A 144179-nucleotide genomic window follows, 5' to 3' on the forward strand; every position below is an offset into this window, starting at 1 on the left:
GAATTAATGCCTATTTTTAATGAAAGCATGTTCCCTGCTTGGAAGCATTACAGTGTTCAGGTCAAGAACAAACATGTCCTGCTAATACTCTTGTTTGTGTCAAGGATTTTTCCAACTGCACTACAGTATTTTTCCCTCTCTTCCACGTAGTCTCACACACTTACACTTGTTTTACATAGATAAGCTCCTTATTCTCTGCTCTATTTCCCTCTATTTGATTTTGTTTAGAAAGCCAACTGCTTCTACATGACAAAATGCTCAGACAAGCTGGAATATCTGACTTTGACCATAAAAACCTGTAAGCTTCTTCTGTGATGCTGGAGTGAAAGGGGCTGATAGATGAGTAAACTGTTCAGTAATCTGAATAGATTTCCCTAGTACTTTCCAAAGAATTAATGAATTCCTGAGCTCTGAAAAAAATCCTTTCTGTAGTACAGAGACCTGAATGTGACACCCTCTCTCACTTTTCTGGAGTAACATTCCATAGGGATTTACAGAAAAAGACCTGAGATTTACCTCTTGAAGAAGTTTGCTTGAATTTTCTGAACTGGAGTCAAGAACTCTCTGAGTTTTACTCCCGGTGCCTGCCAGCTGAGTTGCTGTGGCAGAGCTCTGGCACATCAACGAGTGCTCAGGGAAGTACTGCTGAAGCCAGGGAGAGATTTTCTGTTGATTTCACTATTTGCTAATTATGTAACATTTTCCCTCTCTGCAGAACCAGGGATAATACTTTTCTAATTAAAAAATGTGCTCAGCGAGGTTCATGTTTGAGCTTGAATTTCAATTTGTAAAGAATTGCATTTAGGAATAGCGTCATTTCAGGTGTGCGGTATGCATGTGTTTGTCAGCCTGCTGCCCCTTTTGATTTTCAATGACGAGTATGTCTGTGTTTAGTTTTAATAGTCATTCTCAAATTTCTTTGTTCATAGGACTAACACTGGCTATTTTAATGGGCAGTAACACCACTGATATTAAACAGAAAAATAAGAAAATCATCCTTATCTTGTAATCTGTATCAAATCCTGTTAATCTGAAAATTAGGAAGTGTGCACTGTTAACAAAAAATTTAGAAGACAGATGGAATGGGTTGGCCTTCAGGTGTAAAATCTCAGAGTTTGGTCATTTCAAGGTTATGTCCAGAAGCATTCTGGGACATAGCCCAAAAAGAAGAAACATCTAAATAGGTGATTGTTGCTTTGGGGCATTTGTAATGTATGAATTCAGCTGGCACCTGCTCATCGCAGCAGGCTTTTGGTCTGAAGTGCTTAAACTCCAAGGTCACTGGGCACTGATCACTACAAGGTACTACTTAAGTAGCTGCCCCCATAGTCCCTGTAATCCCTGTAAAACAAAATTCTGTTCTTCATCTTTAATACATATTCATGCCTACATACTAATCCATCAGTCTAGACAAGTGACCCCAAATCAATCTATACACAAAGCTAACTGAATAACCTTGTGCCAGCCCTGATGTCTTAACCTTTCCTATTGCTGAAAGATGCTTGGAACTTGCCATAAGATCAATGTCTTTAAAGGTCAATTTCTTTGTTAACAAAACAATTAGATAGTTTGGGTTTTAAATTTATTTCTCATCCCCTTCTTACAGTAAAAGGTACACAGTAAATCTACATGATGCAAATGTTTCTGATAGCAAAAAGCATTTAACAGAGGCTGCGATTTTCTTAGGGTCTTGACTCGGGTCTTTTGGCAGTGTATGATGTTTTATAAGGGAATATCCATAAATTCTCAGTTTATTCTCAGTGGACTGCAGATGTCAAATGAATAATTATAGTAGACATGACAATGAAAATCTTCCCCTAGCTTTTGTGACCATTAAAAAGATTCTGTAGGGTTAAATTATAATCTTGTCTTAGGTTATATATGTATTTGCTAAAGTTATTGCAGCTGTGTACTTTGCTCAGCATCTTGCTGTTCAAGATTGTAAAATGCTGAGTGTAAGGCACTTCATTCTGGTACCTGAATGCAAATAGGTGTGTGGAAATGCCTGTTTTTCCATCATGCAGGGCCAGCTGAGTAGTCTCTTCAAAAGCTTCTTCAAATTTGCACAAGGCCAAATTAGCCATTGGTTAATGGCTAACTACCTTATAATGTCATTTAAATTACTCAATTCTTTCTTGAGTGGAGATCAGTATATGTAGATCACCATATGGACTCATCTGGATGCAGCCTGTATGTGAACTGTCATTAGAGTGCCCGTGTGTGAGTGCCTTTACACGCTGTCATGTTCCCTGGGCTGCCCAGTCCCTCTGTCCCTCCTGCCCGTCTGCCCCACCTCGGGATGAGAGCCCCATCTGCCCTGGAATAAAATCCACAGGGCACGCTGTTGAGCGGGAGGTTCGCCAGCTGCAGTGACAGTCACACATCTATGCCTTTCTTTTTATGAACTGAACCGGCGCCTGCTTCCTGCCAAAAGCTCTGAGGAAATGCTGCACTAATCATTTTATCTCATAAACAGCGTTCCTGTATCTACCGAGGGCTTCACCGAACTTTTGCATCAGCTTCCAAGCACATTTACCAGTGTCACTGGTCTGGCAAAAACAAACGTGTAAGGCATGAAAATGGATCTGGAAGGAAACAGCCTTGTATCTTTTGAGGGATAGAAAGAAAAAGGTGTCTGGAAAGGGCAGGGTCAGGGCAGATTATGATTTTTATGTACAGTAACATCCAGATTTCCTTTTTTTTTAGTCTTTTTGCTCTTCCTCAACTTTTAAGAACACGAATGAAGCCCACTACAACATTTCAAGGACAAAAACTGATGAAGAAGGGCTGGACACTTCTATGTTGCGGAAGCAGCAGCGTGATGCATAAGCAGAAGAAAAGAGATAACAGCTATTGTAGACCAGCCATTGCTCTTAGACTGGTGTAGCTGAGCCAAAAGCTGCTGCTGATTATACCCGTAGTAGATGTGAAGCTAACTCCATGGGCAAGGTGGGAAATAGATGGTGGAGACATGCTATATAACGTATGAGTAGTTCTGAGATTCCTAGTGCTTCTCACCAGATTGCCAGTAAATTGAGCTAGTTTTCTACTTCATGGGATGAAAATAACTTGTACACTTTGAAATGCTGTGGGCTACATGAGTCAACAGGGGATTAACTAGCAGTCATGTCCTGATATATTGTAAGGGAAAATCTAGCTTGTGTATGTTTTCACATATGTAAATACACAAACTCTCCAGTATGCATTCTGTATGAAGTGCTGTCTGCCTTACATTAATTGCAAACGCAAATTGCTGCTTTAGATGGATGAACAAAGGCAACATGTATACTTTTCCCTGATTAAGCCTTTGTGGTTATAACCCCCTTTACCTACTGCTAGCCAAGCTGAGAGACTAAATTCTGATCATTTCACAGGAACATGCTCAGGTTTATAGAGTGCAGGCTTGTGAATATTTAGTGCAACATTTGCTGTGGATAAAAATAGCAGTTTCTTTGCTCACTGTCTCTGAACATAGGATCAGAGCAACTCTTGTAGCACAAAAATAGAATATATATCAGCTGAGACTTCAACTTAACCGTATGTATGGCCGTTGTGCCGCTGCTCTGTATCTACAGTCACAGCTATTATGAAATCTGCTTTTTGCAGTTGGGGTGTGTGTTCTATTCCTGCCCTGTGTCTGTGTATGTTCTTCCTGGGGAACATACAGTTTCTCTTTTTTGGTCTGCATAGTATACAGACCCAACATACCATTGCTGAGAAACTGTTCAGTCATAGGACTGTTCAGGACTTGCTCTGCATTCAAGGATGCTTTTTTAATAATAATAACAAAGCAGAGGCCTGCTGTGTGTTTAGGATGAGATCAAGCAGAAAAACAGCCACCCTATCCAGCAGATCCTCTATGTGTTCATGCAGTATGTAGTGTCCAGGGGGTGAAACAGTAGCTGGCTTACAGCAGCCAGTCAGATCTCTGCTATAGATAGGAGAAAAGATGTATACCTGTATGCATGTCAGAGAGGTAGGAAGTTTTGAGTTCCTCAGTCCAACAGCTTGTTTATAAACCTAGAGTCCACACAGTGATTTTAAATATTGTGCAAAAAAACAGTGTGCAAAGTGGAGTGATCCACAGTGCTGGATGAGCATGGAGGTCTTGCGGGATTATTCCCACTGCCCGCTGTCATGGGCTATGGAGGTCTCAAGCAACTTTCTATGATGGCTCATTTTCCTTGCTCGCAGCAATTCAAGCTAATAGCAGAACTGTCCAAAGGATCCCTTGATGCTGGATGTTTGTCCACTGAATGCTATACACCAATGACCTAACTTCAGTATAAGCCCACAGGTCCTTCATATTCAGGCAATTAATCTAAACTCTTCTCCTTGCTTGGCTCTAAAATCTATAAATTCTATAATGCAGGTTATGCTGTAGAATGTAGCAGTAAAACATGTCTAGGTTGTGTTTTAATTTTTGGGACATTTTTTTTCCTCCTGAGGCTGTTCGGGTTTTTCAAATCTCTGAGGAATTCAGTGTTACTTGACTAAAGTAATCCAAGAAAATCTGGAATCCTTATGGTATGAACTGTGATTGTTGCACCGACCCTTCTAACAGCAGTTCTCAGACCAGAGCTCATGGACCGCTCCTGCTCCTCATCACCCCAGCATTCATGCAGAGCTAATCTGGGTGGCTGCATGAGGTCTCCTGCCCAAAGGCATCTGCCTGGTAGTGCCTTCCCTGTTTATAGGGCAGCACTACAGTCCCTTCAGTACTACATGATGCAACGCACAGCATCCCACATCCTCCTGAAACTGCACCACAGCCCATAATACTGGAGCCACTGGAAACCAGCTTAGGGAAATATGTACTGGTAGACTAAATTAATTTAATCCTCTTCAACTTTGTGATTTTCCCATCAAAGCATGTTTCAAAGGAATTTTAATCCCCTTTCATATAGGTTAGAGAAGGCGTTGAGGGTAGCAGCTTGTCCCATACCTAGCAGAATAGTTACCACTCTGTATGTTCACATACTACCGCTAACTCTCAAGTGTGGCCAAATAAAGAAGTCCTTAGGATCAGTTGGATACCTCAAATTGCTTTGGAATGTCAGATCAAAATCCTTATCCACTCTTGCTAATTAGCATTCTCCCCCAGCAGAGCACAAAAGGCTTGTGTGCTCTGGATGATTTTCTTTGTTCTGCTCTCCTTCATGCAATTTAGAAGGTTTCCTCTGTCCTCAGTATTAGACTTCTCTACACTATTGGGTTCTACTTTGTACTGATGATTTCCCACAAGCTTGACATCGTTTGCTGTTGAGCTCCTGGTGACAGGGAAAATGTAAATTTTAGCTTTTCCTTTAAAGATGTTACTCAGCAAGTAGGAGCTTTAGTCTTTGAGAAATGATGAAAGAAGCATAGCCTGAGATGGGCAAAACCAGCAAATAACTTCAGCCCATGACTGTTATCTGGGGAATATTTGACTATAGACAAGATTGTAGCTGTGTTATTAGTATCAGCTTGATGAGTCTATTGAAGTTCCTCTGCAAATATGAAAAGTCACATAAAAAGAGGGACACATACTAATTTTGGTCCTTCTTTGTACTGTTACGTGAAGAGGGCTGTAACTAGCAGGCAAAGTGTGTACTTGCTAGTCACACTCCGTCAGGCAGTTTTGGTTTTTTTTAAATACAGGGCTGGCATGCAGGAGAAACTCAGTGCATGAAAACACTGAGCTATACGTGACTTATGAGACTTTCCCCCCCAGCTTTGCCTGAAGTGGGATGCACAACTGCATGCTGCATACACACACCTGGCTTGTGGATGGTGGGTTTACCTCCCACAGAGGTCCATAAGTACTCTAGTAGCATCTACCAACACAGGTGTAATTGCTTTGAGAAACCACCCCCTGGACTCTTTTGAAAGCCAGAACTCCTCTGGCTGTTCCTTTCACTCAACCACCCAAAAAAGTACAGGAGAGGTAGCAGAATGCCCTGTTCTGTATTTCCCCTTCGCCTGCCTATCAGCTCCTTCCCGAGGGGACCTTGTCCTGTGGCCCATGGCAGGGCACCCAGTGGTGGTGGAGCTCTGCAGCCCCCTTGGCCAGAGCCATGCCACCACAGTTGGTTTGGCCTAGGAATGAATGGCTCCAGCAACTTGGAGCAGAGTCATGTCGTGGTACAAAGTGACTCTGTTAAACGGGGTTCATGGGTCTGGCATAGACAGGTCTTAACTGCTCAGTGTCAGAGCAAAACCTTACTGTAAAAATCAGAAACCCCCGTGTCCTTGGCTGAAGATAACCAAACACAGCAAAGCAAGGTTAATCCTTTTAAAATGTAAATATTAAATTAAACACTGGTTTTAACAGCACCCTTGGGTCTGTTGCCCTTTGGCTGGAATTCCTCCCCTCTCTCCCCTGCAGCTGGGCAGCACTGCTGGGATGGGAGTCCATTCCTTCCACAGCCTAGGGAACAAATTGCTTAAGGTGGGAGGAAGCTGTTGCTGCTGGAGTCTTGTCTCTGAAGATCGTGACACCTGCAAATAAAAAGGCATCCAAGCTGGACTGTGGGGGAGAATCTGCTGCATGGCAAGAAGGGTGTGCAGTCCTACCACCGAGATGTGGCTGAGCCTAGCTGTCAAGCAACATATAGCATGTCTTTTAACTGCCTCTCTGCCCCCAGATTCATAGCAACATTACAAAAGATGATGGTTTGGCTGCTCCAGACGCTTTAGTTAAAAAGCACAGGAAAAGGAAAAAAGGGAAGAAGAAGAAGAAGAAAGAAAAAAAGGTAAGAAGGAGATGGAAAAAAGAGGCTGAGATGTAAAGAGCATGGTGGTAGGCATCTAAATCTGACACTTTCTGTGATCATGAAAATAGCTGAACCTAGGACAGGGCTGAGGTAGGCTGGCACTCTGTCAGGTGCAGTGTCCCTCAGAGACAGGATGGTGAAGGCCAGTGGCTCTGGGCTGGGATCATTGCAGTAGGGTAACACCCTCCTGCACTATTCTCTGAGCATCTCTGTGGCACTATGGATGCCCAAAATGGTGTAATGACTGTTGTTCTTACCCACCAGTTAAGAGTAATTTCCAGTGCAGCAGTTTTGGCCCACTGGTCCCTTCTTCCACATTCCTCCTGCTTATGGCATATGATCTTAATGCAGTTCGTGGACCTATTTGTTTGGATTAATCCTGTGTTTCTGTGAGTAAAGTTTGCTAATGCTTCTAAACAATTTTATTTGCCCAGCTGAGCTGGACTTTGGGCCATTCACTTGAAATTCAGACTTCTGCATAATAGTGCTGAACGACACAATCGAGCCAGTACCTGGAAAAACTGTTGTGCCTGCCCAGAGAGGGACCTTTTCTTCTCTCTGCTTAGCAAAGAGAGGAATTTTAAGTCACCCTGGCTTCCCATCCTGGGTTTGTAATTCTGTTGCTAAGTGGCAACAAAAGAAGATTATCGGATCACAGATTAACAGAAACCTCTATTCAGTGTGCTTGTGTAATTACACATTTCAGTTACTTATTTAAGAGCTGATTTTTAGCTGCTGTGCTCCTACCCCACCCTCACCCCTCCACAGATCTGTTGCCCTCAGGGTCCTGAAGAACTAGCCTTTCCTTTCCATGCTCAGCCTCTGCACCCGGGGTGGCTCTGCCAACTAGGGTACCCCGGGGGTCTCCGCTCTTAGGGGGATCTCAGAAATTCAAGTCCCTACCCTAGTCCTTCTGAATGGTTTACTTTGGGACAAAGCAGGAAAGAGTGTATAAAGCGGTTTAGATAGTTCAGATGTTTCAGAGGTCACCCATTTGCCTCCTTCATTGAGAAATTCCCTGTTGCTTTTTCACTTTTCCCAGCCAGCACAGTTCCAGTCTCTCAAGCAAAAGTAGTCAAGCAGCTTTAGAAAGTAGAAGAAGAAAAAAATGTGAGTGTTCAAGATAATTACTAAATGATAAGGGTGAACCTCTGGCAGAAATTGCTTAGAGTGAGGTTTGAGAGGGAACCAGTGAAAAAGGCAAGGAAAAATCAGGAAACATCCTAGCTGGCCAGTGTCAGGGATGCAGACAGAAAGGGAGTCTGGGAAGGAGATGTAGTCTGTCAGCTGGGAGGAGGGGATGTGCAGCATGTGCATTCACAGAAGCACGAGGAGCAAAGACCTCTTCATGTGGGAAACCAGTTCACATTATTTTAAGCAGAAAAGCTGCACCGAGTTGAACCATGCAAGGAAGAGGAGGCAGAAAGAAGGGCAGAGCTGTGCCAGGACACATCCCTGGGGCCAAGGGGGAGGAAGGAATGTGAGCTGAGAATTTAATAAGGGTAGGGAAGGGGAGGAGAAGAATTCCCTGGCTAAAAAGGAAGTAAAAGTTAGGATTGGCATGGAGGGATGGTAAGAAACTGGAGCTGCAAAAAGAACAGAAGGGAAGAATGTGTGGAGAGAGGTAAACAAAAGGATACACTTTCAGGAGGTGACAGACACAGACTGTCATGCAAATACAATACAGAAACAGAAAGCAGTAATATATAGAGAAGCAATTCTGTGGGCAGTTCAATATACCTGCTTTTTCAGGGGACTGGTATTTTCTATGTCTTTTATGCTTGAGTCTCCCAGGGAAGCAGTAACTCAAGAAAAAACAGGGCTGAAATAATATTTTCTGGGGCAGTCTCTGTGTTTTAAACTGTAGCTGACACTAAACGTGCTGCCCATGTGCTTGCTCAAGGCCCTGTGTTTGATGAACATCGTGCTTTACAGAGCCCCTTGAGAAGAAGACACTGGGTTTGGGGGTTTTTTTGTTTCAAATTTTAGAAGGAATTAGAATACTCATTGTCCTTTTTTCTGAAGAGCTTGTGTTATTCCCCTGTCACCCCACTCTGCCTTAGCCTTGCATGTAAGTTCTCTTTGGAGGTAATGGTGCAATTTTCAGATGGAACACTGTTTGCTAAGATCGGTTTTAGTTCAGTGGCCACAGCAGTGTAGCCGGTGCCTAGAGCAGTGAGTCCAAAAATGGAACTCCTCTTGCTGGGATGTGTTAATTCAGCTGATCAAACACAAGGCAAACATTCACTTTGCAATTCCTACCCCAGAAGAGATTTTTGCCTTGTATGTTATGGGTCTCTTTCAGACTCAAACAATCAGTTTTGATTTCTCTTCATCCTTAGCAGCAAGCTGCTGGAGGTGTTTTCTGCTCTTGTGGCTCTTGTGTTTTGGCACAGCAACCTGGATGACGACAGGAGGTCACTCCCTTTCTTTCCTTCCCATCTGAGTCCATTTGGATCTTCAGCTCGGAGACACAGGTTTTTTGGATTTCAATCTGAACAGGTGGCACTGACTTCATGACGGCAGTGCCCAGGGACTCCTCCAGAAGTAAGGGCCTGGGAGAGCTCACCATGTGGAGATGGTGGAAAGCAGGGGACCGGCATGTACTTCTGAGTGGTGATACGCCCAGCCTCTGCTTTTGAATGTTGCCCCCATGAGCAGTCTGCTTTTTTGGGGAAAAAAAGGTTTTGCCTAAGATCAGGTAGGACACTTTACCTGAAATCATTTTGTAAGGAAGAAAAATACCCTTCAAAAATAGAGAGCATTCTCTTTTCACTCTTACAGACATCCTACTGTTTTTGTGACTAGTCATCTGTGATCTAAACTCCATCTTTGACCAGAGTTACCAAACCTGAATTCTTTGCACCCATGAAAACTAAACTGCTAGGACTATGGCAGCCTTGCTATTTGTCAGAATATCCAGTTATGACACAGTGACTAATTTGTCTCTGACCTCGTAATTACATACATTTCCCTATATGACTGCTGTGATTAACATAGCAATTCCCATTAGAATTACACTTGCCTCTCATCCCAGGCTGAGCTCTGCTCAGAAGAAAAAGGAATTCCTGGACCCTCTGGTGGTGCCTTTGCCTAGATGCTGAGGAAACTACCAAGTGGAACCTGATGAAGCAAACATAATAGCGCCTTCATGGCAAATAGGCTCTAGTCTTGACCCTAGGTCGTCTAGTCTCCTCTTATGACTCTTCCAGCATAGTGGGATGGAAAGGGTGGACCACAAAAGAAAGAAGCACTGATAGAAGAAAAACAGCTTTCTGCAGAAAACCTACAAAGCAAGGAGAGAGAAAAGGGGTGGAAAATATACTGTGTTGCATAGCACATAACAAGACCGTTAGCTTTCTGAGGGAGGGGACATCTTCTGCTGTTCTGTGTAATTTTTTTTTTTTCTGGATCCCTTCTTAATTTTTGCTGTTAAAACTGTTATATCCATACCGGGTCTCTTTTCTAAAGGTGTCACTGCTCAGTTGTTCCTTTTGACTTAGGGTGACCATCATACAGAAACCACCGCACAGTGAACTGGGATGCTGGGACATCTTTTCCTCTCTGCCCCTGTAGCTTGAGTCACCGCCTGTAGAAGCCCAGCACGCCGGCGGAGTTCCCTGAGGTTAAACTCCTGCCAAGTTGAGAGGAGGAAGAGTGAAGGCAAGGGGGGCGGGGGGGGTCGCTCCCTGCTGGAGGCTCTGCTCTGGCATTACTGGGTGATAAGACCAGTAAGGGAAGGCAGTGCTCCCCCGGGATGACTCTCGGTGGCTGCAGAGCTGTAACCAGGCTGAGCAGCGTATTCCTTTTCATTGCAAAGTGTGTCAAAGCTTCTGACAGAAAAATGCCGTCAAGTGTTGGCATGTTGCCAGAGAGCATCTTCTTTAAGAGATCGGTGACAAAGCTAGAAAAATCATTATTCCTTGGATTTGTTACCTACACGAAAGGAAACATAAGAGAGAGGCTGTTTTGCAGCCCAGGATCTGGCTCGTTCTTCCCACGGGCCTCATGGAGCACAGCCGCTGACACTAACGCCCGAGAGGGCGCCTCGCTAACCGGACCGAAAACCTGACAGATGCAACGGCGCCGGGGCGGCCTGCCGGCGGCGCGGCACTGCGGGGGTGCGTGCGGCCGCCTGCTGCCTGCCCGCTGCCCGCTGCCCGCTGCCCGCTGCCCGCTGCCCGCCCATTGCCCACTGCCCGCTGCCCGCTGCCCGCTGCCCGCTGCCCGCCCATTGCCCGCTGCCCGCTGCCCGCCCATTGCCCACTGCCCACTGCCCGCTGCCCGCTGCCCGCTGCCCGCCCATTGCCCGCTGCCCGCTGCCCACTGCCCGCTGCCCGCCCATTGCCCGCTGCCCGCTGCCCGCCCATTGCCCACTGCCCGCTGCCCGCTGCCCGCCCATTGCCCGCTGCCCGCTGCCCGCTGCCCGCTGCCCGCGCCGTTGGGGTGCGGCGGCACCGCCCCAGCCCGCAGCCCCGGCCCGGCCGAGCCTCTCGCGGCGCCCCCGGTGTCCCCGGGCGGGAGGGCGCGGCGCGATCGCGGGCTGCCACCTGGCGGCCTCCGCTACCCGCCGCGGGGCCGGCCACCGGCGCCGGGAAAATCCCTCTTTTCCCAGGGAGGGGCGGGCGGGGGAGCGGCCGCCCCGCTTTGCTCTGCGGAGGGGAAGGTTTAGTTTGGTGGTTCGGCGTCCAGAGAGGTGCCACCGCCCTGGTGCCCCCGGGGAGGCGGCTGGGCAGCGGCCGGCGATGGAGGTGATAAACCAGTTCCCAGTGGCACCAGGGCAAACGCCTGTCCATTCCCCGGCGCTGTGGTTCAGAGCCTTATCTGTTCTGGCAGGCGGAGCCAGCCGTAAAGAACTAAAAGTAATTCTGTCACTAAAACAAACGAATTAAAAAAAAAAAAAAAAGCAAAAAAAAAAAAAAGCAAAAAAAAAAAGCTTAAGGCAAATTTCCCTTCCCTTTGGAAGCCTGGATTTCTTTCCTAATGCTCCACAAACGCAATGCACCCGGATGGGTCAGATCCTGTCAGACTCCAGCTCCCCTAAACAAAAAAAGCGCCAGGTCTGCCGGATGAGTAGGCGGCACAGGGGAGTATTTCGATCCCTGTTGATCCTTTAATCTGGCTACAGAGCGCAGCAGGAAAAGGTGGATGTGGGAGAGAAACAAAGCGGGGTTATCTGAGGGGCAGGGCTTTTCAAAGGAGGCTCTCCCTGAAAAGAATCCTGGGGGTACTAACTGCTAATTTATTTGTGGTACAAATTCCATCCATTGCAGCAAACACTCCTCACAGATTATTTCTCTCTAACACACAGCAGATAACTTGGTAAGCTCGGGCAGAGAGGTATGTTCAGCACATTCTCTTCCAGAAGCAGTTTTTAAAATAACAGCTTCTTTCCTTCTTCCATGCCATCACGTATTGTGTCACACTGTCCTTTTCTGCTAATCCCAAACTTCAGTTGATCCAATATATCAGCTTTCAGGAGCCTGAGATCGTTTCTGCAGCAGAACTTCAGTGCTCTGGAGCTTTCTACCTCAAATTATTTTCTTGCTCCTCACACCAAATCACATCAGGAATGTTCCTGTTCCATCCATCTGTGGCAAAAGCAGTATTCTTTTTGTTTTGTCATAGGACAGAATACTATACTCATCAGTGAAAAACCTGAATAGTATATCTGAAAAGTAAATACAGACACTTTGGGACAGCACCGCGTTCTGCCCTTCCTCTTGGATTTCCCACCGTGGCTGTAGAATTCCAGCTGTCCCCCCTCCCAGCGCCTTGCCTAGCCCCAGCCTGCTCGCTGGCAGGGCAACGTGCGAAGCAGACAAGGCCTTAATGCTTGTGCAAGCACTGTTCAGCAATAACTGACACGTCCCTGTGTTATCAACACTGGTTTGGTCACAAAGCCAAAATGGAGCACCTTAGGAGCTACTATGAAGAAAATTAACTCTATCCCAGCCAAAACCACTAGTGGGATGCCAGACTGCACTACAGGTTACCAGTGGGATTTGTAGGGAGGGGAACACAATAAAATGGCGAGATCTTTCGTAAATAATACACTGAAATCTCTCTTATAAGTGGGTTAATGGGGGCCTTGAACATTCAGGATTTTTTAGCAGAAAGCTTCATTAAATATCTCCTTTAACAGACTCCCTTAATCCTTGAATAGCTAACTATACTTCTCTACTGAACTGGATTAATTTAGGAGTCCAATTTTACTGTGGGTGTTTTCCTAGATCCTAATATTGTGTTATGCTCAGCAGGTGCAAAGTGTTTATGTCTTCTTTTAATTTTAAACCAGTTTGCAGGAGTTTTCTTGGATATGAAAGGAGGAGAACAACAACAGGAAGGGGTGAGGATTTAAAGGTAGCTGAGATTATTTTTTTTCTAGCTGTATGTTTCAAAAAAATGTGATTCAGAATGTCTCACAAGTATTTTGAGCTAATCTTATGAAGTAACATCAGCAGAATGAGGCACAGTTTGTAATGGTGGTTGCCTCTTTTCAAGTTGTAAGGGAAATTTTCATTAAGACCTGCATTCAGCTCTATCTCATCTTCCCGTTCTTTGAGAAGAGCATCCAAACTAGCAGCTTCAAGGGTGCTGTAAGGTCACTCTGCTTGGACTTGTTTCACATGGTATTAAATATTTAAATACTCATCAATTTGAAGAATAGGGATGTGAGAATGATCCTCCACCCCTTCTTCAGGACACATCCTTGAGATCCGCTCCAGCTGTTTACCTGCTGTTGTCTTCTGGGCTGCAGCTGCCCCAGTTGACAGCCATTTGTCCAAAGTGCAGTAAGATCAGCTACTAACTAATTCCACTAGCACCACCCATTAGGGTGGTATTTAACCTGGAAAAGGGTGTTTGGGGCATTTAGGGAGCCAGCAGACTTTTCGTCATTTTATACTAAGTCTAATTTGCTTGTTTGCTTTAAGAGATGCCTGAAAATCCTCCCACAGAACTCTGGATACGGTTTGGTTTGCTTGTGTTAGGGAAAAATACTTTATTCTAGTGAGGCAGAGTGTAGGGAGGAAGAATAGCCCATCTACAAGTTACCAGGACTGTGGAAATTTTTATGGATCTGTATTTCAGTTCTCCCAGATCTTGCTTGCAGGAACAAAACAAAGGTAGGATGGATGATAAGGAAGCTTTTCTTAAACAGGCTTATTATTTTGACAGTACCTCGCTGGGTTCCCAATTCAAAAGGAGTGTGAGAGGCTTTCCTTCTTCCCTGCTGTTGCAGAAGTCAGGCTTGCTGGCTACAGGACAAAAGTGTTAAGTCTACCACAGGATGATAAATCGCAAAACACGAGGGCCCTTGCACACAGAGCACATCTCCCGCTGCCAGCACTAGCTGTGTTCTCAGATGGGAGTTACAGCAGGTGTAATGCATCAGCCAGGAGACGTGATTTGGCTCCATCTAAGAGCTGATGCATAAATACATAATTCCTTCTACTTGGAAGCTCTGCTTTTAGTTTTCTTTTCTAGAAAGGATGAAAGGAGTAACTGGTAATGCTTGCAGACTAAAAATAAAAGAGAAAAAATATCTGCCTTACATCAGAGAGGCGATGCTGGGAGTTTTTCACAAGAGGAAGAAATCAAAGGAAGAAAGGAGGCCACCAGCTTGACCAGCGTGGGCGGCAAGAGGTGAGGAAGGCAACCAGCCAGGCTGGAGGTCACCCAGGGAGGCTATCACAGCCCAGCCCAGGGCCCTGCTGAAGCCCGTGCCCTCCTTCTGCCGAGTGCCATGTCACTACCACCAAGCTGCTCCCAGCAGCTCAGTGTCTATCACCATCCTGTGTCCCATACCTGCTCCCAGATACCCCATCCCCAGCAGGAGAAGGGTAGTTGGCTGCTTTGGGAGGCTGGTTTCAAGGCCTGAGGGAGACCTGTCAGTTGGTACCAGCCCTGTCCTCTCAAATCCTGCACTCCCCCAGGGTTTAAACTTTAGCCACGCTGCAAAGATCTTGGATAATCATTAGCCAGTGAATCAATGCAGTTTGTTGCTTAATCATTGGGAGGTAATACATCATCTCTGAGTTTTATTTGCTAGAGATAACAGATCTAAGAGAAATATTATGATGAAACATTTGAATCTTAGGTCAGAAACCAGCTTGAGGCTGAGGCGGGAGGGCTATAAACCCTCCCACCCCCAGCGCCCCGCAGAACAAACTGTTTGCCGTGAGGTTTTCCCCCCAGTGCATCCACAGCACCTTCTGGAGGCATTCTCACCATCCAACTGAAGACACTTTCTGTTCTATATTTCAAAGAAATGAGTTTCAGGGCAATTTTAAAACCAGTGCTAACACTTTGTACACGTATCTCAGTAACTGTAAGAAAATAATGAAGTAACTAGAAAGAACATCTGCACAGTGTGAATCTTCCTCTCTCCGGACTTCCCCAGCTAATACAGGGTAATGACAGAAGTTTCCCTCAACATATGACACATAAAAAAAATTACTTAGTATTAAATAAAAATGCAATTTTTAGCTGTGGCCCCCTACCCTTGTGCCCTTTTCATTACAGCCTCAGTGGCTCCATGAATGGGGAGCTGTAAAAATGAGGATAACCTCCCCATATACCACCCCCATGCAACAGGGGAACAGGTACCCGGTCCTGCTCTGCCTCAAAATTACGTCTGCAACTTTGTCTACTTTGGTGTTTTTTTCCAGCTGTTGAAATAAAGACGTGGTGCAGTGAGAGAATGACATAGCCACTGGTGCCAGTTCTTGGTACACCTTATTTTGTCCGTATCCTCTGGGACTGCAAAACCCAAGATGCTCCAGCAGTTGGTACTGCCCAGAGTTAGCTGTCTTTGTGGCAGGCAGGCTGCCGAGAGCTGCGGACATGGTGATGCTCTGTGCGGCAGCCCCTGAAGTTAGATAAAAAAGCCCATTTTGGGAGCAGCTTTCAGGATCTATTCTGCATAACTTGCATTGCCCTCTATCCCCCTCTTGGGGTGGTGGTCCTGAGTTTGATTTTCAGCTGCCAGGGTGCTGAGCAATAGGATGTGCTGGGGAGACCTGATCACCTGCAATGCTGTATCCTGAGGCGAGGCCACCCAGAGAAACTGGGAGCTGGTGACTGCAAAGGGCTTTGTGTGGTTCAAGGGTCACAACGGCTACGTTTGTGCAGTTGTTTCTTGGCAGAGACTCTCACTAGAGGGTTGGGGCACTGGACATGGCTTATCTGGCAGTCAGGGCCCTATCCTGCATCCGTTTTTTATTCAGGGATTGCTCTCTCTGCAAAGAAAGCAAAACACCCTGTCTCTCCTCCTCCAGTTATCTCCCTAATCTACTGTCCCTTTGCCTCAGGTGACTGCTGTGCTGCTCTCTCTTGACATCGAGCCTCTCCTGGATCATGCCAAGAGTTCTTCTTGTTCTGTATCCCGCCATCATCATAAGGGGATGCCTATGGAAGAAGGCCTTCACACCAGGAGTCTCAGCTATCAGCTTTTCCCAGAGTGGGGACCCCCCCGATGGCTTGCTTTTCTGTGCACTTGTGCCCTGAATCCATGCGAACTCTTTTTGTCATTTGCAGCAGCTTTTGTAACGGAGCGTGTGCTTCAGCTACAGGTGTGCACAGCAGGGCAGCAGACGTTGCCTGTTCTCACATGGAGCATCCCAGTCTGGGAGAGCAGTGGGTTCAAATCCCTCAAGGAAAGGCCAAAAACTCCTGGGCCCTCGGCCACGCTCTGCCCACACCCTCCCCAGCTACGACAGGGCAGAGTGCCGCCCCCACCAGTGGGCTGCAGCCCAGGCTGGCATCCGCAGGGCTGGGCTGTGTGCCAGCTGCGGTCCCTCAGCTCCCTCCATGCACAGCCCCTGGGCCAAAGCCTACATAGGCTCCGGTGGGCAGGGGCCACTTTGCCCGTCCCACCAAGAACAGGTCCCACAGGGGCCCTGCCCTGCAGCTTGGACTTTGCCAGCAAATTTTGCATGATGCGCTGAGCCCCTGCAGGACCTCAGGCACATAGGGGCTGGGCTTCCTAGCTTGTGTCCTACAAGACAGGCTCAAAAACTACTCCCAGCTGGCACTCTGACCCCTCGGGGATCCTGTTCAGCCCAGCCTTGTGTCCTCAGATGCAAAAGCCGTTTGATACCCCCAGCTCACCTCCTGATTTTCACCCAAGTTGGTTCAGCTGGAGGAATGCGTTTGAAAGCCTCCACTGGTACCAGGCAGAGGCCAACTTTCCTGCCCACGAGGTGGGAAGGGCAGATGGTTGTCACTGTTTCGACCTCATGGGGAGCTCAAAGGCCACCAGGGGAGAAGGGGCCAGTAAGGGAGACAGCCAGAGCCACTTGCTCTGCTACTGCAGCTCAAGAGGGAGTGATGCATTTTTGGAACACCTCAAGGCCATAAACGCTTATCATCGTTCTCCTGGGGAGAGCAGCTGATTTATTTAACTATTACAACCCTGATTTACAGCTGATAACCCTGACAAGCTTTAAGCCTTTGATGGTGGTTGATGGTCACATTCCCAGGAAAGAACAGAGCTTGGAAAAGACTGTCCTGTCTTGCAAAGCCTAACTTGGCTCCAAGCACACACCGAGGTCTGACAAAGGAAATCCTTTCTCGTGGGTGCTTGGGACAGGGACTCCCCTCACCCTCCTACTGGGGATGACTGCGCTGTCTTGCAGCAGCCTGGCTCATACTCGTGGAGTCTGCTGTACCTGGTGAGGATTCAGAGGAAACATAAATCATGGAAAAGCAGCATGGATACAGTCCCTGTCATGCTGGTATTTCAGCATAACTGCACTCTGTTATTTTTAGATAAGAAAATTACAGACTTCATTTTTACTTCTGAAAAGTCAGAATGAGGCATCTCTTGAAAAGATAAGTTTCTAGGGCTAGTCCTGGTCTCAGGGTTATCTGGTGGTCAGATGCTAACCAGGCATTTCCATTAGTTTGGGTTTGTACATTCCTTCCACCAGCCACCATCATTTACAAAACACAGTTCCATTAGAAGTGACTTTGTTAATCTGATTGATGTTCTGCCAGCATTAGCACATGCTGATAGCATCTGAAGTCTTGGTATAAGACCAAGCCAAATAATGGGGATTCACTCTTAATGGATCTATTCAAATAGACTCTTTACAGCACTAGCCAATCTGTGATAAAAGTTTTTATATAAACAATACGCAGGGAAGTCAGGATTTCTGTGACACGGTCCTGACTCTTACATAATCTTCTGGATGTTTTAACAACTATAAAACTGAGACAGTATTTTAAGCCATGTTGTTTTGATGTATAAACTCATTAGAAGACTGGACTCAAAGCCCAGTAAATCTGTGGACGGGATGCTGTTTTGCATCCATTCTTACAGAATTTAGTGTGCTACACCAGCAGGCAGAATTTACATTTTTTTCGGAATCTGTAAGTTAGCAGGACACTAACTTTTATTACATCTGCATCTTTCAGGTATTCCTTCAGGCTCTTTGGGAAATCCCAATCCTCATTCTATGTTTAAATTTATTTGCAGTAGGAAAGTTGGTGTTTTCACCGGGGTGGCCATGTTAAAACCGAATGAAGTACATATTAAAAAAAAAAAATACAGTAAGAGTTCTTTATTTCAAGATTGCATAAAACCACAGAAATACTCCATTAAAAAGTTAGAAATAAGTTCACTCCCTCTAAACTGCACGAAAAAGTGGTAACCACTTAAAACTGTGTGCTTGCTTAAAAGTAAATACATGTACTTAAATAACCAACAGGTCCAAGCAAGGGGGTAATTTGATTTGCTTGGAAGTACTCCACTTAATGTAACAGCCTGTCTGTCAAGTTGCCTCCTGTTAAGCATAGCCACGGTTCCTACTTTTTATATTTATATTTTTGAATCAACTTTTACATCCTTATCAGTAAAATCAAATACACTGAAAGCATTTCTAGCCAAAGGCAAAACATACTACTGGAAAACATAACTGCAGCTGCATGCAGGAAAACTCCAGGAGAGATGGAGACAACCAGAAAGTTCCACGGGTACACTGGTTTTGCAGCACCGTATGACCAGCTTGCTGATTTTACTGGTATGAGAGAAACGTGGCACCAATACCTAATCTAAAATACTGCTTCCTACTCTGAGAAAACATGAGGAGTGTATGACAGTTTTTCCTTTATAAAATTAACTTTAAAGTGTTTCAAACTGCATACAAATATTTACATATGCATATGTACATAGTGCCAAACAGTGCAGTACTGGCTTCTGCTTTTACCACATAAAAATGGTCTTATTTGTTGGAGAATTAAAGGCAGCTTTCTCTTGTCTTGTCAGAGCCAAGAGACATTGCTGTTATACGGCACTACACAGGCCTACACAGCTCTGGTACTGGAGCCAGCAGAACCTCACACACAAGCACACGTATCAGGCTGCATTTCTGTGCTTGTACCTGTGACAATTCATAGACAAAATTAAAATCACTTAGTTAACTGCACTTGTAAATCATATCCTACAGATGTCTAAGGGCCATAAACTTTGCTAGCAAAGTTACTGATTGAATCTCTAGCTTTAAAGCTAAGGTTAAGTCCTGGCTGTTTCTCATATATTATTAAAGGACCAGTTAGGAGCCAATGAAAAAATCTATACGATGCAAATGCTTACTTGTCCATGTCAGCCTAGACCCATGGCAAGTAATGGAATTTTTACACTGAAGTACCAAAAAAATTGCAGTTCTCAGCTTTTTTGCTACTTACTCTCTTTAACCCCTGTGCTAATGCTAATATGCAAGTATTGATTGCTTAAGGTACAAATGCTGATAACCCGAAGTTGTGACATCCCTCCAGAAGATCAACACACCACTGCCCTGAGGATGTACTGGCTTTGGTGGCCTTGGCTTCTCAGGAAGGGGAGATTTCTCAGACATCCACCAAGGTGCAGAGATCTGCAGCTGCAGTTTAGGAGGAGCTACCCTGGCCCACAAGGTAATAGATGGCAAACAGGCAATGAGAAACTGATGCCCCTGAAGGGGGACGTCAGCAGACACACTAAACAGCAGTTCAGAAACCTAACCAGCTTTGCACACCACTATCCATCACTAGATTTTAGACTTCTTTTTTCTGCTTTCCCATAATTATGCAGCTGTGGTTATGTGGTATTATTACACTAACTGAATAATAACAGAAATTACAAAAACAGTAAAGAAGAAATTACGTTTTTCCCACACACTTCCACTTCAAAAGGATCGCTGCCAATGTTATGTAAGAGCAGATTTCTTTGCTAGCTTCCTGGTCGTAATCCTTATTTATACAAACTACTGCAAGCAAGTCCATGTCATTCTGAGAGCTCCAGCAAATTCAGGTCTTAAGAAAAAGCCCAAGGCAAGACACACGTGGACACCAGAGTGCTGGACACCACCACCCCTGCAAGGGGCCAGGCTACGAGCGAGTGTACTGCACTGTGCTGTATTTGGTGACCCTGGAAGACTTGCTCAGCGTGGCACTAGCAGGAGGTGGCCCTTCTAAGTTGGAGCCCGCCTGGTTAAGCAGAGAGTCTGTGATCAACACATGCCCTTGCCTTCCCAGGCTGGCACCTGCTGCCTGTTCGGCTCTGCTTTGCATCCCCGAGGCTGTTGCCACCCTTTCATTTACCACCACACTGCACCCCTCTGCCAAAGTGGGGAAGCTGAGTGAGCCCTGCTCTGCAGTGGGCACAAGCACCCTCTCCCGCTCCCTCACCACGACGTACTGGGAGTCAGGGAGATCCTGAACCGTCAGGGCTCCCGGTCCGGCACTCTCCGACTTCACCATCCTCTCTGTAACCACCATGTTATTTCCGTGTGGCAAACTGGGGATTTCCACCAGACCCTGCAAGCTTGATGCAGGTGCCAGCACTCTCTCTGTCACCACTATGTTCTCCTTAAACTGGGGGTCTAGACAGACACTGGCAGAGTAGGCAGGAGCCCCCGCAGAATAGCATGTTTCCACCGTGGTGAAATTGGTCTCCGTGTGGGCTGTGGGAAGGGGCCGGGTATTATGCTGCCCAGAGCAGGATGCAAAGGTTGTTTCCGTGACCACCTTCTTGGACATGGTGTCTTGTCCTGCACCACTGCCCACGTGCACTGGTGGGGTGGGCTGGAAGCAGCTGCCTGGGGCAAAGGCTTGTTTGGAGCTGGAAGCATTCTGTGGATCTAAGAACTGCGACTTTGCATCATTAAGACCAAAACCCGATTCATTCCTGGAGCTACCATCTTTCATGTTGATGTGTCTGCCTATGCATATTTCTGCTAGAGTCTTAAATTTGTCTCCTAAATCATCAAGGAAATGGTCATCAAGATCACCATCAATAAAGCTGCAGCAGCCGATGGAACCGTGGGGGGAGCCTGACTCTCCCTGGGAATAAACCAGGAGACAGTCATTTGCAGCTTGGGCTTCATCTTCATCCGCAAAAGAGACAGCTTTCTACAGACAAAAAACAAAAGCAAGCAAAAATTCATTGATGTCAGCTCTAGACATAATCAATCTGAAAATAAGGAATGCTTGGTCAGAAAGGTTGAAGTAAGAAAATTTAACTGAACCCACAGAAATCATCAACCAAAAAAGGGTAGTACATAAAAGTGTTTTGGTTTTTTGAAGTTAGTCTGAACTTGACAGTACACTTGATGAGAAGAAAAATCTGAGGTTAAACTGAAAATCTTGGGTACTATAACCACCTGCTGCTACTCCTACCAGGAACTGTACCACTTGTGATAACGCTCCATCTTCACAAAACGCTTGCTTTTATTTTGGTTCACTGAATGAACTTCACCTCCAACTAGGTGTTTGTGGGACAGTGCCAACACCATGCCTGAGAGTACCCTAATATTTAAACACACATTTAATGAGTACATGCTGACATGTTATCACCTGCCATGGCTCTTTTCACTACCACAAGCCTGCTGTATCACACCCAAGGAGCCCAACAGCAAACAAATCATGAAGTTAAATGGCTTGATGAGTATGGGAACACAGTCCAGCACATAAAGTTTTAGGCTCTATGCAGGCTGCTTTGCAACAAGGCATGCTCACGGGTTCTCATTATAGTGCTTCCAGGGCCAGCTCTGTCTGAAAACAGCATCTGCAATGGAGCTGCTGCCAGTGCTAGCACGAATATCTGTGTACGTGCTTGCACCAGCTCCAGTTCCAGGAGTGAAGATAGCCAAATCCTCTGGGCCTGCTGAACCAGCTTTACTTAATATGGTTGCTGGCCTGTGCTCAGAACCACTTTTCTGCCACATTTGACGTTCCAGGGCGTATATTAGGCTTAGGCATCTGTATAATGTGGTATATATCCAGACCCAAATTGAGTGGATGATTATTTGTGTTTGATCCTGGAAGTAGGCACACTACCCGAGATGCTTTGACAAAAATCAGCACACATCTGAAACTATTCAATGTAGTCATTTGTGTGGTTTGGTGTTTTTTCCCCCCTATAATCCAAGAAATTTTAGCCTCCCAGAAGCTGTAGAGTACTGTAGCGTGACCTTTACTAAGCCCTCCTGCAGGACTTCAGCAAGCAGCTGTGTTTAAACTATGTCTTAATATTAGGAAGCGTAAAAAGCGGAAGGAAAGTAGAGGTGCTACTGTTGCATCTGTTCACCCAGAAGATCAATAGCTACAGCACTCAGGAGACATGCAAGTATCTTAACCTCAAATCCTTCCCTAGCCTGGGGTGTTGATTCAAATCCGCGCTGCTGCTCCCCTGCAAAACCCCATCATCAGCCAGCTGCAGGGTCTGAAGATGTTTTGTTCGTATAGGTGATGAACAATCCACACACTCCCTGGCATATGGAAGTGAAACTTTCAGCGTAAGGAGCTCAGCAGCCTAAGAACTAATGATGTGCAAAGAGGAATAGCCACAGTGAGTATGAACAGCTTATTGGTCCATGGTTAGGTCACCAATAAAATAGTCAGAAAGGGGATTGCAACATGTGCCTCATATGCTTCTGAAGAATGGCCCTTTCAGGCTGCTGGGCAAAGAGACAAGTCCAGCACCACCTACTTCATCAGCTACTTTGAAAATGCAGACCCACCCTCTACCGTATGACATCTATTGCTTATCTTTCAAAAACCTGCTCCACAGTAAAGTTTGTAGCAGTGACTCACAATGAGTCATAGGTGCCTCCCTACAGGCCAGTTTAATGTGCCTAAGTCCCTGAGATTTAGATCGCAGTCTTTCTCACGGCTTCTTCCTGGGCAAGGGGCTCCTTGGTCACTGCTGAATATTCTGGATCCCATTCCCAAGTACCTCCCTCAGAAGAAGGGTCTCATCATGGGAGACTTTGTAAGCACCCAGTGCTACAAGACTGAGCATTGCCATGCTCTAAGTCCCACATGTGAGTCTAACCCAAAAATCCTTAATGCCCCCAACTCCACAGGCACACAACATTGACCACTGTATCAGGACCATTTGTATATACACTCAACACTAAGTGTAAATATCAAACTACTGTTATTTTCAGGTCATATGCTTACGTCATTGAAGTAGTCTCTTAAAAATTCTTCATTCATGGCTCCTGCTGCTCCCACTGCGACTCCTCCTCCAGCCACCACTGTCTTGCCTTCTAGACCTGCCATGCCTTCAGCCCTTCCAGCTGCCATGGCTCCATACTCCCCACCAGAAAGGAGATGTCTTTGCTCTTCCCATCTGTCCTTAGTAATAGTGGTGTGATGCTCTCTTATGTGAGAGGCAGAGCTGCTTCCTCCTGCTGCAGTTTCCTCTCCACTCATTCCTGCTGCTGCTGTCACTTCACTGGTTGCTCCTTTCGAGTTCCCTGATGCAGTGGGTGGGATGAAGCTTTGCACTGGCTACATAAACAACACAAATTAGGATGTGACATGAAAGCTGTGCTGTCTAGCACACGGAACTCACCAAACCAGCAGTGGGGCTGGGTGGGACCTGGGAGGGTGCTGTCTTACAACTTGCTTGAATTCGCACCTATACATGTTGCTGCAAAAAGGCCTCCTGAAAGAGGGTGCAGCTTCCACAACTGCATTCCCAAGAAGGATCATGGAAATGTTTCCATAGATCACTGCTTTCTTTAAACTCAAAGGCTTGGGAGCGAAAGCTGGGAAAAAAAAAACAAACCAAAAACCCACACCAAAAAAGGGCTTGCAAAACTCCAGGGAGCTCAGCTGTTCCAAGAAAGACTCTGCCCAGCTTTTCTCAGACACAAAGCAAGGGAGTGTGCACTGCCTCTATGGTGCTGCCTGGCTCTTTCTTCTTTTCTAGAAGTTTGGCTTCCCTGTTAATTGTCTTTTAACAAGAATTTGGTGTGATCATTAGCCCTAAATCAGTCTTTTACCTTACTTCTGTTTCTTTGTTATTGTGCAGAAGCATGTCAGTGTCATGCCCTTATTTTTCAAAAATGGGTTTTTCTGCAGTTTTGCACTTTCTGCCCCTTTTTTTTTTTTCTTTTCAATTAACAATTTCCTCTGTTTAAGAAGGCAAATACACAGGGAAGTAATATAAAATGCAGCCTGAAACTCTGAACTAATGAAGAGAAGCTAAGCTGTATAACCCATGCCTTCCCTGCTTCACCATACTCCCAAAGGGGTGCAGAACATTCCAGGCTTGCAAATGCAAATGCTTCAGTCTTTACAGTAAGGATGCTTTCCCCACATTCCTATCTTCTGCTCAGATACCATCAATATTTGCTTGATTGCCTTCCCTTTACTTTGGGATTTAAACATTATGGTTGTTTTTTCTAGAGCTGCTGATGGAATTCATCGTCCATGCATCCTTCGCTGAGCCTCACAGGGTTAATTTTAATTAATATTCATGTGCGGTTAAAATCTGCTGTACAAGTTTGAAACATCAGCCTGTAATGTGGAAGAGGTGCCAAGTGCCAAACCGAACACTTGGATAGAAATCAAAGCGAAATGCTCTTAGGGATACATGCCTTCTCCTCGGGAGCTGCTCCTTCACTGTTCCACTGATGCAATGTTGCTTCACTGTAGTCCGGTATTGCAGCAAATCCCTTTGCTCCTGATCCGCAGGGACACAGCAGCAGTAACAGTGGGACAACTACGAGGAAACAGAAGTTTACTATTAACTATGTGATTATTAGGGTCAAAGCACGCTAATAGCCAATACCAAAGTTTGGCCAGTGCCCACACCAAAATTTATCTTTAATGAGCTAATGATCAGTATGAGAGCTAATAAAGACTGAAGACAGGCTCCCAAATATTCAAGGTATTTCTTAAAAACATATGCCAGGTTGGTTTCCTAGAGAGTAAACTGACAATTAACCCATCAGAGCCTCAGCCCTGCAGATGATCATGCATGTAATGTAGCTATACTTCTACCGAAGATCTCATATACCAAACCCAAGCCCTAAATTTCACTGTACAACCTCAGCATTTCTAACTCCTCCTGCTAATGACATGGTGTCATGTAAATTTCACCTCACTACTCCTATGACATGCCTAGGGCACTGCCTGGGGAACTTAAAAACATCCAGTTTCAGGAGCACAGCATATTTATGGGGCATGAACTTTGTTTTGCCACAACTAGATTGCTACCAGTACAAGCAATAAACTACTGCAGTTCTAAATGCGCTGCTGGTGCATGACTGTACCCTAACTCCAAGCATTCTTCTCTTCTTTTCGAACTTCTGTTCTGTCTCACTAAAGAGCAATGTCATACATTGCTCAGAGCAAGGCACCAGACCTGGGTCTGCAGTGAGGGAGAAAGAAGTGGAGAAAATGCCGTGGTTTGAGTGGGAAGAGTTAGGTTCACATGACAAGATGTGAGAACACAGAAAGGGTTCCTCACTGCTTCCCCACATGTTATTTAGAGCACCATAAACAAATATTAAAGTTGTACATATTGACTTTAAAATGCACTGCTTGAAATCCTTTGAGGGTGAAGCGCTGATGTGACTAAAATTAGTTGGGGATTTGCTGTGACTTCACACAGACTAGGAGTTTACACAGAATATATCAAGATGATAAAACCTGAAAGCCAGACTGTTTCATTCCTGATGCCTTACAGATCATATTTACAGTGCTTCCAAGATAATATGAAACAATTACTTACGCAGTAGAAGTAAAAAAGCCAAGATGATTAGTGCAACTGCTCCTGGTCCCAGACCCACCGACTTATTGCCAATATATTTCTCTTTGCATACACCATCATCTGCACACTTGCAAACTGTCAGTTGCAGAGACTGTGCCTGAGCACAGCTGAACCCTTGGAAATCCTTTATTAAGATGCGAACTTCAGTTCTTCCCAGCTTCAGGTTTTGTGGTACCAACTGTATGCTGGTGCCTGAGGCAGAGGAGGCGGTTAAAGAAAAACAAAAGACAAGAAATGAGTGGAGAGAAAGTTGACTCCTGTAAACTAAGGGAAATAAAACCACAGCCTCCCAAGACCCCTCCAGTTAAATGCAGCCAGTGCAACGGAGTGAAGTTTAATCAGCTGCTGCTACAGTGTACGTGCTCTTATTTTTATCATGTAATTCATGCTGGTAACAAAGCAGCTGTGCTCACTTGCGGTCTCAGATAATTGTGAAGAGTTTCACATCACCAGAGACATCATGGAAGACAGCCCAACCGCCTATGTAGTGTTAACCTACACATCATCCAGGTAGGTAAAGGCTGAATCCACAATAAAACAGCTTCAGTCCTTAGGAGATTAATCTGTCGTAGGCCACAGGCAGAGACTGGGGAGCCAGCGTATCACCTGCTCCTGTGGCCGTGTCACATCAAGGACACAACTAGGCAAGAGATGCCCAGATGATGTTCCCAGCTGGGGAACACCACCCTGTTTGGAAGAGTTGTGACTTCTACAATTGCTACTAGTCCAGCTGCAAATGGGGTGAGGAAAGCTAAGAAGATTCCTTCTTGGTCCTAAACCTGGCCATTATGATGACTGCCGATCGCTTTGCAGTGTTTGCTGTAGTATTACGGAGGACAGAATAATGAGTCTGAAGTGCTTTCTGGTACCTTCGGTCTACCTGAAGCATTTCCTTCAAGCATTTCCCAGGCTTACAGGAACAGAAATGTAAGAAGAAAATGCTGATCTCATTTTGAAATACTCATTAAAATTATTTATGATTTCTGAATTATTTCTGTTCCTACTGTGCTGGACAGTCTTGGAAAGTTTACACTGTTTCCCCTTTTCAAGGCCCACTGTGCAGACAGATTTATTTATTTATAAGTTGGTTATGTTACTGGCTACAGTTACTCTAAATCTGCAAGCTCAGTTTTAACAAAAACATCCTCCATCACTGCATTCTTTTTCTGGAAAGATGGGAATGGCTTGATCACAGCATTACCCATGAAATCATCATCACCACATACGCATCATCAAACTGCACAAATATGGTCCAACTGAGCGAAGGCAACAAGGCCCAGAAGACATGACTGTGCTTTTATAGCATTAGAGAGAAGAGAGCAGAACACAAGTGATGTGTCTTCATGCCTAACTCCATATATACAGGTTGTTTTGGTCTGGATCAGCCAAACGGTCAGTTTGACTGGAATTAACAAATCACAACACTAGGACTCCGAAGAACTGAAAGTAATTAAAAATACATTTTCTTACCATTTCTGGATGCAATAACCCAATTTTTTGCCGTCCCTTCTGGCTCATCAATGACAGCAAAGCTGAAGGGATCACTGTTTGGGTAACTGTCCAAATCATTAGCTGTAACATCAACTAATTTTGCATCTGAACACACAGTCTGCACAGGGTTCACAAGAACTGGGCAGTTATCATTCTCATCTTTAACTTGAATAATGACTGTGCCGGTGACCGTTTTCTTCGGAACATCTAAGATTTTAAATATGAAAAGTTAAATTTATTTGTGCAAAACAATCATCTTAAAATAAAGAATTGAATATTTTCCAATCCACAAACATTGCTGAAATAAGTTGAAAGAGCTCTCTCTGGAGCTTGTGGGAGCACTATTTAATTCCTAATGTTGATAAACATATTGAAAAAGTTCTTCTGAAGGTAAGCTGTTTTACTATTTTACTTTTTTTTTTCTTTAAAAAAAAAAGTATTTCCTATGTGTGGTTACACAGTAACGTGCAGATTATAAAAGAAGAATTCTAATTAGTTACACAAAAAGTTCAGGGAGTCTTTCTGGGTTATCATTCAAGAAAACTCAGTACTCTGAAGGCTGCCAATTAGCATGCTGAGATACTGGCAATTTCTATCTTGACAAGGGATGTTCTTATCAGACTTGGTCTTCGCAAAACTTTTATAGAAGTTCACTTCCATCTAGTCAAAGAAACGAAACAGGCACCTTGGGAACTCTTTCCAAGGTTCATCCTATTTCAGTGTAAGCCTGGGTCTCTCCTCTAAATACAGAGCCTATGGGAAACTGCACTAGGTAACTAACTTTTAGGCAGTTAAAGATAGGGAGGTTAAACCTAGAAAGGCAGTGTAAACCCTACATAAACCAATTAGCGTGAAAACAAAACCCTTGCAACTTACCAGTAGTTATACCCAACATGGTGATAGTGTAGGTACCATTTACTACATAAGACGATTCATAATCAAGTTTATTGGCAAGTTGGATTTCCCCCGTGACTGAGTTGATTGTGATCCAGTTTGCTGTATCTCTTCCTTTCATGTATCTGATTAAAATCACATACAAAGATGTACACATTTATAATGAAGAAAGCAATCATCAGCGGAAAAAGCAGCTTCACAGTTTACTCTTCGTTTAATAGAACAGACAAAATCCCTAGATCTGAGGTCTGACACTCCTGCCACTGGAATTGGTTTCAGCTATAAACCTAAGATTATAAACCTACCCTGAACGCTGAAACCTGACTTTCCCTCTAGAGCCAGGATTTATGTGCGGAGGCATTATAAAAAGTCGACTCGGAGTGAGACTGGAGCAGGAAAGGGAGCTGTGCTCTTGGTCATCGTCCTCTTCCTCTCCATCCCTGTTCACCGCAAAAGCTCAGCAGCAGCCACCCAGGAGAGACTGTATTACAGGTGTGGGGGAGAGGGGTCCACCAGTGGGTACACACCTCAGCTGGTCTGCACCATTTGCAAAAGCTACAGTGGTGGTTCGACGCCATTTTATCTGAAGAGCTACGATTTGAAAGCTAAACACACACACACAGATTTATGTGCTTCACAACCTTTCTGTCCGATCACTACATGTTTCTGAATATTTCTTCCTAAAGTTTCTGCAGATGATGAAATCGGATGAGTAAATTACTGTCAAAATTAAACATGCATGACACAAGCATGGACAACTTCAGCCCAAACACTCATGTCTCACCACATACAACAAAACAAGTAGGATTTTCACCTCAGCTATTTTCTGCATAATAGAATATTGAAGATGATGATCATTATGTTGTTTTAGGTGTAAAATATGCACAGTAGAAAATTACTGCCTTTGAAATTATTTCAGTTCAATATACACACTTTTACAATAAGATGTGATTTCTGACATACTCAGTTATGATGGTTATAATAAGATTCTTACGTAATGTTCTGTGCTATTTTTCCAGTGTCTTCATCATAGGCTTGGTACTGTCCAATAACCTGGTTTATCTGCAGTTTCTCACTTGCTTCAATAATTTTTGTGCCACCAGGGAACACAGGGCCTTCCCGCACATTAACCACATTAACTCTGACTGGAATTGTTTGTACTTTGTAACTGTGTTTAATTGACTTGTGGAACTCTGCTTTGTTTGTAACAACAATGCCCAAGTCCAGGCTTTGCATTTTTTCATAATCCAGCTCCTGCAGCAATAAAAAAACCCAACAAAAACACTCAGAATTTGACAGAATCTGATATCTACACAACATTCATGCATTTAATATTTAAATAATCCTATTTAAATAATACTGTAGCATCCCTATTTAAATATTTAGGATGCCACAGTGCAAAGAACTGTCAGTTAACATGTTACCAGAGTATATAATACTTGAAACTCTTTAGAAGTACATAAGGAAGACTTCTCATTTTTAATGGATGGCACCATAGGGATGTCTTTATAATACTGAATTTAAACTAATTTAAGGTAGGTACAATGAGTCCTACCCATCTATTCTGTCCCTACCTTCAGTGAACTGGTGCTCAATATTACTTGCCTCTTCCATTTGTATGGTTTTTTTAAAACCAATTAATTTACTTAATAACGCTTATCAATCTTTTACAGTTATCAGTTTTCTGATACCAAAACCAGAGGGGAAAAAAAAGAAAAAAAATACTCAGGACACTCTGCATTTTCAGTTCTTGTGGACCGAAGGGGAGTGAAATTCATAAAATAAAGAATTCCATTTATGGAAAATATTTTCATAATTTCAATTTATGGAAATTAATAAAAGTCTGTTGCCCATGGCTCACGGAGTAGGTGTTGTCTGCAATGTTATCTGTGGCCATGGCAAATAAATTTAAACTGAGATCAGTAAGGAGAGCAAAAATATGGGAAACTTTACAGCATTTTTATTAGCACTGTTGCTCAAACAACAGGGAAACTCGGGGCTTCTGCCCCACTAGATATATTTGAGATCACACAGAAAGTAAATGGTAAAGCTGGAAAAAAATAATGATTTTGCACAGAATTACTGAATACACCAACAAAGAGTATGCCAAAGGAGGAGCGTCCACCATGTAAATTTATAGTTTACATACTGACTGAATATAAATAGCTTGTATGGCAGCTTAAAGGGAATAAATTACTCTAATATTTAAAGATGAGTCTCTAAAGGATATACTAACCTTCACAAGAGTCAAAATTCCTTCATTTGTTTGGGTATCCGTTACTATACGAAAAAAGCCACCTTCATTGCCAGAAACAAATGAAAAGTTTGCCAGCCAGTTATCAGAAAACTCTTCATCTTTGTCAAATACTTTTATTCGCAGAATTTCCACGTTTGCTCTGTTTTCTTCAATGCTTCCTTCAAACTGCAATCAAAAAACATTCTTCTTCATAAAGATGTAATGATTTACTTCATTCCACCCGTGCAAGAAAGTTTGCAGAACCTCATTATTAAGCAATGGGATACCAACAGGTGTAATAACATGCCAAATACTGTGATAAATGTACTTACTGCACGATTTTCAACAACAGGCAGATTGTCATTGACATCCAAAATCTTGATTTCTAAAGAACATGTTGCAGCATTCCCACCTAATCCACCACCACGGTCTTTTGCTTCCACCACCAAAGAATAGCTACTTTGTGTCTGCCATGATAAGAAAACAAACGTGTTTAAACCAGCCTAGTTTTTCTTCACTGTGTTATCTTTACTACATTTCGCTGATCCCTCTCATGGTCAATTTTAACTCCTCTCTGGCTAGAAGCAGATCTCACACACAACTACCTTGACAGGCTCTGCTGGAGTAGAGCCAAGGCTTTGAAAAGGATTTGGGACTTTCACAAAGAAGTTAACCTGTACTTACATGGCAAATGAAAAAATTTCAGTGTCCATAAACGGGGACAGGACCAGTGCTACCTGCGTGTCAGGACAGGGCTAAAGGCAGAAGACGTTCCCCACAGCTAACATCCAGATCACCATCTGCTGGCCAGTGAAAATTCAAAGCAAGCACAGGCAAAGCTGCTGGCAATATGTGGCTTTCAACGCTGTTTCACAGTGGCACCCATCCTAACTCTTTGCACCTCGATTTGCATAGCAGGCCACAGAAATCTAGATGCATCAGCAGCTTTGCAGAGGGTGATCTGCGTTGTCTTTGCCATATGCTCTCCAGCAAAAAGAAATAACCCCTCGCTTCACGCAACTGCTGCCCTGGCTGCATGGAAGGGACTGAAAGCAACGACATCAGGCTGGCGCTGTGCTAGGGGCTGGCTGGTGCTGTACTAGGCTGCTGTTGTGACAGGGGGAATACAACCCTGATCCCATCACATTCTCCCTCCTCGGCCCTCCCCTCCAACTCCTGAAAAACATGCATCAGCCAGACAAGGTTTTAATCCCAAGGGAGGCGAAGGAAACAGAGGGCCAGCTCTTCACTCTGGCAGGTAAGGCTGAAGGTGACACAACAGGCATCAGAAGACCACTGTTAACAGATTAGAAGTGGCAGGGTGTTTTTACCTCTCTGTCAAGGTTTATTTTTGCTACTTGAACCTCGCCAGTATCCTTATTCACACTGAATGCAGCGCTAGGGCTTTGGGAAATGATCTTGAAAGCAATTTTGGAATTTAGGTTATTTGGTTCATCTGCATCTGTTGCATTTATCCTCATTACAATTGTACCTGCAAAAAGCAAAAAAAACCACCAGTATTTGTTTACACTGCCATCCTCTGGTAAGTGTTTTTACTGTAACGTCAAAGGTAAGGGCATGTTGTCAGATGCACTGCACAGTTTTCTGACGCTCTTGCCTTTATTTATTTAATTAATAAACTTGAAGAAGCATTCCTGGAATCCAAACAGTACGTGTAAAAACCAATTGTATCCACATATCTGTAACTCAGAATTCAATGCACCAGAATTAAAAAACAGGTTGAATTCTTTCAAAAATTCTGACAGAAAACTGTAGACATCATTCAGAGAAGAAAGAAAAAGTTTTTGAACAAGCTGCATTTCCCTCACACATTATTATTCTAAAGAGAGCACTACTAACTCTTCCACCTGAACAGTATTAAAACAACTGCTTTGTATTGATGCCCTCTAACAGCTTCACTCAAAATACACAGCGGACTCCAATGTGCAATCCTGTCATAATTCATGGCACAGGTTTTGTTCTTTGGGAAATGGTCTAGCTCAGTGCCCAGTGCTAGAGTTAGAATATTAGGTGGAATTCAGGCAAAGCGCAATGACCATATGGTGGCCACTGACCTGAAAGAGAGCTGAGGGAACTCAATACCTCACCCAAGTGCACGGTCAAGAATTTGTTTCCTCGGTTTATCGTGATATGGAAACGGACACAATGTCAGGTATTTATAAGATTGTTTTATTACAGCTTTTACCTTCTGGAAAACAATCTGTTGCTCTTTTGTCTATTGACATCAATAGGAAAACGGCCACTAACTTGTCGAGGGTTAGGTCATGGCCATATGTGCTTGACAGTGAAGTACCTCTCCGGCCCATACATAAAGCAGGGCTTTTCATGAGCATGGCAGAGTGGAGTCCCTCCCAGACAGCTGGGATTGCTAGCCCAGAAGGTAGACTGCATTTCCCATGCAATTCCTGCTGAAGGGCTCTGGTTCCTGGATTTGTGGTCGCTTTGACAGCAAACCAAAGGTGCCGTAAGAGGAAGTGTTGTCCCCTGCTGCATTTATGTAGATGCTTTCCCTTAATGACACCACACGGCTTAAGCCTGAATAAGAACATACATTCACATGTGGATAACCTGACCTATGCAAACAAGAGATCACATCCTTGTTAATGCAGATATGCTGCTGGAAAGATTATATTCACTTGTGCCCTTGCATGTGTGGGAAAAACTAAATAAAAAAACCAATTTAAAAGCAGCATTACCTGTTTCACTTAATTCTTCAACTGAACCAACAAAAACTTCCTGTGCAAACACCGGAGCATTGTCATTTATATCCACAATTTTAATTGGGAGGTCTATTGGCTCTTCCAGTTTTGCTCCAGTCTTATCTAGTGCATGACCTCTGAGCTGAAATAATACAGACAGAAACAATAAGCAAATCCAATGAGTGACTGTAATATATATAAATACATATGCAAAATAGAAATATATAGAAACATGTATGTAACAAACACTAAGCATATATAATATGCTTACAAATACAAGCATGCATACACACACAAATATCCAGAAGCATTATTTGAACAAAATAAATAAAAAATGGATAGAAGATCACCTATAAGGAAAAAAGTTACTATTCAACTCACAAACAGCATTGGAGTCTTTTCTCTGTCAACCCTTCCCGTGATGTTCAAGTCTCCAGTCTTTCCATTGATAACAAATAATCCGTAAGGGGGTTCTGTTACTCCTTGACCAGATATAGTATAAGTTACCACTATCCCTTTATCTTCAAGATCAGAATGTATCTAGCAGAAATATAACAGATAAAATAGCATTTGGTAAATAAAACCACATTTTAAAATGCAACACAAATATTTTTGCAATTTTTGTAATAAACAAAGAAAAAATAAATAGTAAGCACATTTCCCTGCACTCTTTTGAGTGTGGTGATGTTGAGATGAATGCGGAATGAGCTGCATGTTCTGTTTGAGGATCTATTGCAGGGAGACAAGGAACATGATGGACAGCACAACAGTTGGGAACCATGGAGTGGAGAGATCTGTGGCAGAAGAAAATTGGGACTCCTTGGACAAAGAGAGTGGGATAGGGCACAAGTATGAGGAAAGGTTGGACGACCACTGTGATAAGGTGAAAAGCTCGAGTGAGGGAAGCAGGAGGAAAATGATGGGGGCAAACAAAATGTGGAGAAAGATCAAGAGAGAAAAATAATCTGAAACAATAAATTGAGCAGGGGAGACTGAAGTTACTTGAGCAAAGCCTAGAAATAAAGTATGACAAATTTTTAAGGGAGATTAGCCCTAAGCTAGCGAACGTGACCAGGACTGAGGAAGTGATAGGGTGGAGGAAAAAAGGTCAGACCTGGAGAGGAACAGATAGAAGAGGCTACATAGACTACAGACTATACTCTTCCTCTGCTGTCAGCAAATACCTGAAGCATCTGGAAAAGCACATGTGCGTTGTGCCAGTATCACCACCAAGGGCCAGCCCAGGCAGAGGGTAACAGCCTGCTCCATCTGCAGTTACTTTATATGCTGACGTGACAGGTGTGGTGAATTCTGGTTTCAGCACTGGTTCTGAACTAAATGAGTATTGTTCTTGCACAAAGGGTGATACCTTGGTTATTTTTAGCTCTGTTTCCTAAGAAGTGAGGCCTATGTAAATGTGCTCCATGTACACCGTTCTGCCCAGTCACCACCAGCAGTTCTGGTACCCACTTCCTAAGTTCAACCACAGCCAAGTAGGGGTGGTGGAGTGAGAAAAGTATCTTTGTATTGCATTTCCAAAAGTTTTATGAAAACTGGTGGCTGGGAAAAGATGAGACACTGAGCCAAATCAGGCTGCAGGAGTAACCCATCTGCTGAAGGAAGGAAACAGAAGGAAATGTGTCAATCTTCAACTGACATTCAATAGTCCTTTAAAATTAAAGAAATATCTGTGCGTGTGTTTAGGGCAGCCATAACCTCATTCTACATTTTCATCTTTATTTTTATCTCTTTTCTGGGCTTACTCTAGCGATTGGATTCATATAGGAATTGTCCTCCTCTTCCCGTATGAAAGCTGGAGGGACTGTCCATTCTCGCTTCTGTCTGATTAGGCTGTTGGGATGAGACAATATGCCACTCATGCCATTTTGATTATAAACCTGTGAAAAAACAAAGTTGCATGTCAGCATTACATTTAGCCATTTCAGATGAATGCTTTAGTGCTGCTGTAGCCCAGATGTCTGAATAGCTTTTGCTCTTTCAATAGCCAGTAGCTTCAAAATCATGGAGCAGCATTAGCCTTCCGAGCCACAATCTAAGAACTATATGCTCCTCAAGCTGATTGAGGAGGAAAACTACACTAGTCTTTTCATTGAGACAGAATTAGGTAAGACAGGCTTCAAATACCTGAGCAAGTTCCCATGACCGGGGTGGGTGAAATTACACCTGTTCTGGAAGATTTGAGTGCTTGTCATCAGATGTGGGAAGAAGTTTTGCACTAAGGCTGTTTTGAACCACCATCACTGCCTGTTTACCAACCCACCAATACTGCCTTGTACTCAATCTTCTCTCTCAAACACAATACATGAAACAGCCGGCCTCCATTCAACACATCCACTGCCTCTGCTACCCTTGCTCAATTAGCTCTCATTATCACTGGGCGTGACAGCCTTCACTTTTCTGTCCAGCTTCGTCCCTAATGTGTCTGTTGATTTCCAGATTCACATTTGGAAATGTTTTCGATTAACATATTCCATAAAACAGTAGTCGATTTCATTTATAGAGTTAAAAAACAGATATCTGCAAACTTAATATTTTAGAGGAAGTTTCTCAAGTTGAATGCCACTCAGTTTGATGGATGTAAGAATCTATTCACTTACATTTCAGCTTTTAGTTCATTATTCATTACACATCTTCAATGCTTCAGAAAATGGTAAAACTCAAGATATTTATCAACTGAAGTATGCCATGCCTTTGACACTTTGCTCAGAGAACCCTTCTTCAGGCACTGATAAAGACAAGCAGTTTTTCATTATTTCCTACCTTCACATAGAATCCATTTCCATAATTCAAACAGATCTGCAATGGAAGTTATGATAAACATTATTAATTCTATGCCACTTCAGCAGTACTAAAACTTAACTGACATGACCTCCCTCATAAAAACAGCAAACCCATCAGGAAGAGGGCATCCGAACATCTATCATTTAATATTTACTATTTACCCGTAATAACTTCTGAAAAATTCATCCATAGCCATCCACATTAAAAACATACACTACAATTATAAAATTACTAAGTTTTGCACTCTCCTGGCAGGAAAAGGATAATAAGCAATTGACACCTCCCTCCCCCAATAATTGCAGGCTTTATAGTAATTTTTAATCAACCATTTTTCAGTGCTGAATAATGCTTCACTATTCCAAAACAATGGGAATTTGCCATCAATTGAAGTAAGTGCTGGTTGCCAGCAGCGCTCTGAAGAATCCCCTTCTTCTGGGCAAATCACAGATTATACAGGCTGTGGTGGGTTACCGACCGCATCAGCAAACAAAACAAGTTAAATAACGTTTAAAAGCAAGAACTAATCAAAACATCTGCTGAAGTCTACATGACAGAAGCAGCGTTCTACTTGGCACCTTGCTGGGAGGACAAATGGCACACATACATCCCTTACTTAAGGCAGAGGCCCATGCATGCTAGCAGGCAGCTCATGCTTGCTCTGACAAAACCTTACACGCCAGCATTCAGTATTGGGACTGCGCATCTCTCCATGCACCAGGACAGCCCAGGACAGCTCTGCATGCCTTTAGACACCTCAGTTAGGTGCCTCATCCTAGCTGGAAGGAACTGGAACCTCTGCCAAACCACCAGAGACCCTGTGTTTACACCCACTCTTCAGGCACCACAGACTCTGCAAGCGACACACCCCCCCCCCCCCAACAATGCAAAAATGTAGGCACTGGGATGCAACAACAACATGTAGGTTATTACATATGAAACCAACAAATAGAGCTTTTGAGCTTTGTATAGGTAGAGAATACTGTTATGTTCTCGAAACTATTACATCTACCTACATTTCGCAACTTAGGGAATTCTAATTTTTTTTTAATACTAACGCCTAAGGCAAAGCAGGCTCATAAAAGGTAATTTCCTACTGAATTACATCAGGGAGTATTTCTTTATATTCTCTCTGACTGATTTCTAGACTATTGACTGGCCTCTCCCTAATTCATCCCTCTGACTCAGCCTTGATTGCTGCATTGATGACAGCTTTTTTTTTTTTTTAAAAAAAAGATGTTTATCTTTTCCCCATACAATGCAGTGGAAGGTGTTGGAAGAATGTAGCAGAAATTGAGCAATGTAGCAGACGGCTGCTGAAACTTGCCCAACAAAACTGTTCTTCAAATGGGAATTTTCCCCATGTAAATATTCTGAAGGCAAAAATCAGCAAGCACTGAGTTCCCTAATGGTTATGTGCTGTGAGGGATACAATCTTATTACTTGTACGGATTTTTAAAATTTATTTTTATGATTAATGACATTGTACCAGCAAGAGTGACAGGAAAATTTTGGTTTACAGTCAAGGTTTTACAACAGAACCTGCAACTCTTGCAAGGTGAATAGTTGTCCTGATGTCTTCATGAACATCCTTATTTGTTCTTACTGGTAAACTGAAGGGAAAAGTGTTTCTGTCTCAATACTGAACAAGGACAAGAGGCACAAGGTGAGAAGTTTCTTTGTATTGGAAATAGGAGAACCACAGTATAAACAGAAGTGCCTAAAATTCAAGAATAAGGAGGTCTTCCACTGAGTGAAAGTGGAGAAAATCCTATTAGTCATTGTAAACAGAAAGTCTTTCATTAAGACAGTTAAAAGTAAGTATTGCTTTGTTTGCTTAGCAGCAAAGCAGCCTTAAAACTCTTACTGCTAAAACAGTAAAAATACTTTTGCTCTTATACTTTTTAATCTATAGTCCACAGGTAATCTCATAAGGGATTTCTAAGACATCTACAAACAGCGCCTAAAAATGGTGAGTTTATTTACAAGGTGCATACATGTGTAACAAATACATAAAAGGATCCTGCATTTTTACAGACAATTTGTAAAGGTTCCAAAAATGTGGAAAAGCACTTTTCAATGACATTTTCTTCAAGGAAAAGTCACATATCCAACAGCTGTTGCATTCTGAATCCACCTCCTCCCCCTCCCCCCCCCCCCCCTTTTTTTTAATTTCCTAGAGCTGCCTTCTGTTAAATGGCTTGGTAAGAGTAGGAAAGCCCTGTTCATCATTTCATGTGGATCATAGCCTTGGCACAAAAAATACATCTGTTGATAACACAGAGCTGAGAAAGCATTGTCAGAAGAAAACTGGATGGTTACAGAAAATGAGGTAGAAAACCTGAGGCCTGAAGTAATAAAAATGGAATGAAATACTACAGGAAAGCAGCAGGAATAGGCAAGAGGGCAAGGGAAAGCAAGGAGTGACTACAAGGCTGCTCTTGCCCAAATCCATGTTCATGTGTAGTCAGGAAGTGACTAAGGAAGAGATTTTGAACACCCATCTTAGCTTTGTACTGTGAAGATGAAGACTGAGTAAGCAAGAAGGTATGTGTCTGTATTTGCTACACAACAAAACAGTAAGTCCTAGAAACCTTGTCTTTCACATATGCTGTGTGTCAGGAGATTTGGATCCTGCACCTCATGTGAGTCAGTTTGGCGTTGACGACAGTGGGCAAGCGAAGATCTTCCACACTTAAGAGAAGCAGGCTGAAGGGACCATCCAAGATCATCTACTAGTCCATCTCCCCAGGGCCAGGACAAACTACATCTTCCTGACGACCTGTTCTTAAAAACAAGGGATGGAAGTTCCACAGCCTCACTAGCTAACTTGAGGCAGTGCCTAGACAGTGTTACAGATGGGAAGTCTTTGTTAATTTTTATCCTAATTTTATTATGCTAATTTTTAGCTCTTTGCAAGTTGATCATATTGCTGTTTGGATGAGATTCAGTTTCAGATGAAGGCACACAAAATCACTTATCTAAATGAACGCTAAAAGCTTAAACTTCCATGATAATCAACAGAAATACAGACAATACCAACAAAGAAATCGTAGAGCAGTTCAACTTGCCCCAGAGCCAGCCCACATCTATTTCTCTCTGAGCCCCTGACTGTAGCCATGTCTAGTTTGTAAGCCCAACATGAGAGGATTTGTAGAGCAAAGCAGTTGCTGCTGAGAGCCCAACACTACACAACCTGTGTTTTGTGGCTTTTGCTTCAGACTAGAATTAGCCTGGTCCCACAGACCAAATACCCACGAGCAGATGGATGCATCTCCCAGGGCAGTTTCACCCAGGAGGGATCAGATCCAGACACTGCAGATTTGCTTCGAAAGCACAATGTGATCCAACCAGACAGGTGCACTCTGCATCCACTGCATCCCCACTTACCAAAACAGAAACTCAAACACCTTTATTGAGATGTCTTAACCTTTCCCTCTTTGCCATATTGATAATGGTCTTACTGAACAGTGTTAATTCAGGTTTTGTCACAATTAACCCTTTATGTATCTGAAAACTCATCATGGGTCTTTCTCACTCGCGCCCCCGCCCTGTTTCTCAGTTCTTTAATCTCACTTCAAGAATCAGAAAACAGGATTTCCTGAATTTAGACTGTATTTTTGGCTTTCCTCTAGACTCTCCTGGGCAGAATAACTTTTTCTAAAGTCCAGTGTCCAAACTAATACAACACTTTAGTTCAATAGGATGGATAAAATACTAGATCTCACGTATCTCCCACCATATCTCACTGTAGCACAGTTCCTGTCCTGTCATCCCCCACTCCCCCACCCCCCTTTTTTTGGAACAATATTAATTTGTTGAATCAATGTACAGATACTTGTAAATATTTTTACCATGTTTCAACATGTTACTGGTGATAGAAGCTAGGCTGCTTTGAATTATCTCACCTTTGCTCTTTATAAAATTAAACATGGTTTTGTGGTTTGTTTTTTTTTTTTTTAATTTAGCATGTTTCTGTTAATTTTGAAAAGTAATTGCTACTGCCTCTGACATTACAATAGTGATCCAATGTATTGTGGACTGAATTTCATCATACCTAGCCAAAGTCTAACATCCCAAACATCAAGGAAATACAATCTGAGAATATGTTCAGAGAATAAAATCAGTTTTGCTACTTGGGTAGTAAGATTCATACATCTCTGTCAACTCCTCTTTCACTCAAATGTAAGAAGCATTCTAGGATTTCACCTCTTGAAGACGTGATGTCCACCCCCTTCAGAAATGACGGAGAAACCTCCCAGTCTAATAATCCTCGATAGCTGTGCCTGCCCGGCAGGCCCATGGCTCTGGGTGTGTGCCCTGAACACATGCCAAGTCAAGCCCGAGCCCAGCCCTGCAGGAGCACTGCCATCCGGCACACCCGGACATCCCTGGAAAAGGGTCAGAGGCAGGGACCTGGGGAAAGCTGCCACAACCTCTGCGAGGTACCTGGGGACAACAATACAGGGATGCAGGCTGAAGGCAGGGAGGGAGCACAGATGATGAAGACACACTTCCAGGAAAAACAAGGAAAGGAAGAAAAAGTTCTCGATGCTTCTAAGGTAGAAGATGTTTGGGAAGACACTACTTCTAGACTGATTTTGTTTTTCAAGAGTTTCTTAAGGTTTTGACTTTATCAGTACCATCCTTGCATGTCATAAAATAGAAATGACCCCAATCTGATGCTCTCAAACAAGCAACTAGATTTTCTGTCACATGAATGGCTTTGTCCAGATCAGGGAGATGAAAAACCAAACCAACCAAACAAAAAAGGCAAAACCCAGCACTGCCTCTCCTGACATCACTCAGCTAATATTCTGTGTGACAATGAGGCATTCAGGCACCAAACTGAGCTCACTCTTAGTATACTGTACCCTGCCACAGCTTTAGCTGAGACTGAGGATGATCAGGTTTGAGAAAAATAATTTTCCTCTTTTCTTCAGGCAAAACCAACAGCACCCTGTGCCCGTGCAAGCCCACCAAAATGGATGATGTTGTGGCTTCAGGTATTACTGAAAAAATCAGTGAAAACTTTTGTACAAGTAGCATTCCGCATGTTCCCCATGGCTCTTTTGGGCAAAACCTTTCCAACCAAACTCTAACGCCCAGCTTGCTGCAAAGAAGCGGGTGGCCTGTCGCTGGCCGACCCGCGGCCAACCAGAAGTCTACATCAAAGTTATCAGGCAACAGGTCTCCAGCTGACAAATCTGATGTAGCTGGATTCCGAGCCCAGGGAGCAAGTTTCCAACCTACAGCACCCGGCCGCTTGACCACGCAAGCGAGCCGCAGGCCGCCCGGCTCCCCGGCGGCTCCCCGGCGGCTCCCCGGCGGCTCCCCGGCGGCTCCCCGGCGGCTCCCCGGCGGCTCCCCGGCGGCCTGGCCTCCAGCCCTGCCTTTGGCTGCGCCGCAGCCGCCCGGCTCCTGCAGGCGTTCCGCCAGCGTGGAACGGGGAAGGGCTAACGAACAGTGCGGCGGGTATGAAGGTAAAACGCCTAGAAACAGCCTGGAAACATCCTCCCGGATCAAATAAACCGGGCGCTGCGGTTGTGAAACTCTCCTTGCTTTTAGCCTGAGAAGGCGTTTCAGAGGATGGAAGGTCTAAAGGCTGTGGGCTAAAAAACGAGTGAGGGCAGGGAAGGAGAAAGCCTGAAGCGTCTTGGATTGTTAAGAATTTGGTATCATTTCTCTAAGGCGATAAAAACTTCCATTAAATCATACTTCATGATCCATTCTCCCTCCTGGCACTACTCCTTCAAAAAGGCAACGCGATTTCTTAACACAGATAACACGCTGAACACGAAGACGGCAGCAGCCCGAACGCTTCACCGCGTTCCTGTTCCCCCTGGCGTCTCCCGAAGCCCCACCCATCCCGGGTACCGCTCCAGCCGCCTCTTCCTCCCTTCACCCGCCCTCGGACAGCGAGCGGCGATGGCTTCGATGGCTTTCGCCCGCTCGCAAAGCGAGGGAGAAACCCCGTCCCCAGCACCGGCGGCGGAGGGCAGCCAAGGCCCGACGGGACGGGCCCCCCCGCGCTCGCACTCCAGCCCCCCGCGGCGCCGGGGCCGGGCGGTGCCGCCGCTCCCTCCCGCACCGTTCGCGCCGCACGGCGGCGCTTCCCCCCGCCCGCTCGGGGGGACCCCCGCGGCCAGGCGCGCCCCGTCCGGGCCCCGACTCACCAGCAGCACCAGCAGCCGCCCCGCCGCGGCGGCGCCCCGCGACATGGCCACCGCCTTCTCCGCGCCTTGCCCGGCACGGGGTCCCCTGCTCGGGCCGCCCACGAGGGGAAATGGCGGCGGCACGTCGAGGGGCGCACAAGTAGCCGCGGGTGGGTGGAGTGTGCCGGGCGGAGGCAGGTGGCGCTCGGCCCGCCCCTGGCCCCGGCCCTGGCCCCGGCCCCGGCCCCGGCCCCGGCCCCGCCCGGCCCGGCCCGGCCCGCCGCCCTGCGCCTGGGAGCCCGCAGAGGCAGCCCGGGGCCGCCGGTCGCAGTTTCCCCGGGGGTGGCAAGGTTCGATCTCCCCCTCGCCAGGAACAGCGAGCTGGAGCTGCAGGAGGCATGCAAAGCGGCTGCGACAACAAAGTAATCAATTAAGGAGGAATTGGGGGGCGGGGGGGAGGGAATGGAGTCTCGTGGGAAAATAAAACCGTGAGTTTTTTTATCATAACCTTCCCCGTAATCTTCTTTTTAACACTCCCTGGGCCATGTTCTTCCTGCCTTTATCTGGCAGAGATCTTTCCTGGATACACCTAATTAATTGATGCTTAGGAAGGCTTACCTGATTCTTTGTGATGGCGAAACAATTAAATACACTTCCCGTACATCCTATCTTCTTTGGGGCAGGCACGTAATTAATCTTTCTAAGGTTACGCTCAATTGTAAGTAATTCCTGAGGTGGCTGGTTATGATACTACATGTCATACTGTTAGGACTTGGCGAACCAGCCTTATGGGGGGGGTCTTTTCAAATACATTATGTCCCCTTACTACATGTTGTAACAGTGTACGATAAATAATTTCACATTGCATGTGATAGCAGTTGCAACGGTTATAGTTTACATGGGGATTACAAGGGAAACAGCTTTACCTCACAATTTATTCTGAAGTTATGTACGTCTATTTGTATTTTTGATTAGAATATCACAGTTTACGGAGTATGCTGATACCCCTGCATAAATATCATTTCCTTAGTTTAAAGACAACAAAGGGCAGAATCAAAGAAACCAATATATACAAAATGCACAGTGTTAAAGGTTTCCATGTTCTTTCTTGGTTCCGTCACTGAGTTGCTGCGTTGGACTGATCACTTTGGAACCCAACAGAAATGTATACGTTTGTGCAAGAATACACCCTGAGATCCTCTGAGGATCTTCTTCAGGGCAGAGGTGTAGTTTGGTACAGGTTTAAGAGCCAGTGTAGCTAGTGCAACTAATGTTAGTAGAAGTACTGTGTAATTCTCTTTTAGAAATTCCTGTTTGAGGCAAATGGGGCAAAGCACGTCTCAGAGAGTCCTCATATTACACTGCTTTTAATTCAGTGATTTAGAAGTAGATTTTCGTTCTAGCTGTGTATTACATTTTCTAGCCCGATGGTTAAGTGTAACTTGAAAGTATTTCTTTGCATGAAAATGCTGTAACAGAAGATCCTTGATTTGTGACTTTCATCTTAATCTGTGAGTTGCTCTGAGTTCTGAAACAGTTTTTGTTTGCCTGTCCAACACACAATGAGGTGTTAGTAAATACGTATATTTACAGCTTTTGCCAATTTTTTAATGCTGAGATGATGAAGTAAATATCTAATTTAATTTCCTTTCAAAAATCCTTAGCACTGATTTCCTTTTGAAGTTACCGATGTGTTTATGGGAGGAGTGAGTAGAGTAACTCCTTCACAGAGCTCAATAGCCACAGAGAGACAGAAGCTCTTCTGTAAATTATTCTGTTTTATGTTGCTTGTAACTTTAAACGTGGGTCAGCTACATGTCCTGTGCATCTTACAAGACCCTCAGTCACCATGAAAAAGTTTGGGGCTTTTTTTTTACCTAGTTCTCTTGTATGAAAAATGTCTATTACTCATACTTTACAGAAATAATTTGCCTGACACTATGAAATAAATGTCAAACAGTATCATTTTTTTTCTAGCACAGCTAGCTAACTGTGTCACCGACCACTGAAGTCAAATTTCTTTGTGCCTTTCCTGGACTTTAACCTGGCAGCTGCTAAACAGTCCTCCCCCCACAACCAAGCCGCAGCTCTGCCCATACAATCAGTTCGCACGGGAGGATCCGTGGAACATTAGATTTCTGTTTTCCCTCTGGAGACATCAGCAGTTCAGAGTTCACCAACACTGCAGAACCAAGAGGAAGTTCATCTTTGCTTTTCAAGCCATAAAAGCAGATGAGCCCTTCTTCACGCCTGGCGAGGATAGGGGCTTTCCAAGGTGTGGGGCATGCACCAGGTTGATCCTTTCTCAAAGCACAAACATCTGTCTAAATTCTCTTGATAAGCTTTTAACAGCAAATAAATTGTCATCTAAAACAACCTAACTATTCTCGTGAGGGAGAGTGTTTGCTTTCAGGGATAACTGTTGTCAGCACAAGTATTCTAGCAAGTGTCCTCGGAGCAAGGGACAGTGGCTGGCCCTTGGTGGCTCCCCTGAAACCTTGCCTTGTCCTTAGCTCTGCCTGTCACTTCCTCCTTATGCTGCGTAATGCTTCAAAGCAGTGCCAGTCAGCTACCGGCTTCCCTGGGGTGGAGGTGATACTGAAAAATCGGAGACAAAACTCTCTAATACCTGGCTTGGAGTATTAGAAAGCAGGCGTTCTTTATTTTCGGTGCTGGATGCACAGGGAATAAGTCCCGCCCAACATGCATACCGACTTTTTTCTCTGTTCATCTTTATATGGCCTTTCTATACATATTGATGACATTTCTGAGAAACTGTTAGCATGTGCATTACAGTTCCATGAACTACTTACCATATCTACACTCCTACGACGCATGTGGCCTAATGGTCAGGGCTCCTCTGGTGGTCATTTGGGACATCTTCATCCTTTCCTCATCCTCTTCCTTGTCGTCTTCCTCATCTTCTTCTCATCTTTTTCATCACCTTCTCTTCCTCTGGCCCTGTTTCAGCACTCTCAGCTCATGTCTTGGTTTTGGACTGGTTCTTATCTACTTAGCAGCTAAACTATACAATGCAGCTTTCTACTAGTAGCTAAACTACATAATACGACGGCATTGTGCAGCTCGGCCATGCCATGGGTACATAGTTGCAACTTTACAGTTAAGCACACTGGTAAAATTCCTCCAAGTATCAGAAGACAAGGATGTGCTTTACATCAGACCAGCAGAGTCCACCTCTGCTTCCTACAAAAGCAAAGGTGACTTTACTGCAGCTGTGGATTTTTGTTGGGGTTTTTTGTTTGGTTTTTTTTCCTAGAAAAGTACAGTTTCTTTTAGACAAATGATTCAATCAAGAGAGACAAATGCAGTATCTAGCAAACGGTGTTAACTGGAAAACCCAGAGTGAGTCCTTAGGAATGAAATGTTGAAATTAATTTATTATTCATATGAACCTATCAAGCAAACATCTCACATTGTTTGAAATTATGTCATTAATCTTTTCTGCATTGTTTAAAGATTCTTTACTGCACCATGGCCCCAGCTGCCACTCAGTTTTTGGGAAAAGATCCCAGTAGAAAGCAGTGTATCAAGTCTGTGCATGAATATATCAAAATTGCATTTAGTTATTCAAAATATGTAATGAATAATGCATATTCTGTGAAAAAATATGCACATCACAGAGAGCGTTCCTAACCCGCAGACAGCTATTGGGACCGCAGTGGTTGCACTGCGTGCAGTTACCGGCTTCAAAGTGTTTTGCAGGACCAGGGCCCTTGAGGGGGAAAAATGAGTGGACTGAGGAGAGAAGTATATTAGCAACAGGGTTTGATACTTTAAGTAAACACTTGACACTCTCAGAACAGAGTAATTGTTTTTCCCCTGTGCATTAACTGTGTTTTTGATTCTCCATGCCTCCTGTCACTCTCCTTAAACAAATACAAGCTGTTTATTTCCTTATAACCACAGGAATAATTCCCCTGCTTTCTTTTGCTTTACCTGCTCTCTCTTACTCGGCTGCTTTCTCCTTATCTTTCTCTCTTCAGCTCTTTCCCCTATATCCACTCTGCTGTTTGCTGCCTGCCTGGTTTTTCTTTGCCGGTGTGGCCGGGTTGTTTGACTTTCCAGGTGCCAGCTGCAGCTGTAGGCATGAATAAGGCTGCCAAACGGCGAGCTGCGGGATTGGCGGGGCTGTAAAAAAGCCAGACCAGATCCTTGCCCTGAACACAGGTGTTTTGTTACTGTCTGACAGCATGAAATACTGTCTTTTATGCGTACAAAACAAGGAGTGGCAGAGCAACTCTTTTGTTGTTTTCCTCTGCATAGCAACTGAGGCCACTCACTCAGAAATTGTCTCCAGTCTGTATTTTCAGAGTAGTGTGATTTTCTGGGAAAACTTACATGACAGAGAGCATATAGGTAAATAGAAACGGTTGCTTTGCTGTGCAGCTACTTCAATGGAACAGAACAGAACGGAACAGACCAGACTTTCAGTTGGAAGGCACGTACAATGATCATCCAGTGCAACTGCCTGACCATTTCAGGGCCGACAAAAAGGTAAAGGATGTTATTAAGGGTATTGTCCAAATGCCTCTTAAACACTGGCAGGCTTGAGCCATCAACCACCGCTCTAGGAAGCCTGTTCCAATGTTTGACCACCTGCTTGGTAAAGAAATACTTCCTAACGTCCAGTCTAAACCTTCCCTGATGCAGCTTTGGACCATTCCCACACATCTTATCCCTGGGTACCAGGGAGAAGAGCTCAGCACCTCCCTCCCCACGTCCTCTCCTCAGGAAGCTGTAGAGAGCAATGAGGTCACCCCTCAACATCCTTTTCTCCACACTAAACAAACCCAGAGTCCTCAGCTGCTCCCCACAGGACGTGCCTTCCAGCCCTTTCACCAGCTTTGTTGCCCTCCTCCTCTGGACACTTTCAAGGACCTTTACATCTTTCTTGAGTTGTGGGCCCAGAACTGCACACCGTACTCGAGGCGAGGCCACACCAACACTGAACGCAGCAGGATAATCACCTCTTTTGACCAGCTGGTTGTGCTGTGTTTGATGCCCCCCACGATGCGGTTTGCCCTCTCGGCTGCAGGGCACACTGCTGACTTTTACTTGTGTTTGGCATAAGCAGAAATATTAGCCTTTTTTTGGTCCATGAATCTTCATCAATGCTGGACAACTGAACTGTATTGAACAGGAAGATTATTTTGAAAAGTTGCAGCTTGGGCTATGGAAGCAACTTCTGCAGTTCTCACTGTAATTTGTCAAGTCCAGTATCAGCTGCCATGGTGCAGTGCAGTGAAAGTTTTCAGGGACTGTAGATACAGCAATGTGGCATTCCCTCATTCGCTGTCTCAGGATAAAAAGAATATTATTCCATGATTTCTTCTGTCACAATTGAAGTACATGGGCTAATATACTCCAAATTCTTGTGTATGCCTCTACGCTAAGTTAGCAGGTAACCTTAATAGGGGTTGACTCAGCTGAAAAAAAAAAAAAAAAAAAAAAGAGAAGAGTTCTTCATTTTAAAAGTGAAAGAACAACACCAGCACAAAACCAGGTATCAACTGGTCTGAATTTTAGGCTGGAGATTAGAACAGCGAACTCTCAGATTGGTGGGATTTGGAGTGACTTTCAGTTGGAAATGCAGGGACAAGAACTGATTTCAGTCAGTTTATAAAAGAGATTCTGTAATGTGGTTGCCAGTTATCAGTGGACTGGATGTGTTAACAGGGAAAGTTCCTTCAAATTTTCATAGAATCATAACATCACAGAATCATGGAATGGTTTGAGTTGGAAGAGACTCTGCAAGTCACCTAGTTTACCTCCCTTGTAATGAGCAGGGACACTTTCAACTAGATCAGGTTGCTGTAAGTCTCGTCCAGCCTGACCCTGAACATTTCCAGTGATGGGGCATCTACCACCTCTCTGGGCAACCTGTTTCAGTGTTTCACCACCCTCACTGTAAAAAAATTTCTTCCTTATATCTAGACTGAATCTACCTTAGTTTAATTTGAAACCATTACCCCTTGTCCTATTGCTACAGGCCCTATTAAAAGGGGCTTTACTTCTTAAAAAAACAATTTGAAAGTTACATTGGTGTGTGACATATACATCTGAATGCTAACTAAAACCTCACCCTTGGTTGTTTCACCACAGAGTACCTCATCGAAAACCATGCTGTTTCCAAGTGTTGGCTAGCTTGTTGGAGGGTACACGTCTGTCATATCAATAAACAGAGGAGCTGGCTGATGTGTTAGGGTATGTTTTCACTACATTTAGCTCATGTTCTTAGTTGAGAGTCACCACAATACCATCCATGTGCCAAACCCTCTCATTAAATTATGTTAATGATGGCATAGTGGAAAGGATACTTTGACCTCTGGTTCTGCTTCTAATTGTCCTGGTAATTTGCCTGCACTGCAGTGAGGTTACAGACTAAACCGTTGGAGGCGATACTCTTCTAACGCCTACCCTGAATTCATTATATGAGTCCACAAGTCAACTCACAGCCCCCCAGGAAGAAACAGTCCTAAAATAACTCAGCTTATGCCAGCTGCAAAGACCCACCTAAGACCACCTGAAAAGCCTTGGGGCAAAAATAACTGTTCTCATCTTACACATGGACATAACCTCACACATATCTGTGGTGGTGTTCATCATAAAAAAGTAAAATATTTATGAGAGAGAAATCTATTAAAGTGATGCAAAATACCCAAGGCTGAAAAAATGTATGGAATATAAATTTATTCTATCATTATTTATAAGGTTTCCTAACAGGTTGTTGTAGAACTTTGTGAATAGGCTTTTATATTAATCATTCTTACAGAATTAGCTGGGTTGTTCTTTTCACTGAGGTACTTTGCATAGCTGAACTATCAAAAAACATGTTTGATTTTGGAATACAGTGGCATTAGTTGTATTTACACTAAAAAATTACTAGTGTTCTTTAAAAGTTTTATGCAGGTTAAATGAGAATGCATATTAGGCCAAGCAAATATTGTAACAGTTAATAAAACAATTAATATATAATAATAATAAAAATAATTCCAAGTTAACTGAAAAAGCAAAAAACCTCAGGACACAGTCTATATGCATATTCTTAAATTTTCTAAGTTTTTGATTTATAAAGTGAGAAGGGCACTCAGAAGGAGTCACATAATTCAGCCTAATAGAGACAAACCGGTCAATATAAAGATAAAAGGAAATCTTGGTTCCCATGTCCTCACAGAGTCCGAGAAAATCCAGTAAGGCAGGATGAATCACAAGCCCAGGGGGTTGGACTAGATAAACTTTGAAGGGCCCTTCCAACCCAAACCGTTCTATGATTCCATGATATTTAAAAGGACATGAAAAAGGGCTTGCATGCTCTCTGCATTTACAGAGAATGAGAAACTGCAAAAAGGAATATGTAAGTAAGCTACCAGCTGAACTTTCCAGTAGTAATTAAAGGACTTGTTCCACCTGGGAGGCTGAGTTGAATCCTCATTACTCCAAGATCTTAGGGTTAGGATGGCCATTTGTCAGGAAAGATATCAGTAGAGTTGGTCCTGTGTAAAGTCCCTTCTGTTCCCATTTCGTTAACAGAAAGCAATTTGACTGAATAAAACACAAGTTAGACAGGACTGCGAGGTCCCGTCCCTTAAACTGCTGGGCTCTCCTGTTCAGTGTCTCCTGCTGATCTGAGGGGGGCTACTGACGTAGTCAGGTGCTGTTCATTTGTGATCGGGGATGTAGAATCTGACCCTATAACTTTGTGTGCACTTAATTTGTCTTGTAATAACTTGAATGGATGATGCTGAGGTCTAAAGCATTTCCCAGGTTTAGACTTTTCTTTTTTTTCCTCTCTTTTCCCCTCTCATGCCCTCATGCCAACCCCCCCTGCTGCCCTCCAAGGAAAAAATCTAGATGCTCCTTCACCTTCTCTTTTTCTTTTCACCTACAAATCAAAACAAGAATATATGTTGTCAAGAATTTGCCACATTGCCTAGTTTTACATGAACTTTGCACGTCAGCCCCTGTTCTCTTGAATATTGCTTGTGGAATTTACTGTAAATCCTAAATTCACTCTTCACTTCTTTATGTTCATGCTGTAAGGGCTTCATGTGGCCGATCCTCTTTACAAGTACTTACTGATGACAAAAGAGGAAAGAAGTAGTGCCGTGAAGACTCATGCCTGTCATCATATATTAGTGTCAAAGGCCTGTCACAAGTGAAAATACTTTAATCTTAGCTAAATTTAATCAAGGGAATTATTTTGAGGATAAAGGAGGAAGTGACAAGATACAGTTTCAGGAGATTAAAATATCAAGTGAGTCAACCTAGTCACAGCTGAGTCTCTCAACAGAGAACTCAATTCCATGTAAAGTCAAAAAAATCAGCAGTGGTTTGCTTTGTGAGTGAGAAAGACCTGCTTTTGACATAGCTCTTAATTCATGGTGTGTGTAATGGAACCAGTGGAACTTTCGAGATAAAAGTTTTGCTGACGATTTTGTCTGCAACATGGTGCATGGCATGGCGCAGCTTGTGATACATTACACTGAAAGGGACACATATGAAGTTCTCTAAAAGTGTGGCAAGTCTGTCACACATTGGACCTGTTGGTTTTATTCCTCAGTTGGCTTATGCAATATTAAAAATGCAGGCATTCTACATAGGCTTTTCTTAGAGAAATGAAATGTTAAGGGTGATGCCAAAGTAGTTTTCACAACTTACCCTAATAATATTTTCTTTTTGAAGTATAAAATTATATTGATAAAAGCAATTACAGAGTTACTCTGTGAATCGCGAATGGTGATAGAACATAATAAGAGTTAGCTCTGGTGAAGCTTTCATCAGGGTGGGTTGTGGACATGCATATTTCTGTGTGGGATGGTTGCAGGATGTGTATTGCACCACCTTGACTGATATTCTGTTGAATCAAAATATTTTCTGATTTTGATGGCAAAAGGCAAAAAATCCCAAAAGACCCAAGGGCTGCATTTATTTTTTTCCTAATGATTGCACAGCTATGATGGTGAGAAAGTGCAAACTATATTTGTTAACATCAGTGTTAAGGCTGACAGCTTTCCATTAAGACTTGCGTATTTCGGATGCTTTGAGATGAATCCTCTATAAAAAGTGCAAATCCCAGGCAATCCCCTAGAACTGAGACTAGGCAACTTTTCAAAGGTGATAAAGCTATTTTCAATCACTGGTAATACTTCTGCTGAATTTTCAGATTAGATTCTGAACTTGGGTGTAACAAAACTGACAGCACCCCCTGCATGACTGATAAGACAAGAAAGATGGGTGTATTTCTTTTCATTCTGTCTCTGACAACTGCAATGGGAGATGCCATTTAGAAAGCATGTTCAGGCCTGGCCATTGTTTGTAGCCCATCCCCTGGTACTCACCCAGATGAGGCTATTTAGTTTGTATTTATAGACCTGTTACACATGAATTTCCCTAGTCCCTTTCTAAGCCTGTTGATGGTGCCTCTACAGCCTACCATGGTCATTTTTATTCAGTACTATATTAACTAAGGAAATCAAGGAGATAGAAGTCAGACTTACATACCCAGAAACACAAGAAAAGCATTACTTTTCTGCTATTAATAAATTTTGCATGTCCAATAGCTGTTATTTTGCTGTTTATATACAAATAATTGATCTAGAATAGATTTTACATTTAAATGGCATTAATTTTAATAGACATTCAGCATCAGAGGCTCAAAAAGTGCCCTCTGTGTGTGTGCTTCAGACACATTGCTGGCAATATATTTGTAGGTGTTACCAAAACACCTTAACACCTGAGCATATTACAAGTGTTGATGAATTTATAATCATATTCCTAAAGGGAGGAGATTAAGTTTTCGTTCCCCTTTCCACAGAAAATTTGGTGAACGTTCAGAGAAATTAAGCAACTTACCGATCTGGAGAGATCTTTGTCATTTGAGTACTGATCTGGTGTCACAAGATGATTCACCTTTGTGGCAGCCTGAGCCCACACTGACTGGCTCATGGACAGACCCTTGCCCAGCCTTTGGTCCCGGATCACTGTAAGATGAAAGCCTGCAGCTACAAAATTACAATCTGTTTTACCTAGATTTTGACTGGCTTGAATGGAATCCTTAATGAATGAGTTGGAAAAAAGCCTGTAGGTAATATATATTTTTTATATATATTATTTTATATAAGTATATATTTTATTGTTTAGAACTTTCCTAAAAAATAGGAAAAATAAAAGGGCTAAACAGCTAGCTAACTAAATTTGCAGGTAGGCCCAACAGTGTATGATGAATATCAAAGGTCAGGGTACGTGATGGGTGTCAGTTAGAACAGCTTCTGTTTCCTAAATCAACTTTTCATGACTGTTCCCTTTCATACCTTGTTCTGCTGGATCCTGAATTACAAGACACTGTTAAACTATTAGTCACAAAAAGAAAATATGACAGATCTGTTATTATACAAAAGTGCATCCAAAACTGTCACCAACTGTAATTTTCTCATTGCTACCCCTTTTGTAAAATTTCCGTGCGCTTGGAATATGGAACCATAAATATATAACTAAATCATTTTTTGAATTATACATGCACTTTTATAGATTTCAATTAAAGTTGCTTGAGCATAACAAATGGTTTTGTTTAACAGAATTTTGCTTTATTTCCACTTAAGCAGGTTCTAAATATACAGAAGATAAATGATAAATTATCTTTGTTGCACTGGAACTAGCAGTGTCATCAGACTGATAGCAATGTCATTGCTATAAATTGGAAGATGGACAATTTTTTTTATAACTGATCTTCCTGAAAATATATTTAAATAATTATCTGAAGTACATGTGAGTGCCCAAAATAATTCTGTATGAAATACTGAGAAAAAAGATGTCAAAATGTTAAAGCAAAGTGAAATGATACATCAGACTTAGAAGTAAAGACACAATTCTCTTTTTAAAACAAATATTGTACTGAGTTCACATAAACCTTTTCGAAAAATCTCTGTACAAAAAATAATTATTATCATGAATACTGGCTTGGAACATTAGGCAGAAATTTGATTCAGAAAAGTCAAAATGTTTAGGTTTTCCTTTTAGAACCAAGGAGTTTTTGCTTGGTTTAACTCATCTTGACCTGTATGCTCTGAATGTACCTGCAATGCCTGTGCTGCCCAAAAGTGATTCCAGTGCCTTTTGCTCTCTTTCTTCTCTGTGGCTTATGTCCAGCCTTAATCTATAGCTCCTCTGAAGCACTGTTTAAGAGTTGCAGGACAGAAGGGCATCACAGAAAAGGCCATCTAAAGAGAAAGAACAATGCAGAGAATGATGGCTTGAGGAAATTGTACTATAATTCTTGTGAGACCTGGCACATTTCTGCCTGACAATCTAAAACCTAAAGTATCTCAGTGAATCTGATACATGAAACAGTTTAACCCTGGGATGCCCTGTCTTTCTAAACCAGCACTTTTTCTTTTCTTTTTTTTTTTTTTCCTGAAAGAAAATTAAAGCTAGAATTTTCCTGTAAAAACGAGCAGTTTTAAGGAAACTACATTTCCCACTGATAAACGGAGTAAAAAAAATACCCTGAGCCACTCTACTTACAACATGATGTTCCAAATGATCATTTATTGGGGTTTTTTGGTGCCATTAAGAAATTACAAACAAATCTCTAATACTTATATTTATGAAAACACATTAACACTGTAATATTAACTAAATTTTAAATAGAATGAAAATGATGCATTTGGTCACTCAATAGTGAGGAGCATTTGAATTATACAGTTATGTTAATTCAAACAAAACACTAGACTTCTTTTAATTTTGCTTCAATTGTGTAGTCTTTTCATACTGCACATAGTAGGCGCTGCTCACAACAGTTTAAATGTGTTATTTATTACCACAAAATCAGGACAGAGTAAAAAGTATCGAAACCTGCAGTTCAAATTCAGACAGTGTTCCCAAGACAGAAATCTAATGAGACCCTCAGCTTGTGGCTCCATTTTCTTCCATGGCAGTATACTTTTCATGATACCAAGATCTCAATGAGCCTATGTAAAACTGTAGGATCCTGCTCCATAAAACCCAAGTAAAAAAAAGAAAGCCATAGACATGGTGATGCACACTGCTGACACTTTAATAAGAGTTTTTTGCTTGAATGGTTTAGAGAAGGATTGATACCACTACTCAAATTTGTCTGTTGCTCCTGAAAACCATTCATTCTTCATTATTAAACAATACGATTAAAGGTAGACAGCAAGCGGGCTTCTAAATTACAACTGAAGGAAAAGAAACAAACTAATGTCTCCTAGTCAGGATTAAACTATATACTATTTTTCATAAAGCTAGAAAAAGAATTTGCACAGATTTTTTTAATAAACCATGTATTTGTTCACATCTTCAGATAAATTTTTCTTCCACAATTTGTAGTAATCTAAAAATATCCACATCTCACTAAGAAAACAATTTTAAGAAAGTTTGTGAAAATTACACAGCAATATAAATTAATATTAAAAAATGCACTGACAGATAATCTGATTGCTGTTTGATGTGAGACACCAATATAAAAAAATGCTAGATACCTTTCAAAATTGGTATTAAATAATAAGCTTTTGATCTTTAAAAGTTAAAAGTTTAGAAAGTTTAAAAAGGTAGTAGACAACTACTGCATAACCAAAATCTGTCCTTTGAAACATTATTTTTTCTCTATTAATTCTTCCCCTTTCTATTTTTAGACATGCAAAGAAGCCACAGTTAGTTCAGACACTCATACTTCACATAGCATTCCTGTTCAAGAGGGCCACAAAGAATTCAGCATGTGCTCCCAAAGACTAGTTATATTACTTTGAAGCACAATTAGGAAAAATATTTCTGATTTGCATAAGATGATTATGGAAATATTTACACAAGACTTCATTTTCTTTACATTAAGAAATACCTCTAGTGAGCTTTAGCTGTACTGCATAGGCTTTCTAAATGCCCAGAGAGTCATAGATATTTCAAATATTTGCTTTTTTTTAATGTAAATAGTTAGCAAAATGCAAGGGAGCATGTCAGAGATTTAGTGAATTTCAGCACGCATTCTCCAGATATAAAAGGATAGAGCTTTATATATTAATACCTATTTTCCTTCTTTAAAGAATGGTTCCAGAAACCATAGTTACAGTTGAACGCCCATAATGTATAGGAGAGATCATTCCACTGAAGTCAATGCAATTTTAGTGATACATAAGTTAATCAAGGTTAAAGGATGAAGTAAAAATAACAGTACTTCAGATATTATGGGGAGAGCACCTAGCATGCTCAGTTGCTTCAGAAAAGGACTCGAATCCATAGAAGGGACGCTTTCTTGAGGTAGCTTTGGTTTTGGTCATGACTCCTGAGGATTTCGGGTGTTTTCAGCAGTGGCATTGACTCAGAGGGCACTGTAGGTTGACTTTGACAGCAGATCTAGTTGCATTTCCAAAAGTACGTTTTAAAAAACGTTCTGATGCCAAACTCAGAAACTTGTTATCTACTTCTGAGATAAGATAATTTGGATATGCAACTGGAAGTTTCTTTTCTATTTTAGAGAGTGGGAGGTTCACAGGCAACTCTTAAACTACTCACTAACCTATCCATCAAAGCTGAAGAAGCAAAATTTGAGGGAAAACTACTGATTTGGTGGTCTAGCAAAAAAGCTAGTCTCTCTGTATAACTATTGTATTTACACTGAAGCAATGTTGTGTATGCTATTTTTACTATACATATGATACAGAAGTAAAATGAGATAAACACTATATTTCAGTATTTTGCTCCTTCAGGTCATATTCTAAGCCACGTTAAGGTATTATTGGAATAACAGAGTCCAGTAGAGCTGTATTTGTGGGAAAATAAAAGCCAGATTTAATTAAGATTATAGAATCATAAAGCCTTTTTCAATTAACACTTTGAAAATATCAATGCAAAATACATTGACATATGAAATAACAATTCTCCACATTGCTTATTAGCAAATTGATATTGCTCCAAGTGTTTTTTTCTTTTCATGAAGGACTTCAATTACCAGCGTCAGTGATACAATACTTGCTGTCGCGTCCCCACATCACAAAGCTTCTAAGACTTTATTTTCTTGTCAGTGTTAGAAAAGAGAACTGGCATGGTACATTATAGCCCTCTTAATATAACTTGACACTGGAAATTTAAATGGTAGTCATGGTTTGGCACAAAAATCTGACTAAGAGCTCCTGGTTGTCACTGAAGTCCTTTTAGATTTAAGGAAAGCTGTAACGGTAATGGAGAAAAGATGAAGCCAACATCTTCCTGGGTGACAGCGTCAACGTGGCAGCGCTGTGTGCAGCAAATTGCTGGTCATGCTCCTTGCCATGAGAGCATGGCAGGCCGTGACAAAGTATGTATTTTACTGAGAACTTCAGAAAGCAATGAAACTATATTGTGTTTATATGATTATTATTTATAACTATTGTTGGTGATGGGAGAGATAATTGAAAGTGCCACTTTGTAACACTTCCTGTATCACATGCAAACTAAAATTAATCATTTAAAAGTGCTTATTTAGTCTTGAGTTGACTAATTATTAATTACATTCTTTTCCTGTCTTGTCAGTGAGGGGCTATTAAGCCAAATCTGCTTATTGTCAGAGATCACCCAGCAGCATAGTATTTTAACACTCTTTTATAAGACATTAATTCATGCTGATACTGTATGCACACAAAGATCCCTTCTCACTGCTCCATTCGGTAATCAGATCTCTCTCCAAAAATATTAGTATCTGTTTGTACACTTGTAGTGCTAGGTGGAGAGGAAGAAACAAATTTAAAGCTACCTTCAACTTCCCCTTCACTGACAAAGTCCTGCGTTTGACCTTGAAATGGGGCACCCTTCAGAGATCCTCACATAAGTAGGAAACCCTGAAATTTTAGCACTATTTCCTAGTTATAAATAATAACAATATTCTTGATGGGTGGCAGCTAATGAGTGTCAGTGCAAATGGTGATTTCAACAGGAAGGGGCGCTGGCAGAGGCCTTACTGACTGGAGTACTGCACGGTGCTGTACTTTGTCACTCTTCTCCGGGAGGTGCTGGGGGATGCCATGCCCATTGCCTGGCCAACGTGACAGTCAGCACTGAGCATCTGACCAGCACTGCTCAGGCCACCCAGATTCCCCCCAGCCAGGCTTGTCCCCCCCAGGCTGCTCATCCCAGACCCTGACACTACCCTCTCGGTGACTACCACATTGTGGGCGTTCGATAACTCCGAGGGAATATTTATTAAGCTGCCTGGCATGCCAGAGGCAGGCCTGAACACCCTTTCTGTCACCACCACATTTGACCCATCTACCAAATCAGGAATGCTCAGAGAGGCTGGGAGCCGGGAGTTAGGTGCAATTACTCTTTCCGTGACGATAACGTTGGACCCATCTGTGAGGTCGGGGATATCTAGCATGCCACGCAAATCAGAGGCAGATGCAGGACCAACAACCCTTTCTGTTACAACAACGTTGGATGCACGGAGTGGGTCAACGCAAAGAGAGGGGGAGCCAGAGGTGTAGGTCTCGGTCACTGTCATGTTGCCATGGAGCAAAGGATCTGGCATTGGCCTTGGGGGCTGTATGGTTGACCCAGATGTGTAGGTGTTTTCAGTAACAACCGTTGTAGTGCTGACGGGAGGAGGCATAGGTGCACATCCATTGACAACAATGGTGGTTCCAGGTGGTGGGAGGTTTAGATCACTTTCAGGGTTGGGAAAGGTGACATTAACGCATGGCCAGGGCGGGTTGACATCAGGGAAAGGTTCGATCTCTTTACCCAGACAGATCTCGGCCAGGGTCTTAAATTTTGGTCCTAATGTGTCCAAATACGTTTCATCTGTATCTTCTCCAATAAAGCTGCAGCAACCCACAGAGCCGACAGGAGTACCGACTCCTTCATGATCATATATTAATAGGCAGTCATTTGCTGGCCGACCTTCATCTTCATCTGCATACACAAATGCTTTCTGTAGTTTGCAAAACAAGAAAAAATAAAAGAAGAAAAGAAGAACAGAGTGACTTTTCATCAGGTTTTTGAGTATGAAGACTCAAACCACAGTAAGGTTTTTCTGAACATGGTAAGGCCCAGTTGACTTGAAAAACAGGACATCAACAGGACAAATTAAATCAACATTTTTGTAACCTTGAAATAAGTTTTACCCAAACAGTACTGATTTTGTATTCTTGTTTCTGCCAACACTTAGCATCTCAAATTTAGTCTGTCATCAGTGGATCTGACTGTGAGGTGAAGGGAGAGACCAAAAGGGGTAGGGGAACAAATGTACTCTTTGGGCAGCAATATCCAAACAAAGCAGTAGGAAGAGGAGCAAAGCAGGATGGCGAGGGGAGCAGTGGAGAGACCAGGACAGAGGGTATGGGACAGAGGTTTGGTTGGACACAGCAGGGAAGGCTTGGTGAGCCCCGGGGGGAATCTATTTTGAGCAGGGTAAAAATCACTGATTTGGGATGGTGTTGGGGATGATGGGGTGGTCAGTGCAGAGACATCAGGCAGGAAAGAGGAGAATTTAAAGTGAGTATGGGATGAGGTTGGAGGAAGCATGGAAGGACAGAAGGGGAGGCCTGGGAGGGAGAGGCAGAGTAGGAGGAGTAATCTGTGGAGGCCCGTGGCTTGCAAACAATGACTATATACTGCTCCCAGCCTAAGCAGGGAGATTCCTGTCTTGGTGAAGTCCATGCTCAGGACCTCTGTCATGAAGACAGAGCTCAGGACTGCTCTGTTGTCTCCTCCACTGATTCTTGTTTAGATTTTGAAATGCAGCAATCCTGATATATTAATTGATATTTCGGAGACACATGCAATTATAATATTTATGCCTTACGGTTCATGCTAATTATGAAAATATATCCCATTAATTCATTAATCATGTAAATTCATAGCATTTTTTAGTCCTATATGTAAAGGCTAATTAATATGCTGCCAATTACAAAACTGCATATTTGTGTCACTTGCAGTTCATAAGTCTTTTAGGGAATAGAAATGGCAATAAAAATAAGGAGGAAAGAGAACTGGTGTTCACAGTTCTTTAAGGGTAAAAGTCACTTCATTAAACAAGCTGTAGAGGAAGTACCTGTGAACAATTTCACAAAGTTAATATCTATTTATACACTGAAAAAGGTGGCAAATATATAAACTTGGTGGCCACATGAAGCTGCAATAATTAAACTGCTTGCTACCCATACCTGCAGCGTGTCCATCAGTTTACAAAAAGGCTATTGAGCAATCAAATCTATGGTGGCAGCAGCTTAAAGTCAGTGCTACTAGTGCCATAGTTTTTCCCACTAGTGTAGTCAGCTTTGCTCACACCAGTTTTACATGATGGAAGTTTCAATTTAAGTGGAGTTATTTTGGATTTCCACCACATAACCTGGGGAGGAGAATCTAACAGTAGGCTTACAGATATAAAGCAAAGATCATCAGATAATTACCTCAGAGAAGTAGTTGTCTAAGAAGGCCATGTTAACCCCTCCTTCTCGATATTCTTTTATTGTTCCTCCAGCTGACCCTTTTGCTTCCCCTGTTCCAGAAATTCCTCCAGCTGTTCCGTAACCAGTACCAGTGCCATAGCCAACCCCTGTAGTTTCTTCAACACCAGAAGCTACTACTCCTCCTCCTCCTCCATACGTGTTTGTATATATGTCTGAAAACAGAAGAAAAGGTATCCTTCCTGTGCTTTGCGAAAACTTATGCAGATTTTTCCAGTTGTTTTTACAAATAGTACAATGACACTACTGAGTTTCTAAAGGTATTTTAGACTAAGTTCAGTCACCGATCCATGCACAGGTGCCAATATTGAAACTGCAGTAAAAATTAAGCATACATTAGCAGACATCTAAGACCTTGATTTTATTCCTGAGGCTAGGGAGCACATGCATATGTGCTTTACAAAATCAATGATTTACTTGTGTAACTGACTGGAGAGATTCATCTCTGATGTACATACATACTGTCATGGGATTTGCATTAGAAAATCAGGTAATGCTTATGGATAATTATGCAAATACATAAAGGATTATTTATGATCACATCGGGGTTAAAATTGTTTTGCCTTAATTTCTCTTCTAAATGAAATAGCTTTGTAACTCCTTTCACATTTTCTAGCCATTAGATTGTTAAGGGGGATTTGGGACAGTAACAATGGATCATAGTAACCACCAGTGTTCATAATGCAGAATGAAAATGTTATTTACAATAAAATATAAAGTCATAGTTACAGAATTTTGTCTTCTCCAGATTTCTTCATATGTGATAACAAGGCATGAATGGTCTTAAATATCAGCATGTAATATAATAAACCAATTGCTTACAGTAGTCTTGACTATGATTACATTAAGAAACATAGTCTAAATAATTTTGTTGTTTTCATTTAATCTCTTTTATAGAATTTGAACCAGGGACTTTCACCATAATGGTACTGAACAGTAGAAATAAAGTAAATCACAAAGGGGCAGAGTTCAGCTGGAGGCCTGTAGCCAGAGGTGTTCCCCAGGGGTCAGTACTGGGTCTGGTCTTGTTCAACTTATTCATCAATGACCCGGATGAAGGAACGGAGTATACCCTGAGCAAGGTTGCTGATGATATAAAACTGGGAGGAGTGGCTGATACCCCAGGAGGCTGCGCTGCTATTCAGCGAGGCCTGGACAGGCTGGAGAGTTGGGCAGAGAGGAGCCCAATGAAGCTCAATAAAGGCAAGTGTGAGGTCCTGCACCTGGGGAGGAACAACCCCACGCACCAGTACAGGCTGGGGGTGACCAACTGGGAGGCAGCTCTGTGGAGAGGGACCTGGGAGTCCTGGTGGACAGCAAGCTGGCCATGAGCCAGCAGTGTGCCCTGGTGGCCAAGAAGGTCAATGGTATCCTGGAGTGCATCAGGAGGAGAGTGGCTAGCAGGTGGAGGGAGGCTGTCCTCCCCCTCTGCTCTGCCCTGGTGAGGCCCCATCTGCAGTGCTGTGTCCAGTTCTGGGCTCCCCAGTTCAAGAGACAGGGAACTACTGGAGAGGGCCCAGCAGAGGGTTACAAAGATGATTAGGGAGATTAGGAAGCTGGAGTATCTCTCTGATGAGGAAAGGCTGAGAGAGCTGGGCCTGTTCAGACTCGAGAAGGCTGAGAGGGGGTCTTATCGATGCATATAAATATCTTGTGTGAATGTCAAGAGGATGGGGCCAGGCTCTTTTCAGTGGCACTCAGTGACAGGACAAGGGGCAATGGGCACAAACTGAAACACAAGATGTTCCACCTGAATGTGAGGAAGAACTTCTTTGCTTTGAGGGTGTCAGAGCAGTGGCACAGGCTGCCCAGAGAGGCTGTGGAGTCTCCTTCTCTGGAGACATTCAAAACACCTGGATGTGACTCTGTGCAACCTGCTTTAGGAGAACCTGCTTTAGCAGGGGGGTTGGACTAGATGATCTCCAGGGGTCCCTTCCAACCCTGGCCATTCTGTGATTCTAAACATGTGTAAGCCTGAAACTTTTCGTTTGTAATGGCAGCAGAACTTCCCTGAGAACAAAGACTCTTAATTCATGTTTACGCCTCAAAATGTTCTCTTTTATATTTTATCTTAAGAATGAGAAAATTTTTGAATAACCAACAGTCATCAGAGAAGTTGTTTTGTGAAGTGACAATTCTTCCTGTCAGAAGCTAGTGAAAATGGATCTGTACCAGCATCCTTCCTTCCTGTTGTGGAGTAAGGAAAAGGGGAAAAGAGAAAGTGGCACTGCACAGCATTACTTATTCTCTATGGCCATTAAGTTCCTGGGGAAAACTTATCTCAGAAGCATAAATTCATTGTACTATGTAGCAACTTTCTGACTAGTCTAGTTGCAGAAATGGTCAGTAATTAACTGGCTATTTGATAGGTCCTATTCTCCCTTGTAGGAAGCAGAGCCTGGAAAGTGGAAAGAACCGAACCTTTCATCACTGAGTTATGAAAGAAAATTTCCTTATTCTGTCCTTAAGATTGATTTCTACTAAAATTGGTGTCTTTATGTTGTCTTTACATTTACAAATGTTCCTCCATTTACTAGCTGGAATGATAAGAGAAGAAAAGAAAGAACTACCTGAGATTTGAAAGCCTTGGCAGATATTTCAAAATAAATTTAGTTTGCAGAAATGAATCTGCTCAAAGGCTCAAATGTCAGATCCTTTCCTGTGTTAATACTGGAATTCCTACTAGCAGCAGCTTGATGTCTGCAGATATAAGGTTGGAAGGGTTGGGTTATAGCTGCAAAACCACAGTGCTCCGTGCATCAGAAGACATAAAATTCTGCAAGATAGCTTTATAGCACATAGAAAATTTTAGGATCTGCTTACCAGAGGGTTCACCAAAATCACCTCCTGCAGCTGTTGTTGGGGCAAGAATGTGTGAGACATCCTGAAAGACAACATTTTGACCCCTTGAGTGATGAGTTTGAAATCCCCATATGAAGGCCAGGACTTTGTGAATCATGTTAAGAAATTAGCAGTCTAAATTGTTAATAATAGGTATTAATTACCATCCCCATTAAAAAAAAAAAAAAAGATGACTCCAAGGTTTTTTCATTGTCAATGTAAAAGGTGATCAGTGCAGATGGTTTGTGTTACCTTGTCCTACTTCGCACTGAAAAAAAACTTGCTAGTTTTTGTTTCAGCTGAGGGAATAGTAACACCAAACTGTTGGACCAAGCTAACTGAATACAAGTTAAACCACACAAATTTCATCTACAAATGTTAATTAAGAATCACCTTTCATATCTTCCTAGCAATGGTTGACAATGCCAGGCTTCTTTTAGAAGATGACACAGTGCTACAATCACTTTCATGCTTCTAGTCAAATACAGTCTTTTCTGTAAGTATGAGGTAGTACAGGTTTTAGAAACACAATATTACTGACCCGGTCTTCAGGCTGTGCACCTTCTATTCCCCATGGATGAATTGCTCCTTCTGTGCATTCAGGTACAGGTTCAAATCCAGTTCCAACTCCACCCACAGCACCGGGTCCACACCCACAACAGTCACTCATTGACATCAAAATTGGAATTACTGAACAGGAAAGAAACAGGAAAGAGGGATTTAGGACATCTCTTCCTCACAGGAATAGCTGCTTTTCCCAGGGGACAGGTGCTCAAGAACTTTTGAAAATATGTCTTTTAAAATGCTTCAAACCAAGCAGCCTGCATGTCTAGCTTTCAGAATAATTTTGGAAATTTATGTATTATGAAATTCAGAATAATTTGCACCTTCAGTTGCAGCAGAGCAATGCGGGGGTGGAGTAGGGCTGTTACTCCAAATTTATGCCTATACACCTGGGAACAGACTTTGATCTATCTCAGCTGAATGAATCTAAGTTGCATACATATGAAAATTGAACAAACAGAACCAGTTTTGCTATGTATAGCATTCAGTGATATTCATTCTTGATATATAAACATACATTTGTCTCTTCATATATTGTAATTGAAAAGAAATACACATTAGTAATAATAGAGATATGAGAATCAGTGGAGGGATATTCATCTGACTACAGTGATCTTTGGCTGAGGCTCCAGTTGCATTTTTCACATCACATATACATAATGCTTGATTTGCAAAACAATAGAGGCAAACCCCAGTTTTAACAAATGATTACATAGAGTGACTCAGGTTTCCCAGTGTGCTTAGTATTATGCTTAGTTGTTTCAAGAACTCAGTGTTGGAAATCGCTGAATGTTTTAAACGCCAACATTGAAAACATTGCTCATTTTGGAAAGGCACTGCAATATTAATTCTGGCTGTCTTTAGGTCCTTGACCTAGATGGCTAAGTTAGTAACCTTGGATCACTGCAGAGGGAGTGGAGAGAGACAGTTGCCTTCACCAGACGAAGTAGATCATCTAAAACTCTCAGTTTAACATCAAAGTAAACTAAAAAGGGGAAAGGGTTATACAGTGTACAAAGCGCTGCCTTACACTGCATGACTGAGGACATATTTACTCCAGATTACCAACTAGAAGAGATTTCAAAAGGCAGAAACATTAACCACCTAGGAACTACAAATAAAACAGCCTTTTGCAGCTTCAAAATTTTGTGTTTGTTGATTCCTGCTAATCAAAGATCACACACATGCACATTCTCCGCCCCCCCTTCCCCCCCCCCCCCCCCCCCCCCCCCCCCCCCGCAAAACTCAGGAGAAAAATAATTTTCCTCTGGTTTTGTAGTCAGTAATTCTGCACTGGGAAATTTTAGATGTTGATTGCTTGAAGCCCAGGACATGAAATAAAGACAATCACATCTGATTGTGGTGGTCTGAGAAGAAATTTTTTGCACAAAGTTGTCCTTATCCCTGAAACTCATATTTCTTCAAAAGTAATAGGACATGAATAAATGATCTGTTTTGATCTTGTTATCTCAAATGCTACTTATTTTGAATAGATGTAATTTTTTGGCAGCAATAGCCAAAAGGTTCAAAATTTAAGATTATTGTATTTATTGTTCTACTACTGAAATCTGCCTTTGAGTTTAAAGGAAGCTTGTTCTTTACATCTTTTCATACCCAGCTTGGAGCTGATACTTGTCCATTTCTTCTGCTAATGTAACAGAAGTACAAATTGCAAAGTGCAAGTTGTAAGTGACAGGGACAGCTCTTGCTTACTAAATATTTTTATCTTGTCTGATGGTTTGAGAACTGGATAACACCTTAGGAAAAAAATCTTAGGAAGCCAATAGTTATTATGAATGAAATATGTATAGAAATATGTAGAATATAAAATATGTAGAAATTCTTATAATTTAGACTTTTTTTTCTCTGTCAAATGCCCCATGGGAGCCAACAGGTTAACAACCAACCAGAAAAGTCACCTTACTTTAGAAGAATTAAAAAAATAAACTTATTAGAAAATTAATAAAATTCTTTTCTTAGTTTTATACTTACAAACAAATATTAATCCACCAAGAAACATCAAGCCGATGGCAGCACCACTAAGTGTGGTAGTAGATGGCAAAGCTCTGCCATAATTTCCACCTTCGTTATAACCATAATCAGTGGCTGCAGTAACTCCTTCATCAACACCACCGTATCCATCAGTGTAAACCTGCCAGTCTGTGTGGTCTTCAAATTCTTTTCCTCCAGGTCCAGACGGACCCATACCACCACTTTCTTGTCCTGTTCCTCCTCCACCTATTTGGCTTCCTGTTCCACCAGCAGCACCACCGCCACCAGCAGCACCGCCACCACCGCCAGCAGCACCGCCGCCACCGCCAGCACCACCACCACCTCCAGCAGCACCACCGCCACTGGCACCACCACCAATGATAATTATTTTTGTGGCCCCACTGGTGCAGTAATTACGACTATCACACTGACAAGCTTGCACGGGAATTATATGTGGTTTAGGGCAGCGTCGGCCTTGGTTATCTCTTACGCTGACATAGATCCTATAAACGTAGAAGTCAATGTTCTGACCCACTAGTTCTGCAGAGGAAGCTTTGGGAAGAAAAAAAAATTAGATTAAGGTATAGACTACAAATCCTGTACAAATCTAGAATTTTTTAAAGTAATATTCATCAAACAGAATGAAGAGTAAGATCCCCATCCTGAGATCTTCAGTTACTTTATGCCTCTACAGTACTTATTCTAAGCTGAAACTTACAATGCTCATCTGTGCTAGTTTTTTCTTTTGGAAAACCTAAGCCAGGTCAGTCTAGTCATCACTTTTTAACCTGAGGAATATAAAAGGGGCAAATGCACTTTTTAATAAAATGTAGGTTAATTTACCATTTATTGATCTGATAATCCATGTGGTTTGAGGTTCACCGTGTATGCTGAATGTAAAGGGGGCACCATATGCAGCACCGTCCATACCCTTTGCTGTGATAACCACTGATGGGGAATGCATACATATTTTTCTTAATTCAGTATTAATAGTTGGGCAATTGTTATTGGTGTCTTGTATTGAAAGCACAATGGTGCCAGTAGCAGTATATCGAGGAACACCTGTAAAAAGAAGATATTTTTCATCAGGAGGGAATATTCATAGTATAAATAATGCAGTTCAGGTGGGAAAACTGGAAAGAGGAAAAAACATTGAGAGAAATCTGGAACAAAGATACTGTTTCAGAAAACTTAATCTCTTTTCTTACCTCTGGTGATAGCCAGAACCTCTGCTTTGTACTGCCCATTGATTACATAGATTGATTCCCGGTTAATTACTTTGTTCAGTGTGATTTCACCAGTGTTTTGATTGATTCTGAACCAGGCACCTGGATCACGTCCTATACTATATCTGTGTTTGGTGAAGAAAAAATACTCAGCATTATGTTATGAATATGTGTATTAAATATTCATTTTGCAAATAATATTTGCCTCTGGAATATTTTTCTTTAGGCTGTGCTAGGTTCTATTGAATTTCACCCTCTTCAAGCAAAATTCCTCTATACTTCAAAAGATGTAGACCAGAAAAATAATTAGGAAGAAAGTAAATGTGCAGAAGTCCATTATATTTGAAAGTGGTATTACAGGCTAAAAGTAAAAACTTTCTGGACCCTGTAAACCTTTACTAGAATCCCTGTTGAACTTTGTCAGCAGTTAAATCTACAGCTTTCCCTACACATTTTTCTGATTGTATTTGCTAACATATTCCTCTGTTTTAAGAAAAATTGTCAAACCTTTGTAAATTGCATGTCTTTATTTCTACATACATTAAAAAGCAAATTATAGTTCCATTAATTGTCACTAATTTGAGGAGAAATAAATGTCTATTTTTGTAATTTTTTTTTTTTTTACTATTGAATGAGCTGGTAGTGACCTTCTGTTCTGATTGTATAATATTGACTATTATTGGGGTTTTCTTCTTGCTTTTTTGAGATGCCAAAAAATTCCCTATTTGTAGCGAACTTTTCAGGAAAAAAATATTCTTAGGTTGGGTTAGAAAAAAAATCTGTTCTGATTTATTTAAGTTACAGCCTGTTAGAAAAATGGTATTTTCTTTGTCTTTTGCACAAGGCTAAGGAAAGTAGGTCACAAAACAAAAGCAATCATAGCATAAAAATGGGTTGAAGAATATACTATTCTTTTGCTATTTTATTCTATTGCTAAACTATTAAATTTTTAAAGTCTTTTTTTTTAAAGCACCCTTTAAAATACCTACTCCTCTTTCCACTGAAATCTCAAAATAATTATTTCATCCAGGGAGTTAAGCAGAGCAGAGCTTACACAACATTTGACGCAATAGCTCCGGTGTCCTCATCAAGGGCTGTGTATGTTCCCACAACATAATTCACTCTTGTGCTTTCTGATACAGGAAACACAATTGAAGACGGATGAAATCTTGGTGGTTCAATCATATTTTTTACTTCTATTGTAAGGGGTGTTCCAGTGATTTGGTATTCATGTGCAACGGAGTGGTGGAAGGCAGCTACGTTCCTGACACCAATAATCAGTGAGTGAGTTTGGAGTTGTTCATAATTCAGTTCCTAAAAGATAAACCACAGACAACTAGATAATAAAAGTCCCTTTAATTTTATTTAAATATTTTCTATTTTAAATGGTTGAGTGACAGTGTTTTTACTGCTCATTTAATTTTGTTAAAAATTTATTAAAACTATTTAAAGATTTTTATTATTTCAACAGTCGAATCACAATATTTATCCATACCTTAATTACTCTAAGGATTCCTTGATTTGTAGCTCGATCTGTAACAATTTCAAAACAGTTATCTTCATTACCAGATATGAAGAAAAACTCTGCTAACCAATTGTCTGTAAACTCTTCATCAGCATCCAGAGCTTGTATTCGTAGTAGTTCTGAACTGAGTGAATTTTCTGAAATACTTGCTGAAAACTGGAACGACAGATAAATACCTATTAGCAAACACTAAAACATGGAATGTGAGGAAAATGGAGCTGACTGCAGAGATTCTTTTGAAGGATGTCCTGCCCAAGTTGAAGTCAATTTAATAAAAATAATGTGTTCTGGGTAAATTGTGATTCATTCTCAGTGCAGACCCAAAGAGTTGTATCACCCTCAAGTGTTTGCAGAGGCATCTTAGAGGAGATGGATTTGTGCTTTCGATAAGAAAAGATCATACAAAGACTGGATTAACCTACGTAATGTAGCTCTATTGCATGGGTCTGGATACCTGAGTGACTGTATTTCTCTGAATACCGAGAAGTCAGCATTAGGAATGACTTCACGGAATACAAAAAGAATTGATGTGTATGTTAATCAGAACTGGTGTGCAAGCAACGGCTTGGATTTTGAGCACACTTCAAGGAAGCACGACTGTTAATCCAGTGGAGCATTCAAATGTGAAAGTGCTCTACAGGTTAGTAAGGGCTCTGTTATCATCTGGGTTTTTGAACAAGGTTTTAAAACAGTGGTGTTGGTTTTGGTACTAAAAACTTACAGAGCTTTGAGCAAGAGTTGGGAAGTTGTCATTGACATCAATAACTTTAACATTACAGCTACATAGGGATGATATTCCATCTGCAGCTCCATCCCGGTCTGACGCCTTCACAACAAGAGTGTAGCTACTATGTTGCTGTCACAGAAACAGAAGTGAGTGTGTTAGAAGGACCACCTGTACATCTCAAATTATTATAAATACTCATGCCTTGCTACTGTTTCCTAATGCAGGAATTTGCCTTAGACATTCTAGTGTAACACACAGAAAAAATGAATCCCTCCTTTAATTTTTGTAAACCCCATGAAATTTCTCCCCACCCCCCCCCTCCGCTCCACCCACCCTCACCCCCCATAACACATATACACCACAACATCATGTTATTTAACTTTAGGAAGGGAAATGTTACCTCTCTGTCCAGATAATTTGCAAGATGGAGTTCTCCAGTATATTTATTCATAATGAACATGGGTGGACCTGAAGGTTCCTGACTCTCTATCTTAAAGGCAATTTTAGAATTCAAGTGATTAGGTTCATCTGCATCTGTTGCAATTATTTTCATCACAAGTGTATCTAAGAATAAAAATTAATGATTATTAATAAAAAAACAAATCAGAAAATCTGCTTTGTTCCTGCAAACAACTCATCCAGACAATGCTAAAACTTGGTATATAAAAATGATAGAATGCTATCTATGCACTGACATTTACAAGGAGAAAACAAAAGTTTAATTTTGTAGTACTGATTCTGGCTGAATGATAATGATTCTAAAATGCATTACAAATTAAGATCAGATGGAGTAATGCAGATTTTCACTGAACTTCTTTAAGGAACCATAGGGACTACGTAAAAACAGTACATACTGAGCTTGTAGACATTAATTTAAGAATTCTCCAAAGTTTTAAGTGAGAATTTCTAGAAAGTAGATGAGGGTTAGGCAGTATTGCTTCAGTGCTATTTGCATGTCCAATATTGGCTGCTGTACTTTTGGTAAGAAGAACTATTTTAGTGGTTTAAGTAAGGGTTTATTTAGTAATATTCTACTGCAGATGCAATACTCAGGCTACAAATACAAATATTTGAAATAGAAAAAACAGGAAACCCCCTATATTTTATATACCCTTAAAGGAAGTAAGTGTAGGTGTAATGTTATTTTTTTTTAATGAGGAGAAATTAACTGCATTATTTTAAATTTTCACATTGGAAAGAATTTGCATGACGGTATGTTTAGAAACTGGAACATTCAACGTTCATGTGTGGGAGGGAAGGGAGAAGGAAGCATTGCTGCTTGATTTTAGGCAATGAGCTTGGGCCCTGGCTCGAATAGCACTTCAAGAGGCATCTGCCCCCTTCTCTGGAGTATCTCTGGCCAATATATGTAACTGCCTAAGAAAAAGCAGAATGAGCACCCCAGGTTTATAATAACTGTATTCTGGGAGCTTCACTAACTATACGATAATAGGCATAACAAAGTTACTTACTGTCCATACTGCTTTCCTCAATAGATCCTGTAAATACAGTTTGTGCAAATATAGGAGGGTTATCATTTATATCCAGAACTCTGACTCGAAGTTCAAGAGGTGGTTCCAAATCTACACCCGTCACTGAGTGTTTAGCAAAGCAACGTATCTAGACAAAGAGATTTACTGTTTTAAAACCAAAGGTGAAGTAGAGGAAAGTAACAATCTGAAATGAATTTGCCACCTCCTGCTCTCCCTGCCCCACCCTGGATCCATCATTATAAAGGTAAAATGGGAGTACTTACAACAAATACTGGGGTTACTTCCCTATCCACTACTGATGTTATATTAATTTCTCCAGTTCTTGGGTTAACAACAAATATTCCATAGGGGGCACGATCAATTCCAGCTCCAGAGATGCTGTATGTGATTGGATGGTTTTCTTCACAATCTGATCGGATCTACAACAATAGACAACAGTATGCCAGATTACTGAGGACACCTTCAGGACTTTTTCCCCTATTATTAGTTCCTGTAAAAAAATCTATATAATTTCAGATTCTAAACCACCTATCACAAGGTTCAGCTGACAGAACCAGTGGAAGGATGTTCTACAAAACAGTCAGCCTGGAGATTCATCTCCCCTTAAGTGCTGGATGGGCTTTCTATTTCTCTTAAATATTCTGGCAGGGAAGTGGAGAGTGAAACTTCCAAGAATACCAGAGTGTGTCTGGACCTCAGTAAGGGTACGGTCATGACAAGGGGACATCTTTGCTCTGTTGCCCACAGAAATCATACACTATCCTTGAACTTCTGCTCAGGGGTTTCTCAGGGTGAGAAAGGAAAGGAAAAATATTGTGATCTAGTATATAGATGATGCACATGAAGAAACTATGTTGGAGCTGTCCAGGAAGTAGACTGATGGCAATGTTCTAGGAAGCCTTTGGTCACTCCTCAGCAGCCATGTGGGTTCACCTTATGACACTGTCTCAGCAGAGCTGGAAATATTGCATCATCTTTCTTTTATTCTACATACCTTGCTTTGACTACTCTTAAGCAAATATACTTTTAAATTTCTCTCCTTTTATCAGCCTGTCTGTAGAAAAATTTCCTTGCCAGTGAACACTTTTGGTTTTCTTTGTACTTACTCTGGCAATTGGATTCCTTTTAGAATTATCTTCTCCTTCTCTACAAGCTGCAGCAAATTTGATCCATTCACGTTTTTGTCTTCTGAAGGTTTTCCATCTTGCCATTCCATTTTCATCCCATTCTTTCACCTTTGACAGAGAGTTCCAGCATAGTATGACAGGTAACCTCAATCCATTTTAAATTAACACAGACATTTAGATTTTTCAACAATACAGAGAAAAGGGATTTTTATAAATCATGGGCTTTTTTATGTCAGTGAGTGCCAAAACTCGAAGACTGTAGGTGTTAACTTTAAAATTATTCCTGTGTAGGAAACACTCATTTATATTCAAGAGAGTATCTCTTGAGAGGGTGAGCAGGTTATTACCTGCAACTTTTTAATATTTAAAAACATTTTCAATCTTCAAGTTCAGAAATGTCTTAGTTCAGTACTTTCCATTTCATTTTGGCATTGTTACATTCAATTTAATCGGAAAATCAGTTTCTAAAGAAATATATATTACCTCTACATGAAATCCTGTGCTGAAATCCAAGAGTACCTACAAAAAAACAATGAGAAGATTGGCATACAAAAATTCAGGGCAAAATGCAGTAAGTAAAAGCCAACTGTCTTACATTGCTATACTGCAGGACTGGAGCAGTTCTTTTTCTCAAGTTTATTGCAATAGCCTATCTAGACAATAGCTACAGGATTTTCACAGATGACTTTGTGCAATTCATTCTTTTCTATATCCATCATCTGAATTCCTTGACAGTTAACACCTTGAAAATTAATACTGTCTTTCAAGGCAGAACTGAGTTTGAATGATGTGCTATAGCAAATTTCAAGTTATACCTACCTCAGAATACAGCTTTCACACAGATTTTTAGGTTGTAACACCTCAGCTGAAGAGAGAAGTTGTTGCAAAGGTTGTTCTTAAAAAGTAAGTCTAGGAAACTAGAAAAGGAGTATTTATTTATTCTAAAGAAGTTATTCTTTTTTTTTTTTTCTCCTCATTTCAAAGGTCCACAGGACACCTGAAGTACTTAACTATGTAGTTTAACATAAAGGAATGAAATTATTTTCTTGAAACTTCCCACTGAGCTTGAAGAGATTCAATGTAATATGGAAAGCCAATTGCAGTCATCAGGCAGATTTCCCTGGAGTGCAGTGGGCTTTGATTTCAGATATAACTATGCAACCAAAGTCTTTAGTAAATAAAGGTGGCAAGATCAGATGCAATATTCAATTACTTTAAAATTAAAATTAAAATAATAGAGAATCCTCGACTTCTTGATTAGCACAGTTTAAAAGAAGGCACAGTTGAATTAACCTTGTTCCGAAATAAGGTGTGAAAATGAAGTTCAGTTGGTGAATGTACCTCTTCAGAGCATCTCTTTTGGGTTTAGGACCTGCCTCTGCTCTCTCCAGATGGTAAAGGGTGAAAAGTATGGGATTTTCAGGACTGGATGCTTGTTTCACTCATCATTGGGAAAACCAAAATATCCAGGTGACTCAAAAAGCATTGCAAAGTTTCTCTTTTCTCACCAAATGTGGTTAACAGCTGTAGTTACCATTTTCCCACTTCCCTTATAATTTCCCAGTACTGCTCAATAGCAATTTTTTTGTTTTATCTGGTGGGTTTTGTGTCAGTTACACTTGGATAAAATTTCTCACAATCTTTTTCATTATAATAGCTTTACCTCATGGGACTTTCCTCACTTCAAATTTATTGCATTGCTCTGTCAAGGCTAGAAGATGGGCGTAGACTTTTTTCCACTTAATGTTAAAACAACTGCTTACATGCAACAGATGAGTGAACAGCAGCTTCACCTGCCTTTTCCCATTTCCCCACTGTGGTGGTACCTCTTGCTCCCATCCCCTGGGCCATGCTGTGATCTCAGGATTCCCCGTTAGGCTGTAATGACTTAACCTAAGCCACTCGTTTGTGGCACCAATTTACCTGTATGCTGTCAGAGGTCCACCATCTGTCATTTACAAAGCAATGTCTCCAATGATCTCATCTTGCCTAGAACATTCCCTGAGACCTTGGCACACAATGGCTGCCCCAGTCTGCTTCTGAAGGAGGGAGTTTAGACTGTGGATTTGTCCACTTGGTGTAAATATACCTGGAAATTTATGAGACTATTCATGGAGTAAGAATTTTTTTTCTTGTTTCTTTGAGTAAGCTGTTGATATAAATGTTTAAGAAAAGTATGCTCCAGGAAAATCATTAAAGTATGTTCATATTGTGCTAAAAGCATCAATACACATTTTAATCTGAGTTTATGTCTTGGTAACTATTTAAAACCTCAGCTGCAGAATGGGGTACAAATATATGTGCAGCCATTACCTCAGAGAAGGAACAACATCCTACTCCACTTAAGCTGCAGATTTCCCCCCCAGTGGGAGCTCAGGCCTGTCCTTTTATGATCCCCCTTGGAGCTTGGGAAAACATGGGAGAATAGAAGGGGCAGATTCCGCCCTCACCAGAGAGCCTGACTGATAAACCCACCAGAAATAGCACAGATTCAACATCTCTTATCAGTTGATCCCAAGAGCAGAACAGAGCCTTCTGTGGCAAGTGTGGTGAAATCCTCTCCACCCTTAGGCCGGATCCCTTCTGGCATGTAAGCAATTGTCTTGACCCAGAAAAGCGTGGGTACACACCTCCCAGTGCAGTGTTAGTGAATCTTGTCTACTGCCTGCATCCCGTGGCCTGTCCTGTTATTTAACAGTGAGGCCAGTACCTCACACCCAGCCCCATCGCGCTCACACTCAGCAGGCCTGACCGAAAAACTGTATTGAGTATCTCTGAAATAAGAATTATTTCTTATAATTCTTACAAGAATTCTGTTCTTTAAGAACATGAATATTCATAAACCACTTGATTTCAGCCTATAAGGAGTTCTGTTTTCAAGCAGTGAATAATACACATTCTACACTGGAATTTCACCCTCTGTTTCTGAGCACCAATAATGGGAATGTCAGGAATTTGTTCATCCGTAGTGCTGGGGATTGTAAATTTAGGACCCATATTTCCACATTTGTCCCGCACTGACTAAGGAAAACCCATTTTGTTCCGTGTTGCTAGTGGGAGATCTGGAAAGAAGTCTCGATGGTTTTGAATCCGAGTCCTTAGTACAGTTTGTGTTATCATTTGAAAAGGTTGTTCTGATGAACTTGATGTCAACACTTGGTATGTTTTTCTTAGTTAATGATGCCAAAGTTGTCTAGTTCACCAGCTAAACCTCAACAATTCTGGATTGACAACTATCCAGGGAAGAAAGTTCCTCTGCCTCCCCACCTAATGTTTTCTGGTTCTCCACTATCACCAGCAGTTAGAAAGAAGGTTTCCCCCACTCCAATTGTCTATTTCTAATGTGTCTCTCTGCAATGCAAACAAGGCAAACTTTTTTTTTAGTGCTATTTCCAGCAAAGAAGTAGTCTCCTAGCAGCTAACTCCAGCATACCTCTAGGCAGTGAACAAATTTCCCTTCTAAACTAGTAACAGGGTACAGTACCTCGCACAGATTCAGTGGCTAATGATAATGAAAGTAATAGGAGCCACTGGAATATGTGGGATGCATCCTGAGGACCTTGGGGTAAGCAAGCTGATCAGGATGATGTCAAGATTTGCTGTTCTGTTTTCTCTGAGAGACTGTGAAAAAACAGAAACTCTGCAGAGAAGCTAGAGGCTCATTGCACAAGCTGTTTCTGGTTGGGGCTGGGAGAGGTGCAGGCAGGAAACATGTTTATGGTAACTGTCATTTGCAGAGTGGCCTGTCTGAGAGCTTGTCTTGTTGTGATGATACAAAGCCTGAACCTTGTGTCCAAAATGACTCCTTAGAGTCACACTGGCGTTATTCTGGATTTATTCTGATGCAACTGGGAACAGAATTAGGCCCATAGGATGTGAATGGTTCTTTGCACCTTCAAAGCCATTTACAAACAAGAATTAACTAATCATTAATTGACTGCCAAGCAATATTATACGCAATTATGGAATCCTCCCTCCTCCACCTACTCAAATCTAAATGACTGAACACGCCTTTTAACATCTTCCCAGCATTATTCATATTGGATCTTCTTCTCTCTCTTTGAAGTCAACAGCGGTATTGTTATTGGCCTGGATGGGAGGAGTGCTGAGAACTCACACATATTGTATTAGTCATCAAGCCGCCATGATAGCTCTGGTTGTGTCAGCGTTTTGGGACTTTTACACCTTTCTTACTCAGCCAAAGCTCTGACTAGTAAAGAGTTGAAATAACGAGCCTTTCCCTTTATTCATTCTGCATCTCTTTAAAAAATGATAAATGAAATGATGAGAAGCAGAGTTGAAACATAAGACAAACCCTCACATTTTAAAAAGAAGCCATTTGATCACTTTAAAATTGAAACATGAATGTGTTTTTGTCTATACTTTCCATTTTTATAGGTCACTAATGAATGTGCTTCTTCCAATTTAAAGGAGAAGTTTTCAGGATGATTTTTCTGGCATTTTGTTTTCTGATTCTAAGGTATTTCTACTGCTTTTTCTGTTAGGAACTGACACCAATATTTTGTATTGCACCCAGGATGGAGAATCCATTGCTATTTCAGCAGAAGTATGACAATGTTCATGTCAGTCGGAAGAGTATATTCCAAAGTTTTACTTATTTTAAAATGTGTTTATTCAGAGAACTGACCACTTTGGGAAAGTTTCCACTGAGATTGTTTCATTTCTGCATAGTCATACAGATATAGTGAATTTCCATACAGTAACTGAGCTTAACCATTAGAAAAATATACAGAAAAGCAATTTCATACAGGGTGTATGCCATTACCATTCAAATTTGAGTTTTTCAAATTAGTCATGCTAAGTCTCCTTAATAAATCTCCTCAGTAAAACTCAATTTCTAGTACGGCTTAGAGTACTCTAGCTGCAAATGCATGTTTGCTTAGGGATCATTTTCACTTAGAACTGCAGACTTAACCTAATCTTAAGTGATAATTCCTGGATGTGGAATTGCTTTAGTCTCTATTTCTACAACAAAATTCTTTGGCTGAAGAGCCTATAGGTTCTGACTACATCCTGGCAGATGCTTTACATGCATATGCAAGGAGAGGATTTGGCCCCTTAATATTTTATGTGCAACCAAGTTATGAGTAGGAGGTGTAACCATAGCCTAACAACTGGGGGGAGGGGGGCGGGGGGGAGGCGGGAAACGGCATAGATAACACATGGGAAAATGTAGCCAGACAAAAGTGCATATAAGTGATGTGGTGAATTTAAAATTATTTGCTGTCACATGATAGCTGGCAGGAGAAGAGTCATACCTGATCAAACAGGTTATTTCCATAAAACGTGTCTGTGCAAGTATCACAAACAGAACTCCCTTACTCATGAGAATAATGCCTTTGAAGTCACGTGATCAAGGGTTGCAGAATCAGTGCCACCGATGGTGAAATGCATATAGAAAATTATTTGTTTCAGGGCTCTAAGTGGTGTTTTTTGAAAGTGTAATAGTGTACTAAAATGGGTATAACTCCACAGCAATTTTTTTTGGTACAACTTATTAACAACATACTGACCAGACACACCATTCAGACAGGTGATCTTCATGAAAGATTGAGCTGAAAACCAAGACTTTTTTTCAGGATACACTAACATTGGATACATAATTTATAATTTGTTTAATCTCTACTGTTTGTCAGCTTTCTTCAAAGTGCTGAAAGACGCTACTAAGCTGTACAGGCCACCATGAACACTGCTGTGCAGAAGAACGCATAATAAGAACAACATTTGTTTCCTCTGGGTAATAAAAGTTCAAATATTTGATAGTCATCAAAACATAATGGCAGTTTTCACAGTTGCTCCTATTTTCTGAGAACAAATATCCTTCATCAGTCACAAGTGTAAGGATAATATACTGAAAGAATGAAAATGGCTCCAGAGTTGCCGAGACAAGTAAAGCAGTAAAATCTCTTTTGAATAGGCAGATCTTAGATACAGTACAGTCAAATTTTTTTTGAACTTCGACACATCAGGAGTATGCATCACCAGGTAATTGAGTAAAATTAGTCACTAATGCTAGATGAAAATCCAGAAGCGTTAGAGTGATGTACAACAGGCCAATCTCAGAAACCTCTGCACTGAGGTCTCTAAGCAAGCAGAAACTCATCCAAATTGTAACTTGCTTTTGCCAAGTTTTATTGTTTGCTTGGCAGCTGCCCTGTGCTGGTTAGTTCTACTTTACCGACTGCAGAGCTGTCACCTAAAATTAATGGATTATCTTTTCAAAGTAAGTCTTAGGATTTCATGTTGTGTAACAACAAACACTTTTTCCCTAACTATAACATTCCTAGAGGGGTCAGTAATGGGAAGTTAACAAACATTTACGCTTACTAATACATTGTGTAAAACAAAAGCCACAGAAGTACATAACTGTAGTAGAAATCTTACTCTTTTCAATCTTCAGGGCCTTAAACTTCTACCTAATTTCAGAAGAGCAGCACAGACAAGTACAAATAATCCACACAAAAATCATACTGCAGGAGTAGAAGGGCCTTCATTATTTAAGTCCTTTTTGAGTATTCATGTGCTTTGATGAACACACTATACAGCTATGCAGCTTGACCATAGCCACAACTTTCTTTTTACAGTGAGAAAAACAAACCTGAAGAGCGACACTTTCATCTGCGTTCACCTGACCAGCACATGGCAGCTCAGGCACTAATGCATTACAAGGCAGGAATTCTTTGTAAATGTGAAATAACAGGCAAAGTCTTGACTTTTACTCAGCTAAGGTCTTCATTAGATTTCACGCTTTTCTTTTGAATATAGCTATAGGATTTAGTCAGCTCCGAAGTGCTCTTTCTAGTCAGTTTAAAAAAAGACATAGGCTTTTCATATTCCCTCAACTGATAAAAAAAATAAAGACATAGAACCAAATGATATACAGTCAAGTTATTAGGATTTTTATAAATATAATACTTTTATTAATAATAGTGACTCCTTTAATAGTAGCCACAGACAACATTCACCTGAAGACTCATGGATTAAACATCAAAAGTCCCATATTGAACATCAACAGACTGCAGAAAATCAAAATCAAAAGAAACATTTCTCAGCATGTAATGAAAATTAAATTATTTGCATAGAATCTTCAGAAGTGTAGTTTAAAATAAGCACAGCTTTGCTTTTTATGCTAAATTTCACAAGAGTTTTTTGGACGGTAGTTTACACCGTAAAACGTATAGGTTTGCTGAGGAAGACTCAACTGGCATAATCATAGAGTTTACAAAAATTGTTTTAAAATCTGACTTACCAATACAAGGAACAGAAAAGCAGCCGTTTGGTGAGGGAGCCAATCCATGGCATCTGAGTTCTTGGATACAAGTCCAACTGTGTTATGGTTACAAGCCTGTTCCTTTTCCCCTCCCCCCCCCCAACTCTGGTGTCTATTTTAAAAGACACTCGGTAGATGTCCTTATACTCAGCCCTTCAAGGTGTCTCTGCCTCCCTCTGAGGGAAGCACTGAAGATGCTGTATAACAGAGTGTCTTTCCCCACCCCAAAATCCTGGGCTGGTCTCATCTGAAATGCTTGACAACATCATTATTGCTTGCAGGTAAAAACTGAGACACACCTTAATTCTTACTGCACTGAAACCCTTTGTTGGATACGAAAGGGTACGTTTTAAATACAGAAGGCAAGCTTTGCTGAGAAGATACCGAGTGATTTATAAATTACTCACAACATAAGGAACCATTAAAATGGTAACTTATCATTGCTTTGAATGCAATTACCAGTTTTCTCCTTGGACTAAGTATAATAGACGAGCTAAATGAATATTACCGTAAAGAATATGGATTTTAAGAAATGATTACTTTGAATTCAAATGTAAGTCTATTTGTTTACTTCCAGGCGTGAAGAGGTCAGTTCCATGCACATTGTTCACAGAAGTGCAGCTCTCAGAGCAGAATGGGATTGTCATTAAAGAGGTAACATATTAATTTGTTGCAAAAAATAGTGTTTTATTCATTAGGCTACAAGAATATCTGATGCATAGGAAGGAGAGTTTCTGCTTTGACCAACTGCAAAGCTTCCTTATGCCATACCTTTCCCTTCCTATGGGTTGTGCTCTTGCTGACACGGTGAAGAGGCACATGTACACATGTGTTGTGCCAGAGAAACTGGAGAACTGCTTAAAATAACAGATAGTGGAGGCAAGGGAGGATGTGCTGCACAGCTCACTTCTGGCCTCATTTTGGATGGCATGGGCACAAATATATGAGGGACAGAGAAATCAAAGAGGATTCCCCACTTTGCTCAGCAATAGGTCCCTCTGTTCTGCAGCACAGCATTGCAAGTCCCTTCTTGCGTCCTTAGGACACCTGAACTGCCCCGGTATGGGCAAGAAAAAGATATAGTGAGCTTCTGTCCTGCCATTGAACCTGGGAAGAGGGTGCATGCTTCACCCCCAGAGGTGCAATATGGCTGGTTGCTCCTGAGCCTGCCAAACCTGCCATGGTGCCGGGCATCTCCCAGGACTGAATTCAAGTTGGGAAAAGAGGGCTCAGCACCTCTGGTGTTACTCAGCACCTCCTGGGAAAAGGCCCCATGCTCCTGCTGGGTAAGCAGCTTTGCAGCATGCTGTGCCCACATGCTGTTTAGGATGGGTGCTTTGTTGCCTTGCAGCTGGCTGGGGCTGCCAAAGCGTTGTGCTTGTCCCTGCTGTCACTCAGCTTTTGGTACCAAGCTTAACATTCTCAGCAGTCAGTCATTGAGGCAAACTGTGACAGGCAAGTTTAAACAGATCACATAGAGATTTTGACTTTTCTGGAAAATTTTCAATAATCTGAAATTTGCTTTTGGATTAAGTAAAAATAAAAAAAAAATTATTTGCTGTGCATATAAAATATGCATATTCTTTTATGAACCAAAGTATCTTTTTACAGAACTTTGGCTTAATTACATATTCCAAGATGCCGCTTTTAAAACATTTTGCCTTCTACATTTTTCAAATGTTTGGTTTGGAGGTTTGGTGGTTGGGTTTTTTTTTTCAGAATTTTTAATGTTATTTTCATATGTTTGTTAATGTTTCATACCATACTGATATTATAATTATTGCAGGAAAATGTAAAATATCCATATTACTAATGCAATAATCAGTCGTTGAAGTGGGCCAGTATTCTGGCATTTCAGAGGTAGTTCTATACTTTCTGTGTAGGGGAAATACATGGAATAAGGGTAAACATGGCTTCAGAATGAGTAGTTCTCAAACTTCTCTACAGACCTTCAGACATGGTGTCAGTAGACTATTTTTGACTATTTTTGGAGTATCTGTGAAAGAAGATTGATAAAAACTTATTTTATTTAGATTATTGAGAAATCACTGCATGTGAAAGCTATATAGGAGCCTTGATAAGAAACCAAGAAAGGCTGGAAGTGGGTGTCACTCAAAACTGGTCCTGGCAGTACTGAATTTCTGACTACTGAACAGAAGAAGGTTATTTCTTGAAAATGTAAAATATGCATGTTCTCCTACAGGCCAAATTATTTCAGTTGTGTTGTGTCATACTTTTTAGTATAACAGAAGATAATTTGATCTACAAAAGATGATAAAATGCCTCAAACAACAATAATAGTCCCAGAAAAAGTGAAAACAAAAGCCCCAGCTGTTACACAATATCTCTCTGTGCCATACCTCATTATGAAGAAAAGTGCACATGGACTCATCGGGAAAGATAAATAAGAACAATTGTTCAATAGGAAAACTTATAATGTAATTCCAAATGGGATTTCAAAACAAATGTTCAAACTTTCAAAAATATAATTTTAAAATTAATATTTTTTTTAAAATAGTTTAAACAAGAATGATGGAAAAGGTACAGTAGTTTGACCTGGCTTCAAGAAGAAATCCTAAACCACTGACCATTACCCTTTGGGAATACTGGAATTAATAAAACAGAATTATTAGCAACTGCCTAACAGTGATTTTGTGCTCTTGGAGCTTTTCTCTCCTTTACATTTTGTATGAAGGTTTTTCTGTTTTTTCTTTTATCCCTCTTAGCATCTTACCGAGCAGCAGAGGAAAGGGCCTTGGATCATTGTGTAAATAGAGCTGGATAATTCAAAATATAACTGGCATATAATGCAATTAATTAAAATTTCACTTTTCAGCCTAAAAATTCAGCCTGTCGCCTACTGATATTGCAAAGCCAGCTAAGAGTCCAGTTCCTAATGACTTCCATTTAGGCGAGGTAATTAACACTTTTGAGTGCTTCAGAAAGCACCCTTTTCCTATTGCAGTGGTCTCACTACTTTTAAAACACTGTTCTTGAGTAATTTTTTAAAATAGGGCATAAGCTTTTAAGCCTCCAAAAGTGCATCATCAGCCCAAGCCCACAGCTGATTTCAAACCTGCTTCATCCATATTTGGTGCACGCGCTTCAGTCAAATTTCTGAGCATCTCACAGGGAAAAGTTTGGTAGTTTGGTTCTACACCCTCTCCTGGCACAGTCCCCAATGTGAGTTATGCCTGCCCCTGTTGTGGGGTTCAGAGGGGGGGCTTTTGCCCCTGGTCAGCCATGAGCAAGTTCCTTAGTCAAGAGCCAGTTGCTCTCCTCACTGGGTCATCATCTGGTCAGTGCCCTTCTGAATTTCAAAACAAATAAATCTGCTCCACACTCAGAAAGGCTGCTTTACTTCCTGCCTATATTATTTTCATACTCACAGACACAGGAGACACATCTTTTTCTAATAATTCCCATGGTACACAATATGCAGGCGGAAAAAAGAGGTTCATGGGACCTAGAAAAAAAAAGACCAGGAAATAGAGAATGACATGATGAAGTAATAATAAATACCTTCATTACAGAAAAGCTATGGATATTTGTGTCTTCTGATAAAATTTTGGTATTTTTCATATTTTGATATTCTGAGAACAATTTAGGTAATGTGCTAGGGTAGCCCTTCTATAAAGTGGCCAGGCCTCAGGGACACAAAGGTTGATTTTTTCTCAGAATCTGTAAGATGTCAAGTGAGAGGGGGACATGCAGAAAAGTTAGTGGTGTAAGATACATCTAAAAGCAGTAACAACAATAATACAATGTTGCTCTGTGCATTTAATACCAACAGCAACTATCTCAATGTTTAGATGGCTAAGTACAACTTTTGTGTCTCATCTAGATGATAACTTTTTTCACTTGACAAAATTTCTGGCAATACTCTGTGATTGTTAATTGCATCTCTAAATTAGTGCTCTTCATTGAACAAAACTGACCAATGTACTATATATCATTTGCAAAATGCATGAAAATGAAATCAATATGATCTGAAGTTAGCCATAAACTTGTTCTCACTACAGATGTGTTGAAGAATCAGTATCAACCTACAGTGCGATATGATTACCAAAGGAAAGGCTATGTGATTTCTTTGGCTGATTTGTGCCACAGGTGAAGGAGGATGTAGTTACCGATGGTGAGGAGATAACTGAGTTGTGGATAAGAAATTCCTACTGACATAAATCCGTCTCCAGCATTTGCTTCAATGTGGGGGCTGTTGAAAAATTTGCTCAAGGAGAGCTAATCCCTGAGAGCTAAACCAGCTCCCAAGGCCCCTTCCCTTCAGGATGAGTGATAAGGTTACCAGGTGTGAATGTTAAAGGACTCAGGGGAATGTGGAGTCAGACTGGGTATCTCAGATGTATGTTGCAGGTATTTTCATACATGGCTAACATGAATGTTCCTGTAGGCTAAAGCTCACAACCTCAAGAGTTGTACTATAAGGGGAAACACATGAAAGAAAATAAATCTGCCTTTGAAAGTAAGCATAGTACTGTCTGGGATGATAAACCCAGAACTGACTTATTCATAAATTCATCATGATTCTATTAGACTGTTACAGAGCAGGCTAATACGGATGTCTTAATGGAATTTTTAAATTAAAAGATTTATCACTTTTAATATATTCTCCTTAGTTCTTCATTGTTACAATACTGATCGCATCTTGTAAAGTATTGGGTTTTAGTAACATTTATTTTTCAGTTTCACTGTCTTTTGCTTTATTTTGCTTCAGTCTGTTTTTTTATGGGGAGTTTCATTCTGATTTTTTGTTTTTGTTTCTTTTTTTTCTAGAAGTTTATGTTAAATATTTTTGCAGTTTTTATTTCTTAACTAAGCATTCATATTTATACAATTTTATATTACCCACAACCGTAAAGAACTGCGTATACTCAGTTTTGTGAGAGGCTGCATATAATTTTCAGATTTCCTAAATGGCTTAAACCCTGCATTTTTTAAAGATGCTAAACATCTAAAGGCAGTGATGGCAGGGAGGAGCAGCTGAGGGTGCTAAGCCAGGGGCAGAGGGTGGGTAGGACAGCCCCTTTGGGCTGTAGCAAGGGCTTGGATCTACATAACAATGAACACACCCCCTAATACTGCAGTCTCAGACTTAGCCTTGAGTAAGTCTTCTGTGTGGGAGGTGAAACCCCCCAACTTCTTAAATAATTAAACTTTTCTGCTCTAGCCTGACCTTCTTGATTAAAGGAAGCATGTTTCCCCAGCAGTTACCTGGAGGCTCTGTCATTCCTAAATTAATACAGACCTCCATTCTGCAAGAGGAGGCCAGCCTAAGACTTTCCTAAATTACCTGTTTTCTGGCAAGCACCCAGGAAGGTAGATTTAAAGTATTTTATCAATGCTATATTCAGACCTACATGGAAGGCTAAGAAAGAGATTTTCTGTAATAGCAAGAGAAGGCAAAAAGGAAATGCCATTAGCTCTATCAAAGCAATATATGATGAAGTTGGCATCATTCACCCTGTTTTAATATGAGGAACCCAAGGCACAGCAAGATGCCCCAGCAAAGCAGGGACAGGACTCTGTCTCATCTGCTGTGCTTTAAGATATCTTACAAGTGGCATATGACAATTAACTCACCTCTGATATATCTTATTTTACATTTATGGAACTGGATCTCCTGGGAATTACTTGACAGGTAAGGCACACAGACACACTTTGCAATGTTTATGATATACAGGTCTGTTTTGCCATATACTTTATGTTTTGATATGTTTTGGGAATATCACTTGCATATCAACAGGATCACTGTTGTTGCTGATAAAACTTTTATGGAGTAGGGGTTTCTCCTGTAAAGATTATTTCAGACTGCTAAACATGTATTTCAGTCCCAAATAATTTCTCTCTAACCAAAAGAATTGCTAGGATGGGCAGTATTTCTTGTTATTGGCCTGATTAACACCACCATACATTATAATATCAACCCATCTGTCTGGATATTAAATTGAATATTAAAATTTGATTTAGGCAGCATCATGACAAAGGCAATTTTTCACTTTCCTCAGAACAGATGATTTTTGCAGCTTATTCATTTCAGCTTACTGCTATTGTTAGTAAATGTTGATAATAATAATTGTGATGATGACATTGTCATTTCTGAGTTGCTGAAGATGTGTAGGGCAAACCAAGAAACATAACCAGAAAGATAGCCTTGCAGCAAAATTAGAAAAATTAAATTTGATGTAAGGAGTAGAAGGTAAGGATGAAAATTAAAGAGTGTGGAAATGAGCATGATTAGAGCAATGCGATTATGACGTTGCTCACTTTGAGAGGGTGTCTGCCTTCTCTGTCAAATCTTTGAAGTCAACAGCAACAGAAAAATGTTCAGATTCATAAGTTCCCTTGGTAACAGTCACCTGCTACTTTTTCAAGCAGTTAGCATCTCCTGACTGTCTTTTTATTCTCCCAGTCTGGGGTACAATTTTCCTTTTATTTATAATGAACTAGTGAGTTTTATCTTCCAGTGAAGCCAAATTCATTGACTGTGGGGTCTGCAGTAGGGTCGAGGCTTATATGCAGGTTAACGTTGCCTGCATGACTCCCTCTGAATGATGAATCCCACCATTGAAAGTCAGTATTAATGCTCTTGCCATCTCTCTACTACGACAAACATAGGAGCACTTCCCAGTTTCTGCACGATCCAAGGGTGCTGTGCTTGGCCTTGTTCTTGTAGCAACCTGGGCTTCCAAAGCAGTAGCTGCAGTTGTGTATAAAAGGTTTCTGGTATTTGTCCAGACTAGATTTTGCTTTTGTTTCTGGTGAAAGAGTATCAGTTTGTGGGCAATGGACTACGTCTTTCTCCTATCTCACTTTCACCAGAGAGGGTGACAGAAAGGCCTAGGATCATAGCTTGAGCACGAGGCAGGAGTGCTGGAGGAAGGTGAAGGCAATGGCCTCCTGGTACAAAGAGAAATGCTACATGCATCCATCATGAACAAAGCTTAGCCTAACTTTTACTTCAAAGTCAAACAAAAGAAAGGACACACTGTACCTTCTGCACAGTTTTTACCCAGGTATCACAGAAAATAATAATGCTGGAGACTTACAGTTCATATTAATGAAAGGTAAACATCTTGTATTCCTTGTGGGGTTAGCAAAGTCATTATGAATCCATATCTTCATTAGTTTTAGTCTGTGATAGTAATTTTGAAGCTGCTGTTTCAAGATGTTAAGGTATGAAGACAAGTAGCCTTGGAGCAGGGAAATGAAACCAGAGGAGTGGTGTACCTGTTGCTGAGCCAAGGGTGAAAATGTTCTTAGTACAAGAAGGTTAGACAGGTCAGCAGCATGGCCTGTGTGCTGCTTCATTGCAGGTTATTAATATCTGGGATGCTGCATGGAAATAACAAATCTGCCTGGATAGTGGTCTGCTTTCTGCTAGTTTTCTAAATAAAGAAATAAATTATAAAAATTCTGATATAATAGGAGAAAGAAAACCTGTTTAATTCAGACAGTAAGCAAAGGTTATGTGAGTGCAAAATAAATTATTTATATTAGTGTTTTTTTAATAGTCACAACAGTTAAAACATCATTTGAAATGTATAATTAAATTCCTTCTTGTTAATCTAATACATTGGCTTAACTGTTTTTTCTAAAGAACAGTCAATTTATAAATCTATCTCAGCTGATAATTTGCCTGACTTGCTTTGGGTATAGGTGAAGTTGATGTACTTTCCTGTGCTGTACCAATGTCTTGTCAGCATTTTGAATCTTCTGGACATAATCCATCGCAAATTTCTATTCTCATGTACGGTTGGAGATAAAGAACTAAACTCGTGATACAGATACAGAGATTCAGGAGTAAGGGGACACTTTTTTGACTTCAGAAGCACGGGAGAGCAATCTGTCTGTCACCTCAAAATGCATGAAAAAGTAAAAAGCAGATCTGTAAAAAAATATGTGAACTAAACCCCAGTATGCTTTGGAATTATTTCATAAAACATCTTACTTCATTAAAAGCTATTGGAAAATTGGCCTTTGCAGTACCTATGAGATACATATAGGCAGCTAGATAAATAATGAAAGGTTATCAGAAATAAAGAGACTGTAATATTAATCGACGAATTCCACAAAATGTGTGCTTTATTAAAGAACAATGCTGTATTTGGTATTATTTTGAGCATCAAAATCAAACTGAAGACACATTGTAACTCCTATGATTGAACCTGTGTGTTGCAATAGTGCACAGAGGCTGCCCAGAGGTTGCCCTCATCATCTGGCCCCATTGTGTTTGTTGCTAAATAACGGACATGGTCTCCCTTCTGAGGAGCTTGCAGTGCAGAAAAAAGATTCACAGTTTTAAAAAAGTTTTCAATGTCAAGTTGATATTTTAAACCAGTCAGAACTTGACTTCTTTACTTGTAATCCTGCTTTCCTTTCTGTCCTCTGAACTGAGGATGCACTTTATTTTTATAGGCCACGATAATACCACATTTTCTGAATAAGTGATATAGCCAGTATATGGATGCTGTAAACCAAATCTATTATTGTTCAGGTGATATTATGTCCCATGTATCCATGTATGTACATGGGTAAGTACATGGTGTGTACAAAGAAGAGCAGAGAAAGAATGGTGTCTCAAGATCATTCATCTACTTCCCTCAGAGAGTGTGTAGTATTTTCCAAAGGCTTTTGCCTTATCTCTAAAATAAAATATCTATGCACATTTGATTCCAGACATTGTGCAGCCATTATAGCACATTAAACAAAAATAAAAATATGACTATTTATATTAAACTGCAAATATTTAAAAATTATTGTCTCTTCAATTATTTATTTCAGATTTTTGAATCATCAGTGTTATATGAAAGATAATTAGTGGTATCTGTTTACAACTCTGGAATTTAAATAGTGCCAAAGGCTTATATTATATCTACAGAAGCCAAAAAAAAAAAAAAAAAAAAAAAAAGGAAGTGCATGCAAGAGCAGTTAAAGGTAGGTTTTGAGAATAGTAGGGTGGCTACTAAACCAATGTGGATAAATAAAACTCAGTCCTAGTGTTTGAAATGTGTTCTGTATTTTTTACTGTTTAGATCAGCCTTTTCAGTGGCTAAAGAGTAAGGCACTAATGTTCATTTGGAAAATTTGCTTTTACTGTATATTTTGTTTAACTGAAAATGCATTAGAAATCTCATGAGCTATCCTGATTACAGATAAAGAAGAGAATCTTCATGCTGGGACAAAATACAATTATAATCCTAGATTTAAGGAGAAAACAGCTAAAGAAGCAAGAAAAGAAATAATATCTAGGAGCTATAGGAGTAGTCTGGAGCTACCCAGGACCAATTCTGTGACAAGTGGGGTTTAACTTCAAGCAACTTTTCTAAAAGCTCTTACCAAGTAACAGGCTTGTAAAGTCATACCCAAGCATCTAATTGGCATGACTTTCAAACACACTAAGCATCACCAGATTAGTGCTGCTAAAATCAGGCCTGCTAATTAGAAAACCAAGTTCAGTAACAACATCACAGCATTGCTTCAAACAAAGATGATTTTAAGAGTCTAACTTCAGAAGCCCGTGGAAAAAAAAAATAAAAAAAAATCTTGGCTTGGTAATCTAAAGTATGAACCCCTATGCTTACATGAGTTAAAGGTGAATTTGATTTAGGTGATGCAAAGTTAGTATCACCTTCAACAGGTTTGACTTCAGATAAGCAAGTGGAAGAAGCAGAAGCATGTCTAGGCATAAAGGACAAGGTTATAAAATGTGTCTGGAGCCCTTCTCTCTTCCAGTGTGCCTCCCTCAACTGACTTGATAACCTTTTGCACATCGTAAGGAGAATGTTTTCTAGGCTTTAGGAATGATTTCATGGACTTTCAGTGTTGTTAAAATGTTTGGTACTCAGTTAAATTCTGCAGTTTGTTCTCTCAACTAAAAAGAAAAATCTATGCTGACATTTCACAATTCTACAATGTGGATGTTAGTGAGACCCAAAGGTATGTGCATTTGGCCTTCTGATATCTGATGCAGCCAAAATTTCCCATTTTACCTTGAAATAAGCTCTTTTATGAATGGTGGTGCTACTTCACACGGGCTGCAGAACTTCTGTCTTCACAGGTGGAGGGCATGCAAGGGCACATGCCACTTAACTGTAGAAGTAAACAGCAAGGATAAGGTCTGTGTATAAGCTTGAAAAGCTTAACATTCATGACAGGAAAAATCGGGGGTTTTAGATAAATATTAATATACAGATATATTTATATATATTTAGTTCAAGTCTATAATCAGTCCCAAATGTGCCAGGACTGTATGTCTAAACTCATACAAGCAACCTCACCATCTCTATTTAAATATATTGTGCTAAAATATCCATGGAGTGAAAACCCTGAGCAATGTTATATCGTTATATAGTCTTAGTGCTTTCAGTAGCCAAAGGCAAGTAAATGCCTGAAGCATAATGCTCTCATACTAGTTTTACTTTCAATTTTTTTCCACTCTTGCCAAGAGAATGTGATTGAAAGTCACATTCCCATGTTGGCTCAAACAAAGCCCTTGTTGTCTGGCTAACTGTGTTATCTTAGACACCCTGCACAAGCTCTGCACCTGGATCCTTCCCCCTGAAAGCTGCTGAGCAGGATGGACAGATGGGAGGGCGCTGAAGGCAAGAACTGGTGAAGACTGTTCTGAGCCGGGCTGTGTTTTAGGAGTGCCACTAGAGCTAGGCACCTGCCATGGCACCGGCATGCTTTGCCTAACTCTGGAGGACTGAGGACAACTTAAGTTTTTTCACCTGTGGGTTTTAAAAGGCAGGGCATTTTAATGAGCTTTTCCTATCCTAATCTCCACTAGCTAGCACAAGCATATCTCAGAACAGACTGCTTGTCAATCTTAGCACTTCTCACACACACACTCTCACTTGTTTCTGGTCTTAATTAGCAATGAAATAACTGATTAGTCTATCTGGTATGGTGCCCTGTCAAATCCCTACTTCTAGTATAATTTGAGAATATCTGTTTCTCTTAGCTCTGGCCATCTGTTTCCACCTGCAAGTCCTGTGAGAGACAGACAGACCAGCTTGCTCTCCCTCCAGCTCGCATGGCAGTGGAGGTAAAGGACAGGCAGCAGGAGAGGTAGAGGTTTTGCTGTGCAGATGCTCCCCACAATACCTTCATAGGTGGTGGGAGGCTCCTTCTTCCTGGGAAGAAAGGAAGGTGGGAAAAGAGAAAAGAAACCAAGGCCTTTCCTTCTAGCCCTTAAATAGAGCCTGTATTCTATTAATGGAGGATACCTGCAGGTGATTACAGAAATCCTAACACATGCTTTAGATAACAAGGACCAGGTTATTTGTACACGCTGCTGCAGGGCATGGTCACCAGTCTTCATCTGCCTCCTTTGCTGAGGCTCAGAGAGCATTTACACTTCTATAGCACTAACAAACCAGCTGTCATGAGACTACCTGGAGCATGATCACTTCTTTTCAACTGACTGTATAGAGCAGGTATGTAAGCCACAAACAAAGCATGCAGTTTCTTGTCTAATCTGACTGTTTAGGCAGTGATTGCTGAGTGAATTGCATGACTAATAGCATAGAGACGTTCCAAATCCAGCCTTATTCAAGTACTAACTGGGTCCCTGAAGAAGTAGCAGTTTGCTTGGATGTTTTTGCTGTCTTTGTCATGGCTACGTGGATAATGACTTCAGGTGTTGCCTTGTCTTTCCAAATTATTTTGGTTCATGGGTACTCAAGTCTTTTTTTTTTTCAGACCAGATCTTTGTGGTGTAGCCTGCATCTGAATATTGAGGCAATGGGAAAGTGGGAGTCATGGGTTCAGCAATCATCATTAAAATATCACCATTGGCAACAGTAACTAAAGTCAAACCTGTCTCTCTAATACAGTGCTTTTTAAAAACTTGGCAATTAGACAAGGAAATCACTGAGTAAAATTAAGATTATTTTCTTTTTCCTTTGAAGAGGGAGAATGGTAGTATTACAGTACTCTGTGACCAATAGAAAATACTGAAATCCTAAGTAGTAATCCCCATTCTTTCAATTTCAACAACTGGTTTTTGTGAAATGATCACAAATTTCCCCATCACCCACAAAAAATATTAAGATGTCAGATTTTTTCCTTATTTTCTCGGGGAAAAAGGCAATGGCCAGGCTTGAGCCTGAAATATGTATTTTAGTGTTTTCCATAATATAATACTTCTGTTTTAAATCTTATTTACATATTACACATAGTCTTTAATGCAATGGCATTGTTATTTTCTGGTTTTATGTAGGAGACTGAACTGAGTTTATGTTTATAGACAAAGCCTATAAAGCATTATATCTGGCTGAGGATCTGTGCATATTCTATTCTTGTATACTGAATTTGTGAGAAGATGTCTTAATAAAAATATTAACTGGAGATAACGCCATAAGAATATATCACATCATTAGCCATAGACATCAGACCAAAGTTCCCTCTAACCTAACACCTTGCATCTGAGAGTGGCCAACAACAGCTGCCAAGTTCAGAAAGAAACTCACAGAAAAGGGTCATTGGTGGTCAGGAACTTTTTGAGCTGGAAATTGCATTCATACAGCTATGTCTAACAGTATTTGATGCACCTTTCTTCCACTAATTTGTTTTAAAGCTTTTATACCACCAAAACATCCTCTGGCAATAAGTTCCTCAAATTTAGTTATGTGCAATGTGAAAAGTCCTTCTGTTGTTTTAAATATGAGGACTGATTATTTCACTGAATGCACTCTGTTAAGAGAACCAGCAAGTAATTGCTCATTAGTCACCTTCTCCAGGTCATTCACTGGCATCCTACTGAACAATGGGGACTTACACAACAAAAAAAAGTGCACACCTTCTAAGAATGACTACTAAACTTTTAATCAAGAGTCAGCCTTCCCTGTAAATAACAGACATTACACACCATTAAGGGTGAACATGGCAAATTGCTGGAAGTAAAGATCAGTTTGGTTTATCTGTCCAGTTGTCTGGATTCTTTCATCTCTGGGAAGTGACTGACCCAGAGATTTCTGAATTCACGGAAAAGGATGTCTTTGAGCTTGCTGAACTTTGGAACAGGTACCATGAGAGAAAATCTGCTTCTGTAGGTGAAATGGGTTTCCCTAATTTATGTTACCAAGGAAAGCAAGATGTAAGTCTACAGGAGGCCTGAATACAGATACATGAAGTGAGAGTCCTAAATTATGTGAATCATGCTTTTAATTTATTCTCCTGACACAGGCGCATTTGAACACTGTACTGGAAGACCTGAAACAACCATCCTTGCTAGGCCTTGCAAATGCTCTGCTGAAGAATAGATGATGGAGATTTCTCAGATCCCTAAATCCAAGAAATAAATCCCCACATGGCCTAAAGTGGATCACCAGAAGCTGAACAGCATTTAGTAAGTTGTGTTAGTGTGATGCAGCTTGCTTCCCCTAGCCTATCATGCCTGTGCTGTGGACCAGCTTTCCTTTTTATCCCTCCAAAGCTTAGATTCATATAACCTGCCTAAGGTAAACATCACAAATACATGTATAGTCAATAAAGTGTCACCTGCTTGAGACAACTCAATGATGAGCTTCCAGAGATGGCTCACTCTGACTATTCAGAAAGTTGAAGTGACTGTGCTTCTAATGTTACGCTTCTTACTCTCATGCCTTTGTTGGGTGGGTGCTTAGTCAGACGGGTGGGATTTCTCCATGCCCGAGTTCCAAGTGGTGTGTGAACTGAAGATCTGGCCAACCCTTGCACTGGTCACTTAGTGACGGACAGGCTCACTCACTGTGTGTTGCTCCATTGTTCCTGTGTCAGCTTCTGTCGCAATCTGGCCCATGGACATCTCAGACAAGTTGCTGAAGAACATCTAGACTGGGTTGGGTACTGATTACAAGTCTAATTAGAAGGAAGCAATTACTGGGATTACATGTACAACTGAGATTCTGTGCAAGCAAGTATCCACTTCGGCATTTATTGAAGTTTCTCTTTTAAAATATTTCTTACAAAAATGCTTGTCTATTACTGTCCATTAATTGTGTACACAATGCAGAGATTTAGGTTTGTTACAAAGTTCTGTGTATCCAGATCTTTCTCACAAAATCAACCTGGTTTTGTTTCCTCTTGAATCTCAAGAGACAAATTTTCTAGTCTGGTCACCATAACATGGAGGAAAGGCATTGCCCTCTGCAAAGTTTTGGTTCCTATTGCTGTCCAGTTTAACTAACACATTTTTTACTACACCTCTTAAAACTCCCTGCTCTATGTGGTCTACTCTTAGTTTTCCCAGATACTGCCTGTGACAGCAGCTGCAGCTCCCAGTGATGACAGGGCTACCTCTGAGCACAGCAGGAGCCAACAGGACTGCAAAAATGGATGCCAGGTGCTCACTTGCCTGTGTATGTTATTACATTTTTAAAGTCATGCTTACTTTTAGTCACTTGAACAATCATTCTATGTATACCAGAAAATCTAGAGAAATATATATACTCCATGTTGACTATTTCCTTTTTTTTGTTTTGTTATTTTCTCCCTTCTGGTGGTTTATGTGGGAAAATTGCCTCTAGAAAACCCTTTTAAACCAGCATATATGTATTTTTCTAATTTTGTTTGTCTGGTATTTTGCCAAAAATGGTTCAGAGCTGAGCTATACACTTTTAGAGCCATCTAAAAGTGACCATTTTCATTAGTGCCTGCCATGTATTCCCAGTGGCAGTATGTATTGCAGGGACTAGTGCTGAGCCCCATGGCATCTTGGGGGGTGTCTCAGGGGTCTCCCTCAGGAGGGCAGACCTTGTCACCATGGTAGGTCCTTCCCTGGCACATGCAGTAGAGGAACTTCATCCTCCAGACCTTTACATCCTGCCCCCCACCAGCTTCCTTTTCTGGTGTCTTCCCTGAGGAAAGTTCTTGCACCACTATGGAAGATACTGAAGTTATTCCAGCTGCTGTTTCTGATCATTTGGTATATCTAGTGCATGCATGAAATACGACAGTGTACTTGAACACACATTCACAAATTAATATAATGGGAATGTATACATACCTTGCATCTGCCAAAAGATAATGAGATACCTGTGTAACTTCAGAAATATTAAATTGTCATTTCACTGAATTCAGTCATCCCTTCCTCACCTTCCCCCTGCATGCACTCCTCAGCTAGGGTTGTACTGAACTTTGACCTTGAGAGAAAGCTGCCTCTTGTGAAAAATTATATAATAAACTCAACATGTCACTGACACAGAGATTGACATCTTTGAGCTTCTAAGATACTTTAAAACCATTTGGATTTCTTCACACACAAAGACAAAGGGTGAGAAAGTGAAGCCAACAAGAGAAAAGCTGGTATTAAGAACAAGGATAACTCTTCAAATACTGGATTTCACACTAGTGTTTTGTTCTGAAAAAAGTAAATCATTACCAGCAGTTTATACCTTTATGACTGTGATGGCTAATGGATGTTGTCAGAAGAAGCAAAGATTAAATACTAAAAAAAGTCTTAGTTGTCATTAGATATAAAACCAATGTGTCAACAACAACAAACAGAAAAAAAAACCAAAGAAAGAGTTGTCATGATATCAGCAAGTTACCTGCTTGGTTTCTCAAGAGTATGACAGGGCACATGTAATTAGACAGGGAATGAGAGTGGTGAAAATGCAGAGGTGTGGCTATATCGTGCGCTGAGTACAGGCACACACCTAAGAAAACAGCCAGTCCCTCGGGAAACTGACAAATAGTTTCTGTACTGCACGTCAAAGGTGATAAGCCAAACTCTGAAGCAGAATGCTTCATCCACTGTTTCAGCGGTATGCCTGGGCAGTGCAGGTCCGCCAAACTAGCTTCAGAAAGGTGCGTGAACCCTGAGTGTACTTCAGCAAAGCACTGACTTCAGGTCGACTGGGAGGCAAAGTTCCAGGAAGCAATGCACAGGATGCTGCATATTGTGCAAGGATATACCATGCTGCTCACTATACAGATTATAAATATACACACACATATATGTATATATATATTCTTTTTACCCTCCCACCTTTGGCATATGATTTGACTGTAACTGTGTCTGTCTTCTTGGCTAATTAATGGTAAGCCTCTTTGGGAAAGAGAATTTTGTTTTAGTCAGGTTTACAAAAATTACAGTGCTCTATATTAGTAGCAATGGTATTAATAATGGTAGTAAAAATGGAGAAAGAAGAAAACATTTGTGTTGTATGCAAGAGAATCTTTCTTGAAAAGAAATACTTGATTTTTCCTCTCTAAGCAATTGCTCAGATATTTCAGACTTGAAAGGAACAGTAGACAAAAGCAGAAATGTAAAGAATATATAATAAAAAATAAAACAAGAAAAAAAAAGTTAAAGAAATGCTGAATATTTTGGATAAAAGGACTGCGTGCCTATAAAAAGCTTATTGCAGAACTTTGTATATTATGAATGCTACTGGCTCTCTCTGTGTAAAACACATGATCTTCTGAAATAACCTAATAGTCTTTCTCTTAACAGCTGTCAAAAAAAGCTAAAGTAAGAGTAGTAAATCCACCTCACTCTGCTGGTACAACTAGATTTAGGAAACTGCTGAGAAAGACAGTGATAGAGCCAGTAGTTTGGTTTGGAAATTGCCAAGAAAGCAAAAAGCAGGCTGTCATTTTCTTCACTGAACATAGCTCTTTCAGTTTACACCAAATCCATAGATTAGGGCAGAAACAATGTATCTAAGAATCCTGTTAAAATTCAATCATGCTTTATCATGAACAAAAAGCCAGTCCTTCAAAATAAACCCTACCAAACCCAGCCTCCACTATAGACACTATTTCTGCTTTTCTTTGCTGTTGATCACTAGAAATAGCTGGAAAATATTATCTGCTGTATTTATACCTGCCAGCACTATCTTGTAGTTTCTCACTTTCTGGGGAAAAAATTAACATTTTAAAGTTTGATTTTACCAAAAAGTTGAAATGATTTGAGGAAAGGTCATCAAAAACTTCACATTTTTCTAAATCACTTTAGATTCGATTCTTTACTGGAGAAAGCTATACAATGCAGGTTTAGTCAGTTTTTGAATAGGAGGAGGCCATCTGGAAACGTTTGAGGAATCTGCAAATAAATAACTTGTGGTGGCTGTGGTGAGCTGAGTTTGCACTAGATATTTTTTCCTGAAAGAGAAAGGTACCACCTTCAAGAATAGTGGTACTTGGCTAGTGTCTCTGCACAGATACAGCAAGCAAAACAAAAGGGTTGGACCACCAGCACCAATGGAAGAACATTCCTAAATCCTGGGTTTCACCCTCAGTTGTGATTTCCCAGATGCTTCACCTGGTCCTCCTGCCCTGCTGGTAGGAATGGTACTTGTACAGAGAGCAGTACAGATGAATCCTCTCTTTGTGTTGGTCACTGTTGCCTTTCATTAACCTCCTGCACCAATTTCCTCTCAAGTACCTTTCCTTTGGGGTGTGGTTTTAAGAACAGCAGCAGTGGCTGGTGTAATAAATTCCTTCTCCCCTTGGCCTGCTGCGTTAGGTTGCTGTACCAGAGGAAGCAGTTCATATGTTTTAAGGCTAGAGGGGACCATTACAGTAATTTTACTTGCCATGCATCAGAAACAGAGTACGTAATGCAGAAATATATCTGGTTTTGACTTAAAGCTTTGTGTGCTGTCATCACTTCCCCTGGTTATTTGTTTAATATTTATTTATTTTTAATATATAATTTGTTATTTAAATATATAATTATATTATTTAAAATATAATTTATTATTAAACTTATGTTTAATCTTTATTATACTTCTACCTGAAAAATTTGTGCTGCATTTACAGCTTGTGATTCTCTAGCATAAAAATTCTCTTGCTATGGCTTGATTTACTGAAGTTAAAGACAAAAAATCTTCCACTTATATACATAATAATGGCACACTGAAATATCTAGGGACCTCTCTGTTCACAGTCACAAGTGGTAACACCAGCAAGAATCATGACTTGCTTTTGCCCCTAGAAGAACACATTGTGAGCTGCAAGGCATTTTCCTCAGCCTTTCCTTACAAAAGCAGTCTCCATCTTTTAATCAAGAGCTCCCTGTTTTCCTTCTCTTTGCATCTGAACTATGCAATTAGATTTAAATACATAGGTGACCGATTACACACTACCAATATCAGACTTTGAGAAGAGAGAAGTGAGAGAGCTGGGCATCAGCCACTCAAAAACTCCTAGGAACCGGTTGCCATTGTAAGAGTGATTGATAAGGGGATGTTAGACTCCGTATCGAAATGCTCCTGTGCCATTTTCTTTCTGCCCACCATAATTCCCCTGCATACCAAGCCACAGTCTGCTTTGCTTTCCCTTCTTCTTTCCTCCTCATGCAATCATTCACTGGAAAAGTGATGCCTCAGAGAGCTGAATTCTCCCAGAAGGAAGTACCCAGAAAGGCAACAAGCATACCTGAGAAGAAGGAGGAGGAGTTTTTCTTGTTGCCTTCTGCAGCCTAAACTGGGTCCATCAGTAAGGCTGGAAACTCCAGTTGTAGGAGCATGAGATTTATGGCTAAAGAGGAAAGTAGCTGAGTGGTCCCAAACCATTCCCAAAATCTTTGGGAAGTCTTAGTGCAGTTGAGGATGATAAGAAAAAACCCAACCTTATTATTTCTGTGAGAAAAGGATATAATGCTCATCTATATATGCCTTTCTCATATGCAGAAGGGAACACTCATATTTTAAATACAAATTCTGTGTAACTTGCTTTCCAGGACAAAAAGGGGAACAAAGAGGGAAGAACACACGGGAATTCCCCTGGGTAGTCTGGAGAAATCTTTAGTTCATTTAACTTTATGCACCTAACTTGGGTAAATCAAATAGGAGCACAGTCTCCCTGCACAGTCAGCGGGGAGGAAGACACCTGTGGAAGATGAATCAGAACATCCAAGATCTCAAATTACTTGCTGGACATGCTTATCTCCTCCCAGTGACTACAGAAGGGGCACAGGATGACAACATTTAGCAAGTCAGAGCATCAGCTAGAGGCCTACAGTGAGTTGACTTTCCAACCATCTGAAGAAATCTATCTGAGGAAATCCAGATATTTCTCTGCTTGTAAAGGTTATTCTGCACGGTGTGACTACAGAAACAATGTTGTATGACTTAAGTGAGCTGCATAGTAGGTCCAACCCTGAACTTTGTCTTTTGGATGTTTAAATGAATTCTTCAGCAGCTTTTACAGTGACCTTGCAGCACCACATTGCCATTTTGGCTAAATTCAGAGCAAATATATAAAAGAATAAACTGCTTTTAACTCCTAAATAGTTTACAATACAGGCTGTTCACATACAGTCTTAGCTGCAAATTGGTGACACAGTCATCTGCAGATCTTTGTGGATGCTTAGACAAAGGTAAAGCTGACTCCTAAAAAAAGAGAAGGATGATTCTGTGGTTAGGGTGTACATGTGGCTTGTTCCCTCTCCTGTCACCCTTCCTCTGTGACACAGGGTCAGGCATCTACTCACATTTTGGCTTCCATTAAGTGAAAAACACTGTCCTTTTGTAGAGTGGCTGTTATAAATCATACTGGAGTTGAGCACTGTCAGGGTGCCAAAGCAATCTGGCCAGGTACAAGATCAATTGTTCATCCCTAATGGTATTTTCAATGAAGGACCAAAGTTTTCTTTGGTGAGCTCAAGCTTTCAAGCAGCTTGTGTGACTGCAGAGGCTCTTACTTCTTTGCAGCTTCTTTTATCTTTTACTTCGTCACTTTATAGCTCTAAGTCATCAAGCAGGACATGTAAACTTCCAGAGATAAATGAATACCTCACATTCCACCAGGCTTATGCTCCTCAGTCCTTTCAGTGCCTTAAACATGTGATAGTTTCAAAGCTTTGACAGCTGGCTGGAAAAGAACCCTCAAGGCTTATGCTCTGTTTAGATATGTTACCAGCCCACTTCTGCATAGCTTGCAAAACAAGCTCCAGTGTCTATGCTGCAGCTGAATTTACAATTCCACAGAGGTCTGAGAAAGAAAAAGAAAACCCATCCTATCATTTGCAGATCACAAATTCAGCCAACAAGGAGGCATTCATGCCTCTTAAATTTCAAAATTAGCCATATGAGCCACAGCAATGGCAGCTGAATTTTTTTTGGCCTAGAAACCATATATGAGTTGAAATATGCTGATTTTGAGCATGCTTGGAGATATGGGCACGAGAAGGATGAACCACCTGTGAGAGCTGGCATAATTCAAACCACCCTAGCCAGTGTCAGCAGTAGTCACTGTGCCTGAGGGGCAGCTGAGCTCCTCGGTGAGGGCATGGGAGTCTGCACAGCAATTTTGCAGCAGTATGTAAGGCAAAGGAAATTTGAGAGAGTTCTGCTTGCAATTCCTGCATATCCGGTTGCCACAGCTACATCTTTCATAAGGTTATAGACACCCTAAAGATATACAGGTGATTGAGGGCACTGCATTGCACTGGAGGCCTCTGTTAGGAAGGTTATCTTCTCTGGGGATGGTAGACACCTGCATAGCAGACTTCCTCTGGGTTGCGTTGTGGTTTAATATAGTGAGAGTTTCCCTCCACAAAACGCAATCCTGATTTTCCTCCTCTTATGAGGAGTCCCACAGAGCCAGAGGAACAAGCTGGGCTTGTAGGTTACATGTATATCAGCCTTTGAACTAAACTCTACCTTCAGTTACACCTCTATGAATTGGAGTAAGTTTTACACTTTGCTGAAACTAGCTGGGATGTTTCATTGCTGTTACAGAGGAAAGATGACAGCTCTAGACCTTTTCACCCACTTCAGAGTTCCAAGAGCAATTTCCTAGTACAACAGCAAAGGGCCAAGTGAAACAAATGATTATCACTGTAATAATTTGGTCATTTGTGCTTTCTGTTCAGAAAAATAAGTGTTTCTGACCAGGCTTCTATAATAAGGCATTCATTGATCAGAACTGAGCTACAGGTGTAATGAAATGTTCTGTTCAGAAGTCTAAGGAAGCTTACAAAACATTTATCTGATTTACTGACTTGTGAAAGCATGTTTTATTTCAAATTAAGGAAAAAAAAAAGTGGCAGAACTTTTCTGCAGCAGAGAGGTATAGTTTTTCTTCCATATGGGAGAAATACAAAATGACAAGGACAAGAAGACAGGACCATGAGACAAAGGAGTCTTGCTTCTTTTCCATAAAGCAAAAGTTTAATGTAGTTTCTGAAATAAACATTTGTAAAAACATATTTCACAGAGAAAGATACATTAGCAGTAAATTTGGCTGAGAAGAGCAGAGGAAACCTGTGAAGTGAGAAACAACAGTTCATGCAGAAACTCAGTTTTAATAAGATCAAGTTTTGCCCTGCCATGTTTTGAAACTATCTGGAAGAGCCTGTTGCCTTCCACAAAGAACAAACACAGCTAAAATTACTAACGCAATGACTCTACTTAACAAACAACTTAATACCTGCAGACTTTCTAACTGGGTGTGGAGGTGTAATTTGCTCTTTTGGATCTTTCTGCTTGGACAGAAGCCAATGTAAACTCCCAAGCCAAGTCATTCTGATTTAAAAACCATTTTCTGAATGTCTTGGTTCCCATGAAAGACTGATATCTATTTAATAACCGGCGATTCAGATACAATTGAAACACTGCATTTGGAGGCTTTCTCTAAGTCCGTAAAAGCAGAAGTGTAAATGTGCTTTAGAACACAAAAATACCTGTGCAGCACAACTTGCTGTTGTTTTTTTATTAACTTCTAGGTTAATAAAATGAAATATTTACAGATTGAAAGTATCTGTTTATATGTATTAGATCGTCAAACAAAAGAATGTGCATTAGAAAGATTTTTTTATATAAGGGCTGCATTGTACTTCTAATATCTTTGCACATCAAACATTGTTTATAATTTTAACTGGAGAAAATCTCTGTGATGAATTCCAGTCACTTTTGCATTGCCAGAAAAATATTGTGAATATTTTTTGGAGGTGCAGCAACCAGATATAATAGTAAAACTTTCTGCTTGCGACTAAGAGATCATGTATGCTTCTGTTTGCCTTTTTATAAAGCACCCTTGGACATCTTTAACCTGTGAATGTTGGAAAGGCTCCAAGGCTTTTATTGTGTAATTTCATTGACTTTTTTTCCCCCCAAATCCAGATTAATTTCCACTCATCAAAATATGTGATATACTTCCATCTGTCATATAAAACAGGCAAAACTTTAAATTAATTTTAAAATACAAGGATCTGAATCCTTATAACTGAAAAAGCTTTTAAGCAGCAGCCAGTTAGATGACCCTTCTTGTAATTCAGCTAGATTTGAATGGTCTGTAAAGTACTTATGGCTTATCTAGTGATAGCCTGGGTGAAAACTCAAGGTAGAAATTGGGAAAACAGATTTCTGAAAGTATTGCTCTTTACACAAAAATTAGTGAAAGGAGGCATAGAGAGCTGGGATTCCTGCCTTCTTGATACAACAGTTCCCAGAGATGAGTGGGTACAGTGGCCTGGCACAGACAAACTGTCATTGCAAGAAGGGTGCACAGGAAGCTCTGCACTCTAGCCATTGACCCTGCCGTGTCTGGGCACAGCCCAGTTTATATACCCTGTTACACTCAGGGCTCTTCTACAAGTGTGAGTTTATTTCAGACAGAGAAGGAAGCCACAGGCCTCATTTCCACTTAGTTTAATTTTTGCCCTTTGTTAGATATTTTTTTTTCTTTGTAATAATTATTTTTTATCCTGTTGATTATTCAGAATGGCAAGTCACTAACACTTGCCATTAACTAAAGTAATACTGCTCAGCTATTCCAGTTTTCTCTGCGATACACTCTGACATGTCTTCACATCTCAGTCCACAAGCAGGTCTGGAGAGCAACGTGGCCCAGGTGAAAACAAAACCACAGCTATAATACTGACGATCCTGCAACCGCACCAGAGATGAACTAATTCTGCCTTGGCAGAGCTGGCCAGAGGCAATGCAGTGTATCTCTGACAGCTGTGTTTTTGCCAGAGAGAACTGATAAAAGTTTTTTGGAATGAAATTCTAAAGAAGCTGCATCAGGAACTCCCCAACACAAATAACAGGCTGTCAGCACCGCTGTCATTTCATCGGTGTTAATACCGCAGATGTTATAGGAGCACAGACTATTCCGTAGTAACTATCCTGACTTAACTGAGGTTATATACATATTTTTTACAGAGCTAAAGTCTTCCTGGCTTATCTGTGAAGGCAGGGAATGCTTGCTGTAGGAACTAAAATTAATGAGGCTAAATTGCAATACTAAAATTAGGTGGAAAAAAAGCCTTCTGAAGTATTGCCCTGTGGGATTAGCTTAGACGAGTTTCGTCAGGTTTGGGAAGCATTAGAAGATAGAGGATCTGAAAATGCAGAGAATCTTGTTTCTGACATGAGAGAAAAGGCATTTTACCCCTCTCATCACTGACAGATGTAAGACTGAGAAAGACAGAGGCAAACTCTCCAAAGGATTTCGATGTGGAAAAAACCAAGCAGGTAAGCTAGGTATTATTCATACTATTTCAGCATTTTTAAGGCATGTGTCCTCCTAAATGCTTTTTCTACTTAAATAGTATGTGCTTTATGGAGCTGGCTGGTTCCTGGGTGCCTCTGAGAGAGCAGCATGCAGGGAGAGGTGCAGGGAAGCCAAGCCACTCTCGCCAGCTGAACGAGACCTAAATGCAAAATGTTGGTCTGTAGGTTCCTGCTCGAGGAACCTGAAAATGAGAGGCCTGTGCTACAGTGGGGGGAGAGTCCTGTTGGACTGGAAAATGTGCTCTGCATACCAGAAAATGGCTAGGAAGAGCTAAGGGCTAGTTTGCAACATTCAGGTGTAGCCATTATTAAGGAATGATGCAAATTCTTTCTTCCAGGAGGAAGCACCAGGGAATGTACTCACATATTGCTTGATCTTCCCATAGCTGTGCCACCCTGCATGGGGTGGTTTGCCCTGCTTACCCAAGTGTGAAAGGCTGGACTCACTCTCTGAAAAGCCTGTTTTTTCTGAGGAGATGGGGATGGAATAAAGCTTGCATTCCTCTGGGGGCAGAGTGACATTCCCTCTGGCTGTCCCAGGGACATTGCAAGAGTGACCTGTACCTCTTCTCTGCTTTTTTTCTGATTTGAGTCTAAGTAAATAAAAGGTTTAATCCATAATCTTTAATCTTAATGGAACTTTACCCCCCTGATTTCAGTATGATGTCAAGTGATCGCTACCAAAGGCAGTTTTAAAAAAGATCTGCTTATGTAAACCTGGGTGATTCATGCCTCTGTATACACAGGGTCATGGGTGGGTGAAACCCTTATCCCCTCCTTTTTCTGTAACAAGCCAGCCTACACAGACATAGATAGTAACTATGAAGAAACAAGTGAAAAAAATCCCACTTGTAGAGAAATAGGGACTCCCTACAGTGTTCATTTCACATGATGAAGAGGGCTTCAAAGCGGACAGAGAAGACAATACAATTATGATGTGACTCCTTTTACAGTGCCCGTGTTATGCAAAATGACCTTTGTGAAGCAAAGAATCAGCCCAAAAATGTTCAAAACTCACCATTTCTGGTATGAAATGCTTGTAATAATTCGTGAATACCAGTAGTGTGGAATGCTAAAAGACTTCTACGGGAAAGAATGCTCCTTTTAAATTTTATAGCTCAAGAGAAAAACATAGGAAATCCTCAGCACAGAACTTACTCTGTTATACATATTAAAAAGTCATACATAGCACTACTGTTAAATTAACACTTATTGCATGGTCATGTTCTGGGTTTTTGCATGTGTAAAAGGCTGTGTATAGATTTGGTCATGATGCTGCCACCTTCAGGAATTAAGTTTTATGTAAATTTCAGGTAACTAGTTGTGAGATGAAACAACTCTGCTGGTAATCTAAATTTATCTAATTTACCAGGCATGTAAACTACCTTAGATCCACATTAGATTCTCTGTTCATCTGATAGGCCATCTCTGAATTTAGCCTTCATAGGCTAAGGCTAAGAAATTCTAAGGCAATCTAAGGTGGCTGATTCAATTAGTGTGCCAAAGGAATGGGTAAAGGTGTGCCATGTTAAGCAGATAGTAAAAAACTATATGAATGTGTAAATTAAAGTAAATCAGCTCCCCTTTGAAATTATTCCTGCTCTGTGTATATATTCCACCAGATGGATCAAAACGGTTAGATGTTCAAATATGCCTTGGAGGCACAGATTACAACAAAAAAAAGTTGTGGAACTGAAATGAGCAAAAGATATTTTTTCCATTCCTTTGACCTATTAGAAATTTTTAAATGAATCCTGTAAGACACTGGAATGAAAAGGGGATCTTCCAAACTTTTAAATGCCATTCACATCAGAACAGTAACTATGGTACCCCTGTAATTAGTAGACTGTGATAGGATGTAAAATGTACTGATTTCAGGTCTTGCTTTGAATAATTTAGACCAAAGATTTGTCCCAAGGTCATTGCTAGGCCAAGAAAATAATCTAATCTGTTGCTATTTTAAACTATGCCATGCTCAGGTTCTTTTATCAGATTTGTTTAACATATGAGTGAATCTTAGAAAAACTGTGTTCACAGTATCATAAGGGCCAATATTAATTTATCTAAATTTTTGGTGTCTGCAGTGTAAATGTCTACATCTGAGCTAGTCACACAGGTAAACTAGGGTCACGTAGTCACCATCTGTAGTCAGTGGAAGTAGGGTAAATATGATCAGTGCTACATAGGGCAATATTAATCTGACCAAATTTAAGCATCTAGTTTAGGACGAGACATATCCGTCAACTATTGGTCAGAACTCTGCTGACTACAAAAAAGCTTAAGCTCAGAAGTTTGTGTCAGTGTAATAAATATTCATTTAGTCAGATAAGTCTCACGCAATTCTCTACAACATCTAAATTTCAGGGATTGGTTACGATACGTTGGGTGTTTGGGAACAAGGGTTAAATGTTTCCTTTACTAATTTTCTCACATCCTCCTAACCTATCAGACCTGGTCCACATTGTAAAAACAATTAAATATTTTTTGGTCAACAAGCTTCATTCTTTGGGTGATCTGATTTTTGTAGGATATAGCTTCAACTTGTGTTTGTAAGCAAGGATTGTTCCAGTTCTTTCTCTGTTCTTTAAAAAATTCCATAGATACATTTTAATACTTAATTTTCCTATGAATTTTCTCAGAAATTGAAACTTCCCTGCCTAAAACACAGTGTATGCCATAAGAAAAGACTTGCAGCTTATCAAAGGTATTTTTTCTCATATAAGAAATAGAATTCATCCTTCCTTACTTTTGCTTTTTAAAAAATTCATGTAATGCAGTATTATGGCATCCATGTATCATAACTTTAAAGTTATAACAGGGGAAAAAATGTAAATATAATGAAAACTATTATTATTATATTGTTAGTCCTTATCTTATGCTGTCCATTTTCCAGATGATATAGTAAACAGAAAGTTAGTTATCTTATAGGAATAAAAAAACCCAAACAACAGCTCTGTAATATCCTTGTGTATCCTACAGATTTTATCTGCTTCTAACTTCTGATGATCTCAGTCTTACAATTATATATAGGTACCTAAAATAAGACTTTGCTTTGAACTGCTTGAAATGCAACATAAAAGAACTACACGCTCCAAATGCAGTATTAACTTAGGTTGCTATAATATTGGAAGGTAGTGTGCAGATAAATTAATTATGTGACAGAGAGTTTGTGACTTGCCCAAGGCTATACCACAAACCCAAGAAAGCTCGATTTAACTTCTTGCTCAAGCCACAAGGATTCTTTCTGGTGACTTCAATAGGAATTGGCCTGGATCCAGAAAAGAAAGAGAGGATGCTATCAGGCATCAACTCCTTTGTCTTGATAGGAATCTTAGACAGATAATGTTTTTGGAGGGTTGCTTTCAAAAGCAAGGGAAAAGCCCTGATGATATAAATAAATGGGTGCAGCCTCACTGTCAAATAATTCCCCTTCTGAATCTGAAACAAATAGGTTGTAGTGTAAGTTTTCAAATATTGCCCTTTCCTTTATCATTTGATCGCAACTTCTGTTGTGGCAGCATTACACCTCAGGTGTAACAGCGTTGTTTTTTCTTTTTGATGTGTGAATTTAAGAAAAAGAGTGTGAATGAAGGTGGAAATGGCAGAGGAATCCAATCTACTGTAAACCCCATGGAATAACAGCAATTTTCATTTTAGCATCTTTTGGTATATTTTGGCTGATTGCATTTTTCTAAGTCACTATATTTTACAGAAGAATTAATGGAAAAAATAAATACAAAGACAGATGGCAAGGCATTCAAAACCCCTTCAAAACTAGAAGTAATGTGCATTTTTATAAATACATTTTTTTTTCTGTTAAGAATCTGAAAGTTGTGCTAAAAAGCTTGGATGTGAGTTAGTTAGCTCATGAAATATGGCCCTTTGGTTTCACAATTATATGCAATAATGATCATAATTTTATTATGGGAAGGGCTATGTTCAATAGAAAATAATAGATCCCTGCAAGGTACATGCCAGTATAGTGGATTATCTAAACAACATGATTTCATCATCCCAATATCATTACCATATGTAATAACTAATGTATCAAAGGTTTGTTGAATATACCATCATATTCAGGATATAAATATTTCTTTTCTTTTAGATCTTTATTTCTCCCTTTTTAAGAAAAGGACTAATCACTTTCACTGTAAATAAAAGTATTAGAATGAAGAATAAAGAATTTTGTCAGGGGAGATTTAATTTTGTAAAAGTTTCAAGTACAGATAGCTGTAGTCATAATTGAAATGTGTGTTTTATTCAAAGTGTAGAGTAATATTAATTCTTGCACCCACTAAACACATAAACAAACACAACCGCCCCCCAGCTGTGTTTCTTACATTTTTGTTTTCTGGCCACAATATGTGTTTCAGGAAGCTAACAAAATGCATTCAGACTCCTTGCAAGTCAAAAGTGTGCCTGGTTAATTAAAACAATCCAAAATTTACAAAATGATATCACAGGTAAGAGAACTAGTACTTTAAGTTTATGGACCTCAGAAAGCATGTGGATGAGCTGCAGTTTTACAAGCATCTGATAACAGAAGAATGCGAGGCCTGGCTTTGAGCCTTTCAAAAAATGAGTTATGAGTTCACAGAATAACAAATGAATCTGTTTTTCAGTAGGGAGAAAATAATTTACTACGAACAGGCAATCTAAACATAGCTGGAAATGAGACAAACAGTTACCGCTGAAATCAGCCAGTCCAAATATATGGGCTTTTAAAATAAGTCTCTTTTTTTATATGCATTTCTGATCAGTTTTCAGATATATAATGGTATGGACTGAGTGTAAGTATACCAAATAATAAAATGCTTCCTTTGTCTAAAGAGATTAATTCACTGCAATGAATTTAAAGGCTGAAGTGCAAGGCCCAGGAGTTCCTGTCTTGTGTTCTCTCCCCTGACATTGATTGCTTCTGCAATTGAAGAAGTGTAGCAAGATATGCCACTTCCCAGGATCTGTTTTTCCCTCTGAAAATCCAAACAAGCCAGATAGCAGTATTTAAAAAGCCCTTGTGAGGGCTTAAGTAGTTAATGTTTCTGCAATGCTTTAGGCTTCCCCAAAACCACACTTGCAAGTTGCGATATCCTATAAGTAATACAGCACTTCACAGAATTACAGAATCACAGAATGGTCAGGGTTGGAAGGGATCTCTGGAGATCATCTAGTGCAAACCCCTGCTAGAGCAGGTTCTCCTAAAGCAGGTAGACCAGGATCAGTCCAGGTGTGTTTTGAATGTGTCAAGAGAAGGAGACTCCATAGCTTCTATGGCAGCCTGTGCCAGTGCTCTGACACCCTCAAAGACAAGACGTTTTTCCTCATATTCGGAAGGAACCTCTTGTGTTTCAGTTTGTGCTCATTGCCCCTTGTCCTGTCACTGGGCACCACTGAAAAGAGCCTGGCCCCATCCTCTTGACACTCACCCTTAAAATATTTATATGCATTGCTAAGTTTCCCTCTCAATTTTCTCCAGGCTGAACAGGCCCAGCTCCCTCAGCCTTTCCTCACAAGGGAGATGCTCCAGCTCCCTCACCATCTTTGTAGCCCTCTGCTGGGCCCTCTCCAGTAGTTCTCTGTCTCTCCTGAACTGGGGAGCCCAGAACTGGACACAGCACTCCAGATGGGGCCTCACCATGGCAGAGCAGAGGGGGAGGACAACCTCCCTCCACCTGCTGGCCACCCTTCTTCTGATGCACCCCAGGATCCCATTCTTGGCCACCAGGGCACACTGCTGGCTCATGGCCAGCTTGCTGTCCACCAGGACTCCCAGGTCCCTCTCCACAGAACTGCCTCCCAGTTGGTCACCCCCAGCCTGTACTGGTGCATGGGGTTGTTCCTCCCCAGGTGCAGGACCTCACACTTGCCTCTGCTGAACTTCATGAGGATCCTCTCCACCCAGCTCTCCAGCCTGTCCAGGCCTTGCTGAATGGCAGCGCAGCCTCCTGGGGTATCAGCCACTCCTCCCAGTTGTGTATCATCAGCAACCTTGCTGAGGGCACACTGTCCCTTCATCCAGGTCACTGATGAATAAGCTGAACAAGACTGGACCCAGTACTGAGCCCTGGGGAACACTGCTAGCTACCGGCCTCCAGCTGAACTCTGCACCATCTATCACAAGGGGGAGGTGGGAATGGCTAAGTGAGGCACAAGAGAAGGGAAAGGGACTAGCAGTAGGAGGGTGTTCCTGTTTCAGGGGTGGCCGGTGTTGCTCTCAGAGATCTCTACCTGTCTGGGAGTTAGGGAGGGATGGGAAAGATGGTCCAGGAGGGTGAAGGTAAGGAAAGAAAGCTAGGCAGGTGCACTTCCTACGTTGTGGGGTTGGTTGATGCTCATAAATGGCATGGAAAGGGGTCTTCCCCTGTCTTGTTTCAGATCACCTTACCTCTGTATAGAGATCCTCCCACAGTTTCACTTATCTTGTAACTACCTCCCCTCCTCTTCTACTTTCTTCTTCCTGAAGCAGCCTTGAACAAGTTATGATGCCTCCTCTGGGTCTCCTCTTTGGACTAAGCAACACAAGTTCTTTCAAACTGTTATCATTGGCCAAGTTTCTCAGGCCTTTGATTAACCTTGTAGCTGTCTTGTAGGCATATTACAAACGACCCACATGAAACAAGCCTTATCAGAGATTAGGAGGTCAGAAAGTTGGATTGTATGACTTACAAACAGTACTTATGTTTATATATCAGTGTTATCAGGATAATAATTTTGTTGTTCCTATAGGTTGTTTTTCTGCAGTCGTTGAAAACTTGGATCCAATTCAGCTTGTGATCCTCAAGAACTTAGAGCCTCTTTTGCATAGTTGTTGCTTAGTTAGCCATTCTCCATCTCTTACTTGTGAAACTAAGTGTTTTTATGCAGAAGTAGTATATTTTTGACAAAACTCACACAAGTGGAATTACTTCCTCCTTTAAAATTTAAAACCTAAATGTATTGCTGGATCATGTTAAAGCCAAACTTACTGTTGTTACACTCAGTAGAATTTGTTTCCATAGATACAAGTTTCTAGTAGTGAAAATGAATGTGTATTTTGTGTTTGAATATGTTGATGTGGGTTGAATGGAGTATTTGAGTATGTGGAAATCATGTTAATAAATCACTGCTAGCATTTGTACATCAACATGCATGTTGCAGCTTGGTTTTCATAGCATTCCACTAACACAGATCAGAGCATTCCTTTCTCTTTTCAGTACCTATTAGCCTTGTTTAGGACTATAACGCATCTCCATATCTCTCAAAAAATGAGGAAAAGAAAGTCTAAACTGGTATGAAAGATTTTATTCTTATAGTTTTCTGAAGGTGTAATACATTTGCTGTTTAATGTTCATTTCCAGAGTATTGTTTTCATCTGGCTTTCTGCAAAAAGAGAGATAAGTAAGGGTGGGCAAAACTGGCTAGAGGTAGATTTGGTTTGTTAAATCATTCCTCCTAGATTTCATTTAACTGCATAAAGGGCAACTGAATGTTTCAGATCTGAGTCAAATTTTATATGATCTTTGAGGGAATGGTTATCGTGAAAGTGATAAACACACCAGGAAAAAATAAACAGTGAAGAGGACAAGTTCTCTTCAGGTTTGATGTGGTTTGATATGGTGTAAATATGGTAAATTGTGAAGTAATGCATCAGTGAGCACTTGAGAACTACAGAGATTGTGCAGAACCTTTTGGCACACAGATGGTAAATAGAGAACAGGATACAGCCTGTTGCTTAGCTTTGACTGAATAACACTGTCCAAGAAAACACCAGAAAAAAAGTCTTGACAAGTTACTCTCTACTTAATTGGCATGGAATCCAATGTGTTTCATCATGCATATTAATATTTTTGAAGAACGTTGAGTAGGCTTGATTCTCAGTTCACTTAGTTACTCTCAGTGCTATCAAGAGTTGTTTCAAAAAAACCCAACAGTATTATGCAGATGTAAAAAGGATTAGGAAATGGTCCTCTGTGCTTACAGTTGTCACAGAACATGCCATTAAGTAGTTATTCTCTACTCCATTACTCTCTACTACATCTTTCCTTGTACAGTCATTTATAAAGTGAGAAGTAGCAATTATATATTTCATATTACAAGTGTTTATAACTGTAATTATTTTCTACACACTTTCCAGGGTAAAAATGACTACCTAAGCTAGAGTGATTGATTCTGAAGGTCATTTTGACTGAGTAAATGACTGTAGTATTTAAGTGTCAATCAAAATATTTTGGAGGACTGCAAAGGGAGTTAAATTGTTCTGGAGACATCTTCCTTTTTATTCTTCAAAGCATTTCCTGTCTGAAAGACTACTATGTCCAATGACATACAACACAATCATACTTATAAAGTAGGTGTGAATGTGCTTCTGGTTGGCTCAAAATTGTTCATTAGGCATTATGCTGACTAATGATATTAAAAGTAAGAACAAATAGCTAATATTTCCCTTATAAAATGTGTTACTGAGATCTTAGATATAATTAACTCTTTCCTAAGTGTAATTTCTTGGATAGAAATAAACTAACTCTGTTGACCAAAATTAAATGAAATATTGTGTATGATATAACACGAACTGTTAATTATCTCCTAAGACAATGTTCAAAGGCTGCGCCACTGAGGTTTAGACTGGACATTTTGAAGCATTTCTTTACCAAGAGGGCGGTCAAACACTGGAACAGGCTTCCTAGAGAGGTGGTCAATGCCTGAAGCCTGTCAGTGTTTAAGAGGCATTTGAGCAATGCCCTTAATAACATCCTTTAATTTTTGGTCAGCCCTGAAGTGGTCAGGCAGACTAGGTGATTGTTTTAGGTAGCTTCCAACTGAAATTTATTCTATTCTATTCTATTCTATTCTATTCTTTAGATCAGTCATATCTTGAAAGGCTTCTTTAATTATGTTTCTGCCATTAGCCATTTTTGGCTTCAGTTCATAGAGAATGTGCTGTCGTACTTGGAAATAAATATTTTGTTTATTAATATGACTGGAACGAAAAGAGAGAGCACCTTGAGCCTCAGAACTGTCCCAGGAGACTCAGCTGAGAAACAACTGCACTTAAAGGCTGAGAAGGAGTAATCAAACAACAGATAAGGACTGAAATACTGTTGGTTGGTAAACAGACAAACCCTAAAATCAATTTTTGACAAACTTGTTTATCTTTTCAATACCTGGAAGAAAGCAATTATTAAACCTGAAAGAAAGTGAACAGATTTCCTGCAGTAAATGCAGGCTTAATTAATTATTTTCAAGTTTTTGTATTAAAATATTGACCAGTAATGTACCATTAACAAAATTGTTTTAAATGGTTCTATAGATCAAAGAAAAACTAGCTACTCTAAATGATCAAATATTGATATTAACAGTGTATGAAGCAGTGAAAAGGCTACACGAAAGACAGCAACTGTGAGCTTGTTTTAACATTCATTACCTATTTAGCAACAAAATGAGAAAAAAATAATTTCCTCCAGTGTTTTTGTTATTGACAGTAAATTTAAGTCATTCCATTTGCTGTGGAGGAAGAAAAGTAGAGAGAATCTGATGGGCTTACACATCAGATATATCTAGAAAAAACCCCACACTTGTGAACTATATGCACAATCCAAAATATCATAAAACAGTTACAGTATTATAATTTTTGCATTTGTAGGAACACTGAAAAGTCTTTCATTTGCTGGCTGAAGGGATATGATAATTTTGCTATCTGTATTACTCATTTTTTCAAAAACAACAACACACTTTGCTTATTATTTCTGTGAACTTTGATTTTACTGACACTGGTTTCATACTGACGAGAGAAGCACCCTGCCACCTTGGTGTGTTTTGCCAAGTGTGCTGTTTTTTTCCCAGCTCTCACTTCAGAATATCTAGCCTTCTGCACATTCAGTGTAGAGCTGTAGTCCTCCTAGGCCTAAGCAACACCTCAGGTGAAGAGCAGCTAAGGTGTCCTGAGCCCTGCTTTGGCAACTCAGGTGGGCTAGGAGAAGCCCAGCATTGCCAGCCATTGCCATGGATCCATGTCCTTCCCTAGCAAAAACACAGAGATTGAGCCTACGCTGAGGAATGAGTGGGAGGGGTGTTAGTACATACTCCACTGACATTATCTGTCCTAAATAGCCCAATAAAACAGTATTAACAACAAAGACCTTTTGTTTGCCTGTCTACATAGAGATACTTCCAGAAGAAACGATTCCTGCTTATGAAACAAACTGCTTAGAAATACTTCTGGAATAAATCATTCTTGCTCACTAATCAAAGCAGATTTTTTTTAAATGGCCATGTGATAACCAATGCAGGAAACCTTTTACTTCTAATAATATTTGTGATTTTTATATTTACTCACGTGTCTATTGCATGTATGTGGTACGTAGGCATACAAAATCCATTTGTAAAAGACACACTTCCAATTAAAAAAAAATATTTCTTATTTTAACTAACTTCGGTGACCAGTGTGCTGTATTTACTGTCTGAAGGTGATAACCACATAAGGAAATAAAACATAACACGATCCTGAAATATTTTACCACGCAAGCTTGAATTGCTTTTAACACCACGGAGGTGAAAAGTGAGCCTATGCATGCTAAGAAGCCTGCACCTGCAACCATCAGCGGAGCCTGGACATCAGCTCTACCTGCTTCTATAAAGGGGTGATCACAGCATTAAGTGAAAAGGGAATATGGAAGGAAGAGCCATGGAGCGTGACCTAGCTAACCACAGTGAGTTAGGTGCAATCTTGCCTTTCTAAAAGGAATCATTTCAGACTGCAACAGACAAACCAGCTGGGACAAAGTAACAGCTTAACTTGTCTAACAAGTTCTGTTTTATTTAGATTAAAAGGTAAAGTTTACACTGAAGCCTGAAAGCTTAATCTTCTTTTCCTGTATCTTCTTGGTCCTATTATGCTCTCTAGTTTTTTGCCAGTTCTAGAATTACAAGCACCTCATACTAAAATAAAAGCCGAGACATTTTAAAAGGATAGCACTGGGGATGTCTGCCCCACCTTTCTGCTTGTGGCTGCCTCCCCACAGCCAGGTCACAGAAGTGGACATGAACCAGTTCCTTAAGCACAGCAGTTCATAGCCTGGCATGTTAACGTCAGCCAAAGTGGATATTAGTTAATGCACCCGACCATGAATTACAGCAGCCAAATGTTGGCCTGATCTTGCTGACTCTGTGAGAAATCTGAGGGGGATGAGAAATTCTTACACCTTCTGTTATCTCATTCCTTATAGATTATAGAGGTTTCTCATCTTTTCCGACTAGGATTTTTTTGTTGATGGGCACCATCATTCTCAAACCTGTAACTAAGTGGGAACTGTGTTTCGTCCAGGGTTCATGCTGGTCACAGCTTTTAAAAACCATACTTGAGAAATAGAAAAGCACACTGCACCCACAGCAGGAACAGAAGACTACAGCAAGAGCTGTGCAGCGTGATTGGGAAGAAAGTTAATGAGGCGACTGGGTAGCACACTACCTTGGATAAATATAACAGAAAACCTGCTTGGTCCTCCGGTTCTGTTGCCACCGACCCTTTAAGTAAAAGTTTTAGAGTGCTTGAATATATGAATTCTGAACTAAAATGCTAACTGAAGTGGACTTTAGCCCTGTAACAGCTTACCAAAAGCATTTTGTGTGGGTCTTTAAAAGAAACCACACACTGAACGTGTTACTTGGTATCCCAGCATGAGAGAGAACATGTAGCCAAGCAAAACCACATTCCCCTACTTTTTAAGTATCTTAAAACTTTTATTGCCCGTTAAGTATTTGTTCTCGCAGCCTGAAGTTGAAACCACAGCACTGTAAACATTATTAATAAATGCTCTTTGAGGTTTTGACTGAAGCCTCACTCAGATGTGAGATCCATTGGACTTTCTAAGAGAACCAGCCATAAGTCTGAGCACACAAACAAGCTTGGGTGATGACAGAGTGCAAGTATTGCGCTGCTGGAGCTGAAAAGCCATGCAGGCTTCTCCCTTGTGGAGGGAGAGGGGGAATGCTCCCACCCAGGGTGTTCCCCTGGCTCCACTTCCCCTGGGCAAGTCCCACACCTGGAACTCTGCGTGGTGGAGCCATCATTGAGCAGAGGATGCAAGAAAAAAAGGATTCACAGCTTTTTTTTTTCAGTTAGAAAATAGGGAAAGTCTTCTATTCAGAGCCTCCTGGCATCCATGGGATCATAAAATCAGGTTTTTTTGTCCTTAGAAATGTGCTTTAGTTTTTGGGTTTTTTTAAGATCCAAATGGACAAAACAATTGAATTAATTAGAAAATGACCTACAAAGGTGAAAGTTAATGTGTTAAAACAACACTGTTATTTAGTTTCTTTTAGACATTTAGCCCAAGCCTAGTATGGAACTCTTTAGAACTGACGTTAGAGCATAAACCATGCAGTGTTTCTGATACACTGCACAAAAGCTTAAGTGAAGAGAAATGCATGCATATTCATGTGTTATATCTGGAAATAGGAGTATATGCCACTTCATTTTTGTCTGTAAGGAAAAATATTAGTGTATTTTCATCAGATGCATTACAGTATGGTTATTACAAAATACTCAGAAAGTGTTGCTAAAAAGCTCTTGCTACCTGCCTGTAAAGCACTTATTTCACTAAAACTCCTTTATAATATAGAAAAGAAGGAACATTTATTACTCTAAATTAATGTACCTCATAAGCATTTTATATTTAAAGTAGTTTAATTTCAAAAAAAGTCAAAATGTGTAAAAAATGTTACTCTTTGAATATGTTGATATTGAAAGCAAAACGAAATTAAAAGTGCCCTCATCTTGAATTTATCTTTGGGTGTGCAAGTTAGCCTGACATCTTCAATACTCTAAAAGATATGAAAGAATTACAATTCACGGACACTTGCCTGATGATTTATCTACTAGTCAGATGGTTACTTCTTAGTGGCACCAGCTGCATCAGTTCAGTAAATCTGAATATTCGTGTAAGGAGTGCGACTGAAGCAAGTTCAGCGTCTCAGCCATACAGATACATGTCGATGTTATTGAAGAAGTATAAACAGCAAAAAGTTAGCACTCACAATAATGTGTTGGGCATATTTTATTAACTGAATATACTATGGTCTGGTGAACTTCTCAGTTCAGTGGGTAAGACCAACTTTCTAATAATTTATATGAGAATATTTTTTCTAATTGTCTTAGAGCTTTAATATGTAGTTGGCATACAATTATTTTTCTTTTTTTTTTTTAATTCAGAAGCAATTATACCTAAACAGGGTGAAAGAAGAAAAGTCTTTTATTCTTGACAATTTTCATAACAACGTGGGTATTTCCCATGTGTATTTGCAGAGCTTAATGATAGAACTACAATGTTAAGTATGAGGGTAGAAACTGTGTTTGAATTTTTCTAAATTACATAGTCACAAATTCATTCACTTGGGATAAACAAGAGAAGAATGTAGCTAACAATCATCAAAATGGCAAACAAATAACCAATTAATTCTATATTATTATAATTCTTATTGCGCATATAAGATAGACAGAGAAGCTGAGGGATTTGCCGAAGGCCACAGGTAGAACTGGAAATGCATCAGGGATTAAAATGGAGGACAAAGTGATTATCATTCAGTTCACACTTCTTGTAGTAAAGACCAGTGAAGACCATATGCAGCTAGATCAGATACATGAGACTATTTGACCCTTTCTATCATTTAATAAAACTTGTGTAAAAAATGTGTAAAACCTCCCCCCCCCCCCCCCCAAACATACACATTTTCAACTAGTAATTTATTTCATTTTATGGTCATTGACTAGTATACCTACTAAATAGGTCAGGTAAAGATTCTGCTCTGTCAGCACACTGATTGTTGTACGTATTGTTCTGATGCCATCAAGAAAGTACTTGTCATTGAGTTTAACCTTTTATGTGAAAGAAAAAATAACAAATCCTCAAAGTGATTAAACCACACCAGAACAAACAATGGAGAAACATAAGTGAATGGTGAACCCTAACATCCATTTTTACCGTATATATGTATAAATGTGAGAGACATACACATGTATACATAGACACACATATATATTTGTTGCAGTATTTATGCAAGAGTAAAGATTTTATCGCCTGCAACATCAGGATAATGCATAAACTCTATAACTCGTTTCTAGCTGTATAAAGACAGATCAAAGATTCAGTCTAGGTGTGGCTCTGGAGTTTCATTGCTCAAGGCTAATTATTCACAAAAAGTCCCCACCCTAGAGAGTTGTCTAGCAGGTTTATCTTTTGGCTGGTAGACATTTTAGAGAAGACACTACCTAAGCTCAGCTATTTTGTATGACACACTACAGCATCCAAAACATTTTCACAGATTTTATGAGATATTTGACCAAGTGCAGATTACATATTAATATAGTTTTCTCTCCCAGGAAGAGACAGGAGTTTCCAAGACTTTAAGCTCACGCTGAGCTCTAAGTGAAACCAATTTCAGTGAATCGGCAAAAGCACAGTACCATAAAGACTGCTGAAACTTTTCGCTTCCTAAAGAGCAAACCTGCGAAAAACGTATTCTGAACATGACCAAAATACGTGAAGCATCATGCTACATACAACAAAGTTACTCATTTAAGAATGCAGCATCATCATAGTTTAAAAAATTACTATTAAAGAAATTTTTTAAAAACAGCCTCGACCTTTATTTCCTTACGAGTCATCAATAGTGATGAAGACTGCTGCAGTCTCTCTCAAAACCCTCCCCCCCTAAAGATTTATTGTAGTCATCTGTCCTTGTCATAGCTACAAGGAGGATTAGCAAGCAAACCCAATATTTTTATGAATTTGTATTTATAAACTTTTATAAAGCCAATAATGCTTTCTGGGCAGCAAGTTACAACTAAAGAAGCAGAGACAATCCTGTTTCTTGTTGCAGTGCTGTGAATCTGTTCAATGTTTTTTTCTGGATTTCTTTGTATGGTACAGCTGGACCATTCAGAAGCCTCACTCAATTATTTGAGCAAGAAGTCTATAGAAAACATTAACCTTATTTCTCAGTAGTAGCAGCCCATATATTACAATGGTTACCAATATTTTATTTAAACAATCTATTTTTTCCTAGCAGTCAAGACTGTGGGGATACTGGTTCTGTCTCTGCTCTCATTTGAAATATGCTTTGTTTCTCCTCTCTGCCCTGGTATTTCTGTATCTACCTGTCAGAAATGTTTTGATAGTACTGAAAAAAACAAGCATCTGTCACATCTAGAATTTTCAAGAGTCAATTTGCATGAATATTTGAATGTAACAATAGAAGCTGAGATTCTTACTTAGTAAAAATTCTCCTGGAAGACATTACAATCTCCGTCTGACTCAGGAATAAGTAATGATTTCACACAAGAGGACATCTGGAGAACCTTTAATCTTCCAATAATATCACAAACACCAACAAATCAAGAAAATACATTTGTAAGGAAGGTGTCATTATGCATGTTTTGGGATGCAGATACTTTATTACAGGAAAGAGAAATAGATCTGAGTGATTATGTGAGCTCTTACTAGAATCAGAAAGGCTGGGTTTTTAATGCTGTGTTTAGTCCACTATACTACACCTGCCATAAAATATTGCATGCACTTATTAAGGGCTATGCTTGCATAAAGTGAGGCTGACTGTGTCACTGGACATGATGCTCTGGTATGGCCACAGGCCACCAAAGACTGTCTTCCTCTTTAAGGCAGGTAGGCAAGTATCCTCTTTCCCTCTGTAAAAACAATATTTTAGTCAATTAACTTTATTAGGTGGTTATAACTCCCATGAATAGGTAAACAGAAACGGTTTCTGTGTTTTGTGGCTTCACAGGACTCAGCCTTTCAGGAAGATGGAATCTGTGTTGAAATGCCAATGCTTTTAATACTTTTGACACCAATGAGAAAGCTTTGTATGACTTTTTTAGCAGAGTTTATTAAAATAAAGTTTTAATAAATTAAACAAATTAAAATTATTTTTTCACTTAATTTTGATTCCAGGTGTGATTCTCCCCTTAAGTTTTTGCATGTCCTTGGCTACTTGTATCAGATTAGAGGATCAAAAAGATCTCTTCCTTCCTTTATATCAATAAATTACTTTCTTCCTCAGTTCCCATCTATAAGCTGTGAAATTGGAAAAATAATGTGTTAGTATACTTTGGATGGTACTTTCTGAGCAGACTAATGTATCTTCAAGTTCTTTTTTTTTCATTTCAATAATATGATACAGAGGTATTCAAATATTAATAGTGTTAAGTAGCTTAATCTTCCTGCTATTTTTACATATGTGTTTATGTACATGCTCTCCTCACTATGTTACACCTGGGCTTTTGGCAAGACTAAAGATTTCTTCAAGTTCTACGGAAAACATTAAGTTCAAAAAGATTCCTCAGGATGTCAACAACTTTTGTAAGTGACAGCAGCTTGGAGGAGGAAGTAGAGTTAACTGGGATCTTAGGAATGGGTGTGTGAGACTGGCTTGATCCATCAGATCAGGGGTTCATCCTAACAAACACAGTCTCAGATGGAGAAATAATGCTACCTGAAATAAACAAGAACTTTCAATACTTTAAACACTTGATTGTGATATCATTTACTTGATTTTGAGTCTTGTGTGTGATAACGAGACTTGCGAGCGATGTGATGCTTGAGATGGTTTTAATCAGAGCAATCAGGTCTCCTAGCTATAATGTAGGGTCTTAATTTGGATTTTGATGACCACCTGCAAACCTCAATGGTTAAAATACAAAGTCTTTTAAAGAAAGCATATAGGTGGTGTTCTGAAATTTGATCACAGATTATTAGTTATTCTATATTAATTTTTACTACTTCTCTGTTCAGTAAAATGATAACACTGAAAAACGTGTATAGAAGCAGTCTGTCACTTGGTGTCATACCATTAGCAAACCCTTTTTGCAATTATCTAATAGCAAAAGGTTGGTCTAATTTGTGGCACATGCTCTGTAAGGAAGTTATAATCTACCTGACCTTGGGCTCAAATACTTGTGGACTATCATAGTTTAAATGCCCAGTAACTCCGCTCCTATGGGTGGGGATTAAGTAAACACTAAATAAATAGCGTTTATAATAGTTTATATTTTATTTAATGTAAATAACTCTAAATAAACAGCATATAAAACAGCACAACTGGATGACACAATTTGCTAGTGGTAGTATCCACAGCACATGTATGTATCAGTTCTTCCTCTGGGAAAAGGGAAAGGAAGGAGAGGAAGAGGCAGCAGAGATCTCTCTCGGGGACACAGTGCCTCCTGAGGGTACCTGAAGGTGAGCTAGAGCTCACTGGCCATGCCTGGCTCAGAGATCTGACCTGAAATGTTTGTCACACTAGTATGGAAATAGCAGCAAGGAGCTGGTGTCATGCATAAACATGTGAACATGCGCAGTTCACCTGTGCACACATGGAGTCAGAGACAGAAAATCAGAATGTGAGGAATTCTGGACACAGAATATCAGAATGTCAGGGATCTTGTAGACTAAATGTGACCGGAGATTCCTAGTTTTCTTTTAAAGTTGTGTATTTTGGAAGGGAGAGGAGGGAAAAGAAGCACTGCGGAAAGAAAAGGTTATATGAATACACAGTGTTTTCAGGAACTTTACAAGCATTTAAGAAGCTAAAGCTGCTAAATAAGAATGAGAACGCTAATTTTTTTCATAAGCTTCTGCAGATGACACACCTTATTTTAACTGATTATTATACAAATCATGAACTATGAAGATAATTGCTTCCCTGGCCAAATGACAAAGGAATTCTTATTTTCAGTATGTGCCCTGTTGAATGCCAAAGGCATTGTACATGCTAAGGCTAATGCTTTGCTATATAATAGACACCTACTGATTAGTAGTTCTCAAGCTTAATTTGGTTATGGTATGACAAATTAGGGAGTGTCTTTCAAAGTAGAACTGACATAATGTTTTTTTTCTACTGGAACTAAAATAAATCTGTGCTTCCAATACAGCACCTCCAGAAAAGTTAATCAGATTAAAATTAAAGCATTTTTTGCATTTCATGTATTTGACAATTTTAAAAAGTGATCCTATTCTTCTCATGTTTGAGTGTTGTGCCTGTCTAATTGTTTTCCAAAGTTACATTTAGCAACATGACTGCCAGGCTCATGTGTGGCTCCTTGTCTGTATTTCTCCTCAGGGGAAATTGTGTTTGTCTTTTTCCTTTCCATTCTACTGATGTTTTTATTTGTAAGAAGCCAAAGAAGACTGATTTTAATGATTTGACTTCTGTGTGGGATACACACATTTCTCTAGTTTGAACCCTCACAAAGGGGAGGAAACTAAATGCATTTATCTGCGGGAGGTTTCTGAGAAGACTGGTGCTGGAGTGTCAGTGTAAAGGGAATAGATGAGGATTATATTGATGATGAGAGAGAGCATAATGTCTGCTGCTGGAATAACAGTGAGCTTTGTGGTTTGGTAAAAGTTTGTAACAGAGAGTGTTAAGGGAAGTGTTTTTATATCCCTTAAACCTAAGTGACTACTCAGCCATCATCTAAGGTAGGAAAGCACATGCAGGCGGCTGTTGTTTTGTCTGGATATCTAGCTCTTTCTCATGCTTGATAGAGATTGATGAGGTTTTGAACCCTTGCCAAATATACCTGTGCGACTCAAGTTTGTCCTTGGAATGATAAGCCATACAGCTCGTGAGCCTTTGAGATTGAGGCTGTAAGAAAGAACAAGAATTCCAGAGTTGGGTCCACCTTAATCTGGCAGGCTTGGCAAGTCCCCTATCCACAAGTTTGCAGCAGGCAGGAGTCTGTGCTGTGCCCGCAACCATGGTAAGGCCCTGAGGTCAGCTCAGCCAAGCAGATGCTGAGGAGCCCATTAGACCCCTTAGGACCATGCATAGCAACTTGGTATAAAATGGTTTGAGCTTAGTGGCTTTACACCTGTTTACCTGCCCTAAATAAGCTCTGAATATCTTTGCTAAAGCATAAGGGCAAGGAGCCGAACTGCTATCTGAAAATATGCAAAATGCATGCCAGAGCAAATGCATGAAACATGCAAAAAATATTTGTGCAGGCAAATAAGGGGCTTTACAGGCATCAAAACAGTAGGAGAGAGAAACTTTGCACCATCCTCCATGATACATTTGCACTGTGCTGTACGTGTGGGAGTGGTTGCCAAAGATCAAAGGTCATATTTCAACAGAGGAAAAAAAATACGTATTCACACAGAGTCTTATTATTCCCATTTAGCTAGGAGATAAACATAACTGTCATTTATGTGTTTTATGCATTCTGTCTTTATATTTGTGGGTCACACAATGAAGCCCTACAGACATTACACTGCAGACTCCACCTTAAATTTAGTGTCCTTTAAGGACAATAAGGCTCATATGATGAGGAGAAGGTGACCTTGGTGTTCCTGCCATTACTAGCTTAATACTATAAGAATATCAAAACAAAATTGAGTCAGTACTTAAATCAATGATATTCTTGTTAATGGAGGTTGTAAATCATGCCATATAACTAGCACATATGTCTATACATATTTTAGCTTGGCTTCTCTGAAGACAAGCATTATGCCAGGGAAGATATATTAGTTATTAATAAGCAAGTTATGAAAAGTGTGAGTGATAAAGAAGAGGGAAGGAGAGAGAAAAATGTCCAAATGATAAATACATGAAAAGCAGAATCCTTTTCTAATTAAAGAAGCACAGAATGGTTGAGATGGGAAAGGAACTCTGGAGATTGCCTCGTCCAAGAATGCTCAAGCAGCTTCACCTACAGCACATTGCCCACAACCTAGTCTTATGTTAGCTACTTTGATTTATCAAGAAAACATTCCCTACTATTGGATCTATTATCTATGCAACTTTCCATAAGATTGGAAGTTATAGATGAATGTTAGGAAGGATGCATCATCTACCCTCTCCAAGTTCACAGCAAATACCATCTGTCATCTTTCTAGATAAAAGTTTTTAGTATGAAAGTACCATTACAAATGCTTAGAAAACTATCCGAATTTACCCATTAGGCAGTAAGACACAGATTCTGCTGATGACTTCTGAATATTGCCATGTGGCTGAAGACCACAGGACACGCATAATGAAGCCTGAGTAGCTGAGAGGCAGAACAAGTCAGAATGTGATACTACATCCCAGATGCCCACTGTCCCATTTTGGGCACAGCTGGCATGGGTGTGCAGCTGAGCTGCCAAGTGACCCAGAAGTCTCTGCTGACTTGCTTCCATCCAAATCGTCATGCTGATGTATGTCCTTTCCTTCATCCTTCACTTTGGGGCCCGAAGTTAATGGAAGTGTCATGGTTTAACCCCAGCCAGTAACTGAGTACCACGCAGCCACTTGCTCACTGCCCCTCAGCCAGAGGGATGGAAAGGAGAATCAAAAAGGAATGTAAAACTCACGGGTTAAGATCCAAACAATTTAATAATTGAAATAAAACAAAATAATAATAATGATAATGATAACACACCAGTTATAATGAAAAAGAGGGAGAAAGGGAGAGGAATGAAATCCAAAGGGAAGGGAGAAAACAAGTGATGCACAATACAACTGCTCACCACCCACTGATCCATGCCCAGGCAGTCCCCGAGCAGTGATCAGCAGCCCCTGGATGACTCCCCCACTTTATATACGCAGCATGACATCCCATGGTATGGAATATCACTTTGGCTAGTCCAGGTCAGCCGTTCTGGCTGTGTCCCCTCCCAATTTCCCGTGCCCCTCCAGCCCTCTCGCTGCCAGGGCCTGAGAAACTGAAAAGTCCTTGACTCAGTATAAACATTACCCAGCAGCAACAAAAAAACATCAGTGTGTTATCAGCATTGTTTTCACACCAAATCCCAAACACAGCACTGCACCAGCTACTAAGAAGAAAATTAACTCTCCCAGCTTAAACCAGGACAGAAAGCCATTAAAGATTTGCAGTGATTCAAATATTTATTAGTGGTTGAAGAAGGAATGGATAGATTGGGAAAGGCTGCAATGAAGAGGAAGAGCAGGGACAATTTAACGTTTCAAACAAACAAAAAGTCTGTATCAAAAACAGAGATACAAAACTGCAGCTCTATAGCGCCTTGAAACCAAAGCTCCCCTAGTTGGAGGGACCTGAGCTGGATAATCTCAGTTGAATGCATTTATCATCCTTGACAAATAGAGAAAGGAAACAGAAATCATAAGTATCACATTTGACATTCAGACAAGCATGTCAAAAATTATCTGCTATCTTGCCATCAGTACTGCTTTATGAATAAGTTACAAATAATTGCACAGGTTTTCCAAAAGGCCAAAATCTCGCTTCTCAGCATTCTCCTTACATGGTGAAAATAGGACACCTGAAATGTCCACCATAAATAATTACTGATGCTATTAGTATGAAGTATTCTGTACCTAGGCTACAGGATAATTAATCGATCCCAATAGAAGTCAATGCTGTTTTGTATCAGAATGTTTCACAGAGACTGTTTGGCACAAGGACACTATTGTTTAAAATTTTAAAAACATTTATTTAGGAGAACATTTATATGATGTCACACAGTGTGTGTATTGATACTTGAGCTAACACATGTGTTCATAGGCACATCATAGTACCATGAAGAAAGGTAAGGTTTTGTACCTAAGTACCTAAATACTGTAACATGCATATTATAGGGAAGTCTATGCAATAAAGTGGAAATCCCTGGACTAGTACTGGGCTAGCCTTATCTGAGCAAGGTGGCTTGCAGACACCAAGTTTTAGGAATGGGATCATAACCTCTGAAAACTAATATTTTGTACCCCTTCCTTCCTCTTTCATTGAAGGATGGGCTGGGAGGTGGAAGTAATAAGAGAAAAAAAAATCTGTTACCATTCGTGGTTTGAGCGTGGGCAGGCTCAGCATGCTCTCTTGTGCCTTGAAGGGGAGCCTTGGATGTCAAACTGTCTTGCCAGAGGTGATGCCAAGGCTCAGCAGGAACTCAAGCTCTGGTAGCCAGTTTTCCTGGCCATGCAAACTTTACAAAACCTGCAGTACTTTGAACACACATGTGAGAAAGGTGAAGGATTAGGATGCTCTAACTGGCTCCTGATGGAGAGCACAGCGGTTTCCTACAAGCCACCTTACCCCATCATTGGACAAGGCAGGACCCCATGTGCAGCTGGGCCCAAGGGGGAGCTGCCCCAGCAGCAACATCTCTTTTGCTTTCTTCCTTTACCAGGGCTTTACACAGCAACTTCCTCAGCAACACCACTTTGCTGTCAGTCTTTTGGTAGAGCAACACTGGCAACCAAACTGCAATACAACCACAAAAGGGACATGCCTGAACATCCCAAGAGGAGCGATAATGTTTCCTGAAGTGACAGCACTGCATATTGGGGGCAGAGAAGTAAGCCACAAAAGTGATGCTGACTATAAACCCATACCACTATTTCCTTGATGCTGTTTTTTTAAATGCTTTCCTCAGTAACTCAGCCAGTGCTCCAGCTCCCCAGCAAACTACAGTGGGGCTTCTCTCTGTGGCACTCTCCAAAAAACAGGTTTTAATGTTAACTGCAATATGAAACAGAGTCAAATAATTTGGTTTGAGTTAATCTTGATCCGATATCTTAAGAAAGACAAATCAACCAAGAGTTGAAGGTTGTACTATGACCCAGCTGATTGGAATCTTTTTCTGGGCTCTTCCAGCAGAGTCCACATCCTTGGAGAAGCCACTCCACAGCTCTATACCTTGGTTCCCCTCCCTGTAGAACTGGCTACAGACATTCCTGCCCTGTGAGATGTTTCAAGGAAGTTTCAGGAGGAGGATGCTATTTATGAACAAACAGCCACAAACCAGCAAGTAACCTTGTATTGAGTTTAATGGCTGTCCATCAATTGCGATTACAATTATGAGCGTGATTATGCACAGAAGATACAGTAATGTCTGTCTTTAGGACTGCTTTCACTCTCCTTTCATGAACAATGCATTAACCTGGCATTTTTAACTATTCTTGCTTTGTTCAAAACAGTCACCCTCTTTATTTTGGCTGCTTGGGTATAAAAATGAAACAAACCAACCTGATCTAGTGAGAATTCATTTTGGGTCCTGGAACACACAAGTGAGAAAACATGCAGTATTTCTTGATGTTTACCACCACTGGGTCCTCTGCTTCTTTTCCAATAAAACCCGCTGTGGTGTGCATGCATCCCACTGTTCCTGCACACTGCTTCATTTGCTTGTACTATTCTATGCCTATCTATCCCTCCTACGTATACATTTACTATATAAATAGCTATGACTTAGTGACTTTTCTGTGATTTGCCCATGAGATTTAACAGTAAGCTGTTCACGTTCAAAAGTAACTTACTGATATTAGAAACAACAACGAAACTCTCCCAAAATAAGAAACACAAACTTTTACTGAGTGCTTGACCTAGATGTGGTGGAAAACCTTGTGTGATCTCATGGTCTTGCAGCTACTCCAATAGCAGTGTTGGTGCAAGCATGACACTGTGATCACCCAGGCTGGACAGATAGTGTCCAGAACAAGGGATGTGGCACTGGCCTTTCAGTTTGCCTATAAAACACCAGGAAACTCAAATAAGCCATGGAAAGGTAAGAAATAACAATGACATCCCATAAGGATGCATTACTTTGACCATGCAAAAGCACTGACTGTTTTCATGTTTATGTGTATTCGAACAGGAGATAGAAGACTGCCCCATATGCTTCAAAGCCTTGTAAAAGATACAGTGGCTGGAAAAAGTTTGCAATCTTAGCCTGTTAAACAACTGTGGAGAGACTGCAAAGCATTAAATGGGAAGAGATACTTTAGGGAGTGTGCTGCTGTACTATCAGTAGTTATTAACCACAAAGACACTAGCAAAATCCTTAAAAATATGCTCACCCCAGAGAAACAGATGAAGTATTGCACCAATGAACATACAGCAATCTTCCAAAATGATCTTGCGTTGAGAGCAGCAGCAGTGAATGGAAATTCACACACAAAAAAAGTGTGAAAATCAGCTATGTGTGATGAAAATTTTCAAGGTACAACTCATGGCAAAGAAATGAGATTAATTGCTATTGCTCCATTTAAAGATAATATTGGGGGACACACATTGTTTTCTCATAAATACATTCACAGGCATATGTGGTTTTGACTGTCAAGTAGACTGGCCCAAAGGGACCTAATTGCAAATTGGACTATTATCTGTACCTCAGTGAGACAATTTTTTTGACACATTGACCTCAACTATTAATTTAAATTTAATTTATTTTAATATTTTATTTTATTTTAAAAATAAGTTTAGTGAGTTCTCACTTCAGATATTTTAAATGTTATTTTAATCCATCCTATTGTAAAAAAGACTACCACCTTTACATGTGAGACAAATACAAATTCATTCTCTATTAAAAGAACCCTTATTTAACTTACGCCTTGATACTAATATAAAAATTGCTTGATTTTTACACTTTTTTTGATTACAGTGTGAATTTTTTCAAGGTCATCATCACATTTTCCTCACTTCAAACAAACAATAGTCTTCTGGAAATCATTTCATTCACATCTGAGGAAATGCTGAAATCAGCCTTCACCTAATTTTATAACATATGTCCTTCAAAATATTTATACATGTACATACATTAAGAAATATTTATTGTCCATAGAAGAGGTGAGAAAAAAAGACAAATGTTCTTTTATTTAAAATTAAATAGCTCAGTAATTCTAGAATAATTATTTCTTTCCCAAAACCAAAGTAGTATCAATAAAAACTTCTTTTTAAATGACCACAGTATTGTTTATTCTATAGCAACATATGTTATTTCTTTAGAGATATATTTATTTAGGGCACAAAAAGAAAAGTGTATGTAGAACAGATGTATTTAACACCATATATTTAGAACACAAGAAAACCTTTTTTTTTCATTATATGTAGAATATCATAAGTAAAAAATGCATGATGAAGTTTATAGTATATAAGATAAACCATTTGGAGTAAGTATGTAGAGTCTCACTTTTGTACTGTTAAGATCTGTGAGAAATTGAAAACAAAGATTATTTCTGGCAGCGTGTTCTTTGCTCCACAAACATGAGACATTGGTTGCTTTCCAGCTTACCTCCTCCAAGACCTCTTTTTGTGAAGGACAAATTTTATTCAACACTGGTAATAATCAAAAGCCCTTTGATCTTAATACTACCCTCAGTCTTCTCTCCATGTGGCAACGAGCTTGAAATCCACCAAAATCATTTATCTGGTCTGTTTTTCGTTGTCTCAGTTGCATGCTCAAGGCACTGTTTGTTGTCTCATATATCAACAAACATTTTCCTCTGCTCCATCTTCTCTACCAAGTCATGGTGGACATTACCAGACTTTTCATCTCCTGTTTGTCTAACAGTACCAAAAGGATTCTAAAGGAAAAAAGATCCTACCACACAGTGAAAGCACTTTCCTACAATATTCTTCACCCGCTGAGTTAGTTGTAGAGTTTCTTCAGCAGTTCTTGTTACTGCTTCTTTACCGGCCTTTTGCTCATTACCGATACCCTCCATAATTGCCACGCAATCTTCTAAATGGTTCTTAATTGATATTAATATTTCCCTATAGAGACTGAATTTTTCAATGTTTCTGATCTATCCATGACAAATATATTTTGTTGGCATCTTTATGTCTCTTTCTTACTCACAGAAAATCTGGAACAGGATCTTGGAATTCAGGAGCTAAAGCTTAATGGCTCCTGGGAAAAAAAGACAGGGAATTGCTCTTCTTTTGAGCTATCATCAGGTCAACTGCAGCAGCAATAAGAGATGCTTCAAGCAAAAGGCAGGGATCGGCCACTCCAGCCATACCAACTGGTGTAAAAGTTGATGCTCTTCCCCTGGCACCCACGCAAAGCTGCTGCTGCCTGCAGTAATGCCTCTGCCAGCCCTCTGATTACTCGGCAGCCTACTGACCTAGGCAGTTTCCTGTTTTGCCTAAGCCTAAAGCCATCCCTGGATCCACGTTCCCAGTTTGGCAAACGACAACGGGAGGCACAGGTATGACAATGTTCAGTGGCATTACAGGCAGTCCTCACATCAGACTTGTAGGTGCCGATAGGTCTTTACTGGTGGTAATGTAATGATGGAGGAATGCAGCTACTGCCAGTGGAGACAGCAAGTGATGGAGGCCTTGGAGAGCCTGTGCGTATACCTGCAGTATCAATTATTTCTCTACATCTGTTTCTGGCTGTAGCTGTAAGTAACTTGCAGTGTAGGATGCAACTTTCTTTATCTAAAAGCAGTAATACTGAGCATACTGATTCCAGATTTATCTGAATGAAAGCCATAAAAACATATCAAATAGTACTAAATATTTGTACAATATTTGAAATTTATTGATAAATAATTGATCAACAGACAGAAAGAGGAGAGGACAGAAAATAAATTCTTCCTAAGGAAACCCATATTTCATAGGACCAGAAAAAAGAAGTTTTATTAACACTTCTGATCAATTCCCAAACACAGACTTGCTATATGTATCCATATTAATAGAAGCCATTAGTTTGTTCTCCTCCCTCTCTCTCTAATAACCATTCTGTCTGAGCTTAGAAGCACTAATGAATTTTAGTGTCTGTTATCCTTGTCCATCTGTATCCTGCAGGAATAAAAGAAATCAAGGACACCCCTAAAACAGGGAATCCATCCTCAGCAATCCATCACTTTCTTTCCCAGACTTTTTCACTCCTTTCTCTTCTACACATACACCCACTTCCCACTTCTGTTTCTATTTTCCATGAGGAACAAAGTTGGGAAGAGGAGATGAGACTTCTTTGTAGAACTGATAGAGACAGTGAAAGGCAGTTCATGTGGCTTGGCCCAAGTAGAACCTGCCCTTCAGGATCAATTCCAAGTTCCAATGTAGACAAATCCATCCTTCTCATGGCATTCATTACGTTGTGCACTGGAGGGCAAAAGGTTAAAAAGGCATACATTTCCATATGTCCTGTTTATATGAATTACTAAGGCCAGACCTGATTTCTCCTGGAGGTATAGGGAGACACAATGGAAGAAACTGCTTTGCAAAGGAAGCTCCCTAGGGTTTAGACAGTAATTTCAGAAGTCCTGGACAGTGTCTCAGCTGACACATGGGCTGTAATCGGTGCAGGCTTTTCCTCCAGGGACAGGTCTACATGTCCATAAAGACATGACAGGACAGAAAACAAAAGAAGATTCAGAGATTTCAAATCTTTTTAGAAGTACGGGGTCATGCTGAGCTGTGATCCAGCGACAGCTGCGATAGCCAGCAGAACAGCAATAGGAGCACATTTTTATTGCTGTCATCATCCTTCCTTTTCTCTTCTCTTGTTCACTGCCTTCCACCAGGCCTGATGCGCTAACTTGAACAGCAGAAACAGCATGGCTGTGCTAATGCTTGCTTTCCCCAAAAGTTTTTAGCTGCACCAAGGTTCAGATTACACCAAAAGCACTCCTGCTGAGGTCTGTGCTTATCCAGCAGTTTGTGTAGCAGCAGTAACAGCACACAAGCCTCGATAGCCACAGGACGCTGGAAATCGCTTAGTAAAAATAAATGATCATGTATAGGTCAATATTTTTAAAGTAGTCAGTCTACAGTGTTTCAGATCTAATAATATATGTGATGAAAAGTTGTTTACACCACTATCATTGTTGGGTTTGAGGAAAGTTAGCCTGAATATGGAAAGGAAAGTTACCAGCACAATATCCAGCTCTGAGAAACACTGAGTCAGCGTTGTGAGGTCCTATTTGAGTCCCTGTAAGAGATTTCTTGGCACACAACCCACAGATTTGGAGGAGGAGTGGGTAGTCTCCATTTACCAGTAAACATTAAATATGTTATATTGTGTTCTTTGGAATGGGGATACAAAGCTGAGCCTCTCAACTCCCAGCCTAGTGGGAAAACCAGCAGGCTCCTGGAGTCTTCTCTCTGCAGACAGGTAATAACCTCGGGCACTCCCACAAGTAGTGCAGAAAGGAGGTAGAAGATTAATTTAAATGCATATGCCTCATAAGTAGAGTAAGTACTACAACCCGCACTACAGACAGCTGGATTAAACTCTGTCTTCCCACGTATTATGAGAAAGGACCGATTTAGGTATCTAACTTGAACAGCAGATTCAAATAGCAAATAGATGGCTTCTTAATCCTCTTTACAGCCATGGATTAACCGCTGTTTCCTTCCTGAAAACTGCTGAGTAGTCAGTTTAGGTTGCTCCCTGGTTCTTCAGGATGCTCACATAAGATCTTAAGCTTTGTCCCTACATGCTACAGGACGATTTGGCACTGAATTTAAGGACTGTGTGGTCTTTTCATGGTGAAGTGGCATAAAGTGAACATTAGCACCTTCTACACCACTTGTGTTACATGACTATACTTCTGGTCATTAGGAACTGTTCCTAACTGCTGAAGTCAGCAGCCAAACCCACACTGACTGCAGTGCTGCAAAGTCAAGTCCCAGCATCATGCTGGCCAGGGTTCTCCATTAATGGAGCATGTCCTGAGGTGGGAGGAAGTTCCTTGGAGATTATGGATAAGAGTGGAACAGAGAGCTCAGGGCCCATGGAGTTTTGAGATTTTAGTTAATACATATCACTAAGTAAAGAAAGAGAAAATGAACTTCACTCATCAAGTGCTCTTTTCTAGTAAGGAGTACAGTTGAGTCTCATTTGGCTAAAAGCTCTATTACAAATCGTGCACTAGCTATATCAACCAGAGGCAGGAAAGGCCTTTTGTTAAGTTTCATATAAAGAGCTGTGTTTGCTGACCATAGGAATCTTTGCTGTTATCTAAAATGATCCCTTCTTGAGGAAGTAACAGCAGAGTAAGACAGGTTATCATCCATCGATCACTATAGTGTAATAGAGGAAAACAAAAAAGAGCACAGTAAAGTTAAATATTTTATGGAACAACATTTTAATTTTATAATTAAAAGGCATCATTAAATCATTAACTCTTGATAAAAAAGTCAGTTTCCCACAGGCCAGCTTCACACGGTAGAACAGTTCAGAAGCCTGATTAGCTCTGGTTTACTTCCAGCAGACACCACAGTGCTATCACCTCAGCTGTGACAGAGAACAGGGATCCCTAAATGTGGGGGTTAACTGCAAGCTACAGACCTTTGAAGATTTATTGCCCCGTTGCAGCTCATCTCTTACATTCTTCTCTCATGGTGTTGGCACCACTCCTATTCCCACTACTGGAATATGCTGGACTGTGTGAAACAGAACTTTGGCATTGGGCCCTATGTGCAATATCAGTATATCACATAATTATTGTTGTGTTTTTGTGCTACAGATTTAATTGTAAATATCCTCATGGCCCTCATACTATATACAGCTGGATAACTTCAAGAGATGATGTCTAGTCACTCACTAGATAAAACTGGACTGTGGTTAGCCCTTTCCTGGGCCAGACTGCAGCAAAGTGATTGCAAGGAAAAGATGCATGATTTCAGCATGGTACCTCCCATACATTTATTAGCACTTGTTCATTCCTTAACAAGGAAGTCACAGTTTCAAAGGATTCAACTACAGCCTATCCAGGCCTGTCAAGTCACATGTGCTGAGTAAAGGCTCACTCACCCTTTTGGCCCTCTCTAGGCTTGTCCCCCTGCGGTGACGTCTCTGGTTTTACAGTATGTAGGGGCAGCCTCTCTCTTTGTTGACCCCATGCATCACATGCAGCTGGCAAGTATTAGGTCTTTCCTGGGAACAACCCTCTGCATAGGTCCTGTCTTATCACAAGCTTTTCCAGCACGATTCCCCTATCTTGCAAAATCTTCTTGCAACATATTCAGCAGCTCCTCTTACTGCAGTGTTATTTACATTCATCTAAACAGATGCAACTTGGATGCGAGCTGGGAAGTAAATGTAATCCTGACTCCATTTAGTCAAATTTATGTCTATTTTGGAAGGCCAGACGTGCCAGAAAGGAGTGTAATGTGACTACTGAACTCTGTACAACACTAACTCCATCCTCAAAATGCACGGGAAAAATTCAGTACATTTTTGCTGATTCGGTGCAGAGTATTTTCCACTGTTTCCTCCCAAAGCAGACTGGACTTGTATGACATACAGTTACTAATTCATTCCTAGCTTATATTTTTCAACAATTCTTTTCATTGCTAATCTTTCATATATGCATGGGTGGAGTACTCATGGCAACTCAAACCTGTTTGGCAAGAAAAAAACCTACTGCATAGAAGATGTATAAATCTCCATTATACATTTAAATATTGTAAATGACAACATCTTCTGGAGTTTCAGAGTAAATTCAAAAGTTTTTGGGTAATTTTTCATTAAACTTTTATTCAGAGAAAACTTGTTAGTTAGTTGGTATTAGCTATTTTTGAAGAAATGTGCCAAGTTAGTAACATTTTCTTAAACACAGGATATGGTCTTTTATACTGAGATTGTTGTGTGTGGTTGATTCATGTGTCTGAAATAAGGAAATCAAAGCTCTTCTTATATTGTTTAATTAATTATTTTCTTGCTGAATGCAAAGATTGGGAGAAATGTTTTGGTGGTCCCAGCAGTGTGATAAGAAACAAATACTCCAAATTATTGCTATGTTAGGAAATGTGAACCTCTAGCATCTTTACATTGTGTTATTTAAATGTTCAGTCATAACGTTGAACTGGCAACATTTTTTCTCATTGGTTTAATTTTCTAAGTAATGCATAGAAATAAATGAATGCTCATTAAAATATGTATTTACCTTGGACTCCCTGCATGAATCTTTAAGCTTGTTATGGAAATTCAATTGATGTATAATTAAAGGAAAATAGTAAAAAATACTTGCCATAGCTTGAATTTTGCAAAACGGTCCAGTAAGAAACCTAAGTAACCTAATAACGCTTAAAGTAAAAACCACCTTGTAAAATATAAGCAGAAATCAGTTTTATTCAAGAAAGGTCTGCCCATCTGTTGAAACTTCTCCATGCTGCTGAGTAGGATGTGTGATATTACGACCAGGAATGAACAGGCTAAATTGATGAAAGTACCATGTTTAGAATAACTTGATGAAATATTTAATTTTAAAACAATATCATTACTTACAGAAGAAATCTCTGTTCCCTAAATAAAAATCTGAAATAGAATTTTAATTATAGCAAAAAAAAAAAAAAAAGGTAAACTGTGCCTGTAAGTTAGAATTCTAACCGCATTATAGCAAGTTCAATAAAAAAATGGAGTCAAATTCTCCCATTGCTTAAATACAGAAAGAGCTGATTCAGGTCAGTTTATCCCTTGTCTACATTCATAAAGGGTCTGTCAGATGTCTGGGATGAATTTCTAATAAATAATTTTTTGAATAATTACACCAGAATATGGGAAAAGGTCAGAGCTCATGTCCTTTTCAGGGTGTGCTCTTCTCCCTTGTTCTTTTATACCATTTGACAAGTGGTCCCAGCTGGGCTATCACCGGGGCATGGACACCTGTAGAAAGACACACCTCACTTGCATTGCTTGTTAGGACATTGGACTGCTCTGGTCTCTTAACATCTATGACTCATGTGTCTATGCCCTTGTTTAACATATTTTATAATAAATTCTTTAGTGAGCTGGAGCTGAACTGTTCTAGACAGCCTCTATTAGCATGACTCATTATTATCTAAACATTCAAAGGTAGAACTGGATCTATGTTGTCTGGTTTCAGCATAGTCAAACTTAGCTTACAAACATGTGTTAGCCTGGAGCTGTATCACTTAAAAACAAACCTGAATTTGCTATGCCAAAAGCAGTATTTATTAGTCAATCTTGAATTTCAAATCCTGACTTGTAATAGGAAATTGAGAGAATTCAATGTTTTGATAAATGTAAACACTAAAATTATTTGAGAAATATTTCTTCTGATTATCAGGATGCTGCTTTGTCCCTACATTATGAATGTTCTGGGCAGTCCTGTTTCTCCCACCTCAAAGAAAGGATGTGGAAGAGCTGTAGCAGGTTCAGGGTAGAGCAATAAAGATGATCAAAGGTATGACTGACTTCCATGGGAAGAACAATTACACAGGCCAGGAAACTTCAGGCTGGAAAACAGACAGTTGAGGGGATAGATGATAAAGTCATAAAAAATGGGGAGTGGCATGGGAAGGGTGAATAGGCATCACTTGTTCATTGTGTCTCTCAATAGCTGAAGTAGTGACATCAGATGAATCTATAGGTGGCTGGTTTGAACCAAAGAAAATTAGGTGTTTTTTTCATGCAGCACGTATTAAGGCTAAGCAGTACTTCAGGGTTTTGTGAAAGTTAAGGTTTGCACAGGGTGAAGGACAAACCGGAGTTCATGGAAGAAAAATCTGTAGGGTCACTGAATACACAGTGCTCATGAACTCCTTAAGCTGCAAATAATCAGTCTATTGCAAGGCTGGGGAGAAGTGTCACTATTCGCTTGCTCTGTTTGTATAATTTTTCACTTGGTATCCTTTTTATCCATCATCTTGGTCTTGTCCAGCAGTTATTCTTATGTTGTTTGTTTATTAACTGATCATCATGAATATTTATATAGTGCATCTCTACTTTTTGGGTACATACCCAATAACTAAGACTAAGCTTGTCTCTCAAGATTAGTTACCAAAGAACATCGCAGCAAATTTGTCACAATACAAATAAAATATGAATTACTATAGTGTGATCTGCATTTAAAAATGAGGGAATACATAAAATACTAATCCAAACATTTGTATCCTAAATATATATTTGCATTTTTACCAAGTCTTTCACTATGGTATAAAACATTTAAGAGATTTTAGCATTGCTATGAAAATACATTACAGGATTATCTTTCACCATCAATGAAATTAAGCTCTAAAGTATATTTTTAAAAGTCATTATTTGCTTATAACCATGCACCTATCTATTTAAAACTGAAAGGAAATGCACAAAGTATGTAATAAGGGCTGGGAAGGCCGGCAATTATAGGCTGAAGATTCTGACCTGTAATGCAGGTAGTATTGTTAATTTTTATGTGGACCTCTTTTACATTATTAGCCTGCTTGAAAATCTAATTAAATATATTCTGTAATTAAGCAGGGTCTGAATCATGAAATATGACAGTTAAGTATGTGTTTTACTCGATAATTTTATCACTAAAAATTCAAAATTTGGTTATGCCATTGACAAACCTCATGAGACACTATATGGGGAAGCATTTCTTTGGTTCTGGTGGATCTGATTTACTTATTTGGTAGGTGAAAAAACTCTTCCGTTGTAAGTGGACAACTGGAGTGTTTGGACAGACTGCAAACTGATAATCGTTTTAAACTGATGGTTAACTTCATCTCTCTGTTCTGATGATTTCATATTTTTTCAGAAGATTTGGGATGGAAAAGTGGAAAGACTATGTGGACATTTTCTAAATAATATAAGTGGGTTATGGTGTGTTTGTAAAGGAAATGTGAATCCAGCCAGCAAAACACACAGATGTCAATGGGAAAGACATGACACTTCTGCATAAGTGAAAGCAAAGAGCTTATGCTTCCTTTGCTTCTCACTTTCTTTGAGGAAGAGGGAAGTATTTGTCTCAGTAACAGTGACTAAAAATCAACAGTAACAAACAGACAAGGATATCTGTTCAATAGTAGTGGAATATGTGAAACTAGATGTCAGCTGGGCTTTCCAACACTTTCTTTGCTACGCAATTAGCAGCAGTTCCTTTCCTGGTCATTGGGTCACATAGCATGGGTCCCCAAATGACCCAGTAGGAAGTATCAAAGAAATCTGACTGGATTAATCAGAGACTCCTGACTGCTCCAGGGGGCAATAAGTGGGATAAGACTGTACATCAGCCTCTCGGGGAGGTGCTGGTGGGGAAGGGCTCTTCACTGCCTGAAGAAACCGCACTTCAGTACAGACCCACTTTTCTAACCTGCTTTTTCCTCCCTAGTAGTTTGCTCATACAATCCAACTATAAAGAAAGCATAAGTTAAGAACCAGCCTGTTTACAGTAGAATAGCATAAATTAACAACAAAGAAAATAAAAAAGTAACAACAAACTTCTGAGTATCTTTATTTTGAAGGTTGTAACCTACTTAGCTTGCATGCAGATTTGTACACCAGCAACTCTCATTACAGCATAAAACACAAGAATTCATCAAAGTATCTCTGAGATACAGGTGGTTTGCTTTGCTATTAGTACATGTATCCAGCAATAGTTTTACTTTCTGATTTTAATCCTAGATTGAGTGTCCTGTGCAGCTCAGAAAATAACCTTTGTTTTAGCCTCACCAATAATATTTGATGACTGACAGTGACGGATTAATGCACAGTTCTACCTGATGGGGATATTCCGCTCTCTGCAAAAAAGAAAGGTGTAAACATAAAAAATTTAATTAACAACATTTTCTAACAAAATTATCTTTTCTCTATTACCTCACCATTTTCTGTGGTCTTTCATCATGTCAAAATTGGAGGAAATGAAACAACAAACTAGCTGTAATACAGCACACTGCCTCAAACTCTCAAGCAGAAAAAAACCGCTGCTATCAAAATAAACCCCAGCGACACAGGGATCTCTTATTTTGTGTTAAGTATATTGCCCATAAAAAAAAATCACCTCCCAAAAGTTACAACATCAAAGCCTCTTTTTTAATCAAGAAGTGTTTCATTACACTAAAAAAGTCACAAGGCAGTGACCAGTGAAAGCACTAGTTATAAGAAATTAGTGACTTTTGGGATGGGGGCAAGGAGAACGTGAAAGAATCACCTGAAGGCAGAGATGGGCCTTTCCCTCTGCAGGGTTAAGTTTGCTGGAAAAGAGTAAGAGATCTTTCCAGTAACAGGTGGCATGAGGAGATGAAGTAATCAATTAGGAGACAGGTGATTAAGTGAAAGAGAGGGAAGTGTGTGGAATGGGGGTCAAGGGAACAAGGCCTGCAAATGACTGATAAATCATGTTAGCACTGAAGGAGCCTGAGTTTAATTAACATACTTTGGAAAAGAGAAAGGGAATTATAGAAAGACGTTGAGAGGAAGGAAAACAGCAGGAATGATTCAGGAAGAGGACTTCAAAAAGTAGGGAAATAGGTGACCAACCCTGCCTAAAAATCTGAAATAAGGAATAAATGTGACTGATTGCCTAAAAAGCTAATACTGAGATGGAAACTTTCTGTCCCTCTCAGATTCAGCTAAGACCAAGGAGAAAAGGAAGAGGGAAATTCAAAACAAAATTACAGTAACTGGAAGACAAGCCAGATCACTGAATTTCTATTTCAGAAGGATCCCTGAAATTACTCCAAACCATGGAAGCCAGAAGTGAGAAATCTTTGCCTCTGTCCCCTTCTGGTCACTTTGATGCACCTCATAGCTGTCAGGCTTTATGTCATCTCCATCACATAGGTGAAGTGTGCAAGTCTGCTACTCCAGGCCAGTCAAGTCCTCAGGATATAACATACTTACCAAGCAAGCCTCACTGAAATCTGAAACAACATTTCTTTCCTTAGGAACTTCCAATTTCTTAAATTTAAATTTCTATTTACCCTCACAGTCAGAAACCACATTTTTTTGAGGAAAATCAAATAGACAAACAAAAATCATGTATATACTGTAAATCTTGTTTTTCCTTAATGTTAGTCCAAGAGGACTGAAGTTCTTCAAGGGCTGTCATGCCTCTGTGTGACAGATATCCTCTGAAGCAACACCTTCCTCTCACCTGGAAAGACAGTTCACCCTTTCTAGGTGACTATTTTATATCTGGTGTCAAGGACATTTTTCTGGCTTTGTCTTGTAAAAACCTTCAGTGATTTGTGAAGAAATGATTTAATATTAAGAATAAAAAGTCATTATTTTTTCATCTTGTTCGCATTTCTTTACAAAGCTGTATTACAATGAATCAGTGCCTTATTACAAAAATATTCTAATTGCTGAGCATATACCTTTCCCACAAATTATAGCAGAAATCCTATGGCCTTGTAATGCACACTTTAACTACATCTCTTTACAGTAAGTAATAGGAGACGTTTATTACAGTAACTGAAGGAGAGGAACCTGTGCATGTTCCACCCAAAGGTGTACTACTTTTCCATGAATTAAAGCAATGTAAACAAAGAAGGGATCAGTTTTCTGCAGTGTCACTGAGATTATAATTAAAGGACAGTGAACAACACATTTAATTACTAGGAGATGGGAACTTGATAACTTTGGGGAAAGGACATCTCTGACGTTTTGCTTACAACAACAAGGAGCTGGACTCAGTGAACCTGTAAAGGTTTTTTACAGCCTTATGTTATGAAAGTCAACTCTGGGCCTATCATTTTATCGCCATTTAGTCAGGCTGGAGACAATGAGGACAAAGATTTGCTGCAATGTGTCAGCCTTTTGAATATCAAGTAGATTCTAAGTGCTTATTAAACCCTTGGCATTATTTGGCTCTTACAAAAAGAATTCAATAGTTTTATCAGGTTATTTAATCACTAGAAATATATCACTGTTATCCTGTATTACCTTAAATTCATTGTGGTCTGCTTCCCCCCCATTATTGTTCAATTCCAGGCCTACTAATACATTTTCAAAACAGAAGTTAGTAGTTTATATGATCTTCAACCCACATTTATCATACACGGAAGGAGTATAACTGGTGTTCTTTTGGACCAGACCAATCGTTAATGCAGCCTTCTATGATTAATTTAAAAATCCTGCTATGCTGAAGAAGGCAGGTAAAGCATTTATGCTGAGTGTCACCCCAGGCCCAGTACCAGTCACTTCAGAGTCGCCCACCAACAGATGCTAGCTGAAGAACTTCCATTTGATGGGGTGCATTTGCCTTCTGTAGTTTATTGGTGAACAGAATCAATTTGGTGAATAGAGAGAATTCAGCTCCCAGACTTTATTGTCAACAAAGAAAAAACTATAGGACCATGGTTTTGCTTTAACCATCATGAACTTCAATGCTGAGGAGCCTGGTATGCAGGGAGCCCACCTCACCATAGCAGGTTTATATATACTTTTTCATTTTTGTTTCTGTCTACATCAGTTAATATGTGTGAATCGACACCAAATGTTATTAGCTGCTATTAGCTCTCTGTTCCTATGAATTCTGTGCATTGTTTTAAAATGGCAAATAAAATTTTAGGCAGGATATGTAAAATGAAAATCCTATTTATACAAAAGATAAATAATTACCCCCAGGAGCCAAAGAGGTAGTTTAAGGCTCAATGGTATGGATCTTTTCCACAGTTTGATTAGAAATAACAACACAACCTTTGGAGAGAAAAAAAAAAAGCCTATGAAAGTAATACAATTTTATTTATTGGTTGGAATAGCTACTGGAATACGTCTGCTGACATTTGATTCTCATTAACTTTGGTTTTTTGTATTACAGAAGCACCAATACAGCAGAAAATGCTGTAACACCATAAAAAACCTAACATCTCTACTGAAAAGTTCTTGGAGTATGTTGCTAAACGACACAAAGGTAGTGAGATGGTCAGAGGCAAATCTGTAGTGAGTTTGTTCAGTATTATTTGTTTGCTTTGAAAAATATGGATACTATGTCTAACTTAAGTAAGAGGGCATGAATGACAGTGACAGGGAACATGTGAAAAGGGTAGGTCTCAGAGAGTTTCTGGCTTTTACTTCTTGTTGCTTTGAAAAGGGAAAATGCAAATTAATCAAGTTTCATCTTGTACAGAAGATAAGGCCCTTGAAGTGATTGCAAAGAGTAGGAGGTGTTGACTAGTGATATCTACACAACTGCCACTGGGAGAACTTGTATTGCTATTTGATTTGGACAGTGATAGGGAAATAAAATTTTCTTCATTATTATTCAGACTAATTCAGAATATTAGTACAGACCAAAAGTAATTATTGCAATTGTTTAAAATAATCAAGCTCTGTTTTCTGATTATTCAAACATTTTTGTGTTTATTACATGAGGAAGTCAAGAAGGCAACCCCTTATGTTGCAACACCTCAGACTAACATGTAAATACATAAGCCAAATATCAGACACAATATGTGTAAATGACAAACATCTGATTTGTATTCACAGTTATCACAATTGTTTGCACAAACTGAATAACGTTACATACATATGTATAATTAGATACATTCAATAATCAATTTGATTCCAGATTGGAGTGTGCATTTTCCGTGTGCAACACCACATCTGAACAGTTTTTTATTTTCCATATATTTTGATGGTTTTGACCTCCAAGATAAACATTTTTCTCCCCCCAAAAACACAGAGGTACATTTCAAAAGACAAATATCTGTTGATTTTATTCTGTCTTTATGTCACCTAGAGGAAAGGCATCCTTGTGGTATCTTCTGTGTTCTCTCTTAGTATAAAATATATATAATTAATAAACCTAAACCACTGTAAATCTTCATTCTTGCGCTCTACAGTCATTGAATTCTAGACACATATAGTTTTCCTCTTACAATGGAAAAAAACTTGTAATTAGGCTATGCCTAGAGCAAGTATTTTAAAGAATTTAAACTGATGACAGGAATTATTTTTTTTCTGAAACTATTGTATGTGGTAGAGTATGCCAAAGTACGGCAGTAATAGTGAGGATGTGAAAGAAACCACAGCAAACAAAGAGGCACTGGGTGAAGTTGCAGCCACTTGTTGGATGAAAGTCATGGTCCTATCTCACAGCAGTGCTTTTGCCTCTGGCTGCAGTCCAGGGAAAAGGGCTGAAGGGAGTGAGTGCTCCAGCTGAGGCCATGCCAGCTCCACAGCGAGTCATGGCGTCTCTCTCCAAGCAGGCGTGACACCTCCTACAAAATCAGACTTGGCCTCACCCTGCCTGAAAGCAACTCTCTGCCCAAGCTAGGAGTATCCAAGTTAACTTCTAAACTCAATACCAAGCCCATTTTTAATTGGCAAGTTAATCGTGTGAAAATGCTGACAACGTCACTCTAAGTACTAGCCTTTTAGTTAAGCACATTTGTAGGTGGGGCATATATAAGCATAAGAAGGCCTCAGGACAAGTTGGAAATTGAGCTCTGGCAGCCACATTGTCCCCAGATTACAGCTCATAGCAGATGTTCACCAAAGCTACATAAACTTTGCCAAGCTCTGTACCTTCTGGTAAATCCCATGAAATATGAGATCTGTGCCTTTTAAGAGCACTGGAGAAACTTGGCTTTCCTTTGGTATTTGCGTGTTGAATTCACCTTTCTGTTTTTCACCATATTTTGCACATCTTTATAGGCCTGTAATTAGGTTGCACTGAAATCTGAATTAGAAGTAAGAATAAAATGCTAAATTCTGGGTAATTTCAAGCTAAAATCTCAAATGAAGTCAATAAACCAAGTTCCTCTTATCTTCACATTTAGATCACAGAGAGGTCTTTGAAGTCAATTGTGTAACAATCCTCTAAAACAAAATAATTTGGCCCAGTTTTAATTTAATATCCCATTTTATGACATTCCATTAATTTCCATGAAGTTTGCTTCTCATTTGCGAAATGAGTGAGATTAGAATCAAATCCAATAAGGTTTGTTGCAGAAGGTCAGATAAGACTGAAAGAGTATCTCCAGGCTTTTGTCAATGGAAACAAGCCTTCTAAATTGTGTTAGTTCTTGCAAAAGTGTCAGGAATGATTATTAAACAACAGTTATTTTGCCTTAATTTTACTTGTTTGGTCTGGATCTTACAGGATAAGCTTCAGTCCCCCACAGACATCTAAGGCTGTAAAAGCAACTGTACCAAATCAAACCAAGATGGCCAAGTTCCCTCTGTCTGATTGTGGTCTATACTGGATCCATGCAAATGTATATGAACAAGGCAGGTATATAGTGGCACGTTCCTAGCTAGTTTATACAGCCTACAGTAACCTTTGGTGCTGTGATTTCCTGAGGAAAAACGTGACATGCTTGTTTCTCACAGCGGAGTGCAAATCAAGAGTAATTGCATTGAAATTTTGTGGAGTTATAAGGGTATGCAACCAACAACAGTAGGTGCATATTTTTTTTTCTGTAGGCCCAGGAAAAACACTTGATTAAAATATCTTCCTGTCCTTGTGAAGTTCAAATTACATTTAAAAATATGACATTTTTATGAAAATACCTCCTTACTTTATGGTAGTAGTAACACAATTAGAAAAATAAATGCTTTTGAAAGGTAAATGGTAATTCTAGTGAGGTCTGCAGTTATTAAATTTGCATTCCACTTTTTACTGAGAAAAGAAATAACATTTAAATATCTTTAGTATCAGTAATGTTTATGTTCCAGTTGTAAGTTTTACTGTAATCTTTAAAACCTGGCCCTTTTTTTTCAAGTAAGTACACTGAAAAAGAGTTTTAGACACATCTGTTATTTGCTAAGAAGCTCCATGATCATTTACTGTCCATATAGTGCCCCAGGTGTGGAGTGTGTGGATGGTACTTTACAAATACAAATTTAGACAAGGTTCCCGCCCTGAGAAATTTGGAACCTATTTTGAACAACTGCAACACTATCAATTTAAGGATTAGGCACAGGAATAGATGCAAAGAGACAGAGGAGGTCAAAAAGGTTATCTGAAGGAGGTGGGATTTGACAGGAAATTCAAAGCTCACTTGTTCCGAGAAGAAATACTTTCACGCAGAACTCCTTCAAAATCTTATTCTGAAAGAACTTTGAATTCAGAAGGTTTAGGAGATTTGGGGAGGCCACTGACTCTCACAAAATACAGCAGATGAGGATTGATGTGCATATGAGCAGTTCGCATTTAAAAGTGAAGATTTCCTGGGACCTGAATTTATTTCCTTTTTTGCTCACAACTGGACTGGCAAATTAGTTCCTGAGTTTATAGCTATTGCCTTGCTACAAAGTAGTAAGGATTGCATGATTATAGTTTTAATTTGCAGTAATCTAACTATTTCTATTTATAACCTGCAGGCCAAATTGGGGTAATTGCAGAGAAACCACATTTTTCCAGAAATGAAAGACTAAAATTACAGGGCAGTCCCAAACCAGCTCTTTCCTCACCAAAGTGCAATGGGGCTTGCACACTCCCTAGCCCTTGTTTTAGCTGTCTTTACTCTCTGGATTCATTCCCTGTCCCTACTTAGAAGGGGTAGGCTCTGTCTGGTGGCCAGTACAACATACTAGAGAGTGTACAGAACATACCCTTTTCCCAAGGGCCATCTGATACTTCAGATGTCATTTGGGTTTTGTCACAAAAGATCTGCTGAGCAGCTGGGACACAAGATTCTGCAAACCTGCATATGCTCCCAAGGCCAGCCAGATGTGACATGCACAGCCATGCATTGTCTGCTGTGGCAGCTAGAATTTTTTACTAAATATTTAAAGCACTGCTAGCTTATGCAGCACATAAATCACTTTTTCACCTCAAAATATAATGATGACCACAATTCTTGGTATCTGTGTCTGACATAACTTTATTTACCGTAGTGTTTCAGAGCTTTGTTTTATAACCCTGTATAATAAATGCATTTTAAAAAAAAATCAGAAACTAGATTTGTGATTTTTTTTTTGGTGGTTACAGTCTTCTACCTTCTCAGCATTGGCAATTGGTTTTGATTTTTTTTTTAGATCATCTGCAAGATACTTACAGTAGCAGCAACAAACATGTCATGTCAGGTGAGTCAGTGCCAAAAGTGTTGTGTAACATCAGAAAGAAAATGTATAGCTTGCTAGTTTGCCAGTATCATTTAACTTTTTAATTTTTTTATTAGCAAACTAATATTACATGATTAATAAAATCACTTAAGTTAATTTTAAAGGTGTACAGAGATATTAAGAAAGGAAATCCCCCAGTAAAGAGAAATACTGAAGTATAATAATCAGTCTCCCAAAATGTATTTTGTTGGAAACACATAAGAAATGGAACAAATACATGGAGAAGCACATACCTATCGTGTTAATGAGTTACAAGTTGGGTGAACGGTATGCAGTGCTGTATTGTGTACTGGATTACAAGATACACTTGCAATCTTTGCTTTTGACTTGCAGTATGTGATTGCTTTCTTTAGATACTTTGAAAGAAATATGCTATGAAACAACATAACTGTAAATCATAACTGGACATTAATATACAGCTTAACACTTACAAAAAGCTGTCATAACTGAGATGCAGTTAGCATCATGAGCAAGTAGGAACCTGTTAAATTACACATTTTAACACAGCTGTCTTCAAAAGGACACAGATGAAAAGGATACAAAAAATAATCCATGAAAATAGAAGAAGTAAAAACTACAAAGACACTTTATAAATTGGGTTTCTCTGATGCCACTCAGACCACAGTTGGAAAGCTGATATAATAATTATAGAGACTTATTCTTTGTTATAGTTTGGTATTCATGTGAAAAACAAACTAACAAAGAAACAATTTAGAATGACCAATAGCACATCACTCAGCCTCTATACTTCAGAGGATACACAAAGACACACATGAAATGTGTTTACTTCACACTGCAGCCAATGAAAGGAAGGGAATATAACCTAGTAAAACATTTGCATTTCCCACAGTATACTGTGTCTGTAGT

The 144179-nt window shown here is 40.3% G+C and overlaps 3 protein-coding genes and 1 long non-coding RNA gene across 7 annotated transcripts; 2 read left to right on the top strand and 2 right to left on the bottom strand.

Annotated features, from left to right (window-relative positions):
• Window positions 1–6323: 6323 nt before the first annotated feature.
• On the top strand, window positions 6324–18206 carry LOC130146419 (uncharacterized). 2 transcript variants are annotated; one of them, XM_056332531.1, is made up of 3 exons: window positions 6326–6541; window positions 6627–6734; window positions 16070–18206. In XM_056332531.1, exons 1-3 carry the CDS (start codon window positions 6530–6532, stop codon window positions 16703–16705), a joined length of 756 nt encoding a protein of 251 aa, XP_056188506.1. In that variant the 5' UTR covers window positions 6326–6529; the 3' UTR covers window positions 16706–18206. The 2 variants fall into 2 exon arrangements, 1 of the variants encoding a protein (XP_056188506.1); XR_008820901.1 differs by lacking the exon at window positions 16070–18206 and adding an exon at window positions 7798–8035 and having other exon boundaries at window positions 6324–6734.
• Window positions 18207–18307: 101 nt separating this feature from the next.
• Window positions 18308–42287, bottom strand: LOC130146418 (desmoglein-2-like). Of its 2 annotated transcripts, XM_056332529.1 has the most exons (15): window positions 42123–42287; window positions 35929–35964; window positions 34911–35045; window positions 33529–33687; window positions 33145–33289; window positions 31759–31919; window positions 30760–30894; window positions 30428–30613; window positions 29186–29445; window positions 28174–28316; window positions 27277–27504; window positions 25768–25998; window positions 24629–24753; window positions 23202–23534; window positions 18308–21149 (listed from the first exon to the last, which is right to left on the bottom strand). In XM_056332529.1, exons 1-15 carry the CDS (start codon window positions 42165–42167, stop codon window positions 20127–20129), a joined length of 3345 nt encoding a protein of 1114 aa, XP_056188504.1. In that variant the 5' UTR covers window positions 42168–42287; the 3' UTR covers window positions 18308–20126. The 2 variants fall into 2 exon arrangements, with proteins under 2 accessions (XP_056188504.1, XP_056188505.1); XM_056332530.1 differs by lacking the exons at window positions 35929–35964; window positions 42123–42287 and adding an exon at window positions 35766–35831.
• A 76-nt stretch (window positions 42288–42363) lies between these two features.
• Window positions 42364–56915, top strand: LOC130146762 (uncharacterized). 2 transcript variants are annotated; one of them, XR_008821006.1, is made up of 3 exons: window positions 42364–42523; window positions 52152–52202; window positions 56827–56915. It is a non-coding gene; the product is annotated as an uncharacterized LOC130146762 (long non-coding RNA). The 2 variants fall into 2 exon arrangements; XR_008821005.1 differs by lacking the exons at window positions 52152–52202; window positions 56827–56915 and adding an exon at window positions 44079–44482.
• A 138-nt stretch (window positions 56916–57053) lies between these two features.
• LOC130146761 (desmoglein-1-like) lies at window positions 57054–78385 on the bottom strand. Its single transcript, XM_056333256.1, has 16 exons — window positions 78338–78385; window positions 71551–71586; window positions 71047–71175; window positions 70204–70359; window positions 69920–70067; window positions 68848–69011; window positions 68442–68576; window positions 67691–67876; window positions 67250–67509; window positions 66178–66320; window positions 65813–66031; window positions 64970–65521; window positions 62955–63103; window positions 62396–62456; window positions 59516–59727; window positions 57054–58035 (listed from the first exon to the last, which is right to left on the bottom strand). The coding sequence occupies exons 1-16, from the start codon at window positions 78383–78385 to the stop codon at window positions 57064–57066; spliced, it is 3570 nt and encodes a 1189-aa protein (XP_056189231.1). The 3' UTR covers window positions 57054–57063.
• Between the last annotated feature and the right edge of the window lie 65794 nt (window positions 78386–144179).

This window comes from Falco biarmicus, chromosome 3 (genome assembly GCF_023638135.1).
Source record: "Falco biarmicus isolate bFalBia1 chromosome 3, bFalBia1.pri, whole genome shotgun sequence".
Lineage (NCBI taxonomy): Eukaryota > Metazoa > Chordata > Aves > Falconiformes > Falconidae > Falco > Falco biarmicus.

Excerpts from the sequence above, each read along its gene's own strand:
- LOC130146761 (XM_056333256.1), bottom strand. The coding sequence starts at position 78,385 with ATGGATTGGCTCCCTCACCAAACGGCTGCTTTTCTGTTCCTTGTATTG. Across the intron at positions 67,877-68,441 it reads CAACTCTTGCTCAAAGCTCT|TTTTCAGCAAGTATTTCAGA; the intron begins GTAAGTTTTTAG and ends CTGTCGTTCCAG. Across the intron at positions 59,728-62,395 it reads TGATTTTGGTGAACCCTCTG|ACATATATACAAACACGTAT; the intron begins GTAAGCAGATCC and ends TTCTGTTTTCAG.
- LOC130146418 (XM_056332529.1), bottom strand. The coding sequence starts at position 42,167 with ATGTCGCGGGGCGCCGCCGCGGCGGGGCGGCTGCTGGTGCTGCTG. Across the intron at positions 35,046-35,928 it reads GAAATGGATTCTATGTGAAG|GTTTATAATCAAAATGGCAT; the intron begins GTAGGAAATAAT and ends GTTTTTTCACAG. Across the intron at positions 24,754-25,767 it reads GGCTTTTTTACTTCTACTGC|TTGTCCCACTGTTACTGCTG; the intron begins GTAAGTAATTGT and ends GTTTCCTCGTAG.
- LOC130146419 (XM_056332531.1), top strand. Across the intron at positions 6,735-16,069 it reads AGAAGAAGAAAGAAAAAAAG|GTGACTGCTGTGCTGCTCTC; the intron begins GTAAGAAGGAGA and ends CCTTTGCCTCAG.